At 40.3% G+C, this 123,797-nt stretch overlaps 1 protein-coding gene and 1 non-coding gene across 2 annotated transcripts; both read left to right on the top strand.

The window, feature by feature from the left end:
- The first annotated feature begins 22,758 nt into the window (after positions 1 to 22,758).
- Positions 22,759 to 104,241, top strand: JMY (junction mediating and regulatory protein, p53 cofactor). The gene is made up of 11 exons (XM_027552945.1): positions 22,759 to 24,369; positions 51,101 to 51,274; positions 66,004 to 66,154; positions 69,612 to 69,781; positions 73,680 to 73,845; positions 74,339 to 74,526; positions 82,562 to 82,648; positions 89,700 to 89,795; positions 90,950 to 91,547; positions 92,567 to 92,877; positions 98,966 to 104,241. The coding sequence occupies exons 1-10, from the start codon at positions 23,332 to 23,334 to the stop codon at positions 92,872 to 92,874; spliced, it is 2,976 nt and encodes a 991-aa protein (XP_027408746.1). The 5' UTR covers positions 22,759 to 23,331; the 3' UTR covers positions 92,875 to 92,877; positions 98,966 to 104,241.
- TRNAC-GCA lies at positions 60,426 to 60,497 on the top strand. The gene has a single exon. It is a non-coding gene; the product is annotated as a tRNA-Cys (tRNA).
- Positions 104,242 to 123,797: the final 19,556 nt, after the last annotated feature.

Here is a 123,797-nt window from a genome sequence, read left to right on the forward strand (position 1 = left end):
CCAGCGGATGTTGGCAATTTGATCTCTGGTTCCTCTGCCTTTTCTAAAACCAGCTTGAACATCTGGAAGTTCACGGTTCACATATTGCTGAAGCCTGGCTTGGAGAATTTTGAGCATGACTTTACTAGCATGTGAGATGAGTGCAATTGTGCGGTAGTTTGAGCATTCTTTGGCATTGCCTTTCTTTGGGATCGGAATGAAAACTGACCTTTTCCAGTCCTGTGGCCACTGCTGAGTTTTCCAAATTTTCTGGCATATTGAGTGCAGCAAATTCTTCCTTCAGAAACATTTAATACTAAAAAATTCTGAACCCCAAGATTCAGTTTTGTGCTAGACATTTTTAAAATGTCTCAAAGTAAGGTTTTTTTGTTTGTTTTTGTTTTTAACCAATATTCAAAGATTTAAATACAAGACTCCCCTGGTGGCTCAGATGGTAAAGAATCTGCCTGCAATGTAGAAGACCCATGTTTGACCCCTGGGTCAAGAAGATCCCCTGGAGAAGTAAATGGCAACCTACTCTAGTATTCTTACCTGGAGAATTTCATGGACAAAGGAGCCTTGTGGACTACAGTCTACGGGATTGCAATAAGTCGGACACAACTGAACAACTAACACTTCAATATCAAGAAATGAGTAATAAAAAAGAGAATACATATGAATAAAAGAGCACAGCTTTCAGGAAGTTGAGAGTTGTAGTCTATTATGTTAAATCTAAACACAGAGACGGGCTTTGTGAAACCTAAACAAACTGAATTTAAACCAGTGGGAAGCTAAGTGATAAAATCTTGCAACTTTGTTCAGAGTTAAAACAAAGGGAGAGAGAATTTCCTGACATCATGCCACAAACACTTGATTCAGCATTTTAAAAATCAATCTCCACACCATTATTATTTTTATCAAGTATGCTTAATATCAAGTATTATTTTTATAAAGCATGCTTTTTTTAAATGAATGTTATTTTTTTTTCAAGACATTTTCCTAAAAACTTTTGCTGCTCAAAAAATGCTAGTGCCTATTATAGCATGTGGGATTTTTTTTCCCACTGTTAGAATGGAGACTGGCTACATATAGAGTGTCCTGGTACCAAAAAACAATTCAATTCTACTCAATTGAATTAAGGAATCATCTCGGTTATCAGTGTGTTGAAAGAAGATTTTGTTTCAGTAAAGCTAAAATTACACTTGTAACAGGATTTTTTTTTTTACTGGCCAGTTACCCGAAAGATTATCATCCTCACTTTGGTATGGCCACATCTTCAAAATAATACTAATTTTAAAAAATGCACCAATGTGAATGGCCTTCCCAGGTGGTGCTAGCGATAAAGAACCCATCTCCTGCCAAGGCAGGAGATGTAAGAGACACAGGTTCTATCTCTGGGTCGGGAAAATCTCCTGGAGGAGGGCATGGCAATCCACTCCAATATTCTTGCCTGGAGAATCCCATGGACAGAGAAGCCTGGTGGGCTACAGTCCAGAGAGTCGTAAAGAGTCAGACGCAACTGAAGTAACTCACACCCACCAAAGTGAAGACTGGTAAACATCACTCTGTAAAAAATCCCATGCCCCAAAGAGTCCCAGTCTCAAATAAGATTAGAAAACCTTGGGGGGTGGGGGTGGGGTGGGAGGAGAAAGAAAAGAAAAGGAAGAAAGAAAACCCTGAATATTCTTTATTCTTCCTAGAGCTTCACAATGCACCTAGGTTACTCAAGGCTCTGAGAAGCCCTAAAATATAGAACTTCTTCATTTTGTTTAGCACAATGTCTTCCAAAAAAAAATTTTTTTTCTTTTCCTTTGGTTGTAAGAAGAATGACTATTCAGCTCAACCAGATTTTGAAAAATATTGCTTTGGGAAGTACTAATCCAGAGAGTGACCAGGATGCTGAGAAACTCAGGAAATGAAGGAACTGGAACTAGGGAAAGTTGAAACTTGGACTCACACATCTTGCTTTCCACTCCGAGTTCAGCCACATAGAACTTGTATGACTTTTTCACCTGTAAAATAAGCATGAAAATGCTGACCTCAACTTTTTATAAAGATTAACAATACAGTGTACAAAACCTCTAGGCCATAGAATTCCCTGATGGCCCACTGCTGAAGACTCCATCCTTCCACTACAGGTTTGATGACCAGTCAGGGAACTCGAGAGCTTCCCTGGTGGTCCAGCTGTAAAGAACCCATCTGCAATGCAGGAACCACAGGAGACACAGGTTCTATTCCTGGGTTGGGAAGATCCCCTGGAAGAGGAAATGGCAACCCACTCCAGTATTCTTGCCTGGAGAATCCCATGGACAGAGGAGCCTGGCAGGCTACAGTCCATAGGGTCACAAAGAGTCAGACACAACAGAAACGACTGATAATTAGATCCCACATGACAGCAGCATGGCCAACTCCCCTACCAGAAAACCTCTAGGCCAGTGTCTGGGTCATGGTGGGCAATAAAATATCACACATACCTAGGAATTCCCTGGTAGTCCAGTGGTTAAGACTCAGCATGTTCACTGCTGGGGCCCCAGGTTCAGTCCCTGGTTGGGAACTAAGATCCTGCAAGCCACATGGCACAGCAAAAAGGGGAAAAAAATGATGTATATTTGTTTATTGTTAGTTATTTTACCAGGATAAAAGAAAATTGGAAGGAAAAAAAAGGAAGGATAGCATTTAGAGAGTTTTTCATATAGCAGAAGGAATAGACTATTCTAAACCTATCTAAAATAGTCTATTTGCAGAAAAAGAATCAATGGGCGGAAAAAAAAAAATTAACAGGCAGAAGTTATGAGAAAACATATCTCTGCCCTTAGGGAAAAGTGTTTTATGATCGAGTAGGCCTGGAGAATTCCATAGACAGAGGAGCCAAGAGAGCTACAGTTCATAGAGTCGCATAGAGTCGGACACGACTGAGTGACTAACCCAGCTCACCCTACCCCACCCCACCCCACCCCCAACACATAGGCAAAGAGTGATTCCCAGGTGGCACAGTGGTAAAGAACCTGTCTGCCAATGCAGGAGGAACAAGAGATATGGCTTCGATCCCTGGATTGGGAAGATTCCCCTGGAGGAGGAAACGGCAACCTTATCCAGTCTTCTTGCCTGGAAGATTCGGTAGACAGGGGAGCTTTGTGGGTTACAGTCCATGGGGTTTCAAAGAGTCGGAGGTGACTGAGTGACTGGGCATGCGTGCACACACACTCACACGCACACAGGCAAAGAGTGGGAAATCTGCTTATTAAAATACTGAGCTCCTTAACACTAGCCACATGTAAATGACTGAAAAGTAGCATAGCAAGAAAGTTGTAAAGTAGATTCATCCCTTCCAGATCTTGGGTTTTATGATCTAGTATCACAAAGTACCTCCTCTCTACCTGTACCACATTTCAGAGGTCCAAAGCCCATAAAAGTGAAGAATTACTGGGCACTGAATTTTTACTGGCAAAGCCCCTGCTTAACTCCCAAATGGGGAGAAGAGGACCATCTACAGACCACTCTTACCAATTAGCAAGAGTTTGTGGAGTCAATCTAACCATTTGTTTCTTATGTTCAAAAAAATATCCAGAAGTGCTCCTCAAACTATTTAACTCTTTCCTCCCAGTCCATTCTTTCCTTCCATTCACTTCAGGCCTATATGTCCCTGTATCCATTTCTATCTCTGAACCTTCAACATTCTACTGAAAGTCAAGACACTTTTATCTTTCTCTAACTTTGACATCCAATCACAGATTAACCTTTTTTTTTTTTTTTTTTGGCTGCACTGGATCTTGGCTGCTGTACAGGCTTTCTCGAGTTTCTGTGAGCAGGATCTGCTGCCCGTTACAGGGCCCAGGGTTCTCATTGTCACGGCTTCTCTTTTTTTGGAGCCCGGGCTATAGGGTGCTCAGGTTTCAGGAGTTGCAGCGTGTGGGCTCAGCAGTCGTGACACACAGGCTTAGCTGCTCCATGGCATGTGGGATCTTCCCAAACCGGGGAGCCGGCCCATGTCCCCTGTACTGGCTGGCAGATTCTTGTCCACTGTAACACCAGGGAAGTCCAATTCAATTTCTGATAGCCCATTTCCTCGACAACTTTTAAGTAAAATCACCACAAAGGTAGGTTCACAGATTGAAATAGAATAAAATGGTAAGATGCGGCTAAGAAAGATGAAGGCTTAAAGAGGATATGACTGCCGTGTTTGTGGTCATGAGGCTTTGGAAACAAACAAGCATGCCTCAAATTTCACATTATTAAATAAGCTATGTCTCATTGAACTTGAAGTAGTTCATTTTAGGTCTGAAAAATTCTCAGGACAGCTTTATGCAAAGATGGATATCTGTGTCAGACATCTTCTATATCTCTCCCATCTCTGTAACCCCAGATCCACCGCCCACCCTTCTCTAAGAGGCTGACCTTTAAGAACTACCTCCATGAACTGTCTTACCTCTGGCTTCTGGTTGGGTTTGACCAATGTGAAGCACTGGGAAGAGATAAGAGGAAGGGCAGAAAGTATGGTCTGGGTATTATTCTCCTACTTTCCCCACACAGGGTTCCCTGGAGACTGAGGGCCTCCTCCCGCCAAAGCTCTTGGCTCCTGACAAGTGGTCCTCTGCACACAGCCCTCTCCCCTTCCATTCTAGCAGCCGACCCCTCCTCTTGCACTAGGATGGCTGTGCCACTAGCGTCTATGTCTGTTTCCCTACTCCCACCTTACACCTTTGCTCACCCTCCTTTCATTAAACTCTTCTCGAATGATCACAATTTGAAGATGTAATATTTTTCATGTCAGAACCCTAACTAATAGAACAACTATCTCTGTTGCTGAGTATTAGCAAGAGTTTAAGCTACGGTACCCAACCAGGTAGAATCTTTTACCAGTGGGACATTGTGGTGAGTTGGATATATAATAGGGCATAGAAGAGATGGCAAAAATAAGGGTGAGGCCTAATGCATGCCTAGGACAAAGCCTGACATACTCCTGTTGGAATGTGGAAAAACTTGGCCTCTTGAGTTTATGAGCGAGCACACACAGAGCAATAAATTCATCCTCAAGGCTGAAGGGTTACCAGGGAAAAGCATATTTAACACAGACACTTTAAGGACAAGTCTGTACAACAGCAGTGATTGGTTATAACCATCGTTGGCTTGCTTAGCACTCATTTTGTCTTTTAGTTATTTCAAACATATCAAGAAAACTTGCAATATTTGAAATAGTGTCCTGAACCCCAAAACATCAGAATCTCTGGGTTTAGTGTTTAAGCCTTCAGTAATACTTATTGCTTAAGGTCATAGAAATTAGGATTAAAATGCAAATTCATTTGGAAGAAGTAATTCTAAGGGATTAAATGCATAAGACATTCTCAAATTTGAAAGTACACAGAATCAGGTGGCAGTTCTGGTAAAGAACCCGTCTTCCAATCCAGGAGACATAAGAGACACAGGTTTGATCCCTATGTTGGGAAGATCCCCGGGAGGACAGCATGGCAACCCACTCCAGTATTCTTGCCTGGGGAATCCCATGGACAGAGGAGACTGGCAGTCCATAGGGTTGCAAAGAGTCAGGGGACTTAGCTCACAGGAATCAGTTCAGAAGCTTGCTAAAAGTATAGATCACTGGCCCCTACTCCAAGATAGTTTCTTCATCTGATAGTGTTTTTTCAACTGGAGAGTTACCTGTTCAATAAGCTCTCCAGAAAATTCTGATACAGACCACATGTATTAGGTATTTATTACTACATAATAGATTACCCAAACTTGGCAACTTGAAACTCCACATTTATTATCTCACATAGTTTCGGAGGGTCATGAATTCTGCAGGAACTTAACTGGATGTTACTGCCTTGAGGTCTCTCATAAGGTTGAAGTTAAATCGTTAGCAGAGGCTACAGTCATCTCAAGGCTCAACTAGGTTGGAGAATCTGACTTTCAAGTTCACTCACATGGTTGTCAGCTAGAGGCCTCAGTTCCCACTTCCCACCTGCCACGTGGGCCTCGCCATAGAGCTGCTCACAACCCGGCAACATCCTTCCCACAGAGTGGTCAGAAAGACAGAGACAGCCAGGATGGAGCTCTCAGTATTTAATAGCCTGATTTTGGAAGTGACATATCATTACTTTTGCCATATCCTACGTGTCACACAGACTCATACTCATAAAGTCAGATGGGACTAGACATAGGTATGAATACCAAGAAGTGGAGGTCACCAGGGGCCATCTTGAAGGCTATGGCCACACTACATTTTGGGTAATCCTGGCAAAAGTGACTAAGAGCTACTTCTTTCTGAAATTCAGATAGAACAGACGATCCAGTAAGGAAACAGAAAAGAGGTCCTGACAAATCCAGCACCAGGTCAGCCCCAGTCGACCTAGACCCCACCCCACCGATCAGGCCGGCTGAGCAGCATGCACAGGGTCAAGGGCCATGCTTGATGTTCATGCCTGGTATCTGGTCTCCTGTTGGCCTGGGTCTCTATTTTATCTTTCATGTTCCTGTCCTGAGTTTCTAGTGGCAGAGTCTGACATGGCTGATCTGGACTTGCTGCCCTGATCTCAGAATCTCTCTCACATCTCTCTCTTGCTCTGGTTCCACACCCAGAACTGACTTCTGTGCATCTGACCTCTGTCCTGCCTGCCTTAGGCACCTAAGTCTCTTGGGCGCCATAGAGATTGCTCCTGGTTTAGCTGAAGCGTCCCTCACCTCGCACAGTCTGGCCTTGCCTGACACAGTCTGTCTCAATGTAAAATATCTCCTGTTTCCCTCGGTTTCCTTTTTGATACAAAACTGAAGGCAGTCAGTCTCTACCATTAAATACATTTCCTTTATATAAAAGGATATTTTTGTTGTCTGTGTACTGTCTGTATATTTTAAAATATTTTCTGTCCTATGCTTTTTGCTACTCTATTCATTTGTTTGTTCATTCAATCACTCAATAATTGCAACTGATACTCTTTGTCTGGCACATGCATATATTCTCCTGCTTGAAACCTGCTGTCCCTGTTCATACACGCCATTCCTCTCCAGCCAGAGTGGAATCTATTTCCTCTCTCCTTGAATCTTGCTGGCCTGTGACTTGCTCTAACCTACAGAATGTGGCAAAAGTGACACCCTGCTGACCTCAGGGTTGGGCCTTCAGAAATCTGACGACCTCAGCTTTTGGTTTCTTGAGGGCCCCAAGAAGTAAAAAAAAGTCCAGTAAAAAAAAAGTCCAGCCTCCCTTTTTCTCCCTGTTGGAGAAAGAGGCAACTGAGGCACTAGACATGCAAGTCAAGCCTCACGAGCTCTCAAGCCCCGAGTTACGCATTCCCAGCCAACACCGCTAGGAGCAGACACCAGCAGTCCCCATCCAGCCCTGCCCACATCACAGAATTGGAACAAAGGAATGGTCTGTTGTTTTAAGCCAGGAGGCTTTGGAGTAGTTTATAGTGTAGCAGTAGGTAAACATACATTAACAAACATGAAACTTTGAAACCAATATGAAACTTGCAAAGTAACAAAAAGGCATATCAAGGGCAGAAAAGGCAACTTCTAGACCTATCACCTACTCTCAGGACTGAATGGCATTGAATTTGATTTTTTTTTTTTTTAAGTTATTGGTTTCAGCAAACCAAAAGACTCAAGAGTCCAGTTTATAGAAAATTAAGGAGAAAGCGATTAGTAAAAAAGTAAAAACAAGCAGACACAGAGAAATGATTCCAGAAATTAGAGTAACACAGTGGTTTTCATCCTGCTTATTTTAAAAATCAGCTGGGGAACTTTGGAAAAAGCAGATTCCTGGGCCCCACCTTTTAAAATCCTGATTTCACTAATCTAGGGTGGGTCAAGGATATTGTTCTGAGATGCTGCTGTGGCTTGGAACAGATTGTAAAGAATAAAAATAAACTTGCAGTTGAAAGGTTTAACACGGCAAATAAAGATTTTGGATTATGTTGGAAGTTTCAGGAAAAAAGAGCTGGTGAAGAAAGTAGGGCTGCAGATTGGAAGAGAAAGGGAGTAATGAAAGAATTGCAAAGTCAAGAGAGAAAAGACCCAAGCACACAGGATGTAGTAATTGAATGGGTTTCTAAAGAACTTCTAAATGTTGCCTGAAGTCTCAAGAATGAAACTGTTGCTTGCATATAGAATCATATGAAAGAGTGTAAGTCAAATTGGAACATGGACTCTTTTAAGAGCAGGGTTTATAGTGTACTTTCACTTACCTGATTTTATTTTTTCACAATGAGAGTATGACTTTTACTAACTAGACATAAATACACACACAGTATTCAAAAAGAAGCTGAGAGAACTTTTCATTAATCACCTTTTAACAATCACTCCATATCTATTAAAATTTTAAAGTATATTAAAATGTATAAGTCTAATATTTTGGATCTAAGGTAAGTGGATATAATATTAGATAATAATAATAATATTAGATATAATAATATTTGGATCTAAGGTAAGTGGATATAATATTAGAATATGAACTTAGAGTCACAAAACTATTCATACCTTTTGGCCTAATTCCACTTTAGGATTATACCTTAAGGAAATGACCAGAAAGAAAAGAGGTAGCCTGCACAAAGATGGTCATAGAAATGCTATTTATAATACTGGAAAGTTGGAAAAATCTCAAAAGTTCAACAATAGTGACAAGGCTAAGTAAACTGTTGTGCATGATCAAGATGGAAAACTATGGAACACTGACTAGTGTGTGGACTAGGTGAATATACGGAAATGGTAACTGATGCTAAATAAAAAGACAACACCAGAATCCCTTTGTAGGGATCAGAGGATAACATGGAGGGGTGCAAACAGATGACTTAATATCCTTTCTCCATAAAATTATATAAAATCTGGATTTTTTAATCCTCATGAGCTGTTTGTAAATTTTTTGTTTTTCTTATTTATTGGAGTATAATTGCTTTACAATGTTGTGTTAGTTCCTGCTGTACTATGAAGTGACTCAGCTGTATGTATACATATATCCCCTCCCTCTTCGACTTCTCTCTCCTCCTTCCCCATCTCACCCCACTAGATCATCACCAAGATGAGCTCCCAAGGAGCTGTGGCTTTGCAGGGCAAAGACTAATAGAGTTTTGCCAAGAAAATGCACTGGTCATAACAAACACCCTCTTCCAACAACACAAGAGAAGACTCTATACATGGACATCACCAGATGGTCAACACCGAAATCAGATTGATTACATTCTTTGCAGCCAAAGATGGAGAAGCTCTGTACAGTCAGCAAAAACAAGACCAGGAGCTGACTGTGGCTCAGACCATGAACTCCTTATTGCCAAATTCAGATTTAAATTAAAGAAAGTAGGGAAAACCACTAGACCATTCAGGTATGACCTAAATCAAATCCCTTATGATTATACAGTGGAAGTGAGAAATAGATTTAAGGGCCTAGATCTGATAGATAGAGTGCCTGATGAACTATGGAATGAGGTTCGTGACATTGTACAGGAGACAGGGATCAAGACCATTCCCATAGAAAAGAAATGCAAAAAAGCAAAATGGCTGTCTGGGGAGGCCTTACAAATAGCTGTGAAAAGAAGAGAAGTGAAAAGCAAAGGAGAAAAGGAAAGATATAAACATCTGAATGCAGATTTCCAAAGAATAGCAAGAAGAGATAAGAAAGCCTTCTTCAGCAATCAATGCAAAGAAATAGAGGAAAACAACAGAATGGGAAAGACTAGGGATCTCTTCAAGAAAATCAGAGATACCAAAGGAACACTTCATGCAAAGATGAGCTCAATAAAGGCCAGAAATGGTATGGACCTAACAGAAGGAGAAGATATTAAGAAGAGACGGCAAGAATAACTGTACAAGAAAGAGCTTCACGACCCAGATAATCATGATGGTGTGATCACTCACCTAGAGCCAGACATCCTGGAATGTGAAGTCAAGTGGGCCTTAGAAAGCATCACTACGAACAAAGCTAGTGGAGGTGATGGAATTCCAGTTGAGCTATTCCAAATCCTGAAAGATGATGCTGTGAAAGTGCTGCACTCAATATGCCAGCAAATTTGGAAAACTCACCAGTGGCCACAGGACTGGAAAAGGTCAGTTTTCATTCCAATTCCAAACAAAGGCAATGCCAAAGAATGCTCAAACTACCACACAATTGCACTCATCTCACACGCTAGTAAAGTAATGCTCAAAATTCTCCAAGCCAGGCTTCAGCAATATGTGAACCGTGAACTTCCTGATGTTCAAGCTGGTTTTAGAAAAGGCAGAGGAACCAGAGATCAAATTGCCAACATCCGCTGGATCATAGAAAAAGCAGGAGAGTTCCAGAAAAACATCTATTTCTGCTTTATTGACTATGCCAAAGCCTTTGACTGTGTGGATCACAACAAACTGTGGGAAATTCTGAAAGAGATGGGAATACCAGACCATCTGATCTGCCTCTTGAGAAATGTGTAGCAGATCAGGAAGCAACAGTTAGAACTGGACATGGAACAACAGACTGGTTCCAAATAGGAAAGGGAGTTCGTCAAGGCTGTATATTGTCACCCTGTTTATTTAACTTCTATGCAGAGTACATCATGAGAAATGCTGGACTGGAAGAAACACAAGCTGGAATCAAGATTGCCGGGAGAAATATCAATAACCTCAGATATGCAGATGATACCACCCTTATGGCAGAAAGTGAAGAGGAACTAAAAAGCCTCTTAATGAAAGTGAAAGTGGAGAGTGAAAAAGTTGGCTTAAAGCTCAACATTCAGAAAACAAATATCATGGCATCTGGTCCCACCACTTCATGGGAAATAGATGGGGAAACAGTGGAAATAGTGTCAGACTTTATTTTTCTGGGCTCCAAAATCACTACAGATAGTGACTGCAGCCATAAAATTAAAAGACGCTTACCCCTTGGAAGGAAAGTTATGACCAACCTAGATAGCATATTCAAAAGCAGAGACATTACTTTGCCAACAAAGGTTCATCTAGTCAAGGCTATGGTTTTTCCTGTGGTCATGTATGGATGTGAGAGTTGGACTGTGAAGAAGGCTGAGCGCCGAAGAATTGATGCTTTTGAACTGTAGTGTTGGAGAAGACTCTTGAGAGTCCCTTGGACCGCAAGGAGATCCAACCAGTCCATTCTGAAGGAGATCAGCCCTGGGATTTCTTTGGAAGGAATGATGCTAAAGCTGAAACCCCAGCACTTTGGCCACCTCATGTGAAGATCTGACTCATTAGAAAAGACTCTGATGCTGGGAGGGATTGAGGGCAGGAGGAGAAGGGGACGACAGAGGATGAGATGGCTGGATGGCATCACTGACTCGATGGACATGAGTCTCAGTGAACTCTGGGAGTTGGTGATAGACAGGGAGGCCTGGGGTGCTGCAGTTCATGGGGTCACAAAGAGTCGGACACGACTGAGCAACTGATCTGATCTGATCTGACTAGTTATCTACTTTACACATAGTAGTGTATATATATCAATCCTAAATTTACCCCACTCTACTCTCTCCACCCCCACCACGAGCCCATTCCTGTCCTGGAACTAGGTTCATCTGAACCATAAAATCTGCATTTTTTTTTTTTTAATGGGAGAGATACATGACCCAGGACTTGCCTACCATGATTCTTCTCTTAACTACCATGATTCTTCTCTTAACTTCTGGTGCTGGCATCAGTGTTTTTGTCCCCCTGCAGCAATGCAATTTAACAGCCACAAAAATAACTGAGTATATAAACACTGGGGTTGTTGTTTTTAATCAAGGATATGGTCAGTGTTTTGAAAATACGGGTGCAATAAAGAATGTACCAGAAAGATATGGCAACTGGAGGTTATAGACATTCTTTTCCTTTCCTTTTCAAGCCAGTCAAGTGATGGCATATAATTATGTGGTTACTTTCATTATAATCAAAGGGAAAGACCAATCAGAATAGAATGTTTACTTTATTAAAAATATGAACCTGAAACATAAACATTACCATATGCAAAACAGATAGACAATGGGAACTTGCTGTGTGACACAGGGAGCTCAACCCAGTGGTCTGTGATAACCTAGAGGGGTGGGATGGGCTGAGAGGTGGGAGGGAAGTTCAAGAGGGAGGGGACAAATGTATCTGTTGTTGTTTAGTTGCTAAGCTGTGTCCAACATATGTCTACCTGGGACTGATTCATGTTGATGTGTGGCAGAAACCAACACAACTTCATAAAGCAATTATCCTCCAATTAAAAATAAATTAATTTTTAAAAATATGAACTATCTGAAACATACCAAGAAATACAGAGAGTCATACAATAAATAGCCATGTACTCAACACCAAGACTGAGCCAATGTGACTGTCCAGGAATCTTTGTATCTGCAATACTATTCATCACGTCTCCTCAAAGGTAAAACTATTCAGATAACATTGGTGTGTGTCCTGCCCTTACATTTTAAAATACTTGTACCACATCTATCAATAATATAGAATGTCATTTTACTTACTTAAAAACTAAAATGGCAAAAATATAAAAAAAGAAGAAACAAACTAAAAAAGAAAAAACACACACAAAAAAATTGAAATGGCATCATAATGTATATATACCCTGCTGCAAATTCTTTTCTTCATTTAACATTGCTTTTGAAATATAGGTATAATTAATTTTGTTTTAATGACTGCATGGTATTTTTAAAAGTATTAATTTTATAATAAAGTTTTTTTAAGTCAGAAAAAATAAATTTAATAAACATTCATGTACTCAAGACCAAATTTCATCATATATTAGCACTGAGATATGTTAGTTTCAATCTTTTTTATGATATTTTTTAAAGAAATAAAACTTCCATGGAAATGGAGGAATCAGCCTGCCTGACTTCAGACTATACTACAAAGCTACAGTCATCAAGACAGTATGGTACTGGCACAAAAACAGACATATAAATCAGTGGAACAAAATAGAAAGCCCAGAGATAAATCCACACACCTATGGACAACTTCAGAGAAGGCACTGGCAACCCACTCCAGTACTCTTGCCTGGAAAATCCCATGGGCGGAGGAGCCTGGTAGGCTGCAGTCCATGGGGTCGCAAAGAGTCAGACACAACTGAGCGACTTCACTCTCATTTTTCACTTTCATGCATTGGAGAAGGAAATGGCAACCCACTCCAGTGTTCTTGTCTGGAGAATCCCAGGGAGGGGGGAGCCTGGTAGGCTGCTGTCTATGGGGTCGCACAGAGTCAGACATGACTGAAGCGACTTAGCAGCAGCAGCAGCAGCATGGACACCTTATCTTTGACAAAGGAGGAAAGAATATACAATGAAGAAAAGACAATCTCTTTAACAAGTGGTGCTGGGAAAACTAGTCAACCACTTGTAAAAGAATGAAACTAGAACATTTTCTAACACCATACACAAAAATGAACTCAAAATGGATTAAAGATCTAAATGTAAGACCAGAAGCTATAAAACTCCTAGAGGAAAACATAGGCAAAACACACTCTGACATAAATCACAGCAGGATCCTCTATGACCCACCTCCCAGAGTAATGGAAATAAAAGCAAAAATAAACAAATGGGACCTAATTTAACTTAAAAGCTTTTGCCCAGTGAAGGAAACTATAAGCAAGGTGAAAAGATAGCCTTCAGAATGGGAGAAAATAATAGCAAACGAAGCAAATGACAAAGAATTAATCTCAAAAATATACAAGCAGCTCATGCAGCTCAATACCAGTAAAATAAGCGACCCAATCAAAAAATGGGCCGAAGAACTAAACAGACATTTCTTCAAAGAAGACATACAGTTGGCTAACAAACACGTGAAAAGATGCTCAACATCACTCATTATCAGAGAAATGCAAATCAAAACCACAATGAGGTACCATCTCACACCGGTCAGAATGGCTATTGTCAAAAAGTCTACAAGCAGTAAATTCTGGAGAGGGTGCAGAGAAAAGGGAGCCCTCTTACACTGTTGGTGGGAATGGAAACTATACAGCCACTATGGAGAACAGTGTGCGGATTCCTCAAAAAACTGGAAATAGGACTGCCATACAACCCACCAATCCCACTGGTGGGATTACACACCAAGGGGGTATACACACTTAGGAAACCAGAATTGAAAGAGACACATGTACCCCAATGTTCATTGCAGCACTGTTCACAATAGCTAGGACATGGAAGCATCTGTCCATCGGCAGATGAATGGATAAGAAAGCTGTGGTACATATACACAATGGGATATTACTCAGCTATTAAAAAGAATGCATTTGAATCAGTTCTAATGAGCTGCATGAAACTGTAGCCTATTATACAGAGTGAAGTAAGTCAGAAAGAAAAACACCAATACAGTATATTAACACATATATGGAATTTAGAAAGATGGTAATGATGACCCTATATGCAAGACACCAAAAGAGACACATATAAAGAGCAGACTTTTGGACTCTGTGAGAGAAGACGAGGGTGGGATGATTTGAGAGAATAGCACTGAAACCTGTATATTACCATATGTGAAACAGAGCACCAGTCCAGGTTTGATGCATGAGACAGAGTGCTCAGGGCTGGTGCACTGGGATGACCCTGAGGGATGGGATGGGGAGGGAGTTGGGAGGGGAGTTCAGGATGGGGATACATGTACACCCATGGCTGATTCATGTCAATGTATGGCAAAAACCACTACAATATTGTAAAGGAATTAGCCTCCAATTAAAATAAATAAATAAATTTTTAAAAAAGAAAGAAACAAAACTTCCAAATACATTTGTGGCCTCTGAACCCCTTTCCTTAATCCTAGTTCCCACCCTCCCTGTCTAGACAGTATGAAGTTAGTGGATATGATTCTGATGAATATTTTATTACTTTCCATATACATATATATTAATGATCCATAAACAGGGTATAGCTGTATTTTAAGTGGTTTCAACTTTTGCAGAGATAACAGACATGTTATTCTCTGCACTTGCTTTTTTCACTAACATCACGTTTCTGGGCTTTAAGCATGCTGACAGATGGTGATTCCAGTTCTTGACAGATGTGGTATTAGTTATTTCTTGCCATTGCTGTATATTTTTTTCATCATATGACTATACTACATATGTTTATTGACTATTGAATGATAGAGATTTAGGTTGTTTCCAGCGTTTGTTTTTTTGTTTGTTTGTTTGTTTACTATTATACCTACTACTACCAGGAACATTATGGAAGAGACAAGGAGAGACACAAGCCAGATCCTCTTCCAAAGAGGGGCTCATTGACTCACCTGCTGAGAGAGCTGCTACTGCACAACCTTCCTTCAGGCTTCTCCTTTCGGAAATCACATCAGCTTCATCCAAGGTTATCTTCTCTTCCAGGGACAACCCACAACTAATGACTGGATGAATGCATAAACACCTGATCCACTGTGGAAGCAACTCAGCTAAGAAGATCCCCATGGCCTCAGGGGTGTCAGGCCCCCATCACAGCTTGAGACCTCCATTTCCCCACTCCAGCTCCCTCGTCTTTCTTTTCAAGCCTTGATCCCAAGGGCATGCTTAGTAAACAACCTGCATGTTGAACTCTGCCAACATTAACAGATTAAAGAAGAAATATGATTATCTCAATACACGGGACAAGCATGTGGGAAAGGGTCCCCATGGAGAAGCACAAAAGCACATATGAGGGAAGTAACCATATTGGACACCAAGCTTGCTCAAGCCTCAAGGGAGACCCAGCCAGCTAAGATCCATCAACCTGTAGTGACATGAGAGATAATAGTAGATTGTTTTAAATCGTTATATTTGGGGGTGGTTTATTACAAAGTAACATAAAAAGACTTGCCTGGAAAATCCCATGGACGGAGGAGCCTGGTGGGCTTGTAGTGCATGGGGTTGCTAGGAGTCGGACATGACTGAGCGACTTCACTTTCGCTTTTCACTTTCATGCATTGGAGAAGGAAATGGCAACCCACTCCAGTGTTCTTGCCTGGAGAATCCCAGGGATCGGGGAGCCTGGTGGGCCGTCGTCTCTGGGGTTGCACAGAGTCAGACACGACTGAAGTGACTTAGCAGCAACATGTAAAGAAACTATAGCAATAGATGATAACTTTACATGATAATGCAGAACTAACAAAAACTAGGAAAAAATCCTAAGAATGACAAATCTTTAGATTCATTCCTATGAACATCCAAAAGATTAATAAACACCAACAGATACTGCTTCAGAGGACTTGGCTATGAGAACTATGATTGGCAGAATAACGTCCCCTCAAAGATATCCATAAACTAATCTTCAAAACCTGTGACTTTGTGAGGTTACTTGGCAAAAAAGAATTGAGGTTGCTGATGGAATTAAGATTCCATCTAATCAGCAGACACAAAAATTATCCTGAATTATCCTCATGGCCCATCACTTCATGGGAAATAGATGGGGAAACAGTGGAAACAGTGTCAGACTTTATTTTTCTGGGCTCCAAAATCACTGCAGATGGTGACTGCAGCCATGAAATTAAAAGACGCTTACCCCTTGGAAGGAAAGTTATGACCAACCTAGATAGCATATTCAAAAGCAGAGACATTACTTTGCCAACAAAGTTCGTCTAGTTAAGGCTATGGTTTTTCCTGTGGTCACGTATGGATGTGACAGTTGGACTGTGAAGAAGGCTGAGCGCCGAAGAATTGATGCTTTTGAACTGTGGTGTTGGAGAAGACTCTTGAGAGTCCCTTGGACTGCAAGGAGATCCAACCAGTCCATTCTGAAGGAGATCAGCCCTGGGATTTCTTTGGAAGGAGTGATGCTAAAGCTGAAACTCCAGTACTTTGGCCACCTGATGAGAAGAGTTGACTCATTAGAAAAGACTCTGTTGCTGGGAGGGATTGGGGGCAGGAGGAGAAGGGGACGACAGAGGATGAGATGGCTGGATGGCATCACTGACTTGATGGACGTGAGTCTGAGTGAACTCTGGGAGATGGTGATGGACAGGGAGGCCTGGCGTGCTGCAATTCATGGGGTTGCAAAGAATTGGACACGACTGAGCGACTGAACTGAACTGATCCTCATGGCCTGATAAAATCACAAGGATCCTTAAAAGTGGAAGAGGGAAGTGGAAGCCAAGAGTCAAAGGAGGGACCTCTCTAGCGGTCTACTGGCTAAGACTCCATGACCCCGACATCAGGCACCCAAGTTCGAACCCTGGTCAGGGAACCAGATCCCTCATAAAGCAATTAAAGACGGAAGGTACCATATGCCACAACAAAGACTCGGTGCAACCAAATACATAAATAAATATTTATTTTAAAACAAAGAGTCAAAGAAGGAGACATGACAAGAGAAACACGATCTGTCTCAGAACAAACGTCATGTGCTGTGGGAAGAATTTGGCCCACTATTGCTGGCTTAGAAGATGGAGGGAGAAGCTACATGCCCGTGAATGTGGGCAGCCCCAGAAGCTGAAAAGGGCTAGCAGACGGATTGTGCCCCAGAGCTTCTAGAATAAACTTTGCAGCCTCACAGACAACTTGACTTTAGCTCAGTGAGCCTCACTTTAGACTTGTGACCCCTAAAACTTAAAGATAGTAAATCTGAGTTGTTTTAAGTCACTAAATTGGTGGTAATTTGTTGCAGCAGCCAAAGAAAATGAACACCAACCATATAGATATAAAAGAAGCAGTATAAGGAAAGTAAGTAAGTGATGCAGGAAAGTAAGTGTGTTTGGGAGTGGTATGTTACTCTCCCTCTCAAACATTTTTTTAGAAATGGCAACTACTGTTTCAGGTTCTAGACTTCTCACCCAGGTTTTCTGCATCATGTGAGATGAAAACAGGCCTGGATCTACACAGTAAGGACAAGCTCAAACCCCATTTAGTATTTAGCTCAGAATTTACCTTAGAACCTGGAAAATCATCTCAAACAAGATAATGAAGCCACACCCTCAAGATCTTCCTCCAGAGAGTCTGAAAAACTATCATCTTCTGTTTCTAATTAAAAAAAAAAAATTATTTGTGATGATCCAGTCAAACTGAAGCCAATTACTACAATGTGAGCACCACGCTGTACTCATGTTTGTGCCCTTGGTGTGTCACAGATCAGTTAATGAATAGAACCAAGTTTTTGTAAAGCACAGCTGGTGTCTGTGACCACTATGAGAATGTGTGTCTCAGCTCCCTGAGCTGAATACTGACAGCCTGGGCCGCTCCATTATGCATCCACCACATTTCCTCCAGGTTGCTCCCAGCCACTGTCTGAGGAGACGGGGAACATGGCAGGCCTGTTGGCTGTGAGACATGAAACTCCTCTGACAGGTAACTTTGGCTTGGGGATCCCCACTGACCTAGAGAAAACACTAGACTGTGCTGCCCTCCAAGACGCTCTTCATTAAAACTTCCTTTCTTCCTCACTCCTTCACAGTCACAAGCTCTCCCCTTTGCTCTGGCTCCCTCCCCATTTTCCCTTACAGGTGTTTCCCTCTAAATTCTCTTCCACATCTAATTCCATCATGCTATCTGCTTCTTGGGGGGTCTTGATGAAGCATGGCTACTCTTAGGTACTGTCAGATAGTAGAAGCAGATTTGTATCTGATGTACATTGTGATCACCTTCTCACTTCCCCTTAACTTCCCTTCCTTCTTTTTGCCCCTGAGAGGCCCTGCCAAAAGGTGAGAGTCCTTTTCCTAAAATTTTCACTGGGCATGAGTTGGAACAATGTACTCATGGAGATGTGAAAACTCAGGCATTTGAAATGTTAGAGGAATGATAAATCTAAGGATAATGGAATTGGAGGGTTGTTATAAGATCGGGCTGAGACTAAGACTAATAATAAGAAGCTGTGGTAACTAACATCATTTACAGACTTGAAGGTCACTCTCTCAGGACAAAAGAATTTAACATCCAAGCTAAGACCCTAGTGTATGTTGAAAACTTGCCATGAGGGTGACTCCTAGAAACCTGGAAAAAGCAACAGGCCTCACAGAGCCCAATGTGAAATGCTTGAATTGCCAAGGTATACAAAAGAGGAAGGAATTAAAGACGCAGGGAAGTGGGAATGCTGGAAGGGATACGCAACGTGAGGCCAGAACAAATATGTTTCCCAGGAAGGTCCCAAGGATACACCATTCACTAAGGGTGTTCGTTAGAAATGTGCTGGTGAGAGGGACCCCAGCACCCCCATGAAGTTCACTGTGGCTCTCTTCTGCAGGCCAAGGTTAAAAGCAGGACAAGTGGTCACAGAATCTGATTCACTGATAGCAAGAGATGAGAAGGCCCTGGAGCAATAGAGGCTACTGTCAACATTTCACCATCAGAAGTCAGAGGGTGACAGGGTCCACAGTTATGGGATGGTTAATAAAACAAAGCATCCCAAGGGGAAAAATAGCTGAGCAGCCAATTGATTGACTGAAAGTCACTCAGTCATGTCCAACTCTTTGCAACCCCATGAACTATACAGTCCATGGAATTCTCCAGGCTAGGATACTGGAGTGGGTAGCCTTTCCCTTCTCCAGGGGATCTTCCCACCCCAGGGACTGAACCCAAGCGTCCCACATTGCAGGCAGTTTCTTTACCAGCTGAGTCAAAATAGCTGAGCAGCCAGTAGACACTGCTTAATATATTCAATACATTGTCAAAACAGAGCCAGAATGGACAAGGGGGAGGTTGAGGGAAGTACTTAGTCTCTCACCAAGTTTTCAAGGACTGTTGAAGACAGGGTCCAAGCTGACGCCGATACCCAACAACCAGAAACTTCATCATGAGCTCTGGAGCCCAGGGGTCAGGTAATTAATGGAGTCTTGACCAAAGTCTAGGTCCACCAGGTCTGTGAATTCACCTGGTACTCATTTCTCTGGTCCCCAAATATATCTTGGGATTGATGTATGTGGCAGTTGGAATAATCCATACACTGAGCTTGTTGATGAAAGCTATCATAGTAGGGAAGATCAAGTGGAAGCTTCTGAAACAGCTCATCTCCCACCAAGATAGTGAAGTAAAAGCAGTATAACCCTGGAGAGGGATAGCAGAGATTAGTGCCACTCTTTAAGATGTAGTCACAGAAATCCCTAGAATATCTCTGTTAATTTGCTGGTCTGGTCCTTAACAGAAACCAGATGGATTCTGAAGACTACTGCTAACTCAACCAAAATATAGTCCTGATCACAGTTCCCCAGCTAGGTGTAGTCTCTTTGCTAGAGCAGATAATATGGTCTCCAGTACTCAATATGCCTTCAAACTGTGGTGCTGGAGAAGACTCTTGAGACCCCTTGGACAGCAAGGAGATCAAACTAGTCAATCCAAAAGGAAATCAACCCTAAATATTCATTGGAAGGACTGACGCTGAAGCTGAAACTCCAATACTTTGGCCACCTGATGCAAAGAGCCGACTTACTGGAAAAGATCCTGATGCTGGGAAAGACCAAATGCAGGAGGAGAAGGGGACAGCAGAGGATGAGATGGTTGGATGGCATTATGGACTCAACGGATATGAGTTTGAGCAAACTCTGGGAAATAGTGAAGGACAGGGAAGCCTGGTGTGCTGCAGTCCATGGGGTCACAAAGAGTCAGACACAAGACAGAACAACAACATCTCAATATGCAACCACTGATTTGGTGAATGTGTGCTTTTCTATTCCAGCCAGGCAAAAAAGATCAGAAACACTTGGCTCCAAGGCCACATTAACTCTCCTACCATCTGTCACAATCTATAGACATCTCGACCACCTGGACATAGTGCAGAAAATCATATAGATACATTACATTAATGACATCATGCTGATCTGGCAGGATAGGGTGCTGGCACTGCTGGCAACCTTGGTAAGACATATGCATTTCAGAGGGATGGAGACAAACTCCACAAAAATTCAGGCCCTGGCCAAGTCAGTGAAGTTTCTGCACATCCCATGGTCAGGTATGTCAGGACATTCCATTTAAAGCAAAAGACGTATTTGTGCAGGATGCAGCCACTCTACAATAAAAGAAACACAATGACTGTTAAGCTTCCTTGGGCTTTGGATATAACACATTCCATACCCAGGAAAACTGCTATAGCTCATATATCAGGTGATATGGAAGATGCCAAATTTAAGTTGGGCTGGGAGACTGGCTGTCCAGCAGTCCTCACTGCCAAACAAGCAGCACTGCTGCTTAGAATAAAAATCCCAGCACACCCTATGGGACTGAAGATGTTAGTAGTAAAAGATACAGTGTAAAACTTTCAGCCAAGTCTCAGAGGAAGAATCACAACCCAGGCTCCTGGGGTTAGCACCAAGGTCAAAATGTGGCCTTCTGTAACTTTACTTATTCCCAGAGAGTATTTATATACTCAGAGATCTTAAAATCATATACAGAACTAAATAAAGAATTGTAAAGTACCACAGTAATGTGCCATGGGAATTTCTGTTTGTTCCTGTTTATTTGTAGGATAACAATTACTATAACAAAATGAGAAACATTGAAACAACTCTTTTGAAAAAACACAGTAGCTAGAGTATTGTGGAGAAACAATAACACCTGTGTGACCACAAACCAATTTTCTCTAGCACTATTGTGATAAGACATAATGTTGTGGATAAATATTGCAATGTTAATATACATGTAAATAAAAATACTTCTCATAAACATACTTTCGAAGTTTATTCTTAGTATTCATACTTATCTATAATGTATTATAAGAAGAGCTATGATCTATCATTTTTTATCAGAAAAACTGTTAGCAGTATCTTTTCTTCAGAAAAGTGGAAATTTTTCTATAATGTGCTATTGTTTGCTTAGCTGGTGAGCAGATGTGAAATGGATTTTCTCTGTTTCTTACTGCCTTTCAAAAGGTGTATTTCTGATTTGCATTTGAGAATTACCATAAATTGTTACAAGCTTTGAAAACATGGTTTTTATATAGAACTGTAAAAAGGTTAAAGAACCAGCCCTTTTCCCTTTTAGCTCATCCTTCCCCTTTTCTATGGTCAGAGCAGATCTATAGGTCTAAAATGTCCAATTGACTGACAGGGCTAAAGCTTTCGGCTGTTTATTCAGATGTCAGGACAAAACTGAAATAAGTATGGCTAACAATGTAAGGTTAAGCCAAATGGTCTCGCGTATATTTTAGAAATATGGATAAAAGTAACAAATAATTCCCATTGTGCTTTACTGTGGATGCAGAATACCTGCAATATGGATTGGATAGTAGTAGGAAAGAGTATGTGAATAATTTAAACTAGATTATAAGACCAATGAGGCAATTTTGAGAATGTTTCATCATAGTTCAGTATGAATAGCGTAATTCTTCAGATTTACGTGTTTTTTGTTTTTTTTTTTTTGTATGTGGATTCTGGGAACTCTGATAATTGAATACAATTTCAAAAGGGCTCAAGTCGGTGACGTCAAAACGAGGTTCACAGAACAATACACAACGAGGTAGCCAGAAACAATAAAACACTGATGAACGGAGACATAAGCATACTGGTAGGACATGACTGAATTTTCACTTATTTTGTTTTGGAGTTCTACTGGGTTGTATCTGACAGTGTATCGCAAGAGTGTTAAGGGGAGAACCCAACAGTCTAGGGGATCCCGACAAAGTTCAGCACACAGCTCACGTAACGTCACGGCGTACTTCTTTCTGAATATGGGAGTTATCCCCCCGAAATGGAAGAAAATGTACACTTGAGGGTCCCTCTGAATGACTGGAGTTCAAAAATGCTCAGTTCCTTAGCCTTTGTCCTTCTCTCCCTGGGTTTGGAGGCCACCTGTCCCGCAGGTCACACCTGCCACTCTCGCTGCGCGGCTCACCGGCTCCGGACCCGAGCCTGAGGAACAGAAGACTCGCGCGCGCGGCCGCGAGCGGGCGGGGGCGGGAGACGCGGAGGGGCGGGGCCGACGCGCGCGAGCGAGGTGTGCGCGCCGCCGCCGCCGCGTCACCAGCGTGCGGCACGTGCCCGTGTTTACGTCCCTCGTGGAGCCGCTACGTCAGCAGCCGAATGGCAACATTGTGGCGATACTGAGGCTCCGCGCTCAGGAGACGCGTCCCTTCGTCAGGCCGGCTCCAGGCTGTCGAGAAGAGGAGGAGGGGCGCGGAGATCCGCCAGGGCGAGCGGCGGAGGCTCGCAAGCCCAGGGCCCCGACCACCCACCCGCCCGCCCGGCCCCGCGCCACCCGCGCCTCACCTCCGGAGCGCCGCAGACTCAGCCCCGCGGCCTCGCTCGGGGGGCGGCCCGGGCGGGCGCGGTTCTTGTAAACAGACCCAGCCGCACGTGACCATGTGAACTACCTGCTCTGGGGACGCGCATTGTCTTTCCCGCGAGCCGCGCCACAAAGGAGCGCGACGAGTCCCAGCTCGGAGAGACAGGCGAGCGAGCGGGGAGAGCCGGCCGGCGCGCTAAGATGGCTGAAGGCGCCCGGCGAGGGTGAGTGGGGGGCGCGGCGCAGCCAGCCGGCGAGTCCTCGCGCGGGCAGGGCCAGCGGCGCCTTCCCCGCGGCCTGGCACCGGAGCCACCATGTCGTTCGCGCTGGAGGAGACGGTCGAGTCGGACTGGGTGGCCGTGCGGCCCCACGTATTCGACGAGCGCGAGAAGCACAAGTTCGTTTTCATCGTAGCCTGGAACGAGATTGAGGGCAAGTTTGCCATAACCTGCCACAATCGGACGGCCCAGAGGCAGAGGAGCGGCACCCGGGATCAGGCGGGGGCGCGAGGCGGCGCGGAGTCAGGCGCGCTCGCATCCGACGGGACTCGCGGGCCGGGCAGCCCGGCGGGCAAGGGTCGGCCCGAGGCCACTGCCTCCGCGACTCTGGGCAGGAGCCCCGGGTCCCGGAGGCGCCCAGCCTGGCCAGAGGGCAGCTCTCCGCGGAGCGCGTGCAGCCTTCGAGGGGACCCGCCGCTGCGGAGTCCGGCCGGCAAAGGGGCGGAGAGTCCTCTCCGGAGCCCAGTGAGGGCCAACCCCAGCCCGGTCCGGAGGGCATCCGGAGGCAGAGATGTGGCGGGGTCCGCCGCTGCGGCAGCCCCGCCGGCGGCCAAGGAGGCCCCGATGTCAGTGCGGGTAGTGAGCGCCTGCGGGACGGTCACCGAGGAGATCGAGGTGCTGGAAATGGTGAGGGAAGATGAGGTGGACCCGGCGGCGCTGGCGCTCTCGGCCGCGGAGCAGCCGCCAGCGGCCGCCGAACTGGAGTCCCCGGCCGAGGAGTGCAGCTGGGCCGGGCTCTTCTCCTTCCAGGATCTGCGCGCCGTGCACCAGCAGCTGTGCTCTGTGAACTCGCAGCTGGAGCCGTGCCTGCCGGTGTTTCCGGAGGAGCCGTCGGGCATGTGGACGGTGCTGTTCGGGGGCGCCCCGGAGATGTCCGAGCAGGAAATCGACACGCTGTGTTACCAGCTCCAGATTTACCTGGGCCACGGCCTGGACACCTGCGGCTGGAAGATCCTGTCCCAGGTACTGTTCACCGAGACCGACGACCCGGAGGAGTATTACGAAAGCCTGAGCGAGCTGCGGCAGAAGGGCTACGAAGAAGTGCTCCAGCGGGCCAGGAAGCGCATCCAGGAGGTAAGGACCCAGACTAGGCTCCACGCATCGCTTTTGGCTCCTCCACGCTGCCGCAGACTGGAGCTTCGGTCCAGGTTGTGCGCATTTGGGACACTTGTTTTCCTAGCTAAACAAGGGGACAGGAGGGGGTCCTGACCTTTCTTCCCCTTCATTCCTCTCAGAGGTGGGAAAAACCATGGCTTTCCTTAATTTGGCCTCTGAAGGAACTTGGGTAAACCTTTAGATTTACGCCTCCTACGTATAATGTAAGTTCTATAAAGTGCTCTGTTTACTGCTAAGTAATGGTAGTAAAATTAAAGCCACTCAGACGAAAGACGTCCCATAAATATAAGCTAAATGAGTGATTCTCTTTGTCCCTAAAGTTCTTTCCAGCAATAATTGCCCGGATCATTAAACTTACTTTCCTGGTGTCACGTTCGTTTATTGAAAATGATTTGTCTTATGAAGTAAAATTGGTCCGTTTTTTGTCTCCAAATGTGATTTGGCAACTTTGGCAAATTTTAAATCATTTTCCTCCAGATGAGTGGCCTGTCCATGGACTTTTATACATACATTAGGAATACCTCAAGCCTTTAAGGAGGGCTCGTGTTTCACTTGTTTTAGGGAGGAAAAAGGTCTTGGGCAGGAATGTTTATTGTACTTTTGGACTTGACTAAAAGTAGTGCAGGCGCTTATTTTCAAACGAATCCTTAAAATTCCAGGAAATAATGGGAAAAGGTCTGAATGGTTATACATAGGGAGCTCTACGATGTGTAGGATGTATAATTGGAGGTCATGTGTACTTAAGAGCCTCTGCCGGAAAACTACTAAAAAAAGTATTCTCGTTCTCAAAGCAATTATTTTTATTATTGGTACCAATTGAGGTTGGAGTTGGGTTGGGGAAATGCCTCTTTTTGTCGTGTTTATATTCTTTGACTGTGTTTACATACTACTGGAATCTTGTAGTATGTGCCGGGAAGCAGGAACCTCCTGATTTCTTCGTAGAATATTCTCTATTCGGGATTTAGGAAATAATTCTTCCTCACTTACTCCACAGTGCTTTCTTAAAACCTGGTGACTCCAGGTTTTCACTTCTTCCTGTTAGATTACTTGATGGTAAACATCACCCATCATGATGTGATCCCATAGTTCTAGAGATCTGTTTTTATTTCCATTTTTATCATCTTACTTCTGGAGTCTTTGTTCTATTAATACCTTAAATCATTTTTGGAAGGAAGTGACAAATCTTAAATGGTCATGTTCTCTTTAGAGTTTTCATGGTGACCTGTGTTTCCTTTAAACTGCAAGGACAAAGTTCGTGCTTCTTTTGCTTGTTCTACAGGTATATATTATTATTTTTTTCTTTTTACTGTTCTATTTTTTAATCCCTAAATGTTGAAGATATGTTTGGTTTTAATTTTTTTGATACTCAGAAAAAGTAATTATAGTTTTTTTTTTATTCAAATTGGGTCAAAAATGAGGACTGCTGAGAAATAGTTTTCTAGAACTCGTACATTTTGTTAGAAAGATTATTTTTCCTAATTAAGGTTATATTGACTATATGTTTTATTCTCTTTAACAGGATATTTAAATTTTTTGTAGAGTTATTTTGGAGGAGGGGGAGCAACTCAATAAATGGGGTTTATTTTAAGTTCATTGAACATTAAATACATAAATTCTGGGTTCTTCACATAGTTGACTGAATAGTATTTGAAAAATAGCTATCAGGAAAGGACAACAGATAGGTTCAATTATGATGCCCACCCTGATATCTGCTGGTAGGCTATTTTGGAGGAAATTAGGCTCAGTAGGAGGAAAGGGTTGCATGATTAATCAGTGATGTCTACCATGAGTGTGACAGTGCGAGTGTATGGTATAACTGCCATATATTTTTTCTACCCCATCTGCTTAAAATTTTGCCGATTGAATAGCTTGCAGCAACATTCTTTCAGGTAGAATCTTTCCAGAAGTTGTGTCATTTTTTGTTATCAGTTCTCTTGAGTTAGTAATTATGTCTAAATCAGTGTTGGTTTTTGTTTTTAATTCTCAGTCTCACAATTGTCGAATTAACCATAGGTTTTTTGAAGCTAAGTAATATGTGGTGAATCAGACATAGGTAATATGTGGTGAATCAGGTATGCGTTGCGCGATCCTTTGGTCGTGTTTTTTCCTTTTTAAATTTCTCTGAGTCTATTTTCCAGTTCTTTATCTACAGTCTTCCTTTTCCAATATATTTAAAGACCACACCAATTTGTGTTCAAAATGTCAGTAAATTGTTGAAGGAGAGGTTTGTTTTATTTACTTTTTTGATAGGACAGACTGTACAGTGAGATTGTAAACTTCTCAAGGTCACTGGCCTTGACAGTATCTTGGAATTCTCTTCTTTGCCACCCCTAGTTCAGGGCCACAAATCTTGTGAGCACTCTTAATAATAGTGAACAAAAGACACCAGTTTTTTTAAAAGATGTGGAAGAAGTGTTATTTTAATATAAAGTTGTAAGTAAATTTTTAAGTTGATAAATGTTAATTCCTCAAGGAACTCTGCTATTTATAAACTAGGAGAAAAATCTGTTTAAACTATAAAAACATAACCTCCTAAATAAGGAGTGGTTATCTGGGGTTGGTGAATTTCCTGTGAATTGAGCGGAGCTATTGATGGACTTTAATGGAATACCTAAAGTGGTGTGCAGAGTTTATATGCATAGGCATATTTGTAGTTTTGGAGAGAAAGACTGAAAGGTATTCTTCAAAAAGAGCCTTAAAATCACAATTATAAAGTATCTACTTCGTAAACTTAGGACATAACCTCTTTTGGAGTTTAGTTTTGGGATTATGTTTATGGTTTATATGGGGTTGTAAGAAGTACTCCTATATCTGTCTTGTGGAGTATTGAAGTATTTACTAAACCTTACATTTTCTGCCAAAAGTTTTTGTTAATAGTTCACAAATTTGGTCAACTGACTAGTTTGTAAGGAGGTACTTTATACAATACGAATGAAATTATTTTTAGATGAATTAAGAATTGTAGATCGTATACTACTTCGGCCTTTAATCTTGAGTAAAAATGAAATGTAAAATTTATTCCATGGTAGGCTTGTCTTGAACTTTAACAAGGATTTACTGTAAGTAGTGCTATTTATATAGCAAGCACTCAATCCCTGAATGAATCAAGTGTCATCAGGACCTCTTGGAATGGTTTCAACAGTAGCTTTGGTTGTTGGTTAAAAGTTGAGTATTGTATTATAAGCCATAGTATGGTTTACCCTTTGATGATTTGAAATAAAAGTTTCAGTATAAGGACAACTATTGAAATCATTGTGGTCCTTTAAATAGTAAACCTTAACTATGATGATAGAGTTGATTAAAATCTAAAAATCAGTGCTCACTTTGAAATTTATTATGTTTATAGAATTGCTCAATTCTAACTTTTCCAGTTGAAACCACTGAGAGAAGCATGTGTTTTCAAAAGTAGCCACGTAAGGCACACAGTAGACAGAGACTACCTTGTGTTTGGGGTCAGAAGGATGTGGGTTTAGGTGAGTGCTCATCATTTCTGTGACCTGTTTAGTTATTTAACCTCTTTAAAACAGAGAAATGGGGGAAATACTTAAAGGATTACTGAAGATTTAAGACATTATGAAAAAGTGCCTAACAAAGTGTGTGGCGTCCAGAAAGTGTTGTTTCAAGGGAATGTAAATATTTATTGGCACTATTTTAGGTGTTGGGTACTTCACATTACCTGTCTTCATCCTCGATACTATTTTTTGAGGCAAGTGATGTTTTACACCTGTTTTACTGAAGGAGAAGTTGATTTGGCCAACTTTAACCAGTTTTTTTGGGGCTCCAAAATCACTGCAGATGGTGACTGCAACCATGAAATTAAGAGAGTCTTACTCCTTGGAAGGAAAGTTATGACCAACCTGGATACCATATTAAAAAGCAGAGACATTACTTTGCCAACAAAGGTCCGTCTAGTCAAGGCTGTGGTTTTTCCAGTGGTCATGTATAGATGTGAGAGTTGGACTGTGAAGAAAGCTGAGCGCCGAAGAATTGATGCTTTTGAACTGTGATGTTGGAGAAGACTCTTGAGAGTCCCTTGGACTGCAAGGAGATCTAACCAGTCCATCCTAAAGGAGATCAGTCCTGGGTGTTCTTTGGAAGGACTGATGCTAAAGCTGAAACTCCAGTACTTTGGCCACCTCATGCGAAGAGTTGACTCATTGGAAAAGACCCTGATACTGGGAGGGATTCCGGGCAGGAGGAGAAGGGGTCGACAGAGGATGAGATGGCTGGATGGCATCACCGACTCGAGGCACATGAGTCTGAGTAGACTCCAGGAGTTGGTGATGGACAGGGAGGCCTGGTGTGCTGCAATTCATGGGGTCGCAAAGAGTCGGACATGACTGAGCGACTGAACTGAACCAGCTAAGGAGTGACTAAACTCAGATTCAACTTCGATTTGTCCTCATCCAAACATATGCCTTTTCTGCATGTTTCTGCATGCCTTTTCTGCTTTTTTTCCGTGATGATATTAGAAGGGATGTCAGTCTCCACTCCTGAGAATGGGAGCGTGGCGTCAGTATTTTAAAATCTAATTGGTTCGGTAATGCGCTTTTAAGGTAATGAATTTGTTTTATTTCCAGTTAATCGTGACAGGCTGTAGGGCATAGTCCTCACGTTATGTTTTAGAAGCAGGTTGCCTAGGATGCCAGGATGGGTTTATGTTAGACCAGAGTGCCCAATCACTGTTTTCCTTTGTGTTTTAAAATGACTCGTCTATAAACAACTCCTGACTGGAGTTGTTCAGCAGAAGGTCAAGGAGCTCTGTGAAGATTGTTTACTTATCATTTCCCTCCTCCCATTTATGACTTTACTGATTTTCCCAGGAAAACTAAGATTAGCTATAGAACTGGAGCACTGCTAAAATCCCAACTACAGACAGTCCTTGACTTAAGGTCATTCAGCTTTAAGATGATATGAGTGAGATACCCATTCAGTAGGAACTGGACTTCCTCTCCTGGGTTCCATACTCTTTTTTAACACTGGGCAGCGAGTGGTCACTCCCAGTCAGCCATGCGATCACAAGGGTAAACAACCATTCTGTGCTATACAACCCTTCTGTTGTCACGTCAGTACAGTATTAAAATCAAGCACTTGAGATATTCAGCACTTTATTATAAAGCAGACTTTGTTTTAGATGAGTTTTGCTCAAGTATAGAGTAACGTGAGTGTTCTGAGCATACTTAGGCTAGGCTAAGCTATAATGTTCAGTGGGTGAGGTATACTGAATACAGTTCTGACTTAGAGTATTTTCAACTTATGATGCGTTTATTGGGCAGTGACCCCAGTGCAAGTCAAGGAAGATCTGTTATACTTGCTGTATACTTGTTATATATATATACATATATCTAATATGTCACTAGAGAAATGACAGTCTTTTAGGAGCCCTAGGATGCTAGTCTTTGGGCCAGTGAGCCACGACCCATGATTATGTATACGTAGTAGAAGCAGGCTGGGGAGGGACATAATGTACTCGGTTGCAGTGGAGAGAGAGCCATTCCGCCTGGATAGTTACATAGTGCAAACTGCTCTTTTACTATAAAACACAGTTATGGGATAATGAAGTTAAATGAGTTTTGTGGGATTCCTGAAAATTATGATGAAAGACTTAAAAGCTGGAAGTGTTAAAATAATGACTTAGATATTTATCATTTTCGTCAATCCTATGCCCTAATAAACTTTTGGCCATTTTTCATATAACTGGAAAAAAAAAAAAGATAGGTGTGGGAAAAAAGTTGAATATGTGCTTCTGTGTTAGTCTTTCTGTAAAACAGAAAAATGGAGGCTGGTGGCAGGATGGAAGCCTTCCCAATAAATAATTGATGTGGTGGTTTCTCTGCTTGCTATTTGACATCACATGATGCCTGGCCCACCAGATATTTCACAGACATGTTTCCTCCTTGCAAGAACAAGGCCAGCTTGGACAAATATAATACTTCTGTAACGTGAGTACAAGGGTGTGTGTGTGCATGTGTGTGTGCGTGCGTGTTGAAGGGAGAAGGTGAGTGGGAGGTTTGGTTTGTCAAACATAACAGTTGTTATGGTTAAATTAGCAATCTTCATTCCCCAGATCTTCACATTTAACTTTAGTCTCACTGTTCTCCATTGCTGCTTTATTTGGCCTTTTATTGACTGTAGGGTATTGTTGGAAGTGGTACTTGAAAGCGCAGGGTGACTTTCCATTGATGTTTAGATTTATGTGTGCTTATTTTTTTTGTAATGGGAAATTTCCCTATGGCTCTTTTTATTACTCATTAACAGGCCAGCATTTGCTCCCTTTGAAGCTGCCCAGTTTCCTTAGCTGTCATAGGAGAAAAATTAAGTTTTAAGGGTAAAAGACAGGCAGTGAAGACAGTAGTTCTTGGTGCTAATTGCTTTTTGGTATAGGTGGTGAAGTTCATTTGGCTTTTCAGGCTTCTTATAGGGGACTGTTAATGCCAACTAGGCTTAACACAGAGTGTCTAAGTTATTAAAACTGTGTGGGGCAGAGAAGGATTCATTCAGCAAAAGGCTAGAAAATTTTGTGAGTTGTTTTTCCTAAATATCGGGAACTGCCTTTATCCTTGTCCTTGAATTTTAAATTTTAGTTATAATTAGGTATAATATATAACTTCAAATTATAGTGATGCTTTTGTGTAATAGGCTGTGAAAGAAATATCAACCTTGTGGGCTAGACATTTTTAGAGAATGGTCTTAAGGAAAAAGGAAGTTCATTTAATGATTTATTGTAGCGTTTAAGATTATAGTGAGGGTGATGGCTTGGGACTTAGTTTATTCAACCAGTATTAGTGCATTCATATAATATAGCACAGGGAGAATACAGTGATAAACAGGAATGGTCGTTTTCCTCAAGAAAAATGTTTTAATTAAAATTGGTCACCAACTTGCTGCTGCTAACAATTAGTTGAGGCAGGGTATACTTTTAAAGGAATGTCTCACTACACTATCTTAATTAGTGCTTAGTGGGAAGAAAATTTACTGAACATGGCTCAGGAGAATCTGTGTTTTTGTCCTAGTCCTGATACTAGTGGCTTGACCTTATGCTGTCACTTACTCTATTTGGGCCTTAATTTCATGTTTGGAAAATGAAAATACATTGTTCTTTTCCTTAAGGATCCAGGGCAGTTTACAAGCACAGTATGGCAAGAGCTGGGACCTGGTCCACCTGTTTGATGTACTTGTCTCCAGGTTTGGGTTTCTCTGCAGCAGGGTGACTAAGACATAGCACTTTTAATGATGCTAATAGTTTCTTTCAGTACAGCTCAGTTCCGTTGCTCATTCGTGTCTGACTCTTTGCGACTCCATGGACTGCAGCACTCCAGGCCTCCCTGTCCATCATCAACTCCTGGAGTTTACTCAAACACGTGTCCAATTGAGTCAGTGAATACCATCCAACTATCTCATCCTCTGTCATCCCCTTCTCCTGCCGTCAGTCTTTCCCAGCATCAGGGTCTTTTCACAGGAGTCAGTTCTTCCATAAGGTGGCTGAAGTCCAAAGTTTTGGAGTTTCAGCTTCAGCATCAGTGAAGCTGAATGAATATTCAGCATCCAGTGAATATTCAGGACTGATCTCCTTCAGAATGGACTGGTTGGATCTCCTTGCAGTCCAAGGGACTCTCAAGTCCTCTCCAACACCACAGTTCAAAAACCATCAACTCTTTGCTGCTTAGCTTTCTTTATAGTCCAACTCTCACATCCATATATAACTACTGGAAAAACCATAGCTTTCACTAGAGGGACCTTTGTTGGCAATAATGTCTCTGCTTTTTAATATGCTGTCTAGTTTGGTCATAACTTTTCTTCCAAGGAGCAAGTGTCTTTTAATACCAAGGCTGCAGTCACCATCTGCAGTGATTTTGCAGCCTCCAAAGATAGTCTGTCACTGTTTCCATTGTTTCCCCATGTATTTGCGAGCAAGTAATCTCTGGGAGTTGGTGATGGACAGGGAGACCTGGCGTGGTGTGATTCATGGGGTCACAAAGAGTTGGACACGACTGAGAGACTGAACTGAACTGAACTGAATGGGACTGGGTGCCATGATCTTAGTTTTCTGAATGTTGAGTTTTAAGCCAACTTTTCACTCCTCTTTGACTTTTTCATCAAGAGGCTCTTTAATTCTTCTTCACTTTCTGCCATAAGGGTGGTGTCATCTGCATATCTGAAGTTATTGATACTTTTCCCAGCAATCTTGATTCTATCTTGTGCTTCATCCAGCCTGGCATTTGTCATGATGTACTCTGCATTTAAGTTACATAAACAGGGTGAAAATATACAGCCTTGATGTACTCCTTTCCCGATTTGGAATCAGTCTGTTGTTCCATGTCCAATTCTAACTGTTGCTTGTTGACCTGCATACAGATCTCTCAGGAGGCGGGTCAAGTGGTCAGGTATTCCCATCTCTTTCAGAATTTTCCACAGTTTATGGTGATCCACACAGTCAAAGGCTTTGGCATAGTCAATAAAGCAGAGTAGATGTTTTTCTGGAACTCTCTTGCTTTTTCGATGATCCAACGGATATTGGCAATTTGATCTCTGGTTCCTCTGCCTTTTCTAAAACCAGCTTGAACATCTGGAAGTTCACGGTTCACATATTGCTGAAGGTTGGCTTGGAGAATTTTGAGCATGACTTTACTAGCATGTGAGATGAGTGCAATTGTGCGGTCGTTTGAGCATTCTTTGGCATTGCCTTTCTCTGGGATTGGAATGAAAATTGACTTTTTCCAGTCCTGTGGCCACTGCTGAGTTTTCCAAATTTGCTGGCATATTGAGTGCACCACTTTCACAGCATCATCTTTCAGGATTTGAAATAGCTCCACTGGAATTCCATCACCTCCACTAGCTTTGTTCATAGTGACGCTTCCTAAGGCCCACTTGACTTCACGTTCCAGGATGTCTGGCTCTAGGTCAGTGATCACACCATCGTGATTATCTGGGCTGTGAAGATCTTTCTTGTATAGTTCTTTTGAGTATTCTTGCCACCTCTTAATATCTTCTGCTTCTGTTAGGTCCATACAATTTCTGTCCTTTATTGAGCCCATCTTTGCATGAAATGTTCTCTTGATATCTCTAATTTTCTTGAAGAGACCTCTAGTCTTTTCCATTGTATTATTTTTCTCTATTTTCTTGCATTGATCACTGAGGAAGGCTTTCTTATCTCTCTCTGCTGTTCTTTGGAACTCTGCATTCAAGTGGGTATATCTTTCCTTTTCTCCTTTGCCTTTCAGTTCTCTTCTCAGCTATCTGTAAGGCCTCATCAGACAACCATTTTGCCTTTTTTCATTTCTTTTTCTTGGGGATGGTCTTGATCACTGCCTCCTGTACAATGTCAGGAACCCCCGTCCTTAGTTCATCAGGCACTCTGTCTATTAGATCTAATCTCTTGAATCTATTTGTCACTTCCACCGTATAATCGTAAGGGATTTGGTTTAGGTCATACCTGAATGGTCTAGTGGTTTTCCCTACTTTCTTCAGTTTAAATCTGGAATGTGGCAATAAGGAGTTCATGATCTGAGCCATAGTTAGCTCCCGGTCTTGTTTTTGCTAACTGTATAGAGTCTCTTCATCTTTGGCTGCAAAGAATATAATCAATCTGATTTCCGTGTTGAGCATCTGGTGATGTCCATGTGTAGAGTCTTCTCTTCTGTTGTTGGAAGAGGGTGTTTGCCATGACCAGTGTGTTCTTTTGGCAAAACTCTCTTAGCCATCTTTGCATGAAATATTTCCTTGGTATCTCTAATTTTTTTGAAGAGATCTCTAGTCTTTCTAATTCTGTTGTTTTCCTCTATTTCTGTACTCCATTCTGTTTCCTTCATTCTGTACTCCAAGGCCAAATCTTCCTGTTACTCCAGGTATTTCTTGACTTCCTACTTTTGCATTCCAGTCCCCTATGATGAAAAGGACATCTTTTTTGGGTGTAAATTCTAGAAGATCTTGTACGTCTTCATAACCATTCAACTTCAGCTTCTTCAGCATTACTGGTCAGGGCATAGACTTGGATTACTGTGATATTGAATGGTTTGCCTTGGAAATAGAGATCATTCTGTCGTTTTTGAGATTGCATCCATGTACTGCATTTCGGACTTTCGTTTACTATGATGGCTACTCCATTTCTTCAAAGGGATCTTGCCCACAGTAGTAGATATAATGGTCATCTGAGTTAAAATCACCCATTCCAGTCCATTTCAGTTCGCTGATTCCTAAAATGTCGATGTTCACTCTTGCCATCTCCTGTTTGACCACTTCCAATTTGCCTTGATTCATGGACCTGACATTCCAGGTTCCTACGCAGTATTGCTCTTTACGGCATCGGACTTTACTTCCATCACCAGTCACATCTACAACTCGGTGTTGTTTTTGCTTTGGCTCCGTCTCTTTACTTTTTCTTTCTTTAGGCTTTGAAAAAGGTCTAATTCATTTTTTAGTACATGGGGGCATTAAAGCAGGCAGGAGTGGTGTTTCCGTTTTTTCTGTTTATTTTCTTTTCCTCACTTTGTTACCTGTCTTTAAGGTGGATTTTGATGTGAGTGCTTTTCCCTACAGACTTTATTATTAAAATTGCTTTCCCATCAGTGTTTTGATAACTTGCTAAAGTTACATTTACAAAACCAATGTCTGATTACTACCTGAAAGTCTTTCTTCCCCTTCACCGTCCTATCTAGGTGGGTCTGTCACCTCTTTGCTGACTTTTTGTTGTTGTTTTCTTTACTGACTGTTAACAAGGTCATAACTGGAATGACCGATGTGTCGAGACTTGTGTGAGGCCCTAGTTTTTGATGATCACCGTGAGTGAAGTGAAAGTCACTCAGTTGTGTCCGACTCTTTGTGACCCCGTTGACTATACCTCACCAGGTTCCTCTGTCCATGGGATTCTCCAGGCAAGAATATTGGAGTGGGTTGCCATTCCTAGTGATCACAGTAGCTAACCTTTACTAAATGCTTTCTATGGGTTGGGCACTGTGCAGAGGTCTTTAAATACATTAACTCAGCATGTTGATAGGAGTTAAGAGGTAGGGTTCAAGTGAGTTTGAGTCCTGGCTCCTCCACTTAATAGCTTTATGAATTTGGGCCCACTTAATTCTCTTAAATGCCTTAGCCTCATCATCTGTAAAGTGAGGAGAATAATACTACTGCCTCATAGAGTGACTGAAAAGTAGCTTTTCTGTAAAGTACTTAGTGTCATTTACTCAATAAACACTTAATGTTAACTCTTGTTAGTATTAATCTTCATATCAACCTAAGAGGCAGGGATTTTACAATAGAGCAAACAGGTTCAAAGAAATTAGATAAACTTGTCTAAGACAACATATGCATATATGAAAACCAGGTTCAATTGCATACCTGATTCTAGCCAGTTTTCTTAACCACTGGACTCTCTTCATTCCTGTAGAAAGGGAATGAGGCTAACTGATAAACTTAGCCTTTGTCAAGTTGGAATACATGGTCAGTGTCTTCATCATTGGACAAAAATATTGCAACAGTGTCTGGCTGATGAGTGTTTCTGCAAAACCTTGGCTATGTATATATACTGTGTTGTCTATCATTGGAGAACATTGTAATCCCAAAGGAAGTGAATTTAAATTTGTACATGTATTATACATAAAACTTTAATGTGAGACAGAATGCATATGTCTCATACAGACTCATAAAAATAATTTTCCTGTAACCACAAGAAGAATAAATGTTATACTGATATTTAATCTATTACAAATTCTGTTCTGTATTAAGCTAGCTAAGGGTGACTTGGTTTAGATGGTATGATAATACTTCTAAGAAAGTTTATTTTCTCCTCGAAACATTTCCTAATACTTTTTCCTTCCACAGAAGTAATAGGGAATTTGGTGTATTATAAGGTAAGACCTGAAATCTACCTCCTTTCTCTTGCTGTTTATTACCATTTCAAACAAGTAGTGCATAACTTTGAATAGTTGAACTCCCTTTTCTGTCATAGTTATACTAATTTTTCTGGCTATGCAGGGAAGGAGGGCAATTAAGTATGTTAACTCTCTTGATTTATTTTTAGTTGGAAATTCTCCCCCTGCCCCTTTTTTATTAAGTGTTGTGAATTTGGGTGTTGGACTTGCTAACTGAAAATGAAAGGTGGTGACAAGAGGGTTAGAGGGAGTTTGGGATTGACATGTACACACTGCTATATTTAAAATAGATAACAAACAGAGATCTACTGTTATAGCACAGGGATCTGTACTCAATACTGTGTAATGACCTAAATGGGGAAAGAATTTGAAAAAGAATAGACACATGTATTATGTCACTGAATCCCTTTGCTGTACACCTCAAACTGATACAGCATAGTTAATTAACTATACTCCGGTATAAAATAATAAAAAGAAATGGAGGATTAAGAGAGAAGGGAGCAAGAATTACTTTAGCAATATCTAAACTTGAAAAACATGCATTACTTTAAGAAAAGGAAATTATGTGCCAGTTCACAGTGAAGCCTGTCAGAGTACTTGATTTTGTAAAGTGTTAATAAAAGATCTCTGGCTCCCTGGAGAGCCTTGGAGTTAGGTCTTGAGCAGGTTTTACTTTATATGTTGAGTCTTATGAGACCTAAGACTTGGGGGGAAAAGTATTTATTTATTTATTTTTATTGAGGTATAATTGATTTTCAATATTAGTTTCAGGTATATAAAAGGGATTCAAAATTTTTGTGTATTCAGATCAGATCAGATCAGATCAGTCGCTCAGTCGTTTCCAACTCTTTGCGACCCCATGAATCGCAGCACGCCAGGCCTCCCTGTCCATCATCAACTCCCGGAGTTCACCCAGACTCACGTCCATCGAGTCAGTGATGCCATCCAGCCATCTCATCCTCTGTCATCCCCTTCTCCTCCTGCCCCCAGTCCCTCCCAGCATCAGGGTCTTTTCCAATGAATCAACTCTTCTCATGAGGTGGCCAAAGTACTGGAGTTTCAGCTTTAGCATCATTCCTTCCAAAGAAATCCCAGGGCTGATCTCCTTCAGAATGGACTGGTTGGATCTCCTTGCGGTCCAAGGGACTCTCAAGAGTCTTCTCCAACACCACAGTTCAAAAGCATCAATTCTTCGGCGCTCAGCCTTCTTCACAGTCCAACTCTCACATCCATACATGACCACTGGAAAAACCATAGCCTTGACTAGACGGACCTTTGTTGGCAAAGTAATGTCTCTGCTTTTGAATATACTATCTAGGTTGGTCATAACTTTCCTTCCAAGGAGTAAGCGTCTTTTAATTTCATGGCTGCAGTCACCATCTGCAGTGATTTTGGAGCCCCCAAAAATAAAGTCTGACACTGTTTCCACTGTTTCCCCATCTGTTTCCCATGAAGTGGTGGGTATATTCCATTAAAAGTTACTATAAAATATTGCCTATATTCCCTCCTTGCTGTACAGTATATCCTTGTAGCTTATTTATTTTATAGACAATAAATTTGTACTTTTTAATCCCCTTAATTCTATCTTGCCCATCCCCCTTTCCCTTTGCTCATTGGTAACCACTAGTTTGTTCTCTGTATATGTGAGTCTGTTTCGTTTTTGTTGTTGTTATGTTCATTCATGTATTTTTTAGACTCCGTATATAAATGAAATCATATATATTTGTCTTCTTCTCTGAGTCAAGCATATTATCCTCCAAGTCCATCCATGTTGTTGCAAATAGTGAAGTTTCATTTTTTTAAAGTGACTGAGTAGTATTCCATCGTATATGTATTTCATCATGTTTTCAGTCTTCCTAGACCCAGAAGATTGGTATCATTCAGGTAAGGGAAAGGTAGTAGACTGGTTATGCATAGCGACAAGTTGGGCAGTGGTTAACGGCTTGAGTTAGGCCGCAAGGATTCACACTTTACCTCAACCTTTCACCAGCTCCCTAACTTTAGGCAGGTTACTGAGCCTGTGCCTCTGGTTCTTATTTCTGTAAGTGGCCATAATAGTTATACCTGCATCACTGATTTGTAAATGCATACTGATTCAGAAATGTTAAATATCAATTTTAGAACTTTAGAACTATGGAATCATTTATGCATTAGTTTCTGCTTTCTCATGTTGCTCCTACACCTACTTTAGTTTAATCTCACAATTTCATCCCTGGACTTATTTTAGCTCTCCTTCAGTGTCTTCCTTGCAAAGTAGCCTTTGTAATACTTGCTCCCAAGCATTACTTTGCACATCTTCATACCCAACTCTTAGCTGTAATATATACACATCAAGCCAACCTCTTGTATTGCTAACCATTGTCCTGTAACAGAGCCCAAATCCTGGTCTTCAGTATCATCTGTTTTCTGGTTAACCCGCCAGTTAATCTCTTTCTTTTCTCTACATGAACCTTTAATTATTCTAGTCAAGCTCCTTTACACATTGTTCACTGAACTTACCGTACACCATGTATTGTATAACAGGAAGGACACCTTCCTCCCCTGCTCATGTTGTCCTTTTTTGTTTTAAGTTCCTTCTTTCCAGAGCCAGGTCAGGTACCCCTCCTGAAGAAAGTCATTTATGACCACTTTCAGAAACCAGGACTTTCTGTCAGAAATCCAGAGATCAAAGACGCATTATATTACATATGGTTCACATCATTCATGACTGCTTTTCTGGTTTTTCTCTTTATGGATTCCCTCCTACCCCTTAAAATGCATTGTAAGGCCCAGGAGACAAAGGTGGGTTTGCTGTTATTCTTTTCTAATGCCTCAATTCCCCCGTGTTTCTGTACTCAGTGGGTGTTTTTTGATATGTTATAAAGTTGGTTTCTGTATATGACATGTATACATGTACCTAACATTTTTAATTAAAAAAATTTACTTCCTCCCCAGAAGTAAAATGGAATTAAATTTGCCACTCATCTATGAAATAATCTGAAAACCAATTTTCAAAATAGTAGCCCTTTATACTTTCCAAAATTGGATTTCAGCATTAATAGTCCCTAATAAATAATCAGTGATTACCATAGTAATAAAAATGATTCAACACTTGTGCAAACCAAGAACAGAGTTGAGCAGTGTGCTCTGTGTGAAAATGTATGTGGTGTTGGTCCTTCCTTGTCATTGGGAAAACCAGTGCCCTAGGCCTAAGGGAAATGCCCAGGACCACAGATCCAGGTGGATTGCTGGGGCAGGCCTCCCTCTCCATCTTAGCACCTCATTGCTAGTTTTGCGTTACCCTTTTCCACAAGCAGATAATTATTTGCATGTCTTAATAATAATTTAAAGGAGTGTTCTACTTATTAGGCTAATGTGTTTAATTAATGCTGTATTATTTGTAGATTTTATGTTGCTTCTTAAATATTTTAATTTAAAAAATGAGGCACTCTTGGGTTTGACACATTAAAGTAGGAAGAAAGTTCTGAGACTCAGGGCAGGAGAGAGTTTAGCTTCTAAATTTTATACCCAGGACTTGACAAATTATCTGAGGGTCTTCAAGGATAGTGGCAGTCCTATCCCTTGGAGGAGGGAACAGCTACCCACTCCGGTATTCTGGTCTGGAGAATTCCATGGACAGAGGAGCCTGGCAGGCTACAGTCCGTGCGGTTGCACAGAGTAAGACATGACTGAGTGACTTTCACTGTAATCCTGAAGTCAGAGAGCAGGCTCTATAACTGATTGGCACCCTGCAGGAGGGGGACTCAGTTAAGCACAGGAGGTGCTTTCTTCCTTTCCCCTATATTTGTAACTTTTCACAGGGTTAAAAAGCCAGAGTTGAATAGGACTAAAGAAGGGAGTAAAGGGCACAAGTTTATTTTGTACTTTCTCTGTTACAATGGTTATAGGGAGTCTTGAAAGAAATTTTTTAAAAGCTGTTGTCACTGACTCCTTTAAGAACCTGATGCAAGTTGTGGGGTCCTTGCCCTAGAGAAACTTTGCAATAAGCTGAGCTTTGTTTCAAATATCAGAGTAGGTTAGGAGCTTAGTTGTTATCAGAATTAGACTGGGGGAAACAAAAAAGGTGTCTGTTAGGGAAGCTGGAAGGAAGGGAAAAGAAGTGTTCTACCTATTAGGCTAATGTGTTTAATTAATGCTGTATACAATTCTGCTTCGTTTCTTTTAAGTGACTCAATAGAGCAAAATGACATTCTAAATAAATTGCATGAGCGATGTGTCAGATTTTGAAACAAGTAATCAGTTTTTTACTTTCTAAGCCCTGTTCCTGTCTGCCCTCCTTTCCACTGCATCCTGTAATGAGTATCTCTGTTTTGTATTGGGTGCACTTGAGCCCTTCCAAAATCACCCTTTGTAGGCATGTTGTATTCTCATAGGTCCATCTGTATTCTGACTCAGTTTGTATCCGTCAGTGAATTTTCTCAAGTTTAGCAAACAGTATTCTCTCCATTTTAAATTCAGGCCTTCTCTATACATCTATCTCAGATATTCTTAATCCTAAGTAAGCTAACTCTTTCCAATTTCTTTCTCTTTTTGTGCATGTTATTTATAGCACCTTTTACATTTCACAATTAATAACCTGCAAATATCCACAGTTCAGTTTATTTAATCCCTGTATTTAGTCAGTTTTGGTTAGCAAAATAGAAAATTAAATGCGTTATTGTAACAGGTTGTGATTATCTTGTACAGTTGAAGTCTTTTATCATGGATTATAGGAAATGGTTTAGACTATAAACAGTCTAATGCTTAGTAAGTTGCCTCTTTTGACATTTTAAAATTCATTTCCTTTAAGATTATTTTCAGATACTTAAATTAAAATAAATTGCTGATTGAAGCTATAATTGGTTTTTAGGTAATCTAATGTTGGAAAAACGTGAAACTTTATAGCTAAGAAGACAAATTAATAAATTAGCAGTGTTAGGTGAGACGCCTTGGGCTTCTCTGCAGGAGTATTAGTTGGTGCATAATAGCTTTGTAAAGTACCGCTCTGTTTGTTGATCAGAGGCATTTGGGAAATATCTAACTGTTAATATTTGAGTAGAATAACTGATTTTCTTGTGGTCGCATACCTGTGTAGAATCCGATTGTGATCTAATTAACAAGCATATGGTGACAGTGTTTTTGTGTCGGTGCTGAATAGTATCTAAACAGTTTGGTGCCTTCATGTACTTTAGTGTCTGTAAGAAGAGCTCAGAGAAGCCCAGCATCTGAGGATTGTCTTACTGTTGAGTCCTCTCGTTCGATTGCTTGTAAATGGCTTGGAGAACTTTTATTATTGAAACATCTTTTTTAACAGTTCTGCTATTCCTAGGACTTGGTAGAAAAGTCAACGTAAGTGTTCTATTTTCAAGTGGAATAATAGAGAAGGGGCTTCTTTCAATGTACATTTTCTTGCAAGGAGAGAATTATTGCCTTTATTAAAACAATAAAAAGATTGTTTAGGGAATTCTCTGGTAGTCCAGTAGTCAGGACTCCGTGCTTTCTTTGCTGAGGGCCCGGGTTCAATCCCTGGTCAGGGAACTAAGATACCACAAGCTGTGAGGTGGGGCCAAAAAAAGGATAGTTTATGACTCATTGTATAGTTAGCCACTGCTTTGTTGCTATTACACACTCATGTGACAACACTCCCCTCCCATTTTATTGTCCTGTCCTTCCTTAATCTGGTTATTTTATTTCAGATATGTTGCAGCCTTGGTGTTAAGCCTAGGAGCATCTTTGCCACTAATTAGAACTGATTTCTGGGACTTGATAAGAGTGTTTTGATTAGAAATTGATTTTCACACTGCTGCTATTACTTTCATAATCTTCCTTTTCAGCTGTAGCTTAAAATAGATGGTTTAACACATGACTTAGGTACTTTTGTAGGTGAGCAAAGGAAGAGAAGCATGTATCATTTTCATATTTCTCATACTTTAGCAAAAGTTGTATGTGCAGTTTTAGATATTGTGGCAAAGGGTATAATTTAATTTTCCTCTTTTCATGTGTAAGCCAAGATACTTTCGGGGTGGAAAAGAAATAGGCTATAAGACTTTCCTTTTTAAAAAAAGTATATTTACTCCATAGATCATGATTGAAAGCTGGAGTATAAACCCAACTCCTTCCCTGATCTTCTCATCCCCTCAGAGGAGCCACCCGTAAGAGTTTCTTGTGTGCCTTACAGATTCAGTTTCATGCATAAGGACACAGACAATACATAGAGATGTGTCCTATTTTCCACTTTTAAGCAACTCAGATGGTAGCATGTTATTAACATCTTAGTTTTCTTTTTCCTGTAACAGTTTCTTCTAATGGCTAAACAATGCTCCATTGAATGGATTTGGTTTGATATATAGGTTTTTTCCTGGTCTTTTGCTGTTGAAATAGTGTATCTTTTCCCACATGTGCATATGTATCTATAGGATAAAATTCTATAAGAGAAATTGCTGGGTCAAAGAGAAACATGTATTTTGCTTAAATTGCTTTCTGTAGAGGATGTATCAGTTCACACTGTTTGAAACAAAAGAAGGTGGTTGCTGTTTGTTTCTGTTGGTGCAAAAGTGAGTGTGGTTTGGGACCCTGAATCGTGGATCATTGTACCTCGGCTCAAGCACGTCTGTGTTCATTAGAACAGGAGCCATTGCAGTGAGCACGCTTCTGCCAATGAGAAATAAGTCTGTTTATTCCTATAGCCTAAAAATCCACGGTTTAGAATTCCATGAACTCTTGGAAAGCGTTTTCTGCATCCTGCTGGTTGTGGAAGCATTTTCCCTGCAAAAAGTTGTCGAGATGCTTGAAGAAGTGATCGTCAGTTGGTGAGAGGTCAGGTGAATATGGCAAATGAGGCACAACGTTGTAGCCCAGTTTGTTCAACTTTTGAAGTGTTGGTTGTGTGACGTGTGGTTGGGCGTTGTTGCAGAGAAGAATTGGGCCCTATCTGTTGACCAACGTTGGGTTTAGGCAAGGCAGTTTGGGGTGCATCTCATCGATTTGCTTACCATACTTCTCAGATGTAATGGTTTCGCCAGGATTCAGAAAGCTGTAGTGGATCAGACAGGCAGCAGACCACCAGTGACCATGACCCTTCTTTGGGTACATGTTTGGCTTTGGAAAGTGCTTTGGTGCTTCTTTTCAGTCCCACCACTGAGCTGGTCATCACACTTGTCGTATACAGTCCACTTTTCGTCTCATGTCACAATCCGATTGAGAAATGATTCATTGTTGTCGCATAGAATAACAGAAGACTGTTTTACATACAGTAATGTATAGGTTTCAGTGCTATTCTGTCAGATCATCCCACCCTCTCCTTCTCCCACTGAGTCCAAAAGTCTGTTCATTATGTCGGTGTCTCCTTTGCTGCCCTGCATGTAGGATCATCAGTACCATCTTTCCAGTTTCCATATATATGCGTTAATATGTGATATTTGTCTTTCTGGCCTACTTCACTCTATGTAATAGGCTCTAGGTTCATCCACCTCATCAGAACTGACCCAAATGTGTTCCTTTTTATGGCTGAGTAATATTCCACTGTGTATATATACCACAGCTTCTTTATCCATTCATCTGCCAATGAAGATCTAGGTTGCTTCCGTGTCCAAGCTGTCATAAATAGTGCTGCAGTGAACATTGGGATACATGTGTCTTTTTTTCCTGCTGTATGATGCAGGGCACCCAGAGCTGGTGCTCTGTGACAATGTGGAGGGATGGGGTGGGAAAGGAGGTGAGAGAGGGGTACAGGATGGAAGGGACAAATGTATGTTTATGGCCAGTTCGTATTGATGTATGGCAGAAACCATCATAATATTGTACCTCCAATTAAAATTTTAAGAAAAGAATAAGAGAAGATGACACTTCAAAAATGTGTTTTTGTTTTTTTTTTACTTTGTAGTCAGCTCATGAGGCACTCACTCACTGAGCTTTTTCACCTTTCCAGTTTGCTTTAAATGCCAAATGACTGTACTGAGGTTGACATCGAGTTCTTGCGCAGCTTCCTGTGTAGTTGTAAGAGCATCAGCTTCGATGATGCTCTCAGTGGGTTGTTGTCAACTTGTAGTGGCCGGCCATCTCACTCCTCATCTTCAAGGCTCTTGTCTCCTTTGCAGAACTTCTTGAGCCACCACTGCACTGTACATTCATTAGCAGTCTTGACCAAATGCTATTGTTGATGTTGTGAGTTGTCTCTGCTGCTTTATGACCCATTTTGAACTCAAACAGGAAAACTGCTCAAATATATTTTTTGTCTAACATCATTTCCATAGTCTAAAATGCATATAAACAGCTAGTAATAATTCATTAGGAAAAAGCATAAAGTGAGAAATGCATATTAAAATGATGTATAACATAACATTTATTTAAGAATGTATTCCAGTATCAAATGGCAAAGTTCAACAATGCAAAACTGTAATTACTTTTGTACCAACCTAATATATCCTTTTAAACCCAAGACTTATTTTCAAAACTTTTTTATCTTATCCATGAAAGTTTTATTTTTTAAAATTAATTTAATTGGAGGCTAATTATTTTACAATATTGTGGTGGTTTTTGCCATACATTGACATGAATCAGCCATGGGTGTACATGTGTTCCCCATCCTGAACCCTCCTTCCACCTCCCTCCCCAACCCATCCCTCAGGGTCATCCCAGTGCACCAGCCCTGAGCACCCTGTCTCCCATGAAAAGTTTTAATTTGTGATTTATTTTGCAGTATGAATGAATCTTCATTTGTTCAAGAGTAATTTCTTTACCTGTTTGTTGTTTGTTTTGATCTTGGAAATTGTGTTGCAAATATTTTTCCCTTTGTCATTTATTTCTTGATTTAGTTATTTATGTCTGTAGCCAGTTGATTTTGCTCTTTGCATTTAAATTGTTGACCCTGCAAGAATTTATTTTGGCTTCCCTGCTGGCTCAGATGGTAAAGCATCTGCCTGCAATGCAGGAGACCTGGGTTCAATCCCTGGATCGGGAAGATCCCCTGGAGAAGGACATGGCAACCTACTCCAGTACTCTTGCCTGGAGAATCCCATGGTTGGGGGAGCCTGGCAGACTACAGTCCATGGGATTGCAAAGAGTCGGGCATGACTGAGCTACTTCACTCAGAAATAAGATGGGGTCCAACTCTTCTTTTTTTCTGGGGAAATGACAGTTGTCACAAATATTTCTTGAATGATTCTTGCTTATCATGCAGTAAACTTTCATATATCTGAACTCTTTATTACTTCATTGTACTCAATACTTATATCATATATTTATAATACCTGGGTAGGCCATTACCTTTCTCCACATTTACTCTTTATAAGAAAAAAAAATTTTTTTGTGTGCTATTTTGTCCTCTTATTTTTCCACTTGAACTTTAAAATTGGGCTTTTTCTGTGCCATAGAAGTATCGAGGTGTTTTGTTACCATATGAAATTTATAGATTCAGTCTTCCATTTATTTACATAGTCTTTTGGTACCATAACATTTTATTTACATGGCTCTTAATAGATTTAAGTTTATTCCTAGGTATTTTTCTGTTTTATTACAGATGGAATCCTTGCTGATTGTTTTGTATTTAATATGAAAGGGCTGTTGGTTTCTGCATATAAATTATAACAGCTTATTGAATTCTATTTCTATTGTGATTTTTCAGGTTATTCTAAATTGGATTGTAAATTGCCATTTTGTAAATTAATAGAATTCTGTCAGAAGAACTGGAATATCTTCATTATAATTTCATCATTTCTTTGCAGTAGTAAAAGGCCAAATTATAATTTTTAAAAAACAAGCAAACATATCAGAATGAAAACAATTAGATTATTTTAATGGCCATCACTTTTATTTTTTATTTGTTCAATATTTTTTGTTTATTCTTACTTAATGTATTTGTGGGAAGTGGGGGGATTGCTTTTAAACATTCAGTTTCATTGAATGGCCCATGATAAGATCTGGCCAGTGCTGGAGATAATGCCAGACTGACTCTGTCTCTTTGGACCTGTCTTCTAAAGGTGAAGATCATTCTATGGTTGGCTTCAGTAGTAACTTTTTTTTTAGAATAGCTAAAAATGCTTTAATATGGAACTGAACCATGAGAAATGGGAATTTTGCCTTAATTTTGGTCTGAATAGTGCTAATTGAGCTAAAATAAAATAATAGTTAAATAGTGAGAGAAAGAGTGAGGGAAAAATGATTTTAGGTACAAGAAAAAATGTTAATATCGTAATTCTAACAAGTTTCAATTTGAAGATGCGCTACATAATTTGTGTACTTTATTGAGACTTTTGTCTCACATTATAGTTAACGTGGGGGCTTCCCTGGTGGCTCAGACAGCAAAGAATCTGCCTGCAATGCCGGAGACCTGGTTTCCATTGTTGGGTTGGGAAGATCCCCTGGAGGAGGGCATGGCAACCCACTGCAGTATTCTTGCCTGGAAAATCCCCATGGACAGAGGAGCCTGGTGGGCTACAGTCCATGGGGTCGCAGAGACACGACTGAGCGAGTGCTTGGTGGGCATGAATGTGGGCATAAAAGGTGTTTACTGAAGCAGTGCTTCTCAAACTTTGCTGTGCATTCTCATCGCTCATTCTGATTCTGTGGGTCTGGAGTGGGCCCTGAGGTTCTTTATTTCTAACCAGTTCTCAGATGATGCTGGTCCCAGACCATGCTTCAAGTAACCAGGTACTAAATGACCATCACTTTGATATGGTTTTTAGATAAGTTGAACTATGTAAACTAAACATTAAACAGATCCCATTGATCAAATGTATCATTCTTTTTTTTTCTATTCCATAGATGGTTTCCCTGCTTATTAGAAATGCTGCATTTACTGACTCAGTGTGGTGTCCTGTTACTAGTGCATACGCCCTACCTCAAGGAGCACGATGACACTCTGCCACCCTCTTCCTCCCATCCAAATTTCAAATCTGTGACACTTCAATTCATGTAATTTCTTAAGACTGGGTGGTGGTTCTTCACCTGCGTAGGTGTTGTTCTTCACCTGTCTTCACTTCCCATCTTTCAAGATCCACTTCAGATCCTAGTTTTCGGACATCTGTTTCAGCTGCTTTAGCCCACTCTGAACCATCTTTTCTCTAACCTTTTACTGTCTTTTACAATCAGTGTTTTACTTCTGTCTCTTGGTTTGCTTCCCTAGTTAGATTGTAGACCAACTAAAGGTAAAGGCCTAGCTTGGGGACATTGTGCCTTCCCTTTATGACCTCTTTTCATGATATCTAAGAAACAGTTTGGACACTGTCTCTGAATTTGTAAACTTTGCTCTAAAAACCTGTTTCTATTCCTGTGTTCTTTGTATCAGTGAAGACCAAAGATCTTAGAGTCAAGGGGAAATCCAGTCTTTTAGTAAGTCCAGTTGCCTTTATCTCCAAAGCATTTCATGAATCCGTGCTTTTCTCTTCCTCCAGTCTAAGCTTACCAGCAGCTTTCACAGACCAACCTAGGAGGCTATGAACTAACCTGTCTGTGTCCACTCTGTTGCCCCTTCCAGTCCGTTCTCACCACTGTAGTATAACTCCAGTCCATCATGTATGCTAGTGTCTCCAGAATTGTCTTTCATATGCTGCCTTTCTTTGTCTACTCCAATTTATAAACCTTATTTTATCCAGGGACGAGTCACTATGTTTTTCTGACTGAGTGTTCCCTTTACACTTTGCCTGAAAGAAAGTGAAAGTGAGACTCTCAGACCCCGTGGACTGTACAGTCTATGGACTTCTCCAGGCCAGAATACTGGAATGGGTATCTGTTCCCTTCTCCAAGGGATCTTCCCAACCTAGGAATCAAACCCGGGTCTCCTGCATTGGAGGTGGATTCTTTACCAGCTGAGCCACCAGGAAAGCCCACTTTGCTTAGTTAGTCCCTTTTTACCCTTCAGAATAACAAGTCAAGATTCCTTCACTTGGGAAAGTATTCCTTGATGCTTCCCTGGAACCAGAGAGATTTTTGAAGGAAAAACAAAGCAAATGAACAAACCTTTGACGGCATCTCTTTGCTTTCAGCATAAAGCAAGATCGGCACTTGGTCTGGCCTTCTGTCTATATCTGTTAATCGTTTGTGTGTTATCAGTTGTTAAAATCACTGATGTTTGAATTAATTCTTTTTGTTTTAGTAGGCCTCTATTAAAAACACAGCAAACAAAACCAGCCTACCAAAACTACTTGTTAACAAAGCAGAAAGACATTGATTGGTCCAATCACTTTAAAACACTAGGACTTAATAGGGGTGAAAATCAGTGTTAATTGGATATTATGGATTTATTTTTAATGATTTTTTGTTTATTTAAAAAATAAAAGCATGCATACAGTGAAATATAAAACTATGTCTTTAAATAGGTTTGTTATCATCATTTAAAAGTTAATAGACTTTGTTTGAAGAAGGCAATGGCACCCCACTCCAGTACTGTTGTCCGGAAAATCCCATGGATGGAGGAGCCTGGTAGGCTGCAGTCCATGGGGTCTCGAAGAGTCGGACACGACTAAGCGACTTCACTTTCACTTTCCACTTTCATGCATTGGAATAGGAAATGGCAACCCACTCCAGTGTTCTTGCCTGGAGAATCCAAGGGACGGGGGAGCCTGGTGGGCTGCAGTCCATGAGGTCGCACAGAGTCGGACACGACTGAAGCGACTTAGTAGTAGTAGACTTTGTTTTATCACCTTCAGGTTTACAGAAAAGTAATGTGTTTTTATATCTAATAAGTCATCAAACCTAAGGTTACCTAGATTTTGTCCTGTGTTATTTTCTAAGAGTTTTATAACTTTGTATCTTGCATTTCTGTGGTCCATTTTAAATGAATTTTTGTGAAAAGTTTAAGGTCTGTAGATTTCTTTTTCTTTCTTTCATACATGGATATCCATTTGTTTCGATACCATTTGTTGAAAACACTGATCTCTTCATTGAATTGTCTTTGCTCTTTTGTCAAAAGACTGCTTGACTATTTGTGTGTGGGTTTGCTTTTACATTCTTCCAATGATCTATTCTTTTACCAGTATTATACTGTCTTGATTACTGTATCTTTTTTTTGGTGGGGGGGCACTTTTTTTAATTGAAGGATAATTGCTTTACAGAATTTTGTGGTTTCCTGTCAGACATCAACAAGAATCAGCCATAGGTACCATTTCACACCAGTCAGAATGGCTGCAATCCAAAAGTCTACAAATAATAAATGCTGGAGAGGGTGTGGAGAAAAGGGAACCCTCTTACACTGTTGGTGGGAATGCAAACTAGTACAGCCACTATGGAGAACAGTGTGGAGATTCCTTAAAAAACTGGAAATAGAACTGCCTTATGATCCAGCAATCCCACTGCTGGGCATACACACTGAGGAAACCAGAAGGGAAAGAGACACGTGTACCCCAATGTTCATCGCAGCAGTGTTTATAATAGCCAGGACATGGAAGCAACCTAGATGTCCATCAGCAGATGAATGGATAAGAAAGCTATGGTACATATACACAATGGAGTATTACTCAGCCATTAAAAAGAATACATTTGAATCAGTTCTAATGAGGTGGATGAAATTGGAGCCTATTATACAGAGTGAAGTAAGCCAGAAGGAAAAACATAAATACAGTATACTAACGCATATATATGGAATTTAGAAAGATGGTAACAATAACCCGGTGTACGAGACAGCAAAAGAGACACTGATGTATAGAACAGTCTTATGGACTTTGTGGGAGAGGGAGAGGGTGGGAAGATTTGGGAGAATGACATTGAAACATGTAAAATATCATGTAAGAAACGAGTTGCCAGTCCAGGTTCGATGCATGATACTGGATGCTTGGGGCTAGTGCACTGGGACGACCCAGAGGGATGGTATGGGGAGGGGGGAGGGAGGAGGGTTCAGGATGGGGAACACATGTATACCTGTGGCAGATTCATTTTGATATTTGGCAAAACTAATACAATTATGTAAAGTTTAAAAATAAAATTAAAAAAAAAAAAGAAAAAAGAAAAAAAAAAAGAATCAGCCATAGGTACACCCATGTCCTCTCCCTCCTGAACTTCCCTCCCCACCCCACCCTTCTAGATCGTCACAGAGCCCCTGATGAGTTCCCTGATTCATACAACAAATTCCCATTGGCTGTCTGTTTTACATATGGTAATGTAAATTTCCATGTTACTCCCCATACATCTCACCCTCACCCTCCTTCCCTGCCCCCATGTCCTTCGGTCTGTTCTCCACCTTTGTTTCTCCATTGCTGCCCTAAAAATAAATTCATCAGTACCGTTTTTCTAGATTCCATATACATGTGTCAGTATACCATATTTATATTTCTCATTCTGACTTACTTCACTCTGTATAATAGGCTCTAGGTTTAGTAACTGGTGAAGTTGAATGGAGAGTGTCAGTCTCCTCACTTTATCGGTATTGTTTTGTAGGTATTTTCTTGAAGAGACCTGTAGTCTTTCCCTTTCTACTGTTTTCCTCTATTTCTTTGCATGGTGACCAAGGCCATCCCCAAGAAAAAGAAATGCAGCAAGGCAAAATGGTTGTCTGAGGAGGCCTTAGATAAATGATGGAAAAAAAATTTATATAAATATGGAGAAAGCTACTAGATACTGGAAAAATTTTTTTTAGAGTTAAGAGTAGGCAGATAGTATGGAATTCCAGAATACCAGAATATGCAGAGAACTGGAATAACCTAGAGACATAGTTAGAAAAGGATGTGTCAGGCAGTGGTCTTGTAGTAAAACACATGAGTCATGGAGATGAGTGATGCAAGCAATCAGTGCTTCTCATTCTCTCTTAATTCCACATTTCAGAGTCCCAAAGTCCTGAGATGATAGCCAGTTTGCAAATGTTTACAGGCTATTCCAGTTGGATTTCTTTGCAGTGAAATTTTCTTGTTCCACAGCTCTTGGATAAGCACAAGAATACGGAGAGCATGGTAGAGCTTCTGGACTTGTATCAGATGGAGGACGAAGCCTACAGCAGCCTTGCAGAAGCCACAACTGAACTCTATCAGTATTTACTGCAGCCGTTCCGAGACATGCGGGAACTTGCTATGCTACGAAGACAGCAGATCAAGGTATTTTTCTTAAAACCTAAAATGTTACGTACCTATTTCGTAGTTCTCAGTCTGGCTGGCTATGCATTTTAATTATTAGAGGAGCTTTTATAAATGTAGATATCTGGTCCATTGTTCCCAAAGATGCTAGTTTGGTAGTTTTGTGTTACACAGAGCCTGAATACCTCATTTTAAAACCATCTGGAAAGGTGACTGTGCTGAGTGGGCAGGGTTGAGAGGACCTTGTCTAGTCTACTCTTAGACTTCTTTAGCAGGAGTTTTGGGAACATATGTTTTGGGAGGACCTTTTTAAAAGTTACAAGGCTTTAATGGTAGAGCTTTAAACTACATGACATTTGATTTTTGTGTGTAAAGTAATACTACATTTTTTGAGGTGAGTGTTAAGGGTTTGGTTTTATAGCTGACTTCAAATCAATGTTGCTGTTTAATTCACATGAAAATATTGCTGAACTAGGATATTAAAATTTTTTTGCATAATGGGTTAATTTGGAGCATTATTTAATAAATTTATATGTGAGAAATTATTAATTATTCTGAGAACCTTATGCTTGGGGGCAAGAATGAGTGTGTATTTGAAAAAATATAACAAAGTAAAGCATGTCTGTGTTTCTTATTCCCTTTAATGAATCAACATGGAGCCATACAGACCATCACATAGTTGATGTTGTTCGCCTTTATTAATAATTTTGAAAAATATGGGCATTTTGGAAAAAAATGGCAGTTTTATCATAAACTTGGCATTTTGGTTAAGTGATAAATAGTAACTAAGACTTTTTAGGCACTACAGTTTCCTTCAATTTTTAAAAATGAACTGTAGAATTTTTGCCCATTGAAAACTTGACTGGAAGGCCAGGGATGAACTAGAAGATATGGAGGCCCCATCTTCTTCTAAACTAAGTTGCAGTGCAGAGCAGTCATACTCTACACAGCTGAACATTGACTATCAGAGTCTATGTGAATTTTTGCCTTCATATTATTAATATATCATGATTTGTATAGGAGAAGGAAATGGCAACCTACTCCAGTACTCTTCCCTGGAAAATCCCGTAGACAGAGGGCCCTGGTGGGCTGCAGTACATGGGGCCACTAAGAGTCGGAGATGACCGAGCAACTTCACTTCCACTTTCATGCATTGGAGAAGGTAATGGCAACCCACTCCAGTGTTATTGCCTGGAGAATCCCAGGGACGGGAGAGCCTGGTGGGCTGCCGTCTATGGGGTCACAGAGTCGGACACGACTGAAGCAATTTAGCAGCAGCAGCATGATTTATATTGAGTATTAACATTAGCAAATTGATTGAACTGCCATGTCAGACTCTGTTGTCCACTAGCATCACTTACTACTCCATTTTTTTCTCCTGGGAAGCAGAATATGGGTGAGGTGGACAAGACAATGTATTTTTTAAACTGATAATATTTTCAGAGGTAAATATGGTATTTTACTGCATTGGTCCTCTGATGCCTCTCAACTATAATGATGAGCTAGAAAGAGAACAGGAACAAATTTGTGCCAAAAATTCAACTACTTAGATATGGACACATTTCTTATAGAAATACAAATTGTCAAAATAGGTTCAAAGGAAAATAGAAAAAATTTGGTAGCTCGATATTAACAAAGTTGAATTCATAATTTAAAACCTTGAGGTAAGCATTATCCAAATCAAATGACATTACAGAGAAAAAGAAAACTACAGATGAATATCCTTTATGAATGTAGATGTAATAATCCTTAATGTAATATTGAAAAATAGGATTCAGTAATATACCATGACCAGGGTTTATCTCAGAAAGACAAGATTGGTTTAACATTACAAAAAGTAATCAATGTAACTCACAATATTATCAAAGAAAAAAAATCAGTGTCTGTGGGTGCATAAATGCATTTGATAAAGTTCATTGCCCATCCATGGTAAAATTTCAGCAAAGTAGGCAGAGAAGGGAACTTCCTTGACCTGACAAAAGTGAAAGTGTTAGTCAGTCAGTTGTGTCCGACTCTTTGCAGCCCCATGGACTGCAGCCGGCCAGGCTGCTCTGTCCATGGGATTCTCCAGGCAAGACGACTGGAGTGGCTAGCCATTCCCTCCTCTAGGGGATGGATCTTCCTGACCTGTCTCTTGCATTGCAGCAGATTGTACTGTCTGAGCCCCTAGGGAAGCCCATCCTCCACCTGATAAAGGGTATTACGTGGAGCTCATTTAACATCGTGTGTGATATGAGTGATTGAGTTCTTCCCCCACTAAGATGGGTAACTAGACAGAATTGTCTGCTCTCACAACTTGTGTTCACTATTTCTCAGGCATTGGGGAAAAAAGTAAAGCTTTTTGTAATTCATAGATTATGTGATCACACATGTGAAGAATAAGAATCTAAAAAAACCACTGGAAATAATCTAAGTTTAGTTACAAGGTCAGGACTTAGAAATTCAGTTGTATTTTCTGTCTTCCAGAAATGAAACTGAAACAGAAACTTTTAAAAATGCTTGAAATGTTTAAAGATAAATTTTATAAAATCTATTAAAGGACTGTATACTGAAAAATTATAAAATTTTGCTGAGAGAAATTAAAGCATACCTAAATAAATGGGAGATAGACCATGGTAATAGATTGGAAGAAAATCTATTAACAGTAGTCAGTTATATTCACATGTCAGCTCTCAGTGGATCTGTAGATGCAAATTAAAATTCCAGTAGGGTGGAATTTAAAATAGACCTGTGGTTACATATTCAGTTAGTTTTTCAAAAAGGTACCAAGGCAGTTCAGTAGGGGGAAAGAATAGTCTTATCAACAAATGCTGCCAGAAGTGGATATCTATATAGAAAAAATGAACCCTAGTCTTCCTTATGTTACACCATACACAAAAATTAATTTGAATACATCTTAGACTAAAACATAAATCTTATAATATAAAACTTTTATAAGCAAACTGCGAAAGGTTTTACAGTCTTTGGGAAGGAAAGGCAAATGTTTTTTTAGATACAATGCAGAAAACTTGGGCCGAAAACTAATAAAAAGAATGATAAATTGGACTTCACTAAAATTAAATATTTTGCTATTTGAAAGATTAAGGAAATGAGAAGGCAGGCCATACACTGAGACAAAATAACTTGTAATATCAATATATCTGAGAAAGGAACTATGCAACTCAGTAAGATAAAACCCCCAAATTTTCAATATGAGCTAAATATTTAAAAGGACACAAAGAAATGGCCAATAATCACATGCAGAGATGCCCAACACACTCACCAAGGAAATACAGATTGATACCAGAGTAGGACACTGTACACACTCACCTAGGAAATACAAATTGATACCAGAGTGCAACACTGTACATACTCACCTAGGAAATACAGATTGATACCAGAGTGTGACACTGTACACACTGATTATTCAGGTGAGTGTAATGGAAATATTTTGGCCCTCCCAAATAGTAATGAGGATGTAGAGTAACTGGAATATTCATACATTGCTAATAGGATTTTAAAGTGGTACAGCCACTTGGGCAAACAGCTTGACAATTTCTTCAAAAATTAAACATATACAGTTAATCTTTGAACAGCCCTTGGGTGTGGTTCCAGTACCTGCCATTTATACCAGAATTCTCAGATGTTTAATGGCAAAATAGCTTTCCAGATCATGGTTCCCCATCTGTGGATTCAGCAACAGCAGATCTTACAGCACTGTAATATTTGTCAGGGAAAAAAATCTGCATAGAAGTGGACTCATGCAGTTCAAACCTATGTTGTTCAAGAGTCAACTGTACGTATCTTACAACTCAGCTGTTTGTCTCCTAGTTACCTATACAAGAGAAATGAAAACATCTGTTCACAAAAGAAAAAACTTGCCAGTGTTTGTGCCAACTGGATTCCTGGTAGCCCCAAACTGGAACAGCTCAAATAACCATCAATAGGTGAATGAGTAAATAAAATGCGGTATTTCCATATGATAGAATAATATTCGACAATGCAAAGGTGGTCTTCCCTGATGGCTCAGTGGTGAAGAATCCACCTGCCAATGTAGGAGACGCAGGTTAAATCCTTGGGTCCGGAAGGTCACCTGGAGAAGGAAATGGCAACCCACTCCAGTATTCTTACCTGGAAAATTCCATGGACAGAGGAGCCTGGCGGGTTACAGTTCATGGGTTCGCAGTCAGACATGACTTAACAGCTAAACAACAACATAAGACACAGCAACAGAGACACACCTCAAAGTCATGCTAAGTTGAAGAAGCCAGATACAAGAGAATATATACTGTGTGAAGGGATGAATGGCAAGGTGGTACTGGAATATTTTGGAGGTGACAGAAATGTTTTGTATCATGATTGTAGTGGTTGTTTCTTGGGTTTATGGCAATCAAAACTCATCAAATCACGTACTTTAGACAGATTGATTCACTTGATTATATGTAAATTAATTAAATCCTGATTAAACAGCTTACAAAAAGTTGTGCTGAGCGAAAGATGCCAGACACAAAGTATAAACTACACCTCCATTTACATGGAATTCTAGAAAATTGTTCTGAGGAGTTGTTGCCTGTGGTGGGGCCGGGGAGATTCTCTGAGAGGAGCAGATGTAACAGTCCTTTGGAGAGATTGATGTATTTTAAATCTTGATTATGGTGGCTGTTAACATGAGTATAAAACTTTGACAAAATTTATGTTTAAAACATGGGTACATTTTGCTGTATATAAATTATAACTCAGGTAATTTTTTAAAAGAGGAATGAGCAAAATGTACAAGTTTATGTAGAGACACAAAATGAGGCGATCAACATAGCCTGAAGACATACAGTAAAAGAGGGATTAGTGAGCTTCACTATTGAAGAATAAGAAGTCAGTAGGAAGTGAGTATACATGTTTGTATTAGAGATTGAAATTGAGACTATTCCATATATATATAAGAATAGGAATGATATAATAAACAGGCATAGTACTTGGGTTTTTAGACCCAGTAAATTATTCAAACCTTATTGAATCACCAGCCCAGCACCATGTGTGGAGGCCAATAAGTGTCATGGCTGGGACTGGAGCACATTTGACTGCAAAGCCTGTTCTATTAGTTTTTCCACTGGGTGTGAATTGTTTGGTATGCCTCAGGTCTAAGGATTTGTAGGAGAGAAGGTATGGTCAGGACCTAGAAAGCTGTATCATCCCATGGAGTTTGACCTTTACTCTTTAGCCTCATCCCTTTCAGAAGCTCCCAGACTTTAATGTACTGGTTCTTTAACATGTGAAAAATGTGAGCCCCAGACAGGGAGCGTCAGTATTGTTAGAAATACAGATTCTTAGGCCTTACCTCAGATACCCTTAACCGAAACTCCAGGGAAGAGCTCAGCCATCTTTGTTTTAACAAGTCTTCCTGGTAAGTAGGACACACTGTGCAGTTGAGAGCCGCATGTCTAATAAAACCTGAAACAGCTGAGGCTTGGAGCACACTGAATTCTGAGATACCTTCACTCTGGGCCTCAGCTTTCTCATCCGTAAAACAAAAATTAAACTAGATGATCCTTGGGGAGTTACCTGGGGGTCCAGTGACTAGGACTTTTCACTGCTGGGGGCCAGGGTTTGATCCCTGGTTGGGGAGCTAAGATCACACAAGCCGTACAGCATGCCGCCCCCCGCCCCCACCCCCGCCAAAGGAGAGAGAAGCTTAAATAAATAAGTAAAAGTAAATAAACTAGATCCTCTCTAGATTTTTAAAGACACCCAGTGTCTTAATGAGTCACAGTGAGTTCACCTACTGATAGTCTTCCTGGATTAACCATAAGCACTTCAAACACATTGTCCAACTTATTTTTAATAACTTGCTGAAAGCACATAAGTTAAAAACTAGAAGGCATCCTCAGCTTTTCCCTCCCCTTTGCATCCTGTCATATCATTTAGCAATTTGACTATTTTCTGGTTGTAATTTGAATATACTCTTCTTCCTCTACCCTTCCCCTCCCCCAGGGAAATCTGTAGGTGTCTTTGTGTGAAATAGAAAAAGACACCCATCTCCACACTATTCCAACAGACAAGTGGGCATATGCAGCAGTACAGATGGCTTGGCCAACCTCCTGGTTTTGTGCAGCGTGCAATTTTTACGTCATTGGACCACTATATACTCTACTGTGTACATTGTGAAATATATAGTGCTTGCTTGTTTTGTTGTTCAGTTGGTAAGTTGTGTCCAACTGTTTGTGACCTCATGGAGCCCCTTTGAGCCCACTAGAATCTGTCCATGGGATTCTCAGGCAAGAATACTGGAGTAGGTCGCCATTTCTTCTCCAGGGTATCTTCCCTACCCAGGGATCGAATCCACATCTCCTGCTTGTCAGGAGGGTTCCTTACCACTGAGCCCCACTATACATTATATGTAAGCACTATACATATAGTGCTTACCACTGTACATTAAGATACTTATCTCTCACCTGAACTATTTATTGATTTCCTTATCTTTAGATGCCTTTTACCTTCAAAAATGCATCATTTCATACTCTTTCCTGAGGATATTACATTTTACATTTACTTTGAATGTAAAAATGCATGAAATACATGATGCCGAATCTAATTATGTCATCCTGTTAATCAAGAGTCATATAACTCCTAGGCCTGGAAAATTCACATTAAGATCACCACTACATCAGTATACTGACAAGTTTATCTTTGCATTTGTTTTACCCAAGAATCAGAGTGCTTTTTAAAAAAGTACTATCTCAACAATAGAAGTAACACTTAAGCATCTCATATAAAACCCAGTATCCAAGCTAGTAATGTACTTTATAATAAGTAATTCCTTGCCAAGAAATCTGTGTTTATAAACTAGTCTCACTATCCTAGCTACCTAAACTGACACATACTTTTTTCCATGTTAAAAACAGACACTGTTTTCTTTCTGGCCCTGAAATTGACAACAGAGGAGTCACTGTTTTTAGCACATGACCCAGCTGACCAGTGCTGTGCATCTTTGGATTCGCCAAGTTAGGAAAAGAACTCAGTATCCTAGCTTAACGTCTTCAGTACAATAAACTATAATCACATTTTTAAACAGTAGGCTGTAGCATTAGCTACTGAGTTTTAGAAGTCAGTGAAAACACAGCATTTAAAAAGCATAGCATGTTTCTCTTCTGTGTATTTGGGTATATATGTGCGATGAAGGTAAAGATAATCCAACAACAAAGTACAGGTTATCTCCAAATACCAGATTTTTTATATTTTTTTATTTCTCATTTCTGTACAGTGTTTAACTATGCAAGTAAAAGTTTCTATCTTCATGATCTGAGTTAAGATTTTTGAATTACGAGCACTGCTCATTCTGTTTATTACATTTTCTGTACCACAGTTGGGTTTGTTGGGATCTAACTGGAAGATCAAACCAGTTATTTCAACAGAGAACCATAAGGCAGCTCTCAGGTACCAGAGTTAATTGCAGAAACGGCCACCACTCCTAGGATTGGGGGTTACAAAGGGAAAAGGTGAGGATAGGCCCTATGAAGCTGACCTCTGAGGAAGAAGACTGCTGTTTGAGAGAACCAGACCCCTGGGGATAAAGCACTGATGGACTGGTGCTGCTTTGTCTTGGGCACACACAGTGAGGCCGGTTCTGCAGAGCTTAAAAACTGCAGACTCGTTTCTGTTAACTTCTTGAAGAAGGTACTAGATGCTGAGATTAAAAAGCGAGACTGGAATGATGATCACAGAACAGCAAACAAGAAAGTCAAGTGACAAAGATAGGAAGACGCAAGGTGTCTCTTTCCTTCAACTCTGAAATCTCCTCCAGCCCTTCCTCCTGGCAAAGGATAAATGTGGTTTTCAGAGCCCGAATCCTAGCATCACAAGGCAGAAGGCTGAACTTGGAGGTGATAGAATCCAAATACATTTTGACTTTCAAAGTCAGTGAAAAACTGTAGCTAACCTAAATTACAGTCTTAGGTATAATAACCAGACGGAGTTTAGTCATGTCATTGAAAGGGACTTCTGTCATAACATGCTGAATAAGAATTTAAGTTTTGCTGCAGTGATCAATTTATTAAATCCTTTTTTCATATTTGTGAATCTTTTGCTTTTTAACTTGTTTTAAATTGCAACAAATGAAAGCACAAAACCTTGATGGTTTTATTACAGAAAACAAGTTTTCTAGACTCTTACATGCAAAAAGTCTAAATATGCCACCTACTGCTGAGAATGCCACAGTGGCTTCCAGTTGCTTGTCACGTGCAGCACAAGCTCCAGAGCCTCCTCATGGTGATCATAGCCTACTTGTCTAGGCTTATCTTCCTCTACCTTCATCTGTTTTACCTGAACTCCAGGTAGGCTGGACTGCTCTCTGTCCTTTACCATACATTGAACTTAACTTGCCTCAAGGCTTTTCTCAGGTTAATTCTTATCTACAGCACGCATTTTGGGTGATTCTCTTTTCCCATATCCTCCCCATGTAACTGTCAAAATCTGACCCCTCCTTCAAATCCTTCTGCAATTTATGGACTTCAGTAAAGTTTGTTTGTCCTGATCTAAACAGCTAAATGTGTTCAAAGATTATGGTATCATAAATTCAGTTCAGTTCATTCACTCAGTCGTGTCCGACTCCTTGCAACCCCATGAATTGCAGCACGCCAGGCCTCCCTGTCCATCACCAACTCCCAGAGTCTACTCAAACTCATGTGCATCGAGTCGGTAATGCCATCCAGCCATCTCATCCTCTGTTGTCCCCTTCTCCTCCTGCCCCCAATTCCTCCCAGCATCAGAGTCTTTTCCAATGAGTCAACTCTTCGCATGAGGTGGCCAAAGTACTGGAGTTTCACCTTTAGCATCGTTCCTTCCAAAGAACACCCAGGACTGATCTCCTTTAGAATGGACTGGTTGGATCTTGCAGTCCAAGGGACTCTCAAGAGTCTTCTCCAACACCACAGTTCAAAAGCTTTTTAGTTCCTCTTCACTTTCTGCCATAAGGGTAGTATCATAAATTACTTTTCAGAAAAGGTTTTAGTCAATTTATAGTTCCACCAGCAGTATATTATGTGTCTCTTGTCTCACCGTGACCTCACTAACCCTAGTTAGTCTTGTTTTTAATTTTTGCTTAGTAATTTTTCTAAATGGTTTGTCATCCTACCATCTAAAAACAATCAGAAGGTTGTGTGTTCATGTCACGTTGGGGTCAGAGTGGCTTTTTTTAGGGGCTTCCCTGGTGGCTCAGATGGTAAAGCGCCTGTCTGCAATGCAGGAGACCCAGGTTTGATCCCTGGCTTGGGAAGATCCCCTGGAGAAGGAAATGGCAGCCCACTCCAGTGTTCTTGCCTGGAGAATCCCATGGACAGAGGAGCCTGGTGGGCTAGTCTGTGGGGTTGCAAAGAGTCAGACACAACAGAGCAACTCCACTTTTCATCTAAAGACAGCTGTTCCTCCCCTCTTCTCTACCAATTTATTTTTAACTGGGTTCTTTCTTTTTTACTTGTTATTTTATATTGGAGTATAGGTGCTTTACAAAGTTGTGTTACTCTCAGATGTACAGCAGAGTGATTCAGTTGTACATAATACATATATCTGTTCTTTCTCAGATGCTTTTTATAACTGGGTTCTTTCTTCACAGGAGAAAACATAGGTTCTCCCTCTAACCTGCTCCATGGCCTCCCATTCAAATAAAGCGTAGTGCCTACCCTTAATAAGCCTTATTCCCTTCTCCTATTCACTTACACAGATTTCTGAAAAGAGAGTATTTACACGTTTCTGTATCTCTGTCCTCCTTAAAAACATGTATGGAAGTGGAATTTTATTCACTCTTTCAGGAAATATTTTAGATTACCTAGTTCATGCCAGGCAGCATGCTAGTGAAGAGCAAGCAAGCAGAGATACTGTGCATTCTTTGCCCTCACGGAACATTCAGAGTGGGAAGCAGGTGATATAAAATAAAATACGAGTGTGATAAGAGGTAAGAGCCAATCTGATCACACGGACCACAGCCTTGTCTAACTCAGTGAAACTAAGCCATGCTGTGTAGGGCCACCCAAGATGGGAGGGTCATAGTGGAGAGGTCTCACAGATTGTGGTCCACTGAAGAAGGGAATGGCAGACCACTTCAGTATTCTTGCCTTGAGAACCCCATGAACAGTATGAAAAGGCAAAATGATAGGATCCTGAAAGGGGAACTCCCCACGTTGGTAGGTACCCAACATGCTACTGGAGATCAGTGGAGAAATAACTCCAGAAAGAATGAAGGGATGGAGCCAAAGCAAAAACAGTACCCAGTTGTGGATGTTACTGGTGATAGCAAGGTCTGATGCTGTAAAGAGCAATATTGCATAGGAACCTGGAATGTCAGATCCATGAATCAAGGCAAATTGGAAGTGGTCAAACAGGAGATGGCAAGAGTGAATGTTGACATTCTAGGAATCAGCGAACTAAAATGAACTGAAATGGGTGAATTTAACTCAGATGACCATTATATCTACTACTGTGGGCAAGAATCCCTTAGAAGAAATGGAGTAGCCATCATGGTCAACAAAAGAGTCCAAAATGCAGTACTTGGATGCAATCTCAAAAACGACAGAATGATCTCTGTTCGTTTCCAAGGCAAACCATTCAATATCATGGTAATCCAGCCTACACCCCAACCAGTAACACTGAAGAAGCTGAAGTTGAACGGTTCTATGAAGACCTACAAGACCTTTTAGAACTAATACCCAAAAAAGATGTCCTTTTCATTATAGGGGACTGGAATGCAAAAGTAGGAAGTCAAGAAACACCTGGAGTAACAGGCAAATTTGGCCTTGGAATACGGAATGAAGCAGGGCAAAGGCTAATAGAGTTCTGCCAAGAGAACACACTGGTCATAGCAAACACCCTCTTCCAACAACACAAGAGAAGACTCTACACATGGTCATCACTAGTCAACACTGAAATCAGATTGATTATATTCTTTGCAGCCAAAGATGGAGAAGCTCTATACAGTCAGCAAAAACAAGACCCGGAGCTGACTGTGGCTCAGATCATGAACTCTTTATTGCCAAATTCAGACTTAAATTGAAGAAAGGAGGGGAAACCACTAGACCATTCAGGTATGACCTAAATCAAATCCCTCATGATTATACAGTGGAAAGTGACAAATAGATTCAAGGGACTAGATCTGATAGATAGAGTGCCTGATGAACTATGGATGGAGGTTCGTGACATTGTACAGGAGACAGCGATCAAGACCATACCCATGGAAAAGAAATGCAAAAAAGTAAAATGGCTGTCTGAGGAGGCCTTACAAATAGCTCTGAAAAGAAGAGAAGCGAAAAGGAAAGATATAAGCATCTGAATGCAGAGTTCCAAAGAATAGCAAGGAGAGATAAGAAAGCTTTCCTCAATGAACAATGCAAAGAAATAGAGGAAAACAACAGAATGGGAAAGACTAGAGATCTCTTCAAGAAAATTAGAAATACCAAGGGAACATTTCATGCAAAGATAGGCTTGATAAAGGACAGAAATGGTATGGACCTAACAGAAGCAGAAGATATTAAGAGGTGGCAAGAATACACAGAAGAACTGTACAAAAAAGAGCTTCACGACCCAGATAATCACGATGGTGTGATCACTCACCTAGAGCCAGACATCCTGGAATGTGAAGTCAAGTGGGCCTTAGGAAGCATCACTATAAACAAAGCTAGTGGAGGTGATGGAATTCCAGTTGAGCTATTTCAAATCCTGAAAGATGATGCTGTGAAAGTGGTGCACTCAATATGCCAGCAAATTTGGAAAACTCAGCAGTGGCCACAGGACAGGAAAAGGTCAGTTTTCATTCCAATCCCAAAGAAAGGCAATGCCAAAGAATGCTCAAACTACTGCACAATTGCACTCATCTCATATGCTAGTAAAGTAATGCTCAAAATTCTCCAAGCCAGGCTTCAGCAATATGTGAACCATGAACTTCCAGATGTTCAAGCTGGTTTTAGAAAAGGCAGAGGAACCAGAGATCAAATTGCCAACATCCGCTGGATCATGGAAAAAGCAAGAGAGTTCCAGAAAAACATCTATTTCTGCTTTATTGACTCTGCCAAAGCCTTGGACTGTGTGGATCACCATAAACTGTGGAAAATTCTGAAAGAGATGGAAATACCAGACCACCTGACCTGCCTCTTGAGAAACCTATATGCAGGTCAGGAAGCAAAAGTTAGAACTGGACATGGAACAACAGACTGGTTCCAAATAAGGAAAAGGAGTACGTCAAGGCTATATATTGTCACCCTACTTGTTTAACTTATATGCAGAGTACATCATAAAGAAACGCTGGGCTGGAAGAAGCACAAGCTGGAATCAAGATTGCCAGGAGAAATATCAGTAACCTCAGATATGCAGATAACACCACCCTTATGGCAGAAAGTGAAGAGGAACTAAAAAGCCTCTTGATGATAGAGTGAAAAAGTTGGCTTAAAGCTCAGCATTCAGAAAACTAAGATTATGGCATCTGGTCCCATCACTTCATGGGAAATAGATGGGGAAACAGTGGAAACAGTGTCAGACTTTATTTTTGGGGGCTCCAAAATCACTGCAGATGGTGACTGCAGCCATGAAATTAAAAGATGCTTACTCCTTGGAAGGAAAGTTATGACCAACCTAGATAGCATATTCAAAAGCAGAGACATTACTTTGCCAACAAAGGTCCGTCTAGTCAAGGCTATGGTTTTTCCAGTGGTCATGTATGGATGTGAGAGTTGGACTGTGAAGAAGGCTGAGCGCCGAAGAATTGATGCTTTTGAACTGTGGTGTTGAAGAAGACTCTTGAGAGTTCCTTGGACTGCAAGGAGATCCAACCAGTCCATTCTGAAGGAGATCAGCCCTGGGATTTCTTTGGAAGGACTGGTGGTGAAGCAAAACTCCAATACTTGAGCCACCTCATGCGAAGAGTTGACTCATTGGAAAAGACTCTGATGCTGGGAGGGATTGGGGGCAGGAGGAAAAGGGACGACAGAGGATGAGATGGCTGGATGGCATCACCGACTCAATGCACATGAGTTTGGGTGAACTCCAGGAGTTGGTGATGGACAGGGAGCCTGATGTGCTGTGATTCATGGGGTGGCAAAGAGTCGGACACGACTGAGCAACTGAACTGAATTGATCTGAAGAGGTAAGAAGAAAAGGTATTTGTTACACTGAAGAGCTTATACTGGCTATAACATTGAGCCAGGGAAGACATCCATGAACCAGTAATTGAGCTGAGATCTGAAGATATGGTGGGAATTCATAGGCAGAAGGAGTTTGCCTGTACTCCAGAACTGTTGTTGCCAAGTTCATGCTGTTAGGTCCATGAATACTGGTGTTGTATCTACTTGACCCCTAAGCAGTGCTTGATAGAGTTGGTTTCTCCTCCATTGAGTCTTCCGACTTATGTGTTGTGATTTCTTACATGAACTGATTCACTGTCATTGCTTTAAATGTCTTCTACTGTGTCAAGGGTGTGTGTATGCTAAGTCGCTTCAGTCGTGTCCAACTCTTTGCGACCCCATGGACTGGAGCCCTTCAGGCTCCTCTGTCCATGGGATTCTCCAGGTGAGAATACTGGAGTGGGTTGCCATGCCCTCCTCCAGGGGATCGTCCCAACCCAGGGATCAAACCCACAGTTCTTATGCCCCCTGAATTGGCAGGTGGGTATTTTACCACTGGCGCACCTAGCAAGGGTATCCAAGGGTACTTAGAATTAAACTTAACATATATAAAATGAAATTCTTGACAATTCCATGTACATATTTTTTCTTGGTAATCCTGGAATCATTTTTCCCTCTATTTGGAAGACTGTTTCTTTAAGGAGCAGTATATTATATACTATATTATATAGTATTATATTATATACTATATTGTTGCTTCAAGACTAAATGAAATCTTATAGACTGTTCTTTTGATTTCTGTTCCTTTAGTTGTACTGTTTAAAGAGTATGACCCTCATTATTTCTACTTTAGAAATTTGCTTACTTGATCAGTTTTTAAGTGCACCAGGGATGGACTAACATTTTTCACTATAAAGTTTTTCCCGATCATCCTAATATTGGTGTTACTAACTTAACTGTTTAATTTTTAATCTCTTTCTCGGTATGTGGTAAAACACTACAGAGTATACAGAGGGTCTGTGGCTGTTTCCTGAACTGTACCTTTACTCCATATTAACATACCTGTGTAGTGCTTTTCTGTACTTTGATATTAATATTGTTACTTCTGTGACATTCACCTGGCATATCTCTGTCCATTACCTGATTTTCAACTTTTCCTTTGTCCTTTCATTTTAGCTGTGGCTCTTATAAATAATATGTAGCCAGTTTTTCTCTGTTACTTACTTATTGCAGAGTCCTTCAGTAGGCAGATAGGCTTATTTTTTATATACTGTCAACCTTATTTATTTATGTTGATGATTAAATAAGTACTTTATTGGCACAAATAATTCTTAACCTAAAAATATAATTATCATAAAGGAGGAAATAAAAATTTTCCAGCACCCCAAAATAATTAGTCAAACATTTTGTTCTGTGTTCTTCATTTATATATATATAGAAGAGAGAAGGCTAAAGAATCCAATAGAGGAGGAAAAGGGAAACAGGTTTCTGTATTAACTGTCTTCAACATTCTTGTTAATTTAATTGTTTTGTAAATTGATAGCATTTCCTCAAGAGCAGAGAAAAGTAAATATTCTTTTAGTACCAAGAGTACCTGACACACAAAGTTCAGTAGATGTTTAAGGAATGAATAGAGAAAGAAATTATTTTTTCAGTTTTTCTTTTTTCTCTGTAAAGATTTCTATGGAAAATGACTACCTGGGCCCCCGAAGAATTGAAAGTCTACAGAAAGAGGATGCTGACTGGCAGCGGAAAGCCCACATGGCCGTGCTGTCCATTCAGGATCTTACCGTCAAATACTTTGAAATAACAGCTAAAGCTCAAAAAGGTGAGTTTCCCAGTACAGTTATCCTTGTTAGGTATTTTTAAAAGTGAGTGGAGGTTTTTTTTCTTAATGAGTCGTTTAAATGTTTTTTGTTCACAATAGTTATAGAAAAGAATATAAAGACCCTTCAATCCTAGCAGTTAAAGAAGATCACTATTAAGTTAAGGTATATCCTTCCAGTCTTTTTCTAGGCATTATGTGTTAACATATACTCACCTGTAAAATAATTAAAAATAATGGGTATTTGTATAACAGATGACAATTCTGACAGTAAATGTTTACAGTTATAGGGTTCACAGCTTAAAGGCAAAATTCCCAAGAAGACTGCCTTCCCTTCAGACACTACTTGCAAATTTGGGATGTCCACAGGCCATCTGTACTTCTAAACAGTAGACTACAAATTTAGTGGTTCTGCTACAGCCCTTTTAAGTTTGAAAAATTCACTACAGTGACTCAGAGAACTCAGGAAAACATAGTTCCCATTACAATTTATAAAAGATAGAAATCAAGGGTTTCCCTGTGACTCAGTGGTAAAGAATCCGCCTGCCAATGCAGGGGACACAGGTTCTATCCCTAATTTTTGAAGATCTTGCACACTGCAGAGCAGCTAGCCCCGTGTGCCATGACTGTCGAGCCTGAGCTCTAGAGCCCGGGTGCTGCAGCCACTGAAGGCCGCACACCCGAGAGCCTGTGCTCCACAGTAAGAGAAGCCACCTCAGCGAGTGCACCTCTAGTGCACCACACAGGAGAGCAGCGCCTGCTCGTGCAGCTGGAGAAAGGCCCGCACAGCAGCGAAGACCCAGCATAGCCAAAAATAAACGAGGAAACTTCTTTTAAAAAGATAGAAATCAAGCCAAATGAAGAGATACATATGACAAGGTCTGTCTGTCTAGGTCCATTTCTTCCAACTCCTTTCCATAGGAGGCCACAGAACTCTCCACCACTCTCTGAGAAGCAGTTTGAATTATTCATATTCATATAGAGCATTCTACATTCATAATTTTCTGCATTACCTTCATATTCCTGAGCTGTTGGAAAATAATTTCCAGTGAAGTGAGCAGCAGTTAGGTGGAAAAATACATCTGTCAAGAGATGTTGGTAGACAAAGTATTGACTAGCTCTTATAGTAGGTAACAACATGAGACTGAATTAGGACAGAAACTGCTCTATATACATAGCCCTTAAGTGGAAAGCAGAGAAAAGGCTCCAGACTATTTTTGCTTTTACAGAATGTTTAGCTTTATTAAGTTGTGATTACAGATTCCGGTGAAAATCAGGGGAGTAGCAGACTAGGTATTTAAGTAACTAGTTTAACTCTCCTTGATTTTTAAGTCACCAAAACTCTTCAGTTTCATATATCTGTGTTGAAGGTGTTGATAATGCCACCATGCCTATTCTGTAGGATTGCTAGGCAGATAAATAGAATATATGGAAAAAGTACTTTGAAATAAACATAGCATTGTGTTAATCTGAGTGATTGTGGTTGTGTGCATGAGGGAGAGAAGAAACAAAACAGACCACGTATTTGGTTAATATTGCTATGTAAAGTGAGAGAAACACTTGAGTACATATTATCCTCTCATTTAATTTCCACAAGTCTTCCAAGGAGGTACTGTATTTCCTTATGTTTATCATTCAAGGGAATTTAGCCCAAGAGCAGGTAAGTTTCTGCCTTAAGTTACATGTTGATGGGTACAAGTGAGAATTTAACTCCAAGCTGTCTCCTAACCCACTGCTGCTGTTTTTGCCCCTACATTGCACTGCTGTATTGATACTACGGTTGCATAAATATTGTCATACATTTTTTTAAAGAGATAGGCAGAGATTTAAAATGGCAGAATCATTTGATATGTAGGCAACATAAGTAGATGTTATTTGTTAAACCCTAAAATTAAGGATCAGATTAATGTTCAAATATGTTAGCAGTTAAAGGCCACAGAAAAAGAAACCAAAAGAACTATATTGAGAGACGATTCTGAGTAAGTAGATTGCTCATTTGTCATAAGAACTCAATAGATTTTTAAGATTAAGTCAAGAAATAGTAATGTTCTTGAATGCAGATAATTACCACGAACAGGTTCCAAGTTGGTTGCATCTGGTCATTGGGACTAAGGGTGGAGGGAGGGAGTTGAGCCCAAGAAATTATTCTTTCCACTTTCAGCTTCTCTGTACAATTTTAATTTTTAAGTATGTTCTAGTATCTTGCCTAGAAAATCCCATGGACGGAGGAGCCTGGAAGACTGCAGTCCATGGGGTCGCTGAGGGTCGGACACGACTGAGTGACTTCACTTTCACTTTTCACTTTCCTGCATTGGAGAAGGAAATGGCAACCCACTCCAGTGGTCTTGCCTGGAGAATCCCAGGGACAGGGGAGCCTGGTGGGCTGCTGTCTCTGGGGTCGCACAGAGTCGGACACGACTGAAGTGACGCAGCAGCAGCAGTATTACTGTAAAAAATTTTCTGAGGCAGATGTTATTGAGATACTTTTTGCAAAGAGAGTTATGATGTATTGAAATACAAAAGTATTAATCACTTAACCTCTGAGCATAAGAAACTACTAGAGAATGTATATTGACCTAAAGAGTATATTAGATACTTCATAATCAGATTGCCTGCCTCTTTTATGTTACTTAAAACATGTTTCTGACCTGTTAATCAGAAGGGACATAGAATGGTTGGATTCATTGTATAAGGACCCAAGATGAGCCAGCACCACACTGTTATCAGTTAAACAGTTAACTGATATCAGTTAAAACTTATTTAACTGGAAGATATTATCTGTTTGAGTGTCAAGAAATGTTTCCTGGATGAGGCCTCTGTTGTGGCAAACTGGAAGTTTTTCTTTTTTTGTATGGTGGCCAGAAATTGGGTGTCTTCCTTGGGGCTTAACTGTACTCCAACAGTAACCTTAGTGGCATAAGTGTCATGATAATGTCTAGACACTTATTTCACCCTATATCATATCATTGAAATACATTTGAAGAACTCAAAAAGGTACATGAATTTAAATAATTTTTAAATAACCTTTAATAGTTATGGTTCTGATTTCAAGTAACATACCTCAGAAAAGGTATGAACCTTCACAGAATAAAGTTTTATAGAAATTGTGAAATTTAATAATACTGGAAAATGTGAAAAGAATATTTTTAAGTAAGTTTTAAAATTAACCTGAAAACTTAAGTTTCATCTTGAGAAAGTTATTTCTCGGGATGATTATTTAAAATTCTTATTGGAGACATTAGAGAAAATCTAAGATAGTATTGATTTATATAGGTTATACGTATTTTATCATGTTATAGGTAATCTGTCATGAACCGGTATAGGTAATTTATCATGAGGGTAGGATTTATGTGCTTATCTTTGAGTGGGTGATCAGTGTGATCTTAAGACTTCCAAATTCTTGAGTATCAAGTTGTTTCATGTCTTAATGTCTCAATGTCCTTTTTAAAATTATCAATAGCTGTGTATGATCGAATGCGAGCAGATCAGAAGAAATTTGGTAAAGCGTCATGGGCAGCAGCCGCTGAACGTATGGAAAAACTTCAGTATGCAGTTTCTAAGGAGACTTTGCAGATGATGAGAGCTAAAGAGATCTGTTTGGAACAGAAGAAACATGCTCTAAAAGAAGAGGTAACAAAAACCATAAGAAAGATATATTTAAAATTATTTTTAATTTAGATGTGCTGTATTTGGTACAAGACTTAAATTTTTCTGACCCTCCTGGCAGCACTGTCTTCATGAGGTGATGATAACTTTCACATTGGGGCCTATGATAGAATTCGAGTTTTTGCATTTTCACAGCATCTGAGCGTGACTGTAGGCAGCAATTGTTAACAATTGTTAAAAGAAAAAGGGGCACTCATTTCCTATCTCCCCTTCAACTCTCACCACACCTTGGCAACTATTTTCTCTCTTTAGATTTGCTATTCTGGACATTTTATGTAAATGAAATCATAAGACATGTGATTTTTTTTTTAATGCTTTTCACCCCACATAATATAATGTTTTCAAACTTCATCCATATTGTGGCATATTTCATTGCTCAGTCTACTTCTTTTTCAAATGATACACCACTCTATAGTTACACCACACTTTATGTGTTCATCAGTTGATGAACTTTTGGGTTCTTTCTATTTTTAGAGCTCTATGAATAAAGCTGTTATGAACATTTTAGACAAGGTTTTCCTTTATCTTGGTGTGAAATGCTATTTAACCTATTGAGGAACTGCCAGACTGTTTTCCAAACAGCTGTACCATTTCCATCCTCATTAGCAGTGTACAAAATGATAGAATTTCTCCACATCTTTCTTTACATTATCACTAATACTGTCTTTTTTGTTTTAGCCATCCTGGTGGGTGTGAAGTGGTGTCTTGGGGTTTTGATTTGCATTTCTCTGATGGCATTTATGTCTAGTATCTTTTTGTGTGCTAAATTGGCCACTTATATGTCATCTTTGGAGAAATTTTGATTCAGATCATTTGCCCATTTAACTTTTTTTTCCATGGCCTGTGGATCTACTGGAAAGCTAAGAAGCTTCATAATTTCTTTACATATTCCAGAGACAAGTCTTTTATCAAATACATGATTTGTAAGTATTTGCTCCCATTCCGTGGCTTGACTGGATTGGCTTCTAGTATGTATCTGTGAAAGTTGTACATTCTACTCTAGAGAAGAACAAAATGTCATCACTGTTTTTATTAATATAGCTTTATGTAAAACACATTGCTTTATGAATGTGCCTATGCATGTCTAACTCTTGTTTAAAAAAGACTGTATGAGGTAATCTATAATATATTATGGCTCTGATCTAGAAAGAACTTTTGTTAATGGATTTATTTTTCCCTCTTCTTTTTTGCTACTATTGTTAAAGGAAAAGTTAGAACTTGTTCTGAACTTTTTCACACTATTCAGAATCTCTTACAGATTTTAGCTCCATCTCTTCTTCATCTGAGGCATTTCCACTCTAACCTTCTTTTCTATTTAGCTTTCTCCTTTATGTTTCTAGATGTTTCTCAAGTTCTAGAACTTTAAAACTTGAAATACTAGCATTTTATTGACTCTGAAATAGAGTGCTACTCTTTATCACACTGACTAGCTTTATTCTAACCAGGATGAATAGTACTAACAACATAGGGTGCCTAAAAGAGCTGCAGAGAGTTAGGTTTATAACTGTTTGCCATTGCAAGAACATTTCTTACTGGAATTGGTCTCTTGTGGTAGACGAAGGGCGAGGCTGAAATGGGCCAGGGAGTTTGGCATTTATCAGTGGGGTCATTTTCCCTGGGGTCATCCCAGTACCATAATAGTCTGTTTTGAATGTTCTGGATTATGTTTGAGTTCTTCAAAGGATTTGGTAAAACTGTTTTTACCAAAAGAGTTCCAGAAAAACATCTATTTCTGCTTTATTGACTATGCCAAAGCCTTGGACTGTGTGGATCACAATAAACTGTGGAAAATTCTGAAAGAGATGGGAATACCAGACCACCTGACCTGCCTCTTGAGAAACCTATATGCAGGTCAGAAAGCAACAGTAACTGGACATGGAACAACAGACTGGTTCCAAATAGGAAAAGGAGTACATCAAGGTTGTATATTGTCATCCTGCTTTTAACTTATCCTGTCATCCTGCATTTAACTTATATGCAGAGTACATCATGAGAAATGCTGGGCTGGAAGAAGCACAAGCTGGAATCAAGATTGCCAGGAGAAATATCAATAACCTCAGATATGCAGATGACACCACCCTTATGGCAGAAAGTGAAGAGGAACTAAAAAGCCTCTTCATGAAAGTGAAAGAGGAGACTGAAAAAGTTGGCTTAAAGCTTAGCATTCAGAAAACTAAGATCATGGCATCTGGTCCCATCACTTCATGGCAGATAGATGGGGAAACAGTGGAAACAGTGTCAGACTTTATTTTTGGGGCTCCAGAATCACTGCAGATGGTGATTGCAGCCAAACTTTTACTCCTTGAAAGGTTATGACCAACCTAGATAGCATATTGAAAAGCAGAGATGTTACTTTGCCAACAAACGTCCGTCTAGTCAAGGCTTTGGTTTTTCCAGTGGTCATGTATGGATGTGAGAGTTGGACTGTGAAGAAAGCTGAGCGCCAAAGAGTTGATGCTTTTGAACTGTGGTATTGCAGAAGACTCTTGAGAGTCCATTGCCTGCAAGGAGATCCAATCAGTCCATCCTAAAGGAAATCACTCCTGAATATTCATTGGAAGGACTGATGCTGATGCTGAAACTCCAATACTTTGGCCATCTCGTGCGAAGAGTTAACTCATTGGAAGAGACTCTGATGCTGAGAGGGATTGGGGGCAGGAGGAGAAGGGGACGACAGAGGATGAGATGGCTGGATAGCATCACCGACTCGATGGACATGGGTTTGAGTGAACCCCGGGAGTTGGTGATGGACAGGGAGGCCTGGCGCGCTGCAATTCATGGGGTCACAAAGAGTCAGACACGACTGAATGACTGAACTGAACTGAACTGAACTGGACTTAATACAGTCCATGGAATTCAGGCCAGAATACTGGAGTGGGTAGACTTTAGCCTCTCTAGGGGATCTTCCCAACCCAGGGATCGAACCCAGGTCTCCCACATTGCAGGCGGATTCTTTACCAGCCCAAGAATACTGCAATGGGTAGCCTATCCCTTCTCCAGTAGATCTTCCCAACCCAGGAATCGAACCGGGGTCTCCTACATTGCAGACAGATTCTTTATCAACTGAGCTATCAGGGAAGCCCTGATAAATTATGGGGAGATGTTTTTAAAAATGTTGATATGTTACATCTCCTTAGGTTATTTTAAAAACAAATACTTCTTCCAAATGTGACAGTGGTACATTCCATGATACAAAGCTGAACTTCGAATAACTTTTAAATTAACTTTGAAATATTAAATATCACCCGGGGAAGCAAAATCCTATTTGATTAAGATTTTAACTACACTTTAGAATAAGTACTATTCTTTTTAATTTATCTTCTTTTTAACTGAGTCTTGATTATAACCTCTTTTTAGGTCACAGACTCTTCTGCTTGTAAATTTGAAAGCTAGAAACACTGTACTCAGAGGAAAAAAATACATGTACACACAGCTTTGTACACAAATTTAGTAGGTTGTCAAGTCATCTGTAACTTAAGATGACTTAGGTCACCAGTCACTTCCCTGGTGGCTCAGAGGTTAAAGCGTCTGCCTGGAATGTGGGAGACCTGGGTTCGATCCCTGGGTCAGGAAGATCCCCTGAAGAAAGAAATGGCAACCCACTCCAGTACTCTCGCCTGGAGAATCCCATGGAGGGAAGAGCCTGGTAGGCTACAGTCCATGGGGTCGCAAAGAGTCGGACACGACTGAGCAACTTCACTTCTAAGTCATCTGTACCTGAGCCATTGACCCCAGATTGTCTGCTGGTGTTCAGTTGCTTCATGGATTTACCCTGTCTGATCAGTTAGAATATATTTCCAAACATAACTTGATTTTTTGTTCTCTCCAACTAGATATGTCCTTATTTTTATTTTCAATGCAGATGCAGAGTCTACAGGGTGGTACAGAAGCCATAGCTCGATTGGATCAGTTAGAAGGTGATTATTATGATCTGCAACTTCAGTTGTATGAAGTGCAATTTGAAATCTTGAAGTGTGAAGAGTTACTGTTGACAGCACAACTGGAAAGCATCAAAAGACTTATATCAGGTATGATGTGTATCTAACAACACAAGTCCACAAAAATACTTCTGAACGAATGATGGAATTTCCCCATGTATTTGTTTGCTTGCTTAGGAAAAATGTACATGGATACTAGCTTTATTTCTTCTGTTGAGGCTAAAAAAACTTAATGCAAAGTCAAACAATGATTTAGTAGAGGTAGCAGTTCAACTATGATCTTACCTTTGTAAAGTACTTTCTAACTTGCTTTGTTGCTTCAGCCAGAATCTGTACTCTCAAATTTTTAATTTGGTAGACAAGGTTCATAGCTTCTTACATTGAACACTTAACTGTGTGCCAGATAGTGGCACACACATCCCCCCTCTGAGATGTATTTCCCAATAATCACAGTTTTACAGAGAAAGTCAAGAGGTAATGGCTTTGCTTGAGGTTACAGAATTAGTGAGTGGATCAGAGTTCCTCTGTCTGGCTCCATAGCCCATGCTCTTAACCATTGCCTCTTGTTTCTGTTTTGTAACAGAAAAGAGAGATGAAGTAGTATACTATGACACTTATGAAAGCATGGAGGCCATGCTGGAGAAGGAAGAGATGGCAGCGTCTATGCATTTTCAGAGAGAAGAACTACAGAAACTTCAGCAGAAAGCACGCCAGCTGGAGGCAAGACGTGGACGGGTTTCGGCCAAGAAAGCATACCTCAGAAATAAAAAGGTATAATTGCTTGACTGTAACCTTAATTTACATCTTGCTTTTATTCACTACTTAATCCTTGACCCATATCTAATAATTCTAACCTGATTTGTCACTAATACTTGCATATATTTTAAAACTGAGTAAGAATAATGTCTTCTCAATACTCGAGCCATTATATTGACATATGGTTGTTAGAGAATTACCCTCTTAAACATGTTAGAACAACCAGTGGTGATGTGCTGTTTGCCTCAGCCACCCAAAGGTGATTCTGCTTGGGCATGACTACAGGACTCTATGTAATGCAAATCCTGGCTCCTTTTTATTTAAGGAGGCCAGGGGTGCTCTATAATTAAGTTGACTGGTTCTAACCTCACTCTTCAAGGAAATTTTTATTTATGTATAAAAGAAATTCAATTTCCATGCAAATAGGGACCAAAAGAAAGCAGGAGTAGCAATACTCATATCAGATAAAACAGACTTTAAAACAAAGGCTGTGAAAAGAGACAAAGAAGGTCACTACATAATGATCAAAGGATCAATCCAAGAAGAAGATATAACAATTATAAATATATATGCACCCAACACGGGAGCACCACAGTACGTAAGACAAATGCTAACAAGTATGAAAGGAGAAATTAACAATAACACAATAATAGTGGGAGACTTTAATACCCCACTTACACCTATGGATAGATCAACTAAACAGAAAATTAACAAGGAAACACAAACTTTAAACGATACAATAGACCAGTTAGACCTAATTGATATCTATAGGTCATTTCATCCCAAAACAATGAATTTCACCTTTTTCTCAAGCGCACATGGAACCTTCTCCAGGATAGATCACATCCTGGGCCATAAAGCTAGCCTTGGTAAATTCAAAAAAATAGAAATCATTCCAAGCATTTTTTCTGACCACAATGCAGTAAGATTAGATCTCAATTACAGGAGAAAAACTATTAAAAATTCCAACATATGGAGGCTGAACAACACGTTGCTGAATAACCAACAAATCACAGAAGAAATCAAAAAAGAAATCAAAATTTGCATAGAAACGAATGAAAATGAAAACACAACAACCCAAAACCTGTGGGACACGGTAAAAGCAGTCCTAAGGGGAAAGTTCATAGCAATACAGGCACACCTCAAGAAACAAGAAAAAAGTCAAATAAATAACCTAACTCTACACCTAAAGCAACTAGAAAAGGAAGAAATGAAGAACCCCAGGGTTAGTAGAAGGAAAGAAATCTTAAAAATTAGAGCAGAAATAAATGCAAAAGAAACAAAAGAGACCATAGCAAAAATCAACAAAACCAAAAGCTGGTTCTTTGAAAGGATAAATAAAATTGACAAACCATTAGCCAGACTCATCAAGAAACAAAGGGAGAAAAATCAAATCAACAAAATTAGAAACGAAAATGGAGAGATCACAACAGACAACACAGGAATACAAAGGATCATAAGAGACTACTATCAACAATTATATGCCAATAAAATGGACAACGTGGAAGAAATGGACAAATTCTTAGAAAAGTACAACTTTCCAAAACTGGACCAGGAAGAAATAGAAAATCTTAACAGACCCATCACAACCATGGAAATTGAAACTGTAATCAAAAATCTTCCAGCAAACAAAAGCCCCGGTCCAGACGGCTTCACAGCTGAATTCTACCAAAAATTTAGAGAAGAGCTAACACCTATCCTGCTCAAACTCTTCCAGAAAATTGCAGAGGAAGGTAAACTTCCAAACTCATTCTATGAGGCCACCATCACCCTAATACCAAAACCTGACAAAGATCCCACAAAAAAAGAAAACTACAGGCCAATATCACTGATGAACATAGATGCAAAAATCCTTAACAAAATTCTAGCAATCAGAATCCAACAACACATTAAAAAGATCATACACCATGATCAAGTGGGCTTTATCCCAGGGATGCAAGGATTCTTCAATATCCGCAAATCAGTCAATGTAATACACCACATTAACAAATTGAAAAATAAAAACCATATGATTATCTCAATAGATGCAGAGAAAGCCTTTGACAAAATTCAACATCCATTTATGATAAAAACTCTCCAGAAAGCAGGAATAGAAGGAACATACCTCAACATAATAAAAGCTATATATGACAAACCCACAGCGAACATTATCCTCAATGGTGAAAAATTGAAAGCATTTCCTCTAAAGTCAGGAACAAGACAAGGGTGCCCACTTTCACCATTACTATTCAACATAGTATTGGAAGTTTTGGCCACAGCAATCAGAGCAGAAAAAGAAATAAAAGGAATCCAAATTGGAAAAGAAGAAGTAAAACTCTCACTATTTGCAGATGACATGATCCTCTACATAGAAAACCCTAAAGAGTCCATCAGAAAATTACTAGAAATAATCAATGACTACAGTAAAGTTGCAGGATATAAAATCAACACACAGAAATCCCTTGCATTCCTATACACTAATAATGAGAAAACAGAAAGAGAAATTAAGGAAACAATTCCATTCACCATTGCAACGGAAAGAATAAAATACTTAGGAATATATCTACCTAAAGAAACTAAAGACCTATATATAGAAAACTATAAAACACTGGTGAAAGAAATCAAAGAGGACACTAATAGATGGAGAAATATACCATGTTCATGGATTGGAAGAATCAATATAGTGAAAATGAGTATACTACCCAAAGCAATTTATAGATTCAACGCAATCCCTATCAAGCTACCAACAGTATTCTTCACAGAGCTAGAACAAATAATTTCACAATTTATATGGAAATACAAAAAACCTCGAATAGCCAAAGCGATCTTGAGAAAGAAGAATGGAACTGGAGGAATCAACCTACCTGACTTCAGGCTCTACTACAAAGCCACAGTTATCAAGACAGTATGGTACTGGCACAAAGACAGAAATATTGATCAATGGAATAAAATAGAAAGCCCAGAGATAAATCCACGCACATATGGACACCTTATCTTCGACAAAGGAGGCAAGAATATACAATGGATTAAAGACAATCTCTTTAACAAGTGGTGCTGGGAAATCTGGTCAACCACTTGTAAAAGAATGAAACTGGACCACTTTCTAACACCATACACAAAAATAAACTCAAAATGGATTAAAGATCTAAACGTAAGACCAGAAACTATAAAACTCCTAGAGGAGAACATAGGCAAAACACTCTCCGACATACATCACAGCAGGATCCTCTATGACCCACCTCCCAGAATATTGGAAATAAAAGCAAAAATAAACAAATGGGACCTAATTAACCTTAAAAGCTTCTGCACATCAAAGGAAACTATTAGCAAGGTGAAAAGACAGCCTTCAGAATGGGAGAAAATAATAGCAAATGAAGCAACCGACAAACAACTAATCTCAAAAATATACAAGCAACTCCTACAGCTCAACTCCAGAAAAGTAAACGACCCAATCAAAAAATGGGCCAAAGAACTAAATAGACATTTCTCCAAAAAAGACATACAGATGGCTAACAAACACATGAAAAGATGCTCAACATCACTCATTATCAGAGAAATGCAAATCAAAACCACTATGAGGTACCATTTCACACCAGTCAGAATGGCTGCGATCCAAAAGTCTACAAATAATAAATGCTGGAGAGGGTGTGGAGAAAAGGGAACCCTCTTACACTGTTGGTGGGAATGCAAACTAGTACAGCCACTATGGAGAACAGTGTGGAGATTCCTTAAAAAACTGGAAATAGAACTGCCTTATGATCCAGCAATCCCACTGCTGGGCATACACACTGAGAAAACCAGAAGGGAAAGAGACACGTGTACCCCAATGTTCATCGCAGCACTGTTTATAATAGCCAAGACATGGAAGCAACCTAGATGTCCATCAGCAGATGAATGGATAAGAAAGCTGTGGTACATATACACAATGGAGTATTACTCAGCCATTAAAAAGAATACATTTGAATCAGTTCTAATGAGGTGGATGAAACTGGAGCCTATTATACAGAGTGAAGTAAGCCAGAAGGAAAAACATAAATACAGTATACTAACGCATATATATGGAATTTAGAAAGATGGTAACAATAACCCGGTGTACGAGACAGCAAAAGAGACACTGATGTATAGAACAGTCTTATGGACTCTGTGGGAGAGGGAGAGGGTGGGAAGATTTGGGAGAATGGCAATGAAACATGTAAAATATCATGTAGGAAACGAGTTGCCAGTCCAGGTTCGATGTATGATGCTGGATGCTTGGGGCTGGTGCACTGGGACGGCCCAGAGGGATGGTATGGGGAGGGAGGAGGGAGGAGGGTTCGGGATGGGGAACACATGTATACCTGTGGCGGATTCATTTTGATATTTGGCAAAACTAATACAATTATGTAAAGTTTAAAAATAAAATTAGAGAAAAATAAATAAAAAAAAAAAAAAAGAAATTCAAAAAGGCAAAATGGTTGTCTGAGGAGGCCTTACAAATAGCTGAGAAAAGAATAGCAAGGAGAGATAAGAAAGCCTTCCTCCCTGATCAATGCAAAGAAATAGAGGAAAACAATAGAATAGTAAAGACTAGAGATCTCTTCAAGAAAATTAGAGATACAAGGGAACATTTCATGCAAAGATGGGCACAGTAATGAATGGAAATGGTATGGACCTAACAGAAGCAGAAGATATTAAGAAGAGGTGGCAGGAGTACACAGAAGAACTATACAAAAAAGATCTTCATGACCCAGATAACCACAATGGTGTGATCACTCACCTAGAACCACACATCCTGGAATGCGAAGTCAAGTGGGCCTTAGGAAGCATCACTACGAACAAAGCTAGTGGAGGTGATGGAATTCCAGTGGAGCTATTTCAAATACTAAAAGATGATGCTGTGAAAGTGGTGCACTCAATATACCAGCAAATTTGAAAAACTCAGCAGTGGCCACAGGACTGGAAAAGGTCAGTTTTCATTCCAGTTCCAAAGAAAGGCAATGCCGAAGAATGTTCAGACTACTGCACAATTACACTCATCTCACACGCTAGCAAAGTAATGCTCAAAGTTCTGGAAGCCAGTCTTCAACAGTATGTGAACCATGAAATTCCACATGTTCAAGCTGGATTTAGAAAAGGCAGAGGAACCAGAGATAAATTACCAACATCTGTTGGATCATCATAAAAGCAAGAGAGTTCCAGAAAAACATCTGCTTTATTGACTATGCCAAAGCCTTTGACTGTGTGGATTACAACAAACTGGAAAATTCTTCAAGAGATGGGAAATACCAGACCACCTTACCTGCCTCCTGAGAAACCTGTATGCAGGTCAAGAAGCAGCAGTTAGAACTGGACATGGAACAACAGACTGGTTCCAAATTGGGAAAGGAGTACATCAAGGCTGTATATTGTCACCCTGCTTATTTAACTTATATGCAGAGTACATCATGTGAAATGCCAGGCTGGATGAAGTGCAAGCTGGAATCAAGATTGCCGGGAGAAATATCAATAACCGCAGATATGCATATGACACCACTCTTATGGCAGAAAGTGAAGAAGAACTAAAGAGCCTTTTGATGAGAGTGAAAGAGGAGAGTGGAAAAGTTGGCTTAAAACTCAGCATTCAGAAAACCAAGATCATGGCATCTGGTCCCATCACCTCATGGGAAATAGATGGGGAAACAGTAGAAACAGTGTCATACTTTATTTTTTTGGCTCCAAAATCACTGCAGATGGTGACTGTAGCCATGAAATTAAAAGATGCTTTTTCCTTGAAAGAAAAGCTATGACCAACCTAAACAGCATATTAAAAAGCAGAGATATTACTTTGCCAACAAAAGTCCATCTAGTCACAGCTGTGGTTTTTCCAGTAGTCATGTATGGATGTGAGAGTTGGACTATAAAGAAAGCTGAGCATCAAAGAATTGATCCTTTTGCGCTGTGGTGTTGGAGAAGACTCTTGAGAGTTCCTGGGACTGCAAGGAGATCCAACCAGTCCATCCTAAAGGAAATCAGTCCTGAATATTCATTGGAAGGACTGATGCTGAAGCTGAAACTCCAACACTTTGGTCACCTGATGGGAAAAACTGACTGATCTGAAAAGACCCTGATGCTGGGAAAGATTGAAGGCAGGAGGAGAAGGGGATGACAGAGGATAAGATGGTTGGATAGCATCACCTACTCTATGAACTTGAGTTTGAATAAGCCCCAGGAGTTGGTGATGGACAGGGAAGCATAGCATACTGCAGTCCATGGGGTTGCAAAGAGTTGGACACAACTAAGTGACTGAACTGAACTGATAAAAGTGTGTACCAATTTAATGTATAGTTTTCATTCTTATATTAACTAAATCTGAGGTAGGGAAACTTAGCCGTATAGATTCTGCACATTTAAACTTAGTCTCTTATCTGCTGTGAGTGATCACACCATATAGTCAGAGGTCTCCAAACGGTCTTGTTCCCTGCCCTCCCCTTTCCTTGCCCCCAGACCCCCAAGTTCAACAGCTGAGGTGACAGAACTGCAGGGGAAAGGAGGAGTGACAGAAGGCTGGCAAAAGAGGAAATTAGAAACACTGTTTTGAAAAGAAAGATGAACCACACATACTGTACAACAGATCAAGATGACTCTCTATGTAGCAACACCCCACATTCCTTGCCTGCATATCAGCATTCCCAGGGTCACAGGCTCCCCGGTCAATCTGGCATCCATGATAGAATTCCACACCCAGGGGTAGTTCTTTTGCTACAAGTAAATCACACCCTGCCTGTCCTCTTAAAAGAACAAAGATGATCTCTGGCTGTCCCATGAGGACTTGAGGTCTGTCCTTTGTGATTGAACTTTTCAGGAAGAATAAATAGAAACAACATTGTTCTTTTATATCTTAATTCTCCCGGTAGCCAAAAAGCATTCTCATACTTGAACATTCCCTTATCCTATTTGCTGTAACTATTTATTTCACTGCAAAAATGTTAGTGATACTTACTATGAGGTATTGCTTTGGATCCTGCCGGAGTTACTGGGCAAACGATGGCATATGCAACATATCACCTTTCTAAAATAAAAATAAATAATTTTGAAACACACCTGAGCTCTGTTCTAGATAAGGAATTATAGACTTGTATCCTCGTTATAACCAAGGGAACTAAGTCTGCCCAAGGAAAGTGGCTAGTATGGCTCAGAGATAGAATTCTATCCAAGGTCTGTGTGACTTGGAAGCCTGAGCCATTGTATCACTACGTCATGTCACTTTCCCCTGTGGAGATTGCCTTGGAGAGGTTCATTTCATGATCAATACTTTTTAGGCAATATAGTTAACCCAGTGTGGGTTGAAGATAGGAAAGTGATAAAACAATTGCTTTAAAATATAGCTTCCTGGCTTGAAAGATTACTCATATATGACTTAATGAGGTTAGAAGAGTGATCTTTTGGTATAACTTTGAAAGTGTTGGAAATTAATGTTAACCTTTGTATCTCTATAGGACCAGAGAAAATGAAGACAGCCTGGTACTACTGGAAAGATGCCAGATAATAGGATAGTGCATTATTTTGTAAAGAGCACGTATCTCTTATTTAATATATTTTCATGTGATTAGATTTAGCATATCTGTATTATACTTTCTTATCTTTAAGGTCTCTTTTTAGCTTTGAAATCTACCTATGCCCAGAAGATTCAGATTTCATGATAGTGTTTAAACCAATCCAAGCAAAATCATGTTATTTAATTCATCAGAGAGCACTTAAGAAACAGTTTAAGAGTTATATATCCATTTTTGTTCGGACTATTTTAAAGAGTATAATAATACTTAGAATCTTATGGCCTAAATCTTCATATTTGAAAGAGGCTTTTAAGATTCCTACATACCCTTCCACTCTACCATGGCCATTCCTCCTCTTCCAAAAAAAAGGAGAAATCAGGAATTCTGTAGTTTAATAAACACGTCTTTTAAGATACTAATTTATGCTGGTTTATGCTGCTTCATTATTCCAGGTGAGAAACCAGAGGTGGCTTACTTGATATTTTATTGTGTAGGTATATGTTAAGATTAAATTTTAATTTATTCACTTGTATTAAAAAACACATTTCATGTATTTTTAGGAAATTTGTATTGCAAAACACAATGAAAAATTCCAACAGCGCCTTCGGAGTGAAGATGAATATAGAACCCACCACACAGTACAACTAGTAAGTTTGCATTCTGGAAAACTTAGAATAAAACTTTGAATTTTATATATCTCAAAGTGAATAAAATCTATAGAGATTAAGAAAATGTTACAGGTAGATGGGAGCATTAGTGGGAAAATTGGTTCCAGGATACCTGCCCTGCCCGCATCCCTCAGTCCCCCAGATCTCTAGATGCTCCAGTCCTTTATTTAAGATAGCATAGTAGTTACATGTAACCTGCACACATCCTCCCCTATTCTTCATCTCTAGATAACTTATAATACCTTATACAGTGTAAATGTGATGTAACTAGTTGCCAGTGGGCAAATTCTTTGAAATCTGCTTTTTGGAACCTTCTGTGTGTGTTTTTTTTTTTTACCTGCCTGCATATTTTCAATCCAAGGATGTTTGAATCCAAGGATGTGGAACCCACAGATTCAGAGGGCCAATTATGTATATACTTCATTATAGCACAGTTTCCCCTACCAGTAAAATCCCACACAAGAGTGTTACATTTGTTACAGTCTGAATCAACATTGACATCATTACCACCCAGAGTCCATACTTTATCCTTAGTGCTTGTCCATTCTGTTGGTTTTGCCAAATATATGATATGAATCCACCATTACAGTATTGAATAACGTATTCACTGAATGTGTTCACTGCCCTAAAAATTCCCTGTGCTCCACCTCTTCATACCCCTCTTTCCACAAACTCCTGGCAACCACTGATCTTTTTGTTTTGCCTTTTGCCAGAACATTTAATTGGAACCACACACTTATGTAGCTTTTCATATTTGCTTATTTAACTTGTAATTCGCACTTAAGGTCCCTCTGTGTTATTTGCAGGGCACTGCAGCTTATCTCTTAGCACTGAATAATACTCCATTGCCTGCATGTACCACAGTGTATTTGTCCATTCACCTACTGAAGACGCCTTCCTTCCACATTTTGACAGTCAGGAGTAAAGCTGATAACGGGGGAATGGTTATGTGTGTACATTAAATTTTCAGCTCTTTTGAGTAAATCGTAAAGAGTATGATGGGATCTTACAGGAAAAGTATGCTTACCTTGTAGTGAACTGCCAAACGGTCTTCCAAAGTGCCTATCCCATTTTACATTCTCACTAGCAGTGAATAGAGTTCCTTTTACTCCACATCCCCACCAGCATTTAGTGTTGTCAGTGTTTTGGATTTTAGCCATTGTAGTGACTATGTAGTGATACCTCATAGCTGCTTTTAGTTCGAATTTCCCTAATTGTATGATATTGGGCATGTTCTCACATGGCTTATCTGCCATCTGTACCTCTTCTTTAGTAAGTGTTACTTTTTCATTTTTAATTAGGTTATTTGTTTTCTTCAGGATAATATCCCCTTTCAGATATATCTATTGAAAATACTTTAGTTAATATTTGTGAAGAGTGTAGGGCTAAATTGTCTCCCCCCTCCCCATTTTCTTCTTTTTTAAATGTGGATGGTTAGTTGCTCTAGCACCATTTGCTGATAAGACTGCAGTTATTCCATGGAATTTTCTTTGCTCCTTTAAGGATATGTTGATTATATTTATTTGTGCTCTCTATTCTGTTCCATTGATCTAGATTTTTTTGCCTCCAAACAGACTTTAAGAGCTGAGATTTTGATTAAGATAGCACTGAATGTATAGCTCAAGATGGGAATAGTTGAAATATTAACAGTAGAGAGTCTTCCTATACATGAACAGAGAATCTTTTTATTTAGTTTTTCTTTGATTTCTTTTATAAGAGTTATAGTTATATAACTACATATATATGGGCTTAAAGAAAGGAAAATCACTAGTAGGGAAAACCACTAGACTATTCAGGTATGATGTAAATCAAATCCCTTACGATTATACAGTGGAAGTGACAAATAGATTCAAGGGATTAGATCTGATAGACACTATGGATGGAGGTTGGTGACATTGTACAGGAGGCAGTGATCAAGACTGTCCCCAAGAAAAAGAAATGTAAAAAGGCAAAATGGTTGTCTGACGAAGCCTTACAAATAGCTGAGAAAAGAAGAGAAACGAAAGGCAAAGAAGAAAAGAAAGATATACCCATTTGAATGCAGAGTTCCAAGGAATAGCAAGGAGAGATAAGAAAGCCTTCCTCCCTGATCAATGCAAAGAAATAAGAAGAAAACAATAGAATGGGAAAGACAGAGATCTCTTCAAGAAAATTAGAGATACCAAGGGAACATTTCATGCAAAAATGGGCACAATAAAGAACAGAAATGGTATGGACCTAACAGAAGCAGAAGATATTAAGAAGAGGTAGCAAGAATGCACAGAAGAACTATACAAAAAAATATCTTCATGACCCAGATAATCACGATGGTGTGATCATTCACCTAGAGCCAGACATCCTAGAGTCTGAAGTCAAGTGGGCCTTAGGAAGCATCACTACAAACAAAGCTAGTGGAGGTGATGGAATTCCAGTTGAGCCATTTCAAATCCTTAAAGATGATGCTGCACTCAATATGCCAGCAAATTTGGAAAACTCAGCAGTGGCCACAGAACTGGAAAAGATAGGTCAGTTTTCATTCCAATTCCAAAGAAAGGCAATGCCAAAGAATGTTCAGACTACTGCACAATTACACTCATCTCACATGCTAGCAAAGTAATGGTCAAAATTCTGCCAGCCAGTCTTCAACAGTATGTGAACTGTGAACTTCCAGATGTTCCAGGTGGATTTAGAAGAGGCAGAGGAATCAGAGATCAAATTGCCAGCATCCATTGGATTATTGAAAAAGTGAGAGAGTTCCAGGAAAAACATCTACTTCTGTTTTATTGATTACACCAAAGCCTTTGACTGTGTGGATCACAACAAACTGGAAAATTCTTAAAGGGATGGGAATACGAGACCACCTTACCTGCCTCCAGGGAAACCTGTATGCAGGTCAAGAAGCACCAGTTAGAAACACATGGAACAACGGACTGGTTCAAAATTAGACAAGGAGTACGTCAAGGCTGTATATTGTCACTCTGTTTATTTAACTTGTATGCAGAGTACATCATGCAAAATGCCAGGCTGGATAAAGCGTAAGCTGGACTCAAGATTGCCGGGAGAAATATCAATAACCTCAGATATGCATATGACACCACCCTTATGGCAGAAAGTGAAGAGGAACTGAAGAGCCTCCTGATGAAAGTGAAGGAGGAGAGTGAAAAGCTGGCTTAAAACTCAGCATTCAGAAAACTAAGATCATGGCATCCAGTCCCATCACTTCATGGCAAATAGATGTGAAAACAATGGAAACAGTGACAGATTTTATTTTCTTGGGCTCCAAAATCACTGCAGATGGTGACTGTAGCCATGTAATTAAAAGACACTTGCTCCTTAGACAAAAAGCTATGACCAACCTAGACAGCATATTAAAAAGCAGAGACATTACTTTGCTGACAAAGGTCCATATAGCCAAAGCTATGGTTTTCCCAGGAGTCATGTATGGATGTGAGAGCTGGACCATAAAGAAGGCTGAATGCCAAAGAATTGATCCTTTCAAACTGAGGTGTTGGAGAAAACACCTGAGAGTTCCTTGAGGTGTTGAAAAAGACTGTTGAGAGTCCCTCGGACTGTAAGGAGATCAAACCATTCATTTCTAAAGGAAATCAGTCCTGAACATTCATTGGAAGGATTCATGCTGAAGCTCCAATACTTTGGCCACCTGTTGGGAAGAACTGACTCATTGGAAAAGACCCTGATACGCGAAAGATTGAAGTGGGGAGGAGAGAGGGATGACAGAGGATGAGATGGTTGGATGGCATCACCGACGCGATGGACATGAGTTTGAGTAGGCTCTGGGAGTTGGTGATGGTCGGGGAAGCCTGGCGTGCTGCAGTCCATGGGGTCGCAAAGAGTTGGACACAACTGAGCGACTGAACTGAATGTAAATAGTGCTGTAGGTATAATAGAAAAGGTTTTTTATTCCAGCAGTTCATTACTGTTTTATTAGAAAGCAGTTGGCTAATTGGCTTTTATACTAGGTTAGCCTGATTTGTGGAGAAGGCAATGGCACCCCACTCCAGTACTCTTGCCTGGAAAATCCCATGGACGGAGGAGCTTGGTAGGCTGCAGTCTATGGGGTCACAAAGAATTGGACATAACTGAGCGACTTCACTTACTTTCATGCATTGGAGAAGGAAATGGCAACCCACTCCAGTGTTCTTGCCTGGAGAATCCCAGGGACGGGGGGGCCTGGTGGGCTGCCGTCTATGGGGTCGTGCAGAGTCGGATACAACTGAAGTGACTTAGCAGCAGCAGCAGCCTAATTTGTGGTCAACCCAATATGTCGACCCTATATCCTACAATTTTCCTATTTTTATTTCTAGTCACATTTTTTTTGGTTCTTCTTTCAGATTTTCTATATATACAGTCATGTCATATGCAAATAAAGGCAATTTAGTTCTTTTGAGTGCAATCCGTATACCTTTTATTTATTTTTCTTGTTGCATTCAGTAGGATTTCCAGTGTGGTATTGAAAGGAGTGGTGAGAGATTTGTCTTTTCCTGCTCTGTTAACAAGAAAGCTTCTAATTTGTTGTGATTGAATGATGTTAGCTGCTGCTGTAGGGTTTTGATGTTATCCCTCAAGCTCATTATGGCACACAGCTAAAACTCTTGAGTTTAAAACATAAAAAGTAACCAAACTACCCATAAGCTGTAAAATAATCTTAAATTAACAGAAAATTTATTGTATTTTTATTTTTCATTACTGTTTTCATGGGTCAAGAGCTGCTTTGTAAGGAAAGTCAGACTATGGGCCAGCTAAAGAATTCAGTGAATAAGAATGCCTCCTGTTATCACTATTGGCACCTACACTGTCTGCTTATTATTAGATTCCACACTCAGAATGGGTTTCTTATTACATGAAGATTGTGGATTCTGATAAAATGCCAATACTTCTGTGAATGGAGTAGCTAATTAGCTTCTTAGAATGAATGAGTGTCCGATCCTTTCTCAAATAATTTTATGTGGCAAAGATGAGTAAAAACGAGGAAATTGATATTTGGGGAAATCTCAAAGATAAATGTCATCTGCCTCATGTTAGTAATTTTGCCTACTACTGACTTTGGGTGGAATACCTCATTGTAGGAGAAAGAATCCACCTTTCTTTAACATGCAAAGCTAGAGGATAATGAAAGTTGGCTTAGATCAAATCTAATTTTAAACCACCTTTGTCAATCTACAGAGGCATACACACACACGTGTATAGCTCATAAGTTTTAACTTTCATGAGATGAACATATGCATGCAACCAGCACCCAGGTTGACACAGTGTTAACAGAAACTCAGAGCTCCTTGTGTCACTATCTAATAAGTATCCTCTACCTACCCCCAAAAGGGTCAACTGAGTGATTAATACACACCACTTCCCGCCCAAAGGGTAGATTATCTTCATTAAATGACTTGCCAGTAGCTAGCAAGGGGTGGAAATAGGGGGTGATATTCAACCCAGGCCTGTTGGTTTCAGTCGCAGTAATACTGTGCTCTATGAAAAGTCCATATAAACCCATTAGTTCATACCTGAACATGTCTGAAACTTTGCATTTGGGGTCTTTTAGATAATAGTAAAATCTGACTCGATATATCTGCTAACAGACCAGCAATATGATTGACCAGTATTATTTCTGAATTTCAACTATTTCTGAAACTCCAACTATTTGTTTATTATGTTTAGAGATGCAGATTCACAGTTTGAAATGCTGAGTATCTTTTAGATAACCTCTCAAGTACTAAGCGCTGTATGCATTAGATCGTACCCTCTAAGTACAGAAAACTCTGTTCATCACTGAGACAAGGCCTTAGAAGACCCTTTGTCCCCAAGAGTTCTGTGGCCTGTATCCCAGTGTAGGAAGGTACATGCCCACTCCCATTCCAGGTGGTTACCACATGTGCATATTAGAGTTTTTCATTCCTTCCTTCTGCTGGCTTAGGTTTGTAAATGGAACTGAATACAGAGTAGGGGTGAGGAGTTGGAATAAGTTCTTGTCTCACTGTGTCCCTGAGTCACTTTGGGCTTTCCTCTCTAAAGAAGAGAATCTGCATGGGATCTTTATTTCTTTTAATAAACTCAAGTCATATCTTTTCAAATTTTCCAATCTGGAAACCTTAAGCATTATATATGGCAATCTGGACTGCCTGACTTAACCTACCAATAAATGGCTTTTGCGAACTCTCCCAGTGAGAGCCCTCTAAAGGGAAAGGGTCTTCTTGACCTGCCATAAGAAGAGATGGAAGAATGTTCATCTTTACTCACCCTTGCCCCACCCTAATCATGAGTCCAGAGGCTGATTTCTATACAAAGGATCCAAGCCACCTAAGCAGGAGATAAAAGCAGTCTCTGTCATGTGTGATAATGCGCCCCTCTGGGGAAGTGGTTGGCTGTAGTAGCGCTCTTCAGTGCATTCCATCAGTGAGAGCCACGTATCTGTCACTTACTTGACCTTCAGTAGTGAGGCTGTCAGAAACACTCCTTCTAGTCTTTAACCTCCTGCCAAGAATTCCACTTTCTTTCCTCTAGGAAGAGGAATTCATGTTTAACTTGACCAACATTGGGTGGATGATAGTGTATCCCCAGTTTGGGATTAGGGAATGGGAAGGGGGAAAAATGAATGAGATACTAAGACACAGATTTGTAGCAGGAGGAACAGGTTCAGTAATAGTAGACATTATCTGCAGAACACCAGGCTTAACCTATATATAACATCTAAATTACTAAGTAGTTATTTTTTATTTTTAACGTCAACTATTAATATTGGAGTTAGCAGAACATAGCAGCTAAAGCTAGAACCGCAAATGTGAAATATTTTTCAGTTCAGAGAAAATATTATTTTACTTTGCAGAGTAAACATCTTTTAATTGGTATTACATGCAGAAAGTGAAACAGTTTCATTTCTATTAAAGCTAACAGTGTTTCATGCCACAAAACATTGCTTAACATAGCATTCTTTGGAGTAATACAGCATTTATATTGAGAGAACTCTCCTTTTTTTTCTATTAATGGTAAAATACAGTGGGACACATCATAATGGAATTACTATTTTTTTTTTAACCAGAAAAGAGATAAATTACATGATGAAGAAGAAAGAAAAAGTGCCTGGGTTAGCCAAGAAAGACAGAAAACACTGGATAGACTTCGAAATTTTAAACAGGTAGTAAAAGTGTGGTCAGTTTATTATTGTTCATTGCTTTTTAAACAGCTACATATATACTCCTATTGTAACGTCTCTTTTATGAGAAAAACTTGATTTTCCTTTTGTTATTTAGAAAACAATTACAGTCATGGCAGTCTTGGTTACCATTTCAGTGGTATAAGAGGAATAGTCTGGATTCCTCTTGAGTTTAATAAAAGTTAGCTAGTAACTAACCATCCATTTCAAGCATCAACTTGTTATTAATTCTGTGCACATCAGCCTGTGGTAATAATCTGACCAGTGGGAGAATTAGAAGATGGATCAGCATACATGAGAAATGCTTTAGAGCTCTGTTGCCAAGCTAACTGTGACTCCAGACACGGACACTACCGCAGCCAAGCATTTCCTAGGAATGTGCTTAAACTCAGTAGTTTTAGTTCTTAGCAGCTACTCAAGAGCCTTACTTCTCCTCTTTATTCTGAAGGATCTCCTTGCAGGAGAAGGAGGCTTTTGATCAAGTGAAAGAGTCAGGTGGGAATGGGGTCCTTAACAAAGGGATAAGCCTTGTATTAAGAAAATGTTGTTTACCAAATGCATTATGGCTATGTTTTACATAGTAAAAAGATTGGAGCTCTGTGTACCAGTACTCCTAACAAATTTTATCATTTTCTTTTTTTTTTAGTAGGCTGATTCTCTTGTCATTTTTTTAAATTTTATTGAAGAATAATGGCTTTACAGAATTTTATCATAAAATGCATATATTGTTTTCAGAGCTTTAAAAAAAAATACCACTTAACCATTTAAGAACATTAATGTTTTAATTTTTGTCTGAGCATTTGGAAAATACATGTAAGAAACTAAGAATAGTTTTTTAGCAATAAAATAGCATATATATGTTTGACATCATTTGTTTTGGATTTTACATTGCTAATATTTTTCCAATTAAAGTAGTACTTTTATTACTAAAGGTCTTTTTATAGGGATTTGATAAGCAAATAAGAGTTTAGTGATAATTTTTTGTAAGGTATTACATTTTGATGTTTGTTTTTCTGTATATTTTTCCCTGAAAAATCACAAAAGCTCTAAAATAACACCTTGCATTAGATGGAGAAAATAAACAGTCATTTGTTCATAAATTCTAATCTGACGAGTTATAACTTCTGATTTCTTAGAGATACCCAGGCCAGGTCATACTTAAATCGACTCGATTGCGACTGGCTCACGCAAGAAGAAGAAGTACAGCCAGCCCCGTGTCCTGTGAAGACCAGTGTGACAGCCTGCCAGGAGTGCTACAGGTCGAAGAGAAAAGGGAGGGACTGGACGAAGGAAAGGCCAAGCTCGGGTCATCACAGGCAGCAGACGCCCAGAGCCTCACCCTACCTGAAGGTCATCCATCAGCACAACTTGAAGCCACCTCATCACTTCCCAGCGGCTTTACCGCTGACCTGCCTCCCCCTGTGTCTTGTCCACTGTTAAACACTGTTGACTGCAAAGCAGGCTCCGTCCCAGCGGGGCCGCTCCCACCTCCTCTGCCTCCCACGCCTCCCCCACCTCCCCCACCCCCCCCGCCCCCCCCTCCGCCGCCTTTGCCTGTGGGTCAGGACAGCGCCCCCGAGACCCTGGAGAAAGGCCTGCCCCAGATGGAGGGGAGCGAGAAGAGGATCCCAAAGTCAGCCAGTGCCCCTTCAGCACACCTCTTCGACAGCAGCCAGCTCGTCAGTGCCAGGAAGAAGCTCAGAAAGACGGCTGAAGGCTTGCAGAGGAGGAGAGGTGAGTTAAAAACAGTTCATCTGTTGACTGAGGCATATAGTTAAAGACCATTATTGTCCTCAGACATTACAAAGCTTTAAACATTACATTTTTGAACATTATTTGATAGCAAACAGGTTCTCAAGGTCTCACCTTGGCAGAATTCTTACCAAACCATGTGTGCAGATGGGTGCAGACACGAATAAATGTGGGCCTGCTTGAGCTCTTAGGCATGTTTTTAAAATTTTATCTTTTGACTTGATCTCTTTGGTAACATATTTTAGGTGGTTCCTTTTATGTTAGAATCTGATTTTAAATCTCAGAAATAATAAGAAAATGGAAGCTGTCTGGTCAGAATAACATTGGAAGATTCATTTGGCTACATATTTATTGAGGACCCTGGCATGTTGTTGTATGAAGAAGCAAAGAAGAAAAGGGCATTTCAGATATGCTTCATAAAGCTGTTTTTGAAACAGTGAATAATTTTGACCCTTAAGGAGCTTTAACTTTCATGGAGAGATTACTTTATCTGTGTATTAAATTTTAATCTAAGAGACCATCCTGTAGGATATTTCTTATCATAACCCAAGTAGAATATCATATGTGAAAGTTATTTAAAAAAAGAAATTAATCACCATAATGAGCCAGAATTTAAGTTTCTTTAATTAAATGTACAGTCCAGTCACTGTCTGAATTTAGATTGGATTTTTGTATTATGGAAACCCTTTAGGAGTCTCAACCATAATATTACTAAAGATCACCCTGCTCACAGCTCCCCGTCGGCTCTCTCCTCTCACACAGGAAACAATAGAAGTACTAGTAATGCTTGACATGGAATTTGAGTCTTGGAACTTTTTTTTAAACAAACTTAGATAGTGTCCCCTGTGTTCTGACAAAGTTCTGTCCATGCTCAGTGGTCCCTTCTGTTGATGTGCTTTCAGCTTCCTGGGCTGTCACAGTCCTAAAGGCTTAAAAGTTGTACAGTTGCCAGTCTTAAGCGCAGTCCTAACTAGCTGTTTGTTCTCTTCCATTTTCTAAAGTGAGCTCACCTATGGATGAGGTACTAGCTTCCTTGAAGCGTGGTAGTTTCCATCTGAAAAAGGTTGAACAGCGAACTCTGCCTCCTTTTCCTGATGAAGATGATAGTAATAACATCTTGGCACAAATAAGAAAGGGCGTAAAATTGAAGAAGGTACAGAAGGAAGTCTTGAGAGAATCCTTCACACTTCTGCCTGACACAGACCCTCTAACACGGAGCATCCATGAAGCTCTTAGAAGAATCAAAGAAGCATCCCCTGAATCAGAGGACGAAGAGGAGGCTTTGCCTTGCACAGACTGGGAAAACTAACAAGTAAATGGCCTTACTTTTCTTCAGTAGTGTTCAGTATACAGCTTTTATATTGGATGATGAGCTCTGTCAAATTTCATTGCATCTGAGGGTCATTTTTTACTATATAGGTCTGGATCATAAATTTGTAAACTTTAGGCTTTACTTCTGTAGTTTCCGGAAACATAACAAGAAAAAATGCTTTACAAAGATGTTGCTTTGTAAATGCTGTGTTTTTTTATATCCTGTTCATTAAAACATTTTTTCAGTATAAGCTATAATGCAAGTATAAAAAGGATAGTCTTACTCTAGTAAAGTGATAGTTTTACTCTAGCTTCAAAAAAAAAATAGGAAAAGCTTTTTCTGACTTAGATGTTTCAGTTGCAAACTGTTATGCATATTGAATCTTGATATTTTGTTGGTTTCCCACAAAGGAATCTAATTGCATTGTCTAATTATTTAACTTTCAAGCCTTTAAAGTTTATCATTTATGACATCATAATTACTGCATTATCTATATAAAATTGTATGAATATCTTATTGAGCTACCCCTGTGGCTGTTGGTATTCTCCCAAGGTGATAGAGTTTTCCCCAGTACATTTTAATAAGCTAATTTGTATAGTTATTTAGCACAAATTATGCTAAATATATAGAATTGGTAAAGATAACACAGGGGTTTCCCAGGCGGCACAGTGGCAAAGAATCTACCTGCCATGCAGGAAATGCAGGAGACATGGGTTCAATCCCCAGGTCGGAAAGATCCCCTGGAGTAGGAAATGGCAACACGCTCCAGTATTTCTTGCCTGGAAAAATCCATGGACAGAGGATCGCAGAGTTGGACACGACTGAGTGACTGAGTACACACACACAAAGATAACACATGCTATAAATCAAATAGTATATTGAATTGGTATGACCAAAACTGAAATGCCTGTACAGATATGAAATATGCACGTATATTCTATTAATCATTATGTTATCTTGATGGAATGTTTCTATAGTCTTCACTAAAAAGGGGGAAGTAGGTGAGGTAGAGGAATGAGAAACTTATCCGTAGCACAGTTATTTTACAAATCCCGGTGCCAAATCCTAAGAATTACCAAGAGAGTTTATTAAAAATGTAGATTCATGGCCTTCATTCCCAAACATCCTGTCAGAGTAGTACTGGTACATACGTAGTCATACATCTGGATTTTAAAGACTTACTCCAAAAAAAAAAAGAAACCCCCAAAAAACAGAAACTGTCATTAGTTCTTTAAAAAATATATTGATTAGATGTTGGAAGATACTATTTTGAATATGTCAGAATATTACTAAAAGCAGTTTTATCCTTTTGTGCTGTCAGAAAAATGTTCTGCTTCTCCACTCCCAACTCTGGCCCTCCCTACAAGCACCTGCCCCACTCAGCAGCTTGACAAAAGCATGAAGACTCTGACAAGTGGCCGTGTGTAATCTGAGTGTGTTCTAACCAGCATTTGACAGCAACACTGTCCTGCTGTGGCCATGAGTCTTGGGACTGGTGGCATCCTTTTTTCCCTGTTAGGTGTGGAGGCCTTAATTATTAGTCATGTACTGTTTTTGGATCCCCAAATGATTTTAAGCTCTTTGTGCTTGTATGCTGTGCTTTGTAAAGGAATGTGAACATGTCCACTCATTGTGTGAGTGTGTCTAGAGACTCATATGTGCCTGATTGGGAACCATCCCCACACTGGGTGATTACAAATTGTGTCCCACTTCACAATGCTTGCTACCCATTCCCTTGTCCCTTTTAGCATGTAGCCTCTCTCAATAAGCTGCTAAACCTGTCCAGAAACTACCGTGTTGGTGCACTGATGACATAATCCCACAGTTAGAACTTCACATAAGCACGCATTTCACATATTCAAGTGGCTTGGATGTTATTTACAGCTTTGGGCTGCTAATTACCTTATATCAGGTGTTAAGAATATGTCCATAATGAATTTGTTGTTCAGCTGCTAAGTCATGTCCAACTCTTTATGACTCTGTAGACTGCAGCACACCAGGCTCCTCTGTCCTCCACTATCTCCCAGAGTTTGCTCAGATTCAGATCCATTGAGATAGTGATGCTATCTGTTAGGCTGGTGCAAACATGATTGTGGTTTCAGACTGTAAATTTTAAATCATAACTAGGCTTAGACACATTATTAATCAAAATAGGAACCATTACAATCAATACATTTTTGGCAATGAGAAATACGTTTGTTTATTCCTAAAGTGTAAAAATCCTTGCTTTGGGATTCGATGAACTCTTGGAAAGCATTTTCTGCCTCCTGCTGGTTATGGGAGCCTTTTCCCTGCAAAAAGTTGTTGAGATGCTTGAAGAAGTGGTAGTAGGTCCGCGAGAGGTCAGGTGAATATGGCGGATGAGGCAAGGCTTTGTAGCCCAATCCGTTTAACTTCTGAAGTGTCAGTTGTGCGATGTGCAGCCAGGTGGTGTCGTGCAGAAGAATCGGGCCCTTTCTGTTGACCCTTGCTGGCTGCAGGTATTGCAGTCTTCGGTGTATCTCTTCGATTTGCTGAGCACACTTCTCAGATGTACTGGTTTCAGTGGGATTCAGAAAGCTGTAGTGGACCAGACAGGCAGCAGACCACCAAATACATTTTTTGGTGCAAGTATGACTTCGCAAAGTGCTTTGGAGCGTCCTGTCAGTCTAACCACTGAGCTGGTTGTCACCAGTTGTCATATAAAATCCACTTTCCTTTACACTCTCAATCCAACTGAGAAGTGGTTCGTTGTTATTGTGTAGAATAAGAGAAGATAATACTTCAAAATGTTTTTTGTTTTTTTTTTGGTCAGCTCACGAGGCACCCACTTCTTGAGTTCTTTCACCTCTTCAATTTGCTTCAAATGCCAAATGACTATAAAATGGTTAATGTTGAGTTCTTCAGCAACTTCTCACGCAGTTGTAAGAGGATCAGCTTCGATCCTCTCTGTAAAACTTGTTGAAGCACCACTGCACTGTATGTTCGTTAGCAGTTCCTGAGCCAAAGGTGTTGATGTTGCGAGTTGTCTCCACTTCTTTATGACCCATTTTGAACTTGAATAAGAAAATCACTTGAATTTGCTTTTTGTCTAACATCATTTCCCTAGTTTAAAACAACAAGTAATGTCATTAGCAAAAAACATAAACCGAGAAATGTACATTAAAATGATATATAACATAACCACATTTAAGAATGTATTCCAATACCAAATGGTAAACTTCAGCAGTGCAAAATTGCAATTACTTTTACACCAACCTAATAACCATCCTCATCCTTGTCGTCCCCTTGTCCTTCTGCCTTCAGTCCTTTCCCAGCATCAGGGTCTTTCCCAATGAGTCGGCTCTTTGCATCAGGTGGCCAAAGTATTGGTGCTTCAGCATCAGTCCTTCCAATGAATATTCAGGACTGATTTCCTTTAGGATTGACTGGTTTGATCTTGCAGTCCAAGGGACTCTCAAGAGTCTTCTCCAACACCACAATTTGAAAGCATCAGTTCTGCAGTACTCAGGCTTCTTTATGGGCCAACTCTCACATCTGTGTGACTGTTGGAAAAACATAGCTTTGGCTACAGACCTTTGTCGTCAGAGTGATGTCTCTTTTTTTTAATAGGCTGTCTAGCTTGTTGGCAATTTGAGCTCTGGTTTCTCTGCCTTTGTAAATCCAACTTGTACATCTGAAAGTTCTTGGTTCATGTACTCTTGCAGCCTGGCTTGAAGGATTTTGAGCATTACCTTGCTAGCATGTGAAATGAGCACAGTTGTACAATAGTTTGAACATTCTTTGGCACTGCTCTTCTTTTGGGATTGGAATGAAAACTGACCTTTTGCAGCCCTGTGGCCACTGCTGAGCTTTCTAAATTTGCTGACATATTGAGAATGCAGCACTTCATCTTTTAGGATGTTAAATAGCTCAGCTGGAATTCCATCTCCACTAGCTTTGTGCGTAGTAATGCTTCCTAAGGCCCACTTGACTTCACCTCCAGGATGTCTGGCTCTAGGTGAGTGACCACGCCATCGTGGTATCCAGGTCATGAAGCCATTTTGTTGAATAGTTCTTCTGTGTATTCTTGCACTTCTTAATCTCTTCTGCTTCTGCTAGGTCCTTAAGTTTCTGTCAATAGTAAATAATCCTTTGAAAGTTGCCTAGAATCTTCCTGTTTTGGTTGATTGTTCATGACTGATACATAGTATAATGTTGAGAGGAACACTGAAATACTGCCAGAAAATGCATGAGCTGGAACAGCTAAAGACTAAATGTATCCTGCGCCAGAAGCAAACTATAGACTAGTTGTAATCCCTTCCAGTTGAGCAGCCATTGATAAAGGGCTATGTGTTACTGCCTGTGGGTGGTCTTAGTCATTTTTAAAGGCTCTGAATTTTTAGGTACTTTTCTACATATGGCTAAAAGGTTGTAATTTGTATTTCCTATTAATTGGTTTCTTTCCTGTAGATTTACAATAATATAATTATGTACTTGTTTTTGAAGAACTAATTTCTTAAAACTTCATTAAGTAAAAACTTAAGGTCCTGGACATGCTTAGCTTCAGCCTCCTCTAAAAGCTCATCTTAGATCTTTCTAGCCATAGGTAATAGTATCCTTGAAAGGAATTTCTAAACATAAGGAAATATATGTATGTGAATAGATTTTTTATTATTTGTTTTGTTTCCTGTAGGGCCCTTCTTAAACTTAGGAAATAACTATAGCAATGTTGTCCAATAGAAATATGTGAGTCAGATTTAAAAAGTTAAAGATGATGGGCAAAATTGATTTTAGTAGTATTTTACATGATATATTCAGTATAAAATTCCACAGTGTAGTTTAGATTTTTCTTTTTTTTTTTTGGTATGGCATCTTTAATAATAGCACCATCTCAGTTTGGTTGCCAAGTATTCATTGGTTAAATTAAATTGCCATACCAAAACAACCACATTTTGCTTAATGGAAAAATATTTTATACAAGATTTTCATTTAAACCAAATTAAAATCAGTTTCTCAGTCATACTAGACACATTTCAAGTGCTCAAAAGCAAAGTGTCAGCTTTTATTTGACAAACAGGTCATATATATATTTCTCATGTGTCGTGGATCAGTGCATGAGTTTCAAACACAACTATTTCGAATTTTTAAAAGTGCTGCTGCTGCTGCTAAGTCTCTTCAGTCGTGTCTGACTCTGTGTGACCCCAGAGACAGCAGCCCACCAGGCTCCCCTGTCCCTGGGATTCTCCAGGCAAGAACACTGGAGTGGGTTGCCGTTTCCTTCTCCAATGCATGAAAGTGAAAAGTGAAAGTGAAGTCGCTCAGTCGTGTCCAACTCCTAGCGACCCCATGGACTGCAGCCTACCAGGCTCCTCCATCCATGGGATTTGCCAGGCAAGAGTACTGTAGTGGGTGCCATTGCCTTCTCCAAAAAGTCCTGCTAAAAGCATCCATTTAAAGACCAATACTAACGCTGTCTTCTAAATCTCATAATGAAAACTCTCTCTGATGTACTTAAAGATGGCTTTTGATAGTTCTTATTATACTGTCAGTTTATAAGGTAAAGATGTTAAATTTTGTTTTTCTTTTTTGTGTATAAGTTTGACATAAAATGTTAAGAGTAAAAGGAAGAAAAGTGAAAGTGAACCTAACATACAGTCTTTAAAAAATACTCGTTCCCCAGCTTTATTGAGAGTAACTGGCATACATCACTGTGTAAGTTAAAGGTACACAGCATAATGGTTTGATGTACGTATATTGTGAAATGATTACCACAGTTAGTTTAGCTAACCTCCATCTTAAAAGAAAAAGAAAAGTATTCTCCTTGTGATAAGAACCCTTTTAACAACTTGCCTATATATTACAGCAGTGTTAACTATAGTAATCTTGATGTGCAACCTTCTAACAGTGATTAAGATCTGTTATTTTGTTTCTCATTTTTATTTGATGTTTTCTATGCATCATCTGGTATAAATGGTCATTTATAATGGCCAAATGGTATAAAAAGGCCATTTAAAAGAAAAAACCCATCATTGTTCATGCTGGGTTTTGCAAAGATACAAGGGAACATAATACACAATGTCTTTCGTAGGCCATTGTTTTTTAATATACTGTATTACTCTGTACACAGGTAACTCAACGAAAAAACACCTACAGTTGAACATTGGCTCTTGAAAAATTGTAAACATTTGGTTCCACGATTGGATTCTATTAGATCCAAAATGCATTGGCTCAGTGGTGTGAAAAAGGAAGCACAACGGGCAAGTTACCACTTTTCCAGTCATTCCAGTAGATGGTGGTTAACATGAGTTTTAGATGTGCAATGTTCCTGACTGCAACGAAGAAACGGCCTTCTGAAGATTCCTGTTTTTAAGCACCTTCCCCACCTGTCCACCCGTTTACATCCCTGTAGTGGCCAGTAAAGCTCGGGGTCGCTGTGAGTTGGAAGAAACACTGGGTTGACGGATCTACTGTGAGCTGTGTTGAGACTGCTTTAAAATCTATCGTTCAGTGCACTGAATAGTCACCTGCCCAAGATACAGAGCTTGTTCTGTATCAGCTTAAATAGTGTGACCCTCTGAAAAAGAAGTTAATTGTGATAGCTATAGGGTAGGAATTGGAAGAATCAGATGGAAATGCACTGACAGTTCCCACATTATTCATCTCCAAGGGATTTTCATAAAGATGCTTAGCAACATCTGAAAAGATACACGACCATGGAGATACACCTATAACTGTGTTTACCACAACGTGATACATTTAACATGGCATATTTTTAGAAGCCCACACATGTAACAGTTTGTAAAGTTTCAAAGTAAAAATTTCCATGCTTTTAAATAGCTCTTCATAATTGTGAATTTATAATAGTTTGAATTTTATGTGCAGCTTTGTTTATGAGAAGCAATACTTTGTAATTTGATAATATTTCAAATTATTTTTAGCCTTTTCGTTTGAACTATTGCTTGATTACTGTAACTCAACATGACTTTCCTATTGAGAATCAAAAATTAGGATTCAATAGTAGGGATGCAGATCTTAAGTCCTGCTAACACAGACCATTAAAGTTTTTATTTTTATGTTCCACAGTGGGAGAAAAACATGCTCTACAAATGTGCAGAAAGTAGACAGGCAGAAAAGCCTCTTTGACTGGCATTTCACTCTTCACATGCTTTGAGTTGAATTTCCGGAGACAGCCTTCGTTATTGTCAATAAAATTTTAAACATATGTATGTAGCTCTAGGTGCCGATTTTGCTGTAATGGAGTCCTGAAGAATGCATGGAGCCGACATGAATTCTCAGCAGGACTGCTGTGGGCTTGAATGAAGGTAGATATGTTGGATCCCAGTTTACAGTACTCTGTAAGTGTGATTCTGTATAAGACAGGTCTTCACTGGTACGTGAATGGCTAATGTACCAAAATGAACTTTGAGGCAGTTCTCTAGCCTAGACCCAGAAAGCAGTCCTGGAGTAAAAGTCCTCCAACGTATCTGTGTTGGTGATCCTGAAGAAAAATTACACTCACACCTTTGTCACTTGAAAATGCTATTTCTTTTAAAATAATTATGGAGATAATTTTCTGTCAACAGGTTATATTAAAAAAAAATCTGTTTAAATGTTGAAAATATATTTATTGATGAGACTATGAGCATTGTCACAATATATTGGCTTTATTCTAGCATCATTCTCACACCTTGTCTGAGAATATTAGAAATACAGACTTAATATAGTTAACTCAGTCTCCTGATTACAGTGGAGGTGGGTTATAGATTTTTGTAACAAACCTTCAGCAATGCATTGAAACATGCCTTTTAACCTAATGATTGATTGGATGGATATATTTGAAAAAAAAATATTTTAGCACATTTGCAAATCTTAAATCATGTATCAATTTTATGCCTTTGAATGCTTGTTCATATCATGTTTGGGGGGGGGGTTGTTTCATTTATTGACATTTAGAAAAATACAGAAGGATCTGGTGTCATATTAACAGCAGAAGCTCTGGAACTTTAATATGTCTAGAGGGAATTGCTACCCACTTAGTGTTACAGCTGGGGTTCCATCAAGAGGCAGTACTCCCTTTTAAAAGGGTCCTGTAACCTGTTTTCCTGAGCCATGTTGTAATAAATCTCTAGCAGATGATGCAGGGTGTTCAGATCCATGTGAATCCTTGAGGAATGAATCCATGGCTGTAAGCACAAGCCACCCTGGCACTCTGCGAAGGTTGTCCTCATACCTGAAGATAGGAGGTTAAAGCAGAATCTCACTAGCAGCCCCCAATGGCCATTCTCTGGTAACAACTTTCTCCAACACATCTACTTCCCCTCCTCCAGATTCAGGTTCCTCCTTCCACAAAATTCCATGTTACTGGAGGTCATCAACCTTCGGAGTTCTCACCAATAATAGAGTTTCAGATAACTGCAGTCCGTTTGTCCAGTTGAATCATGTTAATTAAAAGTCAGTTTCAGAGCCCCCCAAAATTTATATCAATGCAAGTATGGTTTCCTTTTTATCTTTGCCCCTAAAAAAATGAACATCTCTGCCCTTAGTATTAAATTTGTATATATTTAGGTAGGACGGTGCTTATATATGATCATGTTTCCAGTTCCAAATTTGCCCATACTACTAATGTGGTTTATTTGACAGTTATATTGCTGTTAATATATCATTTCCATATCAAAAATCCCCAGACAGCTGCTTGCTTATACTGAATCAATGTATAAGTTAACTTACCAATCTAGTCTCAACTCAGTATACTTAAAATAGGGAAACAAGTAGGTGGTGACTTAGTTGTTTGGAGGTTAATGTTACTGCTCACTTGACTGTCAATTTTAAATATTTCTTTTACTAATACAACTAAAATTATGTACATATAATCAACGAGGCCTGTATAGAAAAGGTATTCCTAATGATTTAAAACCCTAAGGGTACTGTAGTGTAGCAGCAGTATGTGGAAGAAATATTTGGCTAAAGAATTTTAAAAGATGAGAATTGCTCACTTAATGTATATTTTACAGGCTTACTGAGTCTGTGAGCAGCATAGAAACAATCATTCTTTAGTTCTTCACTGCAGAACTGAGACATTTCTATAAACGCACAGCTGTAACTGTTGATCAGGAGTAAGTATGGAGGAGTATTTCCACAGTGAAAAATACGGGGGCTTCTCTTACTATATGGACACACAGAAAATTTATTACTCTGTATAATGAGGGAGGGAAAAGAAGCCTTGTTTCTACAAAGCTGAAATATGTAGCAGTATTTGTTAACTCAAGGCATGACCTCTCTCTGTCATAAAATGTGTTAGATTTGAAAAGCATACTTTGGCCATAGCAGACACTAAGAATTAAAACTCTTCTGTCAGTGGAACAAAAATGAATGGGCAGCACTTTCTCTGTTTGAAATGGGACCAGTATACAGTTAATACATTCAAATTTATACATTCCCTAAGACTGTTTTTAAATTGCATTCATTGTGTATATAAGAAAAGCCTTTTCTTTCACTAAATACAAGGTTTTCTTTTTAAACCTTTATAATTTTTTTTTAAACCTCTATGACATCAACCTGTAAAGTGCTCATGGGTTACAGGCCTTATCAGGGAGTTGAAATTTATATACATAATACCAAATTATTTGTAAAAAGTCTTTTTGAACAGCTATAAAATGTTTAAAAACTGTGGCAGATGCAGTTATCACACATCCACTTGATAGTGAAAGCAGAAACCCAACAAGTTTTACCTAATTCTTGCACTGAATTTAAATAATATAAAGTTAAATGTGCATTTTAAACACAATTTATTTCTCATTTATTGGTTAGCATAGAACAATGCTTAGTGTTAGAGAGTTGATCACAAGATTGGTTTTAGAAGGAAGACGGTAAGAAAGCAGAAGCACCTTACTGGGGAGCATGTTGCATTCATTTAGTGCTACTGAACAATTCAGTAGTGATTTCTGAACTTTGCTGCAAAGTGCTCTTTATTTAAAGCACATAAAAAGAGTCTCTGCTTAATTGCTTTGTAAAGTGAAGCAATGGTATTTTTTATCCTATAAATATAGTCTAATTTAAAAGTTTTTCCTACAAAATGAGTTTATATTGCTGCCTAAACTATCATCTATGTAAACAAAGGATTTTTAAAAAGGCGAGAGAGGGAGTCTGGATTGTGAGAGTGTGTGTGTGTGTGTGTGTTTAATGTTTGTTCATTGAATTATTTCAGAGATATGTTCATTCTAAACATTTCTGTTTTACCCACAGTAAATGTACAGCTTGATAGTGGAGGGATTTAATTGACTGAATTCCAAATCCGTAAGTGTCCAAACACACGAAGCGCACCACTGTGAGGTGCGTGTGCATAAAGCGCTTCTGGGGCTGACGCACTAAACATGTTACCAACGCTATACTGACTCTTGAAGCAGCTTGTTGTGAGAGTAAGGAGGAAGTTTGGGGTTTTCTGGTCAGGTGTGACTAAGAGAGGCTCCAATTGGTGAGTTCAGGAAAGTCTCTGGAAAGTGATTTGAGATGTATAGAAAAGGTATGGGTGTTGGTTAAAGAGTTCAGTTTTAAGAAGGGAAGTTTTGTTTTTTAAACTTGCATGTTCTATGGTTAACTATCAACAAGTTATTCTAGCTTTTCCCAATACTAATAATATTGGTTTTAAGAATTGTCCATAATCACAAGATGACGTTATCCCTTCATTTGTGACCAAAGAAGGGTAGACAGTACAACCCATGCAGGTGACTTGCTACTTCCTCAACTTGGACAGGATCCCCACTGCGCCATTGAATTTCTTACTGTACTGTATGTCTTGCCAAGTGTGAAACCATAATATATAATTTATGAAGAACTGAAGGCTACCAATCCTTTTGCATGAATAAAAAGCCCATTTGGGCTCATGAAACTGACATGTCTTTTAGCCATTCCGGTTAAATGAAAATTTTAGTGGCAAACCAGTTCACCACTTACTAGCTTTGTGCAACATTACAACGGCAGAGGCAGAACACTAGCACCTTGTGCTTGGCTTTCAGGACGGCTTTAACACCGTTACACTAAGGTGGACACTGTGCAAAACGTATTGTAAATGGCAGCTGCTGCAGATTGACAGGACTTAAGTATGCTCAGTTAACATTCTAAAGTATTAAAAGCACAGAGGAAAAAACTAAGCATTTACAGCAATACTACGAGGTCTTTGATAATGCTCTGACTGTTGCCTTTTGCTCTTTAGTGCAACTTTCTGCATTGTAATGACTGTGTTGCTTTGTATTTCATGTTTTTTACACTCATGACTTCAGAGTTAAGTACTTGTACACCAAGTATTGCAATCACCTTTCTCTTCTTGTACATGCAATGTAACAACATACAGTTTTGGTGCTTAACAATATTCTTTTTTTCTTTAATAAAAGATATTTATTGAGTTAAGCTCATTTTGTTTGTTTAAAATTACAGTGGTGGTATATAATGTCACTTCCTTTCTAGTAAGAAGGAGCAAGCTATACATTTGTTTTTACATGATGAGCAGGGTTCAGACTCTCCACCTCTGTATCTCTGCCTCTTCCTGACCACTATTTGTAAGAAAATACAGTTTAGGAATGTTTTTAGCAGTCAGTTTGTGATCATCTAAGTTGGGGATGAAATTAAAAGACGCTTACTCCTTGGAAGGAAAGTTAATGACCAACCTAGATAGCATATTGAAAAGCAGAGACATTACTTTGCCAACAAAGGTCCGTCTAGTCAAGGCTATGGTTTTTCCAGTGGTCATGTATGGATGTGAGAGTTGGACTGTGAAGAAAGCTGAGTGCCGAAGAATTGATGCTCTTGAACTGTGGTGTTGGAGAAGACTCTTGAGAGTCCCTTGGACTGCAAGGAGATCCAACCAGTCCATTCTGAAGGAGATCAGCCCTGGGTGTTCTTTGGAAGGAATGATGCTAAAGCTGAAACTCCAATACTTTGGCCACCTCATGTGAAGAGTTGACTCAATGGAAAAGACTCTGATGCTGGGAGGGATTAGGGGCAGGAGGAGAAGGGGATGACAGAGGATGAGATGGCTGGGTGGCATCACTGACTTGATGGACGTGAGTTTGAGTGAACTCTGGGAGTTGATGATGGACAAGGATGCCTGGTGTGCTGCAATTCATGGGGTCGCACAGAGTTGGACACGACTGAACTGAAGTTGGGGAAGATTGTTGTCTTCACATTTAGTAACAGGACTCTGAACTAGAGCCTAGTAGGTTCCCTGAGCTGATGCTGCCTTGCTGCAGCCATGACACAAGAGGCACGAGTCTAAATGGTCCTTCATTAATGGACTTGGGTCTCAGATTCCACCCAGGGCCTGAGTAAGGGCTCCAGTCCCTCTCTCTACCCCACATAGCCCAAGTCAGTTTCATCTCCTTGGATAATTGACTTTTTGTAGATGGCTGTTTTTGTTTATTTTTAATCAGGGCTTGTCTCTGCTTGAGAAGATCCACATTCTTGTATTACATCCTTTTTTCCTTCCCTTCTCCCTTCCCCAAGCCCTCATTTATAAAATGATGGGCCAAGTAGGAAATGGCACTTTTTCCGGTCTCTAGGGTTAAGGGAGCCATTTCTCCCAAGGAAGGACCTCACTCCTTTGTATTCCCTCCATAAATGTGTACGAAATAGAGGGCTTTGATTACTAGATGGTTTTTCTATGAGAGTTTAGAGAATGCAGTTAATAGAAGTGCTTTAGCCAAAATGATAGAATATCACATTCAGCCTCAAATGAATGGACTTAATTCAAGTCTCAACATAGTATATGGCAGTCCATCCTTGTGAAAATCATGCTGTGGCTGGTTTGGAATGGGCTTACTGGGTGACCTACCTGGACAGCTGGAAACCTCTCCTGGAAATCTAGGCCCTATAGAATTCCTTAGTCCTTTGTAATGCTGTCATTCATCCTGACCTTGCTGAGTTCTATAAACTGGTTGAAACTTCATTAATTCTTTGCTGCAGGAAGCTGTGTGGAAGAGGTTTAAAATTCTTTGATGCAAAACCACCGACATTCCATCACATTCTGACAGTTACTGAAGATTTAATCATGTTTCCCAAACACTCTGTCCTTCTGCCAAGTGGATACTCTTTCCACAGACACCCACAACTTGGCTGCTCACCAGGAACTTAGTTCTTCCTCACTGCTGACATCTCGTGATCTTAACTAATAATCTTGGTTGTTCACAAGAGTTCACCAGTTTTACACTCTCATTCTCCAAACTCCGCTATTTGTCAACTTCTTAACCTCTGACAGACGGCTGACCCCCCTCATTCTTCTACAGTTCAGACGGGTCTGTCTCTAGTCATGGTCACTTCCTCCTTTCCCTCATTCCTGCCTCTTCCACCTGCTCTTGCTGTTGCTATGGATAACTACTTCATCATCATGTACTCAGGCCAGGAAGCATCTCCACCCTGTCATTCCAATGGCCAGGACTTGCCTACTGCCTCCATGCTGGTTAAGGAAATCCTTTACCAATGCTGCAAGGTTTTCTGTAGGTCTCCTAAGCCTACCCCTAGTATCTACATTTTTATGCTCAGCTCATGCCTTTCCACCTGCACACATGTCTGAAATGTTCTTTTGGAAAGCAAAGATGCAAAAGGAATCTAATCTACAGAATCTAATCTTCACAAGTCATTTGAGGCATAACAAAGGGATTTAGGTATTGTCTGGGTGACAGCTACTAAGTGTCAGGGAGCTTTCCTTTAACCCCACTCCCTCAGTTATTCCCTACAGCATCTTCAACTTCCTCTCCACCCTAACCCTGTTAGGTGCCAGTGTGCTCAGGATTCAGTTCAGACTGAGAAGAGTACTTCATTTTAGGTTAAAACCAGGTCTGAGTCTCCCTGTGTCAAGATGCGCTAGAGAAACTCTTGATCACTAAAAAATTTCAAGGATAAAAACAGAGTATCAAAAAAAAAAAAAAAAAAACAGTATCAAAGACATTAAGATGTGACTTCAAATAAAGTCAGTCCAGAAAAAAACCATTAAGTTCAAACCTCTTGAGAGGCAACTTACTTTAAGACATAAATGAGTTATAGAGCAGATTCCTTTGAAGTGCTTTGAGCACAACACAGGGCTAATACGCTGTGTGGATTTAGGAACTTCATTACCTGGAATGTAGTTCCCACGAGGAGCATCCTGGGGACACACACATGGTTATATATAAAACTCCTAGACCACTGTATGTCTCAGTTCCTATGAGGTCTCCAAGTTGTAGACGCTTTGGTCTATAGCAACTCAGACTCAGCCTCAGCAACTTACCTGTCTTAACGTGCTGTTACAGCTAGAAAATTCCCAGTGACTGCAGCCAGTTTGAGTGGTTTCAATCCTGAGTAAATGTCTTAGTCTATTTATATGGTCATCTGGAGCCCTTTTATATTGAAATAATATTTCAGAGTTCTTTTATCAAGTCATTGCAAGTCTATAATACTGGTTTTTGAGGAAAAGCCTTAAGCAATTAAACCTACTGTCCAATTTCTGTCAGAATAGTTTATTATCAAGAACAATTAAAAAGTTATTTATCCCCAAGGGCACTGAACTTCTTCCACCAACGGATGTTTTGTGTAATTGAAGATGATAAATTTGCAAACTACAAAGAAATATTGTTTGTAACCATTTTCCAATGGAGAGAAATGAAGTCTAGCAGGAATCAATCATACAGTTATTCCTAAAACTTCTTATGAAAGATTTAGAATAAGAAGCCTTCCTCTGAATTTTTTTGCAGATATTCTATAGTGTGTAAGTATATATTTAAGCTAGAATAATAAGTTAACCTTATTGACTTGGGGGAGGAGTAAGATGAGGGAAAGTAGCCAACATGGGCATTTCGCGATACAATCATATTCAAAATTACATTATGCAGAAGCCACACTATGGTTCTACTGGAAGCAGTCCAGTTGGCAACAACAGCCCATAAATGTTTTAGGCCAAGATTATCTTTTTCATGCTTTAAAGACCCAAAGCTCTGGAATCTTCTTTAAGTGAATGTTGAAGAGTTCCAGGGGGTCAAATCTCAATTTAAAAATTCTTTGGTCTCACTTATAGGCCACTTTGTGACCCATTTCTTTTCAAAAATAGGATGGCCTGCCCCTACAAGTGTGTGGGTCAGTGCCAAGTTTGTGAAGCAGAAGATTAACTCTTCCAACAGCCATAAGAAGATGCAGCAGTAATTTCACTGTGACGCAGCACTTGCTAAAAGGTTTTTCCATTTCAATTAGGAATTTCAAAGAGATTCTAAGCTTTGGTGTCACAGTAAGGTGAGTCATCAGAAGGTAACGCCTAGAGCATTACCTCCCCAACTCCAGCAGTGCCTTCACTGCACTATATATAAGCAGGCTGATTTTATGTTTTGGTTTTCACAGATGGTTGAGATGAAGCAATGAGTCAGTATTGCTAGACTTTATTCATTGTCTTAGTACTTTCTCTGTCTTCTTATTCTCACCTTTCCTTATGGTTCTAAATGATATTTGTCTCAATGATTCCCAATTTTATCTGTCCCGTATACCTCTTCTCGGGCTTCCCTGGCTGCTCAGCTGTAAAGAATCCACCTGCAATGCAGGAGATTTGTGTTTGATCCTTGGGTCGGGAAGATCCCCTGTAGAAGGGAATGGCAACCCACTCGAGTATTCTTGCTTGGGAAATCCCATGGACAGGAGCCTGGTGGGCTACAGTCCAGAGGGTTGTGAGAGTCGGGACACGACCAGTGACTAAACCACAACCACCACCACATCTCTTCTCAGAATACTAGATCTGCGTGTATTCAACTGCCCAGTGATCTCTTGACTTGGATGCTTCATACATTTCAAATATAACATGTCCAAAATGGTTCCTGTGACCCCCACTCTGTTAAAACCTGGACCCAACTTGTAGGGAAAGAGCAAATTAGCCAAGATGGCGTGGTCAGGTTTTCTTGCCCCACGGCCTCTCAGTCTTGCCCCGCGTTTTGTAAGTCATGATTATGTAACAGCTGAGCTCACACACAGCACTGCACGTGTGTGTCACAGGGCTCACTTCATCATGGCTGCTTTGTGCTGTAGGCCTGTACGAGCTCACCTAAAAAGCAGTGGCATTCCTGCTGGCTCAGCCACGAGAAGCGAGGAGAGAGTGAGCCTGCTGCTGCGGCTGCTGTGCCAACCAGGAGGGAAGAAGCGCCTCTGCAGCTCCCACGGCTCCTTGAGTTTTCCTGCAGCCTCTTGGCTGGCGCCTTGCCTCCCTTGGGTTCAGAGAACACTGTGCACCAGATACAGCAAGACAACTGGGGGCACGAACAGGATCAGCTGTACACAAGTCTTCCCAGCTTTACCTTTTTTTTGTTTTTACACTTCATCCAGTTCTGCGATCCAGAACCTGTAGGTACTCTTGCTGCCTTTCTCACCTTCAGCCTCCTTATCCAACGTTGGAGTCCCAGCCACCCTGACTCTGGCATTCACCCACTGCGTTCTCTGTCCCTTACCCTCCTGGTCGAGACCATACACCTCTCTCAACCAGGCTACTCCTTCCAACTTGTTCTCTACCCAGAAGTGCTGAGGACATGTGTCTCCACTGTATCAAACCCTCTGTTCCTTCCATTGGACTTAGAATAAAACCTCAACTCTCCTTCCTATGGACACAAGGCCGAATGTGATTCGGTCCTTCCTATCAGCCTCGTGACTTACTCAGCTCCAGCACTGTGTATCACTGTTCATCACCTTGGGGCCTATGCCCAAACTCTCCTCTGCCTAGGATGTTCCTTGTCTTAGTAAGGCCAACTTCTTTATGTCCCTCAAAATTCTTATGTCCTGATTTACAGTATGTGTCCATTTTTGGAGACCTTAAAAATAAGGTCTTTAAGGTGGGCCTTATTCCACTGTGACAGGTATCTTTATGAAGTGGGGAAATTTAGACATAGACACATATATAGGGAACTTGATGTGAAGGGATGTAAGGAAGAGATGGTCCCTCTTTGACCCAGTTGAAATGCGTGTATCCTTGGATCAGGGGAGGGGACATATGCAAGGATGTTTATAGGATGCATTGTTCCTAATAGCCAAGAACCCAAATGTTCATCAGCTGATGAATGGACAGACGGATACACCCCTAAAATGTAGTATGGTCATACGATGGAGTACTGTAGAGGAAAAATGAAGGTAGCTTCACAGAACAGTTTGGACGAATCTCACTGACAAAAAGTTGAGCTAAAAGCAACACTATCTAGTATATGATTCCAATCAAAAGTTTTTTAGAAATAAGCAACACCATAGTGTCTAGGATGTTATTCAGGTGGTAAAACAATAACCCAAAAAGCAAAGGCGACTGGCACAAAGGTCATGAGAGCCGTGTGTGTGGGGGAGAGGAGAGCTCCGTGGCTAGAAAGGAGCACAAGTACTGCTGAGGGGCTGAGCTTTTCTTTTCGGCCAGAGCAGTGGTGAGGGGGGGGGTTCACTTTATAATAATTCAGTAGCTGTGCATTTATGTTTTGTATTTTTCTGATTATGTATTATATTTCCAATAAAGGTTTTAAAAAACCCTAGTGTAGAGTTCTTTTCTTAGAATTCTAGAAATTGCTTTTAGAATTCAGTTGCCAAAAACTTCTCTCTGCAAAATAATTTGCATGCTTGCTCTACAAAACAATGAGAACTATATAATCCAACATTTCACTTTTTTCCATTAGTTGACAGGAAATCAGAGCCAAATGTAGTATTCCAGTGGAAAAACCAGTTTATCTCAGACTTCTTATCTACACAGCTTCTTTTAATTGGCTTTTCCTTTAATCTCTCTAGGTATTTTCGTATTGTAAGGTTCCTCTGGGGAAGTAGGTGGGGAAAATCTTTTGAAACTTCATCAAAAAGAAGAAAAAGATTTTGCAACAGAGCATAGCATCGTGGTTAAGAGCAAGGATTCCTGAGATACTTGCTAGATGTGTGAATCTGGACAGATTACATTCTGTGCTTCCATTTGTTCATCTCCAAAACAGACAATAACGATGTGAACTTCATGTGCTTGTTGTACGGGTCAAATGAGTGCAGAGAAGAATGCTTGACATATATGCATGTTGGCTATTATTATTTGGAATATCTGATACAAAAACACTTCACAAAGAACTACAAAGATTGGAGTAGTTTAGAAGCAAGGACATCTGAGAGCAGAACAGATGCTCCTGGATAATCTGAGACAGCAGCCATAACCACATACATTTCCTTCTTCCAGAGAACATAATTTCACTTACATGACACAAAATGTTATATAACAGGCAACATTTTAAATTAACAAAATCCTTACCTTCATGTTTATGCTTTGTAATGCAGCTGAAAAAGTCAGAATTTCTATTTCCCAACTTTCTGTGGAAAGGCAGACCTAAAGAATCAAAATATAATCCAAAATTATAAAGAAGGCCAACATACTTCTAGTTAAATATGGTGGCTTGAAATGTGTTTATTGATACTCCTAAAGCCCTAACATGGCAGTTCCAAAGGAGTAAACAAAAGAGGAGAAAGTTATGGACAAGGAAAGTCAGTAAGGGTTTGACAGATGTACGGAAGGTAAATGACCAGCGGGGTGGAGGAAGCTGACCTGGACGTGTGCGGGGAGACGCTGGGGGCCTGGCAGCACCCGACGGGCCAGCATCACTGGGAGGCACTGTGCAATCTGAAAGGTATGGATGAAGTGTAAGGTGACAAGGGGGAGCATGGTGGGAGTCTCAAATAGCCCTCCTACCTCCGAGGCCCTCCTCCCCCACAGCAAGAGTCTAGAGGCTCATCCCCTGGATAAACTGAGCCAGAGAAGATGTGGTCTCAAATAGCAGGTCCAAGAGGAGGGCAGAGGTAATGCTGAGCACTGAAGGAGGCAGTTACAACCTACATTCAGAACTACAAAGCCCCTGGGTGCCTTCTTCAACCTGGTCCTGAGACAGCCCTCAGCTAGGCATCTACACCCACCCTCCCCAGAGGAGTCTGGAAGATCCCTTTCTGGAGAAACAGAATCACCCCAGGGAAAAGACCAGCACGTGGTGATATTTGGGTGTGAGGAAAGATGGAGATTTATCAAATGACCAAAGCTGGCCTCCCACCCAGTCAACCTAGCCCCAAAGCCACCAATCCACCAGCTGCAGCCTCTTTATCCCTTTAGAGCTGCCAGGATCTGCCTATAGAATGTGAACAGACGGCTTTGAGTCACGGACATTTTCAGAATGTCTCCACACAATGGACAGAGACCACAACAAACAACGTTACTCAGAAAACAGAATTAAGGAAGTAGGAGGAAAAATTTTAATTAATTTTGCCAGAAAAAAATAAGGCAAAATACCGCATCCATGAAACAAGAATGTGTTGCAATAGAAAGGAATCATCTGAGAACAAGAAATGACAGAAAAACTATGATAGGAGACGTTACAAAAGCAATACCAGGTTTAAAAGAGAGGCAAGGAACTCTCAGAGCTGAATAAATAGAGAGGGAGATAGAAAAGTTAGAGGATTAATTCCATGGGGTTGCAAAGAGTCAGACACGACTTAGCACCTGAACAACAATATCTGATTAATGCTAGAAGAGAGAAGTGCAGGGGAGAAAATTACTAAAGAAACCATACAAGAAACTTACAGTTTTGTCTGCCACAATTTGAGTGGGTTTTTCTTTCATGTGCAATAGAATGATTCTCAGATGGTCCTCCAAGGAACATTCCAGGAAGACAAGGACCCAGAAATACTCCGCGGGGTGGACGCTGTGGAGATTACCGGCTATCGTGGAGGGAGCACTTTTTGCAGAGCCGTGGGAATAGAAGCCACAGTGGAGAAATCTGAAGGACAAACACAAAACTAGGCAATGGAGATAATTCATGAGCCCACAATTCTTTCACAGGTTTTTCAATGAGAAGGGGAGAAATCAACTGACAGTTCTAAGGATTAAGGGTAGATGTTTATTTTTATTTTTTGGCTGCGCCAAGTGGCTTGTGGGTAGTTCCCCCATCAGATTTTGAACCCCGGGCCATGGCAGTGGAACTGTCAAGTCCTAAACACTGGGGGAGAGAGGGTATATTTTAAGGTGAGAGAGACTAGGGCATGAAAAGAGTAAAAGTGACTTGAAATACCAATTGTATTCTTGCCTGTTCAGGTAAGCACAAGCCTACCTTTACAATTAATAAATCAATGGAAAATGGAGAAGAAAATTAATTCTCTACTTCACCTTTGACTTCAATGATGGGAGTGATTTCAGTTCGAGGGGAGAACAAGCTTTTTTGTTTTTTTTTTTCTCAAGTATCCATCTCAGTTCTCCATGACTGTATATAGATTATATATGATCTATAATCTATTGTATATGATCTATTCTCGTCATTGATGATGTTCAGTTGCTCAGTCGTGTCTGACTCCTTGCGACTCCCTGGACTGCAATGCAGCCTGCCGGGCTTTCCTGTCAATGGTCATTAATGAACTTTTCTAGAGAAAGTTCCAACTCTTCTCCCATAGTTTTTCAATGATGTCTTGCGTCACTATTACACGGGTTTGATTAGTCCACATTTAAGGTCAGTCCTTGTGCCGTCCACTCGCTCAACAAGTAATTTAACCCTTCAGCGTGCTGACAACATGCCCTGTGGATGCACAGGTGTCTGCGATATGTCACAGTGCTCAGAGGAGGGGCTGGCTGGGCACAGTGTTTTGCCCACCACCCCCTGCCCCCCTGCCACCTCCCTAACCCCCCCACCACCCCGAGCTCCAAGCCCACACACAAAATTTGTTCGCTGCAGCCAGGGTACACATGGCCCTCAGGACGAGACAAAGGGACCCAGAAAACGATACCATGCGGAAGGGTGGGGCCCACGACTGCCAACAGTTCCAGAAAGCGCTGTTGCTTGGTGATCCAGGAGCCCCCGCCCCAGAAGTGGGGGCCGCTGATGTTGCTTCTTCAGCTTCTAACAATCCAAAGGCTTCCTGTGGAAGTTACCGTCCTCATTCTACCAAACTCTACAACTGACCTTCTGGGGAATCTACATGAAGAGCATGTTACCAGCACACCAGGCAATCACAGGGCCAAGGCCCCTGCGAAATCACACAGCTCATCTCCCCGAACCAGCAGGGGCATCCCAGGTGCCGTCCAGGCGCCACTGGGAAGCAGTGTGACAACCCCTGAGGGGTCTCAGCCCCGTGAAACCCCGCTCCTGTCCAGGCACCAAGAGGTCAGGTGTGACAGGAGGCAGCTGGGGACGTTGCTGAGACCTGGGCCTGCCAAACTCTAGTTTGGAAATTAGAGCCATGTTAGACTGAGTGTTCGTGGAGCTTCCGGAAAAAGCCTAATTTACTCCCTTGGCCGTGACTGCTTCACTGGAAGAACCTTTAATCAAGAATCTGCTGTGATAAATGTTCTCTGTATGAAGCATCTGCTGTTTCAGTAGCCATCAAGGGGAAATATATGAACACTAAAGGGAGGAGTAATGAGCAAGAAATCTTTCCCAGTCACAGAAACTGCTTCTACCCAAGAAATAATTTCTGTTCTATTTTTTTCAAATGCCAATAAGAATGGAAATGTAACATGGTCCTTTCCACCACGGAACAGGCTTTTGTTATTGTGGCCAAGTTCCACAATAATCCTAAATGCCTCGCATTCACTCCCATGCTGAGGTTTGATCCTTACGTTTCCTCACAGTAGGCCACAGCTGAGAATTTGTGGTCTTTCTCTCAGTTGGAATGCAGCAATTTTACAGCTTTCATTAAAAAAAAAAAAAAAAAAGTGCAACAGGCTAATTAAGCTTAGACTTAGGATCTGGCTAGAGATTTGAGGCTTCACTTTTTTTCAGTGCATTACACTGGAGAGACTCCTGGAGAGCGGTGATTTTTAGTCCTGCTTGTGCTGTGTGTGCTTGGACCAGTCCCTTACCCTCTCTGGGCCTCAGCTTCCTCCTCTGGGAATTTGGACAGAATTTCTGAAGTTCCTTCCAAATCTCACAGCTTGTGATGCTGTAAGTGGTGCCAACTAAAACTGGTCACTCCATGTAGCCTATAAAGAAGGTGCCCTACAGCTTTCTGCTTTCCGAGTGCTAAGTCACTTCAGCAGTGTCCAATTCTTTGCGACCCCATGGACTGTAGCCCACCAGGCTCCCCTGTTCATGGGAGTCTCCAAGCAAGAAGACTGGAGTGCGTTGCCATGCCATTCTCCAGGGGATCTTCCTGACGCAGGGACTGAACCCACCGCTCTTACGTCTCCTGCATTGGCAGGTGGGTTCCTTACTACTCTAGCACTACCTGGGAAAGCCCTCTTAGTTTCTGAGTGTACATTCAAAATATAGAAAGGAATCCACCTCTGAGTAGACACACACCACCTTGGACAGAGTAAAGGAAGAAATCAGTGTTGCTAAAAAGACAAAAAGCGGTTCCCCACCATGTACTTGCCTTTGCGGAACCAGCTGGTTCTCAGGACTCAGAGGGCTGCAGAAGGGCTGGGAATAAGCAGAGCTCAATGGCCCTGCACACCTGGCATCACTCCTAAGGCAGTTCTTTGCTTCGGGCTTTACCTGAAAACAGAAGATAAATTCTTTTCCTACAAATTCACATATGCTGCTCGGTAACTCAAGGGCTTTCCAGAATGTTTAAGAACAATTTTGGGTTCATTGACCCTTTTTTGACGATATGGCCATGTAAAACGAATCTGTGCCCATTATGTGTTTTAAGTCTCAGGTTGAACAGTCAAGAGCTTACAAAACAATTTTCCCTGATAACTTTGAGAAACAATTTACATAAGTTGTAGTCATTTAACGGAGAAGGAAATGGCAACCCACTCCAGTGTTCTTGCCTAGAGGATCCTGTGGACAGAGGAGCCTGATGGGCTGCCGTCTATGGGGTCGCACAGAGTCGGACACGACTGAAGCGACTTAGCAGCAGCAGCAGCAGCAGTCATTTAAAGTGTACATTTTGATTAACGTTGACAGTTGCATCCGCCTGTGAAACTACAGAACAACACTTCCTTCCACGGTCCACAAGCAACCACTGACCTCCCTCTGTAACAGTAATGGATTCGTTTGCGTTCTTCAGAATACATCGTATGTAATCTTGTGTCTGGCTTCTTTGATTCAGCTTAATACATGTTACCACATGCACCAGTTTGTTCCTTTTCATTGGTCAATAATAATTCATTGTATGGATAGAAAACTCTTCATTTATTCATTTACCTGTTAATGGGCATTGGGTTGTTTCCAGCTTGGGGTTATTGGGAATAAAGTTGCTGATACAACACTCTTCTGTGGACATGCTTTTATTTCTCTTGAGTAAGCAGCTAGGAGTAGAATGGCTGGGTCATATGGTAGGTGTGTGTTTCAAAAGGTCTTAAGTTTTTGAGACAATAAAAATGATTTGCAGGCCATCTTTGCCCTTAGATAGTAGAAACTTGAGAGTTTTCTTCAAGGCAATGATTCTTAACCTTTTCCTTCCCTGAATGTATTGAATATTCTAAAGATGGAAGAAGAGGTTGGAAGAAGTTATAGACCATTTTCCTCTTTTGCAAGGGAGGAAACGGGAGCCTGGGGAGGTGAAGGGTCAATAGAATCGCAAGGACTGCTAAAACTGTTGGCAGGTCCTGTGTGTGAATAACACTGAAGGGCAAACACAAGTGTGTGAAATTGTTCACGGATGGAAACGTCATGAAAAACTGCACAGTCCTAAGACCTGGCTCATACTGTCAGAGTGAAACGATCCAGCCATCATTTACACTGGATGACATATCTTCTCCACCTAGAATCTGGTGGAAAAAAATCATTTTTAGCACTAGCTTCTCACCAAACCCCAGAAGCCCCTGAGACTTAACAGACATGCAGAGATCACTTCTCTCAGGCCAGCACTGTCCACTAAAGGACTGGGCCCTTGAGTGGAGCAGATCAATGCCACTCTGGGCACAATTTCACACCTTCACCAGATGCAAAACCACTAGTAATGAATTCATTCAAGAGGAATCCAGTGTTGAAATATTTGTTCCTTTTTTCATTCTTGTTTGCAATAAAAATGGAATTAAACCATTAATTGACCACATCTCATTCTTAATCCAAAACATAAGGCTAACAAAATTCTAATTAACAAAAATCAATTTATGTGTGCTTTCTGTTGTCAATACCATGCATAATTCTTGAAGGGATATTTATAAAGTCATCTTTAGCAGTAACAATGAATCTTACTTTAGACAGGATGCCACTGGATGCGTGACATTTTAAGTACTGTAATCAGGTAGGTCAGAAAATATGTATTTAATAGAAAAAGCATGTCATATGTAAGTACTTGACCAAAACCCAACAAGTAAAATTACTTTCATTCCTCTCAGAAAAAAATACTTTGAGAATATGTGATATGAAGAGTGCATTTGTCAAGTCTTTCTTGGTATGACTATTTTTCACAACATAAAAAGTGAAAAGAACTGGAATGAAATTAGAAAATTCTTTGACCCAAACAATAGAGAGGAGGAAGTAACAGCTTATCGAAAAGCTGTCTCAATTCACATTTACAAATTCTCAAAGGGAGCCTGGGTTCTGCAAAGAGAGCAGAAGCCCCCATCATCATGCAGTTGCTTTCAGAGCTCAGAGATGAAGTTGAATCTCAAAAGCATTTTTGAGCTTTCCATGCTGCAGATTTTCAAGGAATCCTACCTATTCTTGCTCTGAAGAGCTGCTGCCAGCTCTCCAAGTCTGCAACAAACCCTAACCTAGGGTTTAGACAGGGTGGCATGAAAATCTTCATTTAAAATCTGTGGACTCCAGTCAGGCTCAAGTGGAAGTTCTTTACTAGTGACTACATCTGGGAAAAGGCTAAGGAGGCTCTCTAGGCGGTGGAAGGGTTATGTCGTCACCTGTGTTACCACTGACCTCCTCATTTGACCCCAACACCAGCAATCCTGGGAGTCTTTCCAGAGGAAAAAGGAGGCAGGAACAGGAATGCTCTGTAGCATGAGTGCCAAGTTTCCAGAAGCCCCAAGGTCTAGTTTTCCAAAAACCTGTCCCTGAGGCTCCTCTGAGTCGACAGGAATTAATCTATCCTGGCTCGAGTAGGAAGCTGTATTTGGAGAGCTGTTGAATCACTGAATGCAAATTTCCTCACATGTATTTCCCCTATTGTGTATAAAGATTTCAGGCATCAAGGCATTAGATGGGAGGTGTGAGCACTGCATGGATTCTTAGCTTTGCTTTCTTTAAAATCCCAAACTGACAGCACAGCCCTGGGGTCAGATGATAAATCAGGCAACAGAAAGGACTGAATGAGTCTTGGTCAGCAATTTAGGAATCTTCCTAAGGACCCTGTTCTGGAGATTCCAGCAGTAGCCACCAAGCTCCAGTCTTGTTACAGCCTCTTAAGTGAGCAGTCACTCCATTTTTTGGATTATCTTTCTACTTCTTTTTCTCTCGTTGTTGAGGTCAGCAAAGAAAAATATGCCTCTTAGAGGAAAAACAGGAGTCACACCCATCAGAATTCAAACTAGACTCCCTCCTTTGTTAGTTATATGACATTGGGTGACCACTGGTTTCCTGGGGTCCCTGGGTGCTTCCCTGTGAAGAACGACAGCCCTTCCCAGGACTGTTGCAAGGACCAAATGACTTGATGTGCAGGGTCCAATACAAACTCTGTGGTTAATCAAAGCTCTTACTCTCCTCCCTTGAAGTTACTGCTCTTTCAAACAGAATGCTATCAATTAAAACTGGAACTATAGGTTTGAGACATCTTGATTTGATGATCAAATCATTAGCTTAAAGGAAAGTTTAGACCGCTTCCCTCTTCGCAGGAACCCAAGCTAGTGTTCAGCAGGTGCTGGTTGAGGCCCCCAAGCTACATTAAGTCCTTACTGAGTCCTTCCATTGAGCCTTATTCAATGGAGAATCTCAGCCAACTCTCTGTTCAGGTGGCTCAGCGCCAACTGAGTTGGGAGAATTAAAGCAATGATGACTGGTGACTGCCTTCTAACCCGGCATATGTGGCTTAAAGATTAAGTAAGTAGCAAGGAGAGGAAAAGGAGAATTGCATGGCGTACTCTTCACTCTCTGAAGAAGGCTGCATTCTCCCCAGGGGCCAATCTTCAGCAGGACTCTTGGGGAAAACTTTGGGCTTGACAAACTCTCTTTCAATAGTTCTTTGGAGGGGAAACTAATACTAATCGTCCTCATTGGTGATGGGAACAGTGGATCCTGACACCTAAAAAAGAAGTGAGAGTCCAACAGACGTGACAAATGAATGCACGCCCGCAGTTACGGACTTAGCAGTACAGGGGAATCGATGCTATTATTTACTTCTGTTGAGTTCTTGCTTGTGATAGGCAACAGTCAGAGTGAGAAGCTTGTCATCAGTTCTGACATGAAATATGGAGAAAAAAAATTGTATCAATGACTTGTAAGATTAGCGGACATCATTCTAACCAACATGGCCATGAAAGATATCGGACAGACGAAAAAGGAAAGCTTTTTATCACTTCACTAAGGTTACCTTGTTTTCTTAAATGCTCTATATCATCAAGCAATCACATGTTTAAGTTTTGCTGTTGTTAATATATGAGTTGACTATTGAGAAAAAGAGCTTCCCTGGTGGCTCAGCTGGTAAAGAATCCACCTGCAGTGTGGGAGTCTTGGGTTCGATTCCTGGGTTGGGAAGATCCCCTGGAGAAGGGAAAGGCTACCCACTCCAGTATTCTGGCCTGGAGAATTCCATGGACTGGATAGTCCATGGGGTCGCAAAGGGTCAGACACGACTGAGCAACTTTCACTTCATGGAGAAAAAAGATGCCCTGATTATTCAACAGAATGAACTTTGCAAATAATAAATGAAGACAGCAGTTACTGACAGACCAATGGTCAGCCTTAGACATACAGGTTAAAAAAAAACCCTGAAAAATTATGATGACATATCCTTTCTGCCAAACTAAAAAAATATAAAAAGATATGGAGTAATTTATTATAAAAATATAAGTAACATCAGACCAGTATAACAAAACCAAACTACTGATAAAATAAACAAACAAACAAACAAAAAAACAAACAAACAAAAAAAAAAACAGAAAATAGAAACTAATAAATAAGGGCCAAAAGGAAGAAAAAAAATCTAGAATTCTAAGAATCCCTATCTGAGGAGCCCTACAGCAATTAAGCCCAAAATCTGGTCTTGAACTTTCTGGCAGCCAGGGTGATAAGGGAATAATGGATTTATGTAGTTGTTAATGCTTAGAAATAAGAAGCCCAGGCCAAAAGAACAAAAAAATATTTTAGTCTTAATCTCTGAAAATAAATTGTGAGAGATCTTTTCTTAAAAGGGGAACTGGGTAAGATAGTGGGGGGAAAAATCCTGACAGCTCCTTGGCATAACATGCAGAAATGTTCTCTGCATACATGAACCATGATCAACCTTGCAGGAGCACTACGGAAATAAGTAAGGCTTTGCCATTTTAACACGAATTAGGCCCTGGCAGAGGGAATCTTGACATCTTCAGGCAACGAGAACATGGCCTCAAGTTTGGACATGAGGAAGATAACTTCCTGGATAATAAGAGATATCTCAAAGAATTTTAGTTTGTACCCATGAACTCTCCTGGGCTGGATTCTATTGATTTAGTATTTTAAAAAATGAGTTATCAATTTGATTATCTGGTATCCACTGTTAGTTCTCTATTTTGGACCTTTCCTCATAGGCTCGTCTAACTGCATTTTCTCTGCACACTCGGTTACGTGTCAGTGCTTCCAGGACTCTGGTCCTGTCCTCCTTACCCACCTTCATCCACTCGCCGCTTCACCAATCGCTTGTCTTCTGGTAACTTTCAAACTCATCTCGCTAGCCTGCACTTACCTCCCAAGCATCAGGTCCGTACAGCCTCTGGAGGAGCACCTCAGGGTCACCAGGCACTGCAGTTACCTTTCTCTAGACCCAGGCTAGGAACCTAGCGCTCTTCCAGACAGTTACGAAGTCCCACAATGTGTACTGCTAGCGGATACGTGTTCCCAGGCCACAGCTAGACTGTGCAAACAATATAATGTTATTCTAAAATACCTTCTGTATAGCAGCAGAAACAGGTTTTGTCAACTTAAGATAAACCCAGCCAATCAGAGTTCCCCAGCTGAAACCACCTCCTCCCTGCAATTTCAATTAAGTTCACCTCATTATCAAGCACTTGGGGGGCTAGGGAAATGCGGGTCCTGGTTACTGAGCCACTTGTGCTGATGCTGCGTTTGCTTACACAGCTGGGTCCCTTCTGGCCCTGGTCACTCGCATGCTTCCAAATCAGCATCCACCAATGTCCATCTGCTCGCTGGTGCCACATCCATGCAGGTGACCTTCTGTCTGATTCACTGGCTCCTCTGCTGGTGGCACGTGACTGCTTGAGGGTGAGGCGGGGAAAATCCTCAGCTCCTCCCTTGGCCACCTTGGACCCCCAAGAAACCTCCAGGCAAAGCATGGAAACTGAGGCAGTTGGATGTCTTCTGCACTTTGGTTCTCCATCCTCTCTGCAGACTCATGTATTTGTTTGCTAAACTCCGATCTCAGGCTGGTGTGTTGGGAGGAGAGGCACCGCTCAGGCCTTCTTGGTGACTCTTACCACCCTTTCCTCACCTCTCTCCCTTCAATTCCTCTTCCTTGTTTCATGGGGACGGGGGTGTCTTTTTAAAAAGGTATCATTCAAGGGGAGAAACCCAAAAGTAGAGAGTTGACTCTCTCTTTACTACAGTAGTGATCCAATCCCAAGGGCCAGAGAAGAGGATGTTTGTGCTGTTGCCTGAACTGGGGGGCAGGGGCAGAGAGAAGGGCTTCCCTGGTGGCTCAGTGGTAAAGAACCCACCTGCCAATGCAGCAGATGAAGTTTGATCCCTGGGCTGGGAAGATCTCCTGGCGAAAGAAATGGCAACCTGCTCAGTATTCTTGCCTGGAGAATCTCATGGACAGAGGAGCCTGGCGGGCTACAGTTCATGGGGTTGAAGACAGTCAAACACGACTTAGCAACTAAACAGCAACGAAGTGGGGGAAAGGAGCAATAAATGCCAGCAAAGAAGCAGAAATTAAAACTTTCAACATACCATCTCAAAACACATCTCTTGAATATCTTTGGTATTTGGTTCAGCTATTTTCACTTCATTTCCATTTTCCTATTTTTTTTTAGTCTCTTACCTGTACTGCTACAATTGACATGTAACATTGTGTGAGTTTAAGGTGTTCAACTGATGATTTGATACATGTATATATTGTGAAATGATCACCACAGTAGGGTTAGTTAACACCCCATCACCTCACATAGTCTTGAATTTGTTCTTGATTCTGTGGCCAGTGACTTCCTTTCTCTAAAATGTAAATCTAGTCCCATTACTTTCCTCCTCTGAGGTTTTGGTGGCTTTTCATTCCCCTTAGGAAAAGTCAGAACTGCAGAGGACACACACTAAGGTCCCATCTGGAGTCTGTCCACCCATCTGCTCTGGTGCTCCAAGCGAAGCCGCTGAGCAGGAAACTGAATTGGAGCCCACAGCTCTGTTCTTGTGATGAGCCTTTCTGCTCGGCTCTCCACCCATCCACCTGATCTTCGAAGTAGATGGCTATTCCCCTTTTATATCTCGGCTCAAAGGCCCCCTCCTCAATGACTCTATCTCCCTACTCCTTGCATATTCCCCAGAAGTTATAACTCCTTTCATGATAAGGTTCATGCTGTATTGCACCTACTGGCTAACACGCTTCCTTCATTTTAGAGAATAATCTTCTCGAGGTAGGGGATGTGTCTTACCATCTTTGCACTCCTAGGGCCCAGCACAGCTCCTTGCGACACTGCAGGTGCTCATAAAATGTTTGACTCAGTGAGCAGCCACCTGGTAGGGGATGGATCAGAAGCAAAGCCACCATTAAGGTGACAAAAGACTCCTGGAAAAGTGAGTCTTATAAAGTGAGGTTAAAGTGAGTCTTTAAACTCCTGGGACACACCACAGTTTAAGCATCTTCTCATTTCTCCTTTCCTTTTTAAACTTATGTCCTTTTTTCCTGCTTTGAAGGCTCTAAGCAGAGCACTTTGAGTTTTAAACTGTCCTACACACACCTGGGGTCCTCCAGGCAGACCCAGATGCTGGCCTTGGACAGCTGGTATACCCAATCACTACGCAAAGGCGAACATTTACACCAAGAGTCCTCTCTTCTATGGCAGTAAGCATGTTCAGTCACTCAGCACATTTCCAAGAGCAACGACTATGTCCGAAGCTTGTTGCTAGGTGTTGAATGTAGGATTCAGAAGGATTTTCATCAAGACCAGTTGAATTTTTGTGTGTGAATTTTAGTTTTCAGGAAAGGCTATTTATCCAGAGTTCATTCTTACTATGGACATGAGAGGCACTGTGGAACGTTTGGTAACTGGGTAGTAAACAATCTTGAATACCTCTAGCACTTAACTTAATAGCATCAGGGTCTGAAAGAAGGGGCAGAACAAAAAAGCAAGTAAATACGGAAATGCTTAAATAAACCGTCACCCATCCATAAACTCAATACACTGAAGGAGTTAGGAAGCATCAGGCAAGTCTATGTGTACTAACCTGGACAGATCTTCCCAAGAGATTAATAGCAATTGTGTAACAAGACATACCATTTGATAAGATTGATGTACCGCCTCCCCTCAAACACAACTAGTTATTTCTATAAACACATATATACTGTATACAAATACATATAAAAATGCTAAAGGGCTATACATGAAACAGATGATAGTAGTAATTTCTAGGACTGGAACTGAAAGATCAAGGGTGACTTTTGCTTTATCTGTATTATTAAAGATATTTGCAAAAGGAAAGCATATGTGAACCACTTCCATAATTTAAGTGAAAAATAAAGGATTTTTTTCCTTACAAAGGAGAGAAGCAGAGAGATAAGTATTCAAAAACATAATGTTTTGGAAAGAAAAAACGATTTTTCTCATTAAGTACTACTCGTTAAATATCATGAGTTGGTGAAGTTTGTACCTGCCTTCTTACAAAAGGTCTGCTGTGCACAGTTCAGACACGACGCAGTGGGAAGGGAGCAGGATGAACAGG

Source organism: Bos indicus x Bos taurus, chromosome 10, assembly GCF_003369695.1.
Source record: "Bos indicus x Bos taurus breed Angus x Brahman F1 hybrid chromosome 10, Bos_hybrid_MaternalHap_v2.0, whole genome shotgun sequence".
In the NCBI taxonomy this organism is placed as follows: domain Eukaryota; kingdom Metazoa; phylum Chordata; class Mammalia; order Artiodactyla; family Bovidae; genus Bos; species Bos indicus x Bos taurus.

Coding starts and splice junctions, on each gene's coding strand:
- JMY (XM_027552945.1), top strand. CDS start 23,332: ATGTCGTTCGCGCTGGAGGAGACGGTCGAGTCGGACTGGGTGGCCGTG. Junction 51,275..66,003: donor TACGAAGACAGCAGATCAAG/GTATTTTTCTTA, acceptor TTCTCTGTAAAG/ATTTCTATGGAAAATGACTA. Junction 69,782..73,679: donor AACATGCTCTAAAAGAAGAG/GTAACAAAAACC, acceptor TTTTCAATGCAG/ATGCAGAGTCTACAGGGTGG.